At 45.7% G+C, this 144,179-nt stretch overlaps 1 protein-coding gene across 1 annotated transcript; it reads right to left on the bottom strand.

Annotated features, from left to right (window-relative positions):
- Positions 1–54,508: 54,508 nt before the first annotated feature.
- Cplx2 (complexin 2) lies at positions 54,509–134,185 on the bottom strand. The gene is made up of 5 exons (XM_027941168.2): positions 134,065–134,185; positions 121,987–122,067; positions 55,990–56,108; positions 55,666–55,841; positions 54,509–54,913 (listed from the first exon to the last, which is right to left on the bottom strand). The coding sequence occupies exons 3-5, from the start codon at positions 56,018–56,020 to the stop codon at positions 54,716–54,718; spliced, it is 405 nt and encodes a 134-aa protein (XP_027796969.1). The 5' UTR covers positions 56,021–56,108; positions 121,987–122,067; positions 134,065–134,185; the 3' UTR covers positions 54,509–54,715.
- Positions 134,186–144,179: the final 9,994 nt, after the last annotated feature.

Genomic DNA, 144,179 nt, shown 5'->3' with positions numbered 1-144,179 from the left:
TACTTGGAGCCTCTTAAATATATGAAAGAGACTCTCAAGTCAGACTGGTTTAAGAAGAGAGGGAATTAACTGACTTAGGTATTTGGAATATATTTTAGTATGGCTGGATCCAGGGTCTCAGATCTATCCTTAGGAGACCATTTCTCTCTTGTGCTTCCTTTTTTCTATGTTGGCTTTACTCTTTGGCTCCTTTTGCGGTGTCATGGATGGCCCCCAGTAGAAAGAGGCATCACAGAATGGGTCTCAGTGGACATCTTTGGTTACATGCTTATTCCATGGCTAGGGGGATTACCTACTCACCCCTGAAAAGGTAAGGAGAGTACAGGACATATCAGTTCTATCCAAATCTCATGAACTGAGGTGACAGTTTGTGGTAGATATGACTCCTCCAAGAACATTCAGATTCTATCAACAGAGGTGGTAGAATGAATACTCAGGTAAAATCCACTACAGCTACCACATGGGAACAGAATAACTTACTAATTAAGATCTGTGCCTTGGGACTCCAGTTCCCAGGAATGGAGTCTCAGTTCCACCATTTAATAGTTGTGTGACCATGGCTGGGTCACTTCACCTGTCAACCTGAGTCTCTATGTCCCCATCTGAAAAATGGATGTGATGGTCCACATTGTCAACTTGAATCAACATGAAAACATACTGCAAAGGGACCAGGCAAACTTGGCAAGTGTCACTGTAATTTGGTGTGGCATGAACTGTAAAGTTTCTGGATTGTTATCTGACCAGCTCTGGGGCAGCTATCCACAGAGAAGGCAGCTGGGCTTAGCAGAAAGAGACAAACTACCCTGGGTTCAAATCCTAAATTTGGTACTTACTAACTACATTTTTTTTTCCCTCCATAAAATGAAGATCGTCATTCCTGCCTCCCAGGGTTATTGGGAGAAATGATGAGGTGATCTATAATCAGGGTCCATTGTACACATATGATAGCTGATAGTCAGCACATGCTGGTCTGTAACTAATGATAGATGTGTTCTTAGTACAGTTATTACTCCAGAGCGTGCCAGGAGTCCAGGTGCAAATCTATCAGGACAGATCATGTGCGCAGGAAACAAACACCTGTCCTTCTGGACAGCAGCCAAGGTCCCTGGGAAGGCTTTGTGTACACTGGCCCCTCCCTCTTTTCTTTCAGCTTGGGGTAGGTTCAGCCTCACTGAGGTTCATATTTCACTATTAACTACCCCTGCGGCTCTGTTATCAGCCTGTCTTTCATTTCCACCCCGAGGTTTTCAGTTAGACAATTTGAGCAGAATCTCATCTGGAGTGTGTTAACTGTTCTCCCCCATCCTTGGCAGAGATCTGGGATCAGCTCTGCATTAGAACAAGTTGTAAGTAAACACATATGCATAAATGTGGCCTCTCCTCCAATCACATAGTCTTGTCTTAGATTTGGATAGCTTCAAATCAGAGAACCAAAGAGTGTTTAGAAAATACCTCAGAAATCATTTAATTCAGCCAATCCATTTTACAGGAGAGTAAATTAAAAATGTTTGGCAAAATTGCTCATGTCCATATAGATAACTTGATAATAGAGACAGAGCAGTAAATCAGGCCTCCTGGCTCTTGGTTCAAAACTTTTACCATGACAATATGGGTGATTTAATCATTCAGTCACTCCAATAGCACATATTGAATATTTACTATTAGATTTCAGGCTCTATTCTGGGTAATGTTTTTATATATTTTTTTAGTTATAGAGAGACACAATATCTTTATTTTGTTTATTTATTTTTATGTGGTGCTGAGGATTGAACCCAGTGCCACAACCCCAGCCCCAGTCTATTCTGGGTACTATGAAAACAAAGTTTAATAAAAAACAATCTTTGCTCTTGAAATTCCTACTAACTTTCCATCCATTCTTTTATCCTTAGACCCATCCAATCCATCCATCCATCATCCATTCATCTGTATATTCATGTTTTCATGCAATCCCTGTTATTCATTTGTCTTTTTTTGTTGTTGTTGTTCATCTGTTCACCTCACCATTTATCCACTATCTGTTCATTTTTTCCATACATCCATGAATAAATCTGTTTATCTCTTTATTCATCCGACCAGCCATCAATGTGTCTGCAAGACCCAAAGTCTTGGGCTGTGCTAAATATGGAGAAATAAAAACCCAAACAATCTTTACTCTTTTGCTCTTTAGGTTTTACCCCTAGTGGGGAAATGCACACAGAAAGCTGCCTTTAAGGATGTATTCAGAGCTCTTTGTGCATTAAAAGGAGTCTGCAATTTGCCTTTCATTTCTGAGAAAGCTTCATTCAGAGGGTGAAAATAGAGCCACATCTTTGTTAGGAGTTTGCCATTGGGAAAGATGAGGAAGAAACTTCTGGACTGAGGGAACATGGGGGTAAATGCATGAGGGTATCTGGTGGGTTTGAGAAGGAGAGGCATTCTGTGTCATTTGGACTCATTCAAAGAGTGAACTGGCTAGTTAATACTTGAGAGGTTGTCTAAGGCTATTTGAAAGGACCTTGAATACCAGACTTGAAGGCGGATTATCACCCTGTGGATATCTGGAAACCACTGCAGGGTTTTCAGCAAGAAGGTCAGTGAGCATTTTAGAAAGACCACTCTACATGGTTAGATGAGAGAAGGAAAGACTGGTTATATGAAGAATATTTAAAGCCTGTTCTAACAGTCCTGGAGAGTTGACATCATGGCCGGAATCAAAGGATTGGCAGCAGAGATGGAGCCGGTGGGATGGGGTTTGAGTGACATGTGGAGAAGGAGTTAAAAGAGATGTCTGATGAAGAGACAGATGACTATGTCATTTGCTTAAAGACCGCAGGAAGAAGAAGAGGATTTTGTGGGGTGGGAACAGTAACACAGTCAGTTTTAGACATGCTGCTTCTGAGCTATCTGAGGGATAGCTGAGTATACATCTACAAGGCAGTTATTTATAGGATCTGGAATTTGCACAAGATGGGACTGGAGGGGACATGGTGAGATGTCCAGGGTGTGGAGAGTGTTGACTGTTCACAGAACAGCAGACCAAAGCTGGAGTGGAGACTGGGCCTTGACCTACTTATCGGAGGGGACAGAACTTCTGAATTGTAGTGGGCTGTCCCAAAGAGGGAGTGGAGGAAGGAGTAGAGCTGTATGGACTTTAATTAAACTATGGTAATTCCCATTGTTGACACTGGGGGAACTGAGTGAAGGGTACAGATAGGAAACTCTATATTGTCTTTGCAACTCTTCTGTGGAGTATTATTTCAAAGTAGAAGTTTAAAAAAAAACTCCACAAAACCAGATGTAGATTGTAGCAGTCCATCCTTTATACATGTGTTGCCTTTTTAAAAAAAAATTAGTTCCTTTTAGTTATGCATGATATTAGGGTTCATTTTGATATAATTAGACAAACATGAATATAACCTGCTCTAATTCAGTCTCCAGTACTTTCCTTTTCTCTCTCCTCCTCCCTCCCCCTTTCCCTTTCTGCTATTTATTCAGTTATTCTTTTTAAATTAGTGCCTTGTGGATACATATGAAGGCGAGTTTCACTATTGTATATTCATATATCTACACATCGGAAAGTTAGGTCAGATTCATTCCACATTCTTCCTTTTCCCCATCTCTTCTCCCTCCCCCTCAGTCCCCCTTTTCTACTCCACGGATCTCTCTTCTATTTTTAAAATAGCTTTTATGATATGCAATAGATTATATATAAAGTAGATCATTTGGTAGATTTTGACATATTTTTCCTTCATGAAGCCCAGCACCACATCAGGGTAGTGAAGATACCCATTTCCCATTAACGTTTTTCCATGTTGCTATGTTACTCTTTTTCTCTGCCTGTCCCTGCCAGGCCACCATTGATCTGCTTTGTGTCACTGTAAATTAGTTTGCTTTCTCTAGAGTTTTCTATAAATAGAATCATACAGCATGTACTCTTTTGTCTTTATTCAATCGATACAATTATTTTGAGATTCATTTGCATCTTTTTGCATAAACAATTTATTCCTTTTTATTGCTATGCAGTATTCCATTGGCTGGATGCCACAGTGTTTTTACCTACTCACCTGTTGATGGCTATTTACTTGTTTTCAGTTTTGGGGCTTTATAAACAAAGCTTCTATGAATATTTGTATACAAGTCTTTACATGAATATTTCCTTTTTTCTTGGGTAAACACTTAGGAGTAGGATATCTGGATCACATGGTAATTATATTATAATTTTACAATGATGGGTTTGCATTACCTTCACAAATTCACCAACACCTGTTAGTTATAGTCAATCTTTTAAGTTTAAACCATTCTAATGGGTATGCAGTGGTATCTCATTGTGGTTTTTATTTTATTTTATTTTATATTAGAGAGAGAGAGAGAGAGAGAGAGAGAGAGAGAGAGAGAGAGAGAGAGAATTTTTTAATATTTATTTTTTTCGGTAGGCATAACACCTTTATTTTATTTTTTTATGGTGCTGAGGATTGAACCCAGCGCCCGGCACATGCCAGGTGAGCGGCTACCGCTTGAGCCACATCCCCATCATTGTGGTTTTTATTTGCATTTCTCTAAAGACCAATAGCGTAGGGTTTCTGTTCATGTGCTTGTTTGCTGTCTGTATATCTTGTTTGGTGAAGTATCTCTTCAAGTGTTTCTTATTGTTGAGTTTCTTATTGTTGAGTCTCTTCAAGTGTTTTTTATTGTTGAGTTTCCAAGGTTCTTTATTTATTCTGGATATAAGTGCTTTATCAAATATATATTTTACAAATATTTTCTCCTGTGTGGCTAAATTTTAAAATTTATTTTAAAATTTTGATCTGTTATATATGACAGCAGAATGCATTGCAATTCATATTACTCATATAGAGCACAATTTTTCATATCTCTGGTTGTATACATCATTGTATTTTTTCAAAAGTATCATTTTAGGAGCATGTTCAGTGATTAATTTTTATGGAGTTTAATTTTCATGAAGTCTAATGTTTTTTTTTCCTTGTGTGGATTATGTTTTTGGTGTCAGATTCAGAAGATATTTGAAATGATTTGTTACCAAAGGCCAAATAGTTTTTCCTTTGTTTTATTCTAGAATTTTTATATTGTTAGGCTTTACACATAGGTTTGATCAGTTAATTAAAAAAAAAAATTTTTTTTTTAGTTGTAAAGGGACGCAACACCTTTATTTTTATTTATTTATTTTTATGTGTTGGGGATTGAACCCAATGCCTCACCTGTGCTAGGTGAGTGCTCTACCACTTAGCCTCAGCCTCAGTCCCATGTTAATTTTTATAGATGATGATATAACTATGGATCCTAATTTATCATTGTGTATATGGATGCCAGTGATTCTGCCATTCACTAAGAAGGTGAATTCCAACATCCATGTCAGTTTTAGGTTGATTATGACTGATTTTTCTCATTGTTTTATTTTTGTGTTTCTTTGCCCCTTTGTAAAAAGTCCACATATGTATGGGTCTATTTCTTGACCCTTTCTTCAGTTTTACTGATCTAAGTGACTATTTTGATACCAATTTCACATTATCTTGATTAATGTAGTATTTAAATAATTATTGAAGTCACATGATCCTTGCCTTCCAACTTTGTACTTTTTCAGAGGTTGTGTGTGTGTGCGTGCGCGTGCGTGCGCGCGCATGCATGCGTGAATTCTAGCTTCTTCGCATTTCTTTTAGAATTGGCTTGCCAATTTACACCAGAAATCTTCCTGATATTTTAATTAGGATTATGTTGAATAAATAGAATGATGTGGGGAGAACTGACATGTTAATAATATGACTGTACTTAACAAGGTATATCTCTAGTCTACAGTTCTTTTAGTACTTAAAATGTGTTGCTCCATAGTCTGTTTCCTTGGTTTCATTGTTTTGGTTGAGAAATCTGTGCTCTTCTTATCTTTTCCTCTATAGACAGCATCCTCTGCATTTTAAAATTTTCTCTATTACTGGTTTTGAGGAAATTAATTATGATGTTTCGTGTTCATAGAGTTTGTTGAGGAGTTTGGATCTGTGGGTTTGTAGTTTTCATCAAATCTAGAAAAAAATTAGATATTTTTTCAAGTACTTTTCTGCCCACCCTCCTCTTTAGGAACTCCGGTTGCATGTGTACAAGGCTGCTTGAAGTTGTTCTGTGGTTTACTATATTTCCTCTTAGGTGTTTCCTTTTGGACAATTCCTGTTGCAGTGTCTTTAGGTTCACTCATACTTTTTCCTGTGATAACCAATATGCAGTATACTTTTCATCTCAGTGTAGTTTTTAACCTGTTAAAAATAAAATTAAGTCTATTTTAAAAATATATGTATATATATTTGTATACATATATATGTATGTATATAACATATATATGCATCTTTCATGTGTTTCATTAACTTTTTGAAAATATATTTCAGAATATAGTATTATAGTATTAAAATGTGAAAATTTCAAATGTCTTTCTTTGTTAATTCTATCATCCACGTCAGTTTTAGGTTGATTATGACTGGGTTTTTCCTCATTGTTCTGTTTTTTAGCATATTTTCATGGCTGTTGTTCTCTTACTGGGTGCCAAACTTGAATTTTACCTTGTTGGTTGCTGGCTAATTTAGCATTCCTACGTATATTCTTGAGCTTTTTTATGGAAAGCAGCTAAACTTCTTGGAAACCGTTTATTTTTTTTGTATTCTGCATTGAAGATTTGTTGTGTAGGACCAGAGCAGTGTATAGTGTAAGGCTAATTAATTAGCCTTTGCTATGAGTATGGCTGAGTATTGTATAGAATGCTCTGTGGAGCAGGAGGCATTCAACCTGGGAGGGACAGGCACTGTTCCTGACCTTCAGGTCTGGGAACTCTTCCCTCTACCTTACATAGTGCATGCACTGCTCAGGACCCCATCAGACATCTCCAGAATACTCTTTCTGCTTAGCCCTTCACATTCCACACACCTTGGCTCCTATGTGCTACCCTCTGGGTTGCTTCCCGATCCCTGCTCCACAGCCTGAATTCTTTCCCCAGGCATTTAGGTGAGGCAGCTATAGGCTCACTTTGTTTTTCTGTCTCACAGAAATCATTATCTTTTATTGCCTGAAGGCCACCAGCTTGAAATCAGTTGTTTCATTTTTTCTTTCCTGGCTCTTTGTTGGATGGAGAGTGTAAATCCATTCCCCACTACTCCATCATACTGGCAGCACAAGTATCCATTACCTTTATGTTACATTATTTTTCTTTCAAAACATGTATTAGGGGGCTGGGTTGTAGCTCAGTGGTAGAGCGCTCACCTAGCACGTGCGAGATGCTGGGTTCGATCCTCAGCACCACATAAAATATAAATTAATTAATAAAATAAAGGTATTGTGCCCAACTACAACTAAAAAAAAATTTTAAAAACCCCACATATTAAAAGGAAATTTCTTTTGTAACAACAGTGAACAGCTTGACCAAATGTGTTTCTATTGTCTTGGGATTGCTTTACTTCTCAAAGCAAGCCTGTAAGATGGGTTTCCTATCCCATTTTACAGATAAGGGGACTGAGACATAGAGAGGTGACAGAACTTGTCTAAACTCACACAGTCCTAAAAGGCTCAGCCAGGATTGAATCCCTGATCCATTACACCTGTAGTTTTCAGAAGGGCAAAGAGCCCCATGGATGGATGTTATTGTTATATTTTTAAAAATATTTTTAGGGAGAGGGGAGGATTGTTGTGCTAGAGAGCAGCATTTCTAAGCTTGTAGGGCCAGTGAGCCTGGGAGTTTAGGGAAGGCCAGGGGATCTCTGAGTTTTCTTTCTACTACATCCTTCTTCCACCCACTTTAGAAGCAAGTGTGTCTTCTACCCAATTGTCCTTCCAGATAGGAGAATTGGGCTTTTTGCCAGAGCTGTAGATCTGGGAATTTGGAACTTGGCCAGCTTTATGGGCATTCATTGGAAGTGGAGGAGGAGGGCGTGGGAAAGAGGTAGGGATGAAGAGTACTGGTTACTCCTGTCTGAGTGTGGGGAAAAAAGAGGGGAGTACCAGAAGACCAGAGGGAGTGCTTGTGGGAGCTGTGGGTATACAGCCTGGCACTGGGGACAGGGGCTAGCTGCACTGGCTCCCACTGTCTTTGGGCTTGTGTGGTTATCTCTGCCCCTCCCCTTCGTCTGAGTGAGAAAGGTGGGAAAATAAAATCACGAAGGCATGAGTAGGTGAGGTGTTATGGAGACAGCTTGCCAGGGTGGGCAGCACAGATGACGGGCAGGTGGGGAGGGTGGTGGTGGGAGGAGGATGTACAGATCCAAGCTTTGAGAAACAGGGTGGAGGGTGCTCAGCCTGGGTGTACAGAGTTGGGGGCACTGGTGGGTGATTTATAGTGAGATGGCCTTTTGACTGGGTTTTTAAAGTGTAAAATGGAATGGAACATAATAGCTATCATTTATTATGTGCCTACTGTATGCTTAGAACCCATTTCACATACATCAACCCATTTCATATCACCAATGAGGTAGGTACTATTGTTCCATTTACAGCTGTGGAATCTGAGGCTCTGGGATATGGTGGCTGGTTCAAACACCGTTTTTATGCATTCATTTATTCATTTTGAGAGAGATGTGCAGGTTACGGAGCCAGAACCTGCCTAGAAAGAACTCACCCAGTGCCCCCTACCCCTGCCCCAGGACCTGCTCTTCCACTTGGCCAATTTAGAGTCAGAAGGTGAGGTGGAGATGGGGGCTTGGGAAATAAAACAAGGTATTAAAGATATATAAGATGCCAAAAAGCTAAGGAAACTTCATTGTATGTTCACATAATAATCCTGTTTAGTAAATACCATTGAGAAGACTTCTATTAATTTGTCTACCCAAGAATAGTTCTCCAATTTCAGGGAAATAGGAGTTGCATAACCAACACTGGTCTTCCTGCCTGGGCCTCATATTTAACCCTAGTTTTGCCAGTCATGACATTCTATTTCCTTCGTTGTGGTAATTAGTTTAGGAATGAGTATGTGACTCAAACCAGGCCAATTATATCCTTTCCTGGGATTTTTTTTTTTTTTTAACTGGATCATGCATCCCTGTTGACTCCCTTAGCAAATGGCAATAGTGTATCTTCCCCAGATTATCTGACAGACATGTTCCTCACTTTACGGAGACACTGATTTGAAAGAATTAAACCAGACATGACAACAGAAGCATAGAAAAGACAGTAAAGTTTTTTTCCTCCCTACCAAAGTCCTGCTTTTTGTTTAGAGAGCTATGCAGTTCTTCATACATCGACTCCTTGTCCCTCCCACTCCCCCCGCCCCCCAGCTCCAGAGAGGCCCACAGGTTGCCCAGGTGAGACCAGGCAGCACATTTCATTCCTGGTTCCAGTCAGCTCCAGAAACTGCTGGAGATGGTCAGTGCCAGAGCTGATCCAATCAAAGTGAATGAAGGACTTACTGAATGCTGAGACAGATTTCTCTTCCTGTTGGATAAGACTAAGAAACACATGGCTGCCTAGTGAGCATCCATCAGGATCAGTTAAGTAAGCCAGTCTTGGGACGAAGTTGATACTTGTAGTGGAGAGACAAGCCAAGATTCTGGATATAGCAAGTTCATCAGTTTTCCTTGAATCCCATTCTCTTTCTGGATGCTCCAGATATGGGAATCATAAATATCCTCTCTGGTTTAAAGTATAACTACAAACTTCTCAACTGACCAGTTAATGTTGATCCTATTTGAGTCCTGGTTCCAGTCAGCTCAGAAGCCAGCTCCCTGGAAGCTTCCTTGTCTACTGTTTTGCTATATGAGTCATTATACTTACTATTTTGATTTTTTTCTTAAAATAAATTTTAATGAGCTGGGGTTGTGGCTCAGTGGTAGAGTACTTGCCTGGCATGTGGGAGGCACTGGGTTTGATTCTCAGCACCATATAAAAATAAATAAATAAATAAGATGAAGGTATTGCATTCATCTACAACCCCCCAAAAAAATAAAAAAAAAAAAATTTAAATGGAAATTTAAAAACATGCTGTGAGTCTGCCATATCTGCAGGTTCTGCATCTGCAGGATCAACCATGGATGGTTGAATTGCTAAGGGAGTCAACAGGGCTGTCTGATCCAGTTAAAAAAAAAAATCCCAGGAAAGGATATGATTGGCCTGGTTTGAGTCACATGCTCATGCCTAAACTAATTATCATAGCCAAGAAAATAGAATGTCATGATTGGCAAAACTAGAGTCAACCATGGATAGAAAATATTTTTTAAAATTGCATCTATACTGAACATATGCAGATGTTTTTCTTGTTATTATTTCCTAAATAATACAGTATATAACAACTGTTTACATGGCATTTCCATTGCATCGAGGATCATAAGTCATCTAGAGATGATTTAAAGTATATGGGAGGGCTGGGGTTGTGGCTCAGAGGTAGAGCGCTTGCCTACCAAGGGTGAGGCACTGGGTTCGATCCTCAGTACCTCATAAAAATAAAATAAAGATATTGTGTATACCTATAACTAAAAAATAATTTTTTTAAAAAATAAAGTATATGGGAGGAAGTTTGTGGGTTATAGGCAAATATTATAGCTTTTTAAATAAGGAACTTGAGTATCATTGGATTTTGATATCTGCAGGAAATCCTAGAACCATTTCCTCGTGGATTATGAAGGTCAACTGCATACAGAAGTAGACAGAATAGTATAATGCATGCATTCTCAACCAGGGTTGAGAGGGGGTGACGGGGGCAAAAATTTTGTTCTTGGGGAAGGAGTGAATAAATCTTGGATATTTCAATGGTTTTTGGTCTTCCAAAGGACCAAGAACATAGATACACAGTGTATCTATTTATTGAAATTTCAGGTATGGGGAATTGATTATGAAAAAATGTACAAAAAGGCTCTTAGGGGAATGATAAATGAAAAATAGGTTGAGAAACACTAGTGTAATGAACCCCACGAATCTATTATTCAGCTTTGACAGTTATCAACTTATAATCAATCAACTTGTTTCAATTATGCCCTGCATATTCCCAGCTGTGTTATGAGGAAGTGAATCACGTAGCATATAATTTTACCCATAACTACTCCAGCATGAATCCCCAAATAGGATTCTTTAAAAAAATGTAACCACACCTAGAAAAATTTTTAGAATTTCCTTAATATCATGAAATACCTTGTCAGCACTCAAGTTGCTAACTGGTAATCTGAATCAGATCCAAACCAGGTTCATTGTTATCATTGTTATTAGTTGATATCCAAATTTTTTTAACCTAAGGTTCCCCATGTTTTATTTTCTATTTTTTTTAACCTAAGGTTCCCCATGTTTTATTTTCTATTTTTCCTATAGCTTACTTGTTGGTTGGACATCCTGGGTCATTTACCTATATAGTTTTTCAGTCTGGATTTTGTGAATTTTATTCTGAGAGTATCACTTAACATGTTTCTCTGGGCTTTAATCAAAGTTAAATCAACTTTATTGAGGTATGGTTGATATATAATAAACTGTGTGTATTTTAAATATTCAGTTTTATAAGCTTCGAAATGTGTTACATATAGGAGATTATTACCCCAATCAAGATAGTGCACATATCCATTGACCCAATAGTGTCCTCTTTATAGTAATTACTCCTTTATGGATGTCACTATCCCCTTAGAAACCACTGATTTTGCATCACTATAATTTAGTTTGTATTTTCTAGAGCTTTAGATGGACTCATATAGTATATACTCTTATTTGGCTTCTTTCACTCAGCATAATTATTGTGAGATAAATCCATGCTGTTGCTTGTGTAAATAGTTCATTCCGTTTCATTGCTAAACGTTATCCATTGATTGGATGTGCCACCATTTGTTGATTGCCAATTGATGACCATTTGAATCATTTCCAGCTTTGGGTTATGAACAAAGCTGCTCTTATTTGTGTACAAGTATTTCTATGGATGTGTATTATTTTCTCTTGGGTAAATAACTAGGAATGGAATAGCTGGATCATATGGTAAATGTGTTTTTAACCCTCCACCATGAGAATTCCAGTTCCTTTACATCCTGACCAATACTTTTTATAGTCAGTTATTTTAATGTAAACCATTATAATCTATGTGTAATTGTGTGTGTGTATGTGTGTGTGTGTGTGTGAATTCTAATTCCTTTGCATTTTCCTATGAATTTTAAATTTGCTTGCCAATTTGTATTAAAAAAAACCAAAATACAAAAAACCCATTTTCTTGATATTTTGATTAGTTTGTGTTAAATTTAGGAATCAGTTTGGGGAGAACTGTCATGTTAATCATATTGACTCTCTGAACCTCAAACCAGATGCATCTTTCCATTTATTAGAGTTTCTTCCAACAGTATTTCATAGTTCTTAGTTTACAGGCCTTTTACTCTTTTTTGTCTGATTTTCCTGGTTCACATTTTTATTATATATAAATGGCATTTAACTTTTTTTTAAAATTCTGTTTCTGGAATATAGAAGTACAGTTGCTTCGGTATATTTACCTTGTACCCTATATTACAAATCACTTGCTGAAAGTCACTTGTTAGTCCTAGTGTCTTTTGTAGAGTTCTTTGGATTCTCTCTACAAACAAAGACAGTTTTACTTCTTTCTTTCTAATCTGAATGCCCTTTATTGTATTTTTCTTGCTTTATTGCTATAAATTTCTGAACAAAGTTTGATAGAAGTGGTGAGAGCAGACATCCTGCCTTGTTTCTGATCTCAAGAGGAAAGTATCTTTTCCTGCTGATTCAGTCTTTCATCATGAAGTATGATGTTTGTTGTGGGTTTTCATAGTTGCCTTTTACCAGATCAAGTAGGTTACTTTCTATTCCTAGTTTTCTGAGTGCCCTTGTATTTTTTTAAAGTCAGAAATGAATATTGGATTTGTTCAGTGGACAAATTTTCCTGACTATGATTTCTGTTTTTTAGTTTGTTACTATTGTGAATCACATGGATTGATTTTTTTTCAAATAATAAGCCAACCTTGAGTTTCTAACATAAAATACAATTGGTTATGTTAAATTATCCTTTTAGTATATTGTTAGATTCAAATTGCTTATAAATTGTATAATTTTTTTTTTTTGGCCTGGGTTTATGAGGGTTATCAGTCTGTGGTTTTCTTTTCTCATAATGCTTTTCTGGTTTTGGTGTCTGGGTAATGCTTGCTTTGTAGAATGAATTGGGAAACATTTGCTCCCTTTCACTTTTTGGAAGCGTTTGTGTAGAACTGCTGTGCTTTTTCTTCCCCTAAATGTTTAATAAAATTTATAAGCCGTGTGGACCTGGAGTTTTCTTTGTGTCAAAGTTTTAACTGTGATTTTCATTTCTAAAATAGATAAGAAGATAATATCTTTAACTGTTTCTTAAGTGAGCTTTTGTAGCTTGTGTATTTCAATAAGTTGGACTTTTTATCTAAAATTTCAGATTTATTGGCATAAAGTGTCCATAAGGTTTTATCCTTTTGTTACCTATAGACATCTGTAGTAATGTTGTTTCAGTTTTTTTTTATTTTTATTTTTCGTAGTTCTGGTGATCCAACCCAGGGCTGTATGCATCCTAGGAGAGCGCTGTACCACTGAGCTACATCCCCAGCCCTATTATTTTTTATTTTAGTATTTTTTTTCTTTTTCTTTACCTGCTGATCCAACTGGCAAGAAGTTTACCAATTTTATTGATTTTTTTCCAAACAACTAGCTTTTCCTTTTATTGGTTTCTTTCTATTGTTTTTCCATTTTATAACTTATTGATTTTCACTCTTTATTTCTTTTTCTTACTTGAATTCAATTTCTCTTCTCATATTAGTTTTATAAAGGAAAATCAGGCTCACTGACTTAAGATCTTAGTTTATAATGTAGGTATTTGGTGCTAAAAATTTTCCATCCAACAGTGCTTTAGCAACCTAAAGAAAGTTTCAAATGTTGTATTTTTATTTTCATTCAGTTCAAAATAATAATGTCTTTTAATATCTTGTTTGATCCATGGGTTATTTAGAAGTATATTTAATTTCTTAACATTTGAGTTTTATGGACACTTTATGCCAATAAATCTGAAATTTTAGATAAAAAGTCCAACTTATTGAAATACACAAGCTACAAAAGCTATACTGCTTTGTTTATTTAATGATTATTTTAGGCTCTGTACCATACACGTTTAACTTATCACCACATATCTTCAAGTATAGTATAAGAAACTTGGAGTAATGTACTTCCGTCTCTCCTGTTATTTATATTATCATTGTTATGCACCTTACTTTTGTTTATGTTTTAAAACCCATAGTACATTGTATTTTTGAATAAATAGTCTGTTATCTTTTAAGGATTTCTAAAAAGTAAGGAAAAAAATCTTATTTACTGACAAAGTGACCATTTTTGTTGCTTTTATTCCTTTGTATGTTCCAGATTTCTTTCTAGTATTATTTCTTCTCTCTTGAGGGATTTCTTTTAACATTTCTTATGGTGTGGATCTGCTGCTGATTAATTTCATCAACTTTTGTACATCTTTACTTCACCTTCATTTTTGAAAAATGTTCTCACTGTACAATAGACACCTACATTGACAGTTTTTTATTTCTTTCAGTAGTTTAGTGATGTTGGTCACTGTCTCCTTGATTGCATTATTTATGACAAGAAATTTGGGCCATCATTATCTGCACTCCTTTCTAAGTGACAAGCCTTTTTTCTCTGGCTGCCTCTATGATGTACTCTTGTTAACCAGCTTTGATATATTTGGTTGTCATGTGTCATTTTCTCAACCTTGGAAATTTTTTGGTCATTGTTTCTTCAAATATTCTTTTCTACCCCCTACTCTTGTCCTTTGCCTATATGCATACTAGGCTACTTGACCTTGACCCACAAATCACTGATGCATATGGCACATATCTTTTAAAAAAAATCTCAAACATTATAATTTCAGATGTTAAGTTTGAATTGGTTGTGTGTGTGTGTGTGTGTGTGTGTGTGTGTGTGTGTGTTATTGAAGATTAAACCCAAGGCCACAAACATGCTGGGCAAGTGCTTTACCATTGAGCTACAGTCCCTAACCCTGACTTGGTATTTTTCATATCTTTCAGATCTCCACTTAACATTTTGAATTTATGGAGCATAGTTCTCTTAACTGTTTTAATGTCTATCTTGGTTAATTCTAACATCTGTGTCAATTCTTAGTCAGTTTTGATTCACTGATTATTTTCCTCATTATGGTTTGTGTTTTACTCCTTTGCATCTCTGATAATCTTGATTGGATGCCAGATGTTATGAATTTTATTTTGTTAAGTCTTGGATTTTTTATTCCTATTAATCTTTGCTCTGGAATGCAATGGAGTTACTTGGAAGCTGTTGGATCTTTGGAGTTTTGCTTTTATGAGTTGTTAGGAAGGTCTAGAACAGTGCTTAGTCTAAGACTAATAATTATTCTGCATGGATTTTTAGGCTTTACTGAGCGGCTCTTGGCCACAGGCATTGATCCCAACCCTGTGTATGAGCCAGATACTAGTTCCTGTAATCCTATCCTTCAGATGGTTCTTTCCACAGCTTCAGGTGTTTCCCTTATATGTATGAGTTGATCAGTACTCTGCTGTTTACTTGAGGGGGATCCTCTTCACATTTCTGGGGCTCTCTCTGGGAAGCTCTCTTTCCCCTGGTATCTAATTGAAGAATTCTAGGTTGATTTTCCTGGTTTCTCAGCTCTGTATCCTTAACTGGATGTGTCTGCTGGGATCTGCCTCCGTTTTCCTTCCCTGGGTGATGGTTTAGAATCTCTCTCAATGTGTCCAGGGCTATCACAGGATTCATTTTATTTATTTTGTATCTCTCAGAGATCATTGTCCTTTTTTGCCTGGTGTCCAGTATCTTGAAAACCATTGTTTCATTTATGTTTAATCGTGTCTTTGTTGTTTTCAGTGGAGGATAACCTAACAAAAACCACACGTTGACTCTTGTTTCTGTGAACTCCATGGTATGGCTCTCATGGGTCAGGGTAGTATTTTCCATCTTAATTATTACTATTATTATAGGCACAAGGGCAGCTGTTGTTCCAGCTAGCTCCACATTGAATCTGGGTATTGATTATAGGGATGCTTTACCACTGAACATCCCTAGTCCATTTTATTTTTGATTTTTGAAATAGGATCTTGCTAAGTTGCTGAGGCTGGCCTCAAACTTGTGATCCTCCTGCCTCTGCCTCCTGAGTTGCTGGGATTGTTGGCATGTGCCAGATTCCATATTAATTTACTAAGATCTACAAATAATTAATGAACATCCCATGAAGAAGTAGCTTTAGAGTTACTTTAAGGATGTGGAAATAATCATAATCAGTATGTGGCAGAGTGCAGATTCAAACACAAATCTGACTCAAAGTCTTTATACCGTTTAGTTGTAGTGAATATCACTTCAAATAAGGGAAAACCATCTATTAGACATTTTACCCTATCTCTAGTTACCAGGAATTTATGATTGAGTCTCAAATCTGCCTCTTATTAGCTTTGTGATCTTGGATAAGTTTTTTTTTGTGTGTGTGTGTCTGTGTGTGTGTGTGGGGGGGGGTGCTGGGGATTGAACCCAGGGCCTTGTACATGCAAGGCAAGCACTCTACCAACTAAGCTATATCTCCAACCCCTAGGATAAGTTATTTGCTTCATGCAGCCTCACTTTTTAAAGTCTATAACGTGGGCATGGTAATACCTAAAATCAGAAAGGTTTCTTATGGATTAAAGAAGGTGGTGCCTCTGAACAGGCTTCATACAGCATCTAAGGATGTAAAATATAGGGCCCAGCTACTGATTTCAGACAGGACCTGGACACTATTGCAGTCTAAGAATGGGAGCCCTGGGGACTTTGGGAGCTGGAGGTCACACATCAGTTGCCATTGAAAGGGACAAGGGGCCAGCTGCCATTCCAGCTATTCCCACATATGGGGACTTGAACTCTGGGTATAAAACTCCTAATTTTCCAAGAGAAGCCAAAAACTTGTTTATGAATTCTATTAATTTTTAAATGGTGGTATCTAATTAAAACAGAAACCATGTGGGCCAAACAATGCAGTTCTTGACTGCAGATGAAAGGAGTTTTGGGCTTGGAGCTCCTACAGTGCCAAGCTGTGGGCTGGACAGCAGGAGACAGAGGCAGGTCAGCAGGGCCTCCTCAGGGAGCTGCAGTCCAGTGGTAAGAGAAGCCTTCCGCACCGAATGGGGCACTATAATAGGATTTGGCATAATGGGATTTGACCCGCATTATCCTTGAACTCCTTAGGCCTGGACCTGCAGAGTGCTTTTTGTAGCTGAAATTGAAACAGTAAAACAATTTGTGGCACGAGGAGTGAATGTCTTGGGGAACATTTGGAGGGCTTTAGTGTTTCCTGAGGGCTTTCACTATCTCATTTTATTCATTCTGTTAAATGAGCAATAATCCCATTTTCCTGGTGGGGCCTCTAAAGCTCATAGAAAATAAGAGTCTGAGAGTCCCACAGGCTGGGGCAAAGGAGGGGCAAGTCTGGAGCAAAGGTCTCTGGAGCCTGTTTCCCAGCTTGTCACACAGCGGCTCAGATAGGGTAGGGAAAATGGGCACTGAGGATACTGAATAGCAAACATTCATTTGGATCCCATGTGATCTTCCAGTGAACTTGAGACCAGTCTCATGGTCTCCTCTTGAGAGCTCTAACTGAGGCCCAGAGGGATGAAATGAGTGGTCCAAAGACCATATCCACAAAGCTCAAGAAAGTTCCTGAAGAATGTCCTTAAACTCCTTGAAGTCATCTGTAAAATGATTTGTTTGCATTTCTGTCCCTTTGACAGATCTCAGTTAAGAGCCACTCATTTAAGCTGAGGCCTTTTTGATTCCAAAGTCTGTGCCCTGAGGCTCAATCCACTGGATACTGGTTAAAAGAGCATCCTTTAAAGTAAAACTCACAGAAGATCTGCATCCATATCCTGGCTTTACTACTGACAGGCTATGAAACCTCATTTCCATATGTGCAAAAGTGGGCTTCGTTTGTTCCACAAATACATTATGGAGCCCGGGCTCTGATTCAGCCACTGCCCCAGATGCTGAGGGCACAGCAATGAATTAAACAATGTTCCTTCTGTTCTTAATCTTATATTCTGTGAAGGGAAAAAGACAATAAACAGAGTATGTCAAATTTTGATTAATGCCATGAAGAAAAACAAAGCGGAATAAGGGGGCCAGCTGTCTTGTACTGGGGAGGCTGGGCTATTATTTTTTTATCAGATGGTCAGAGAACCTTCTCTGTTGGCCATTTAACCAGAGACCTGAGTGAAGGGAGGGAGTTGCATGGCTTTTAGGAGAAAGAACCTGCTAAAGTCAAAGGGGAGAAAATGATATGTGGGGAAGGTGAAGAGCTCCTTGTGCCCCACGGAAAGAAATTGAAAATCCTTAAACTGACATTCAAATCTTACTCAATCTGGCTCCAAATTAATTTCTGACCCTCCTCTGGGTTTACTTGCTCATTCCTCATGGTTCGGCTTCAGACTTTTTTTCTTTATTGCCTAAGAAATGAGGCCAACTCATTTAACATACCCTCACCAGTACCCACTGTGGGCTCTCTGGTGGGGAGGGAGGATGATACGGTGTCACGAGTGGTTACTATAGACTCCGTCTGAGGCGCAGTTACATTCAACCAAATTCACTTTATTCATTCTCATCACACTTCAGAGACATCCTAATTTTAAGTCCTAACTGAGGCTACACCCAAGGGTCCTAGACACTTACCTGTGACGTGACTCAGGTGTGATGGAGTTCCGGGTCACTGGAACTCCATCTGGGCCAGAGGAGTCTGGTGCAGGGGAACAACAGCGACGGAGGTCTCAGTCTTTCTGTCCAGGTCTGTTAGTCCTGCTGACCTCCAGAAGTCTGGGTTTTTAAGTCCTAGTTCAGTTGTGCTTGCAGCTAATAACTGGATGAGGTCTGGGGTGCACTCCCCAGGTGTAGACTCTAACAATACTAATTTAAGTCTGTTTAGTTCTGCAGTTTATCCAGTATTGCGGTTTACATTGCATCATGGGCTAATTGCTTATAGTCATCTACTTATTCACTCAACACACACACACTGATTAATATGATCAACAGTCAATAATCCCATAATATTTCTGGTGCTCATATCATAAGGGCATTACTAATTTCAATAGAGTCAAATGAATACCACAAGATGGGACTAACCCAGGACTACAGGAGTACAGAAGAGTAAGTAACTGGCTTTGTCTGAGAGAGAGAGAGGTGCTTGTCAGAGAGAGAGGTGCTTGTCAAAGAGAGAGGCTTCAGTGAAGAGGAGCATGTGCATAGACAGGTAGGAGTTTACCATGTGATTATAAAGCAAGAATTAGATAGGATATTCTGGGAAGTACTAACTGCAGAGAGCATCCTAGTTAGGAAATCACCAATTTTTAGCAGTTAGATATACTTTGCTATTTTATACCCACACTGTGGGACAAACAGAGTTAACACATAACTATCTACAAAGTCCAGCCAGGTGAATAAGTCCTGCTGGCTCAGCAGTAACCAGGGTAGCTGGACAGTAAGTGACCTGCCTTAAGGAAAATAGTTGATTCTGACTGTGGGAGTACAGGCTCACTGCTGGTTGGATACATGCTGTAAAATTCATTCTATTTAAGTTTATATTTTGATGAGTTTTGACAAAAAACACACAGCTGTACAACTATTATGATAATCAAGACTAGAAAGTTCTGTCACCTCTGAAATTTCTTCATGCCCCTTTAGAGTCCCTAGTCCTTTCTCCCTCAGCCTCTGGACACTACTGATCTGTTTTCTGTCCCTGTGGTTTTGCCTTTGCAGGAATGTTATGTAAACAGAACCATGGTATGCATTGGAGTTCATTCAGGTAGTTAGTCTTCCATTACTGAGCACTAACCCACTGAAGACGCACAGCGCTTGGTTTATCCACTCCCTAGTTGAAGGACATTAGGATTGTTTTTTAGCATTTGGTGACTACAGATATAGTCACTATTTATGAACATTTGTAGGCAGGTTGTGTTTGAATCTGGGTTTTCATTTCACTTGGGTGAATAAAAGTGGAATTGCTGGGTCGTATAAGTCTATGTTTAACTTTGTAAGAAACTGCCAAATTATTTTCCAGAGTGGCTGTTTGTACCATGTTGCACACCCACCTGCATGTGTAAGAGTTCCAATTACTGGGCATCTTTGTCAACACTTGGCTTCGACAGTATTTTAAAAATATTTATTTATTTAGCAGTACTGGAGATTGAACCCAGGGGTGCTCTACCTCTGAACTACACCCCCAGCCCTTTTTATTTTTTATTTTGAGACCAGGTCTCTCTTAAAGTGCCCAGGCTGGCCTCCCACTTGTGATCCCCCTGCCTGAGCCTCCCAAATGGATTATAGCTGGGTGCCACCGTGCCTGGCCCGTCACTGTTTTTTTTAAAGGCCATTCTAATAGGTATGTAGTATGCTTTTATTGTAGTTTTTAATTTGTCTTTCCTAAAAACTAATTATGTTGAACATCTTTTCATGTGCTTATTAACCATCTGTGTGTCTTCTCTGGTGATGGGTCTACTTGAAATTCTGTCTTTGTTTTTCTAGTTGAATTTTGAGGGTTCTTTTTCGGTAACAGTTTTATTGAGATATAATTAGCATACCATAAATTTACTCATTTAAAATGTACAGTTGAATGGTTTTTAGTATATTCATGGAGTCATGCAATCACTGCCACAACTCATTTTAAAACATTTCATCCACTTGAGAAGAAACCTCATCCCTTTCAGCTATGACCTCCCAGTGCCCCATGACTCCCCTTCTGGCCCTAGCCCTATGCAACTATATTTGCCTTTTGTCTGTATGTGGATTAGACTGTTACAGACATTTCATATAAACGGAAATTTATAATCTGCAGTCTTTTGTGACATGAAGGTTATTTATATACGAATGTACATGAATATTCTGGGTATGAATATTTTTAACAATCAAATTCTGCATGTCATTTGCAAATGCTTCCCAAGTCTGTGATTTGTTTTCCATTTTTTTTTATCAGTGCATTATAGTTGTATATAATGTTGGGATTCATTGTTACATATTCACATTGTTACAGTTCACAAAATAATAATGTAATATGGCCATCATCCCTCCCCAGCCTTTCCCCTTTCCATCCTCCTGGTCCTTTTCTTCTACTTTACTGATCTCCCTTTGATTTTCATGAGATTCCCCCTACCTTACTTTTCCTTTTCCTCTCAAGCTTCCACATAGGAGAGAAAACATGACCCTTCCCTTTTGAGTTCTGCTTATTTCACTTAACATGAGGGTCTCAAGTTCCAGGCATTTTCCTGCAGATGAGATGATTTTATTTTTCTTCATGGCTGAATAAAACTCCATTGTGTATATATCACATTTTCTTTATCCATTCATCCAGTGGTGGATGCCTAGGCTGATTCCATAGTTTGCATATTGTGAATTGTGCTGCTATAAATATGGGTGTGCATGTATCACCACAGTATGACGACTTTAGTTCTTTAGGATAAACACTGAGAAGTAGTATACTTGGGTCACATTGTGGTTCCATTCCTAGTCTTTTGAGGAACCTCCATATTGAAGTCTGATATATATATATATATATATCTATCTATCTCTTAGTTTTAGGTGGACACAGTATCTTTATTTTACATTTATGTGGTGCTGAGGAATCGAACCCAGTGCCTCATGCATGGTAGGTGAACACTCTACCACTGAGCCACAATCCCAGCCCCAGAAGTCTGTGGTTTTTATTTTCATTCTCTTAACAGTGTCTTTTGAAGAGCAGAGATTCTTAATTTTGATGAAATACAATTTATCAACATTTGATAATATATGTTTAGGTATGCAGACATTGCATTAAATTCCTAAAGTTTGGACCATGAAGGTCTTCCAAAGGCCTATGTGTTAAAGGCTTGGTCATTAGGTGGTGCTTTTGGGAGGGGTTGGAACCTTCAGGGAGAGGTCCTCAGATCACTGGGGGAGTGTTCTTGAAGGGGATTTTGGGATTGTCTCTTCCTCATTCTCTTTGCTTCCTGGCTTTTGATCGAACGGTTTTGCTCTGCCACATGCTCCCACCATGATGTGTCACCTTGCCACAGGCCCAAAATAATGGGTCCAATTGGTTAGAAACTGAAAACTCAAAAAATGTAACCAAAATAAACCATTTCTCTTTGTAAGTTAATTATCTCAAATATTTTGTTACAATGATGGGAAGCTAACACAAAATATAATGAGAACTCTTGAATATGTTGTATACTAACGTTTAACATTTTGGAGCTGGCCAACACAGTTTCTTCTGCTATTTGCTTGGTTGTCAGCAAGTTTGACACTAAAGTCTCTCCTGTTATGTCTGTGTAAATCTAGAGAATCCTGAAATTGAAGAACAACTACAACAACAAAACAAGTTTTCAAATACTGCCAACATTTCCAACTTCTATTCCTTGGCAACCTGGAGTTTTTCTTCATATTTGCATCTTACAAATGTTTAAAAATTTTGCAGCTTAAAAAGATCAGTTCCGGGATTGAAATACAACTGTGTCTATCATCCATAATGTCTAATTTCTTATTCTTTTTGATCTATCTTTTGATTATCTTTTGATCTATCTTTCCTTGTTCGCAGTGATAGATTTATTCTGTCATTCAGAACTGGAATGTCTCCTTAGCTCATGGCTCTACTGGAAGGCAGGGGAACCTTTAGGAGGTAGATCCTAATGGAAGGAAGTTAGGTCATTAGGACCACGGCTCCTCTTCTTCCTCTGTGTTTGCTTCCTGGCCATCATGAGGTGAACAACCCTCTTCTGCCATACGTTCTTGCCATGATATATTATGCCACCATAGGCTCAAAGCCACAGCACCAAATGACCATGGACTGACACCTGTGAAACTTTGAGCCAAAATAAACCTTTCTTCCTTATAAGTTTATTATCTCAGTTAATTTTGTTACAGTGACACAAAACTGACTAACAAACTGTAAAGAAGTCAATATCACAGATTTTATGGTAGAGAGATCAAAACGAGTATCATTTCCCTTTTCCAGCCAAGAAAGATTACATTTCCTAGAATCTTTTGCATTTGAAGTGAGGCATGTCACTGGATCCTAAGGGCCACTGGGATGTGGGCAGAAGTGGTGTATACTCTTTCTTCCCCTTCCATGGAAGCTAGAGCTTTATTCTGATAGAACCACAAGTGGTAAGAGGGTGGATATCTGGATCACTGGTTGGAGAGATGGAGGAGATCTGCCAAGAAGAGTTCCTTGAGTTGCCCTGAACCGTGTGGCATGAGGAAGAAACCAATCTTTGTGCTGAGATGTTGGGTTTACTTGTTCTCATAGCAAATCCTGATCTGTCTTAATACTGAATTAAACAAAGTTTCTAATAAAACATAGTTTTTATCTATTCTATATTGGGTTTCATACATTATTTATTAAAGAGCAAAAAAAAATTCTGCTGCTATAAAACTTACCAGAATCAATGGTTGAGTTTAAATCTTAGAGATGGGAGAACTCACGGCTTTAGAGAAGGGACTTCTCTAGTGTGACACAGCAATGGAAGGGTTAGAATCCAGCATAGGTACATCTGTAGTTTTAGCCTGCCCTTGCTTTTGGTCAAATTTTCTCATCTTCCTGTTCAGGTCATTTGCTTCATGCAGGACTCACCTTCATGTCTCAGCTCCAGGTCTGGTTAATCCACATAACCTATCACCCAGGCTTCAGTGATTGGCTTATGATAGACATATGACACAGACTGGACCAATCACAGCTAGTTCCAGGGTTTTTGCTGGAACTCCATGGACTGTTCAATCAATAAGCTACATCTTTAGCTTTAATTGAGAATGAAGTGAACAGTGAAAAAGCAGAACTGAGAATGGAGAAAGATAGAGGTGTTTGATCTAGCCATTCCTCAAGTTTCAGCTTTTAGTCACACAAATCAATAAATCTTCTTTTTGTTTCTGCAAGTTTTGATGGATGTTTGGTCCCTTGATCTGGAACTACCCTGTTCCAGATGTGTAGAGTCTAATTTGTGCTTCTTCCATTAAGGGATAGCAGTTACTGTATTTTTCTATTTACTGACAAGAAAATAAAGGCTCAGTTCTTTTGTAATCAAATAGCTCAAGTCTTACAGGATTCAAGGTTTGGTGACTCCCCTTTTGTCTTGGGTATGCCCCACATGGGAACTCCTCATTACTTCTAGTTCTGCCCTAGTACAGATATACTCGACCCCACATTTCATGAAGGAGAGTTGAACATGATATCCACCACAGAGTAGATATTAAACATTGATGAAATGAAAGAGATGAAAGAGAGAACCTCCTACAAAAAATGAATGAAATGTGTGTTGAAGCAGTTCACTGGAATGAGATATATAAATGACGCACACCTTAAAGATACTTCACTAACAATGCAACTAATACAGATACTGTCTTCCACCCATGAGTTTGTCAAAGAGCTAAAGGGTGGAGGATTAGCACTTTCCTGGCTTGCCAGTATAGGAGGATAAGGTGGCCCAGCCTTTTTGGAGGGTAATTTGGCAACGTCTGCTAAATGTAAAAATGTACAAGATATTCACCCGTTGACTTGGAATTTATTCTACAAATAAACTCCAGCAAATATACAAAGATGCAAGTAAAAGGCCATTTGGTAGAGAATTATTTGCAATAGTAAAAACTGGAACCGATGCCCATTAAAAAGGAACAATCTCTATGAATCACAGTACATCCAAACCATGGAATAAATTTCCGCTGCTAAAAATAATGAGGTAGTCCTGGATGTACGGGGGTGGAAAGGTGTCCAGGGTATACTATGTTGTTAGGGAAAAACAGGATGTGTGATCCGATGCTATTTATGTTGAAATGAAAATGAAATCTTACCAAAGTTAAGAAGAACATAATCTGCGGAAAGTAGGACTAGGGAGTCAGGGGACTTTAATTTTCAACTAATTAATCTTTTACGATTTGATTTTTAAAATTATGAACATATATTAGGATTTTGTTTATTCATTTGAATATCTAATAATGTACCAGGTGAAAAAATTCAGAAGGCACAAAGGGAGATGTGTGCAATTCTTCAGTTATGTCCAACTATCTGATGCAGAATTTTTTTTTTTTTTTTGCAGTACTGGGGATTGAACCCATATTACAGAATTGATTTCTAACATATGGGTGTTATTTTGAGGAGAAGGAGGAAGAGAAATGAGTGAGAAAGGGTGGAGGTCCTTGGCAGATATTGCTCTGGGGTGGACTGCCCTTCTTAGGATCCTTCTTTGTCTTCGATTTCTGGGCATCAGGATTCTACGGATTCTGTGAAGTACTGGGGGAAGGCCTTGGGGATGCCCTGCCGGTGGCTCCTGGCTGTTTCTCTGGGTCCTGTACCCCAGGACACCAGGGAGTGGGCACCGAAGTCTCCTGGGACCAGCCCCCTTCCTGCCAGCTCCCTGGCGATGCCCAAACACTCATTAGGCAAGACAAGTCTGTAAGCAAATATTTACCCCTGTGCAGCTGCGGGCTGCAGGTGCAGGCCAGAGTCCTGTTTACCTAGTGTTGAGCCAGGCAGGCACTGTCTGTTTGCTAAGCTCCCTTCCTGACCTGGCTCAGATTCCTGCCTGGGAGGAAGCTGAGGCAGGAGGGGATGTACCATGTGAGAAGTTAGGAGGTGCTGCCCTGGCAGCCAAGCCTTGCAAGGGCCTCACTGTCAAGACCAGACTCCTGATGTGGCCTATAGGGCCATGAGCTTTCTCCTTCCTCTCTTCCGTTGCAACCTTCCCACATGCTCTTTGCTAGGGGTGAGGCATCCCCCACCTCTTTGGGCTGGCTCCTGCTCATTCTTGAGTCTGAGCTTCAATACGGTCTCTTTGATCCCCTCCTCACTCCAGAGTATTTGGGCTTACTATGAACCACTGTTATGACCTCCACAATTTACCTCCATGATAATTGTGGTTGTCCTTCAGTATCCATAGAGGACTGGTTCCAGGGCTCCCTGCCAACACCAGAATCCATGGATGCTCAATTCCCTTCTCTAAAATGATGTAGAATTTGCCTATAACCCCCCCACACCCACATCTTCCTGTATGGGCCTCTCAAAGGTCAGGCAAGTGCTCTACCATTGAGTTTCAGTCCCCTCAGCCCCTGTAATCATCTCTAGGTTATTTATAATACCTAACACAATGTAAATGCAATGGAAATAGTTGTACTGTATCATTTAGGGAATAATGACAAAGAAAAAGTTTGTACATGTTTAATAAGACACAATTTTTTTTGTAATATTTTGGACCTTCAGTTGTTTACTCCATAAATGCAGAACCCATGGATATGGAGGGGTGACCTTATTTATTTTTCCACCATTACCTAGTTAATGTTTGCCTTCTCTGTTAGACACCAGATGGGCAGGAACAGGGGCAGTTGTGTTCATTCCTGTTTCCCCAGCACCTCCCAGAGAGCCTGGCATGCCATTTGTTAAGTGTCAGTCTGAGTGAGGCCAGGTCAAGGGAACCACAGCGGCAAAGGCCTAGAGGTGTGACCAAGGGGTAGAGAGGGAGTGGGGAGCCAGGCCGTATGGTGGTAGTTGGGGGGTGAACTGAGGCTGGAAAGTTACAAAAGACCGTGAATGTTATGCCAGGGAGTTTGAGTTTTATCTAGTCAGCAATGGGAAATTACGCAAATAATACAACAGATGAGAAAGTGATGAATCAAAGCTCCAAGTTGAACAGTATAAAGTCTACCAGGCCCTGTGTCATCCGCCATCTCTGCCAGCCTTCTTTTCCCTTCTTCTCTCTCCCCTTACTCCAGCCACACTGGTTTCATTGCTGTTTCTTCAACAAAACAGATATACTCCACCCTTGGGGCCTGTTATGGTCTGAATGTTTCTGTCCTCCCCAGCCCCTCAAATCCCCATGTTGGAAACTACTCTCTCAGGTGATGGTATTAGGAGGCAGGCATTTGGGAGTGGCTAGGTCATGAGGGTGGAGCCCTCATGAATGTGATTAGCATCCTTATATAAAGAGGCCCCAGAGAGCTGCCTGGACCCTTCTACTCTTTTTTTTTTTTAAAGTATTTATTTTTTTAATTGTAGTTGGACCCATTCCTTTATCTTATTTATTTTTACGTGGTGCAAGGAGCGAACCCAGGGCCTTGCATGCGCTAGGCAAGCGCTCTACTGCTGAGCCACAACTCCAGCCTGACCCTTCTAAAAGTGGTCCCTTACCAGACTCTCAATCTGTTAGTGCCTTGATCTTAGATTTCTCAGCTTCCAGAACTGTTAACAACGAATTTCTGTTTCTAAGTGCTATGGTTTGAATGTGTCCCCAAATTTCTTGTGTTAGAAATAATCCCCAATTCAGCCATGTTGGGAGGTGGGCCCTTTAAGAGTCAATTGGTTCTAATGATTCTTTCCCTCAGGTACATGAATGCTGTGTTGCCGAGTGGGTTCCTGATTCAAGAATCAAGTCTGTCTCTCCCTGCTCCTCTCTCTCTCTCCTGCCTTTCCACCTTCCTCCGAGGGATGATACAGCAGAAGGGCCCTCACTGGATGTGGGACCCTTGACCTTGGACACCAACTTCCAGAACTAAGAAGAAATAAAGTTATTTTCTTTATAAATCTCTGAGTACTTTGATATTCTGTTATAATAGCACAAAATTGGCTGACAATAAACTACCCATGTATGGTATTTTGTTATAGCAGCTTCCTTGGACCAAGACTGAACAGGCAGTTTTCTCTGTCTGGAATACTTTTCCCTCGGACATCATCTTGGTTTAAATCTCAGCTTCCAACATCATCTTACCAGAGAGACTTTCTGAGACACCCCGACAAAAGAGCCTCCCTGCCCAGGGCCTCCTTATCTGCTTCTCTTTACTCTGTAACATTTGTATCTGTTTGTCTTTTGTCTGTCTTCTCCCCAGGGATGTCAACTCCAAGAATGCAGAAATGTCATCTCTCTTATTTCCTGCTGTATCCTCCCAGCCTAGAATGTGTACCTTTAGACTCAGTGAATGCTGTTGAATGAATGAATAAATGAATGTGTAATATTAAGCCAAGCTTCCCAGGTCCTGGAATGATGCTAAATGCTGCTTGCCTGGGCCCATCCCAGTCCTGTTTCCAGAGTCGTCACACAGCCATTAGCTCCTCTGATCTGCACATCAGCCAGGAGGTGAGTGCAGGACGGGGATTATGATCTGCCTTAAAAAATGATTAGGTATGGCACAAAAGTATCACGATCACACAGACAGAAACGAGGATGATGCCTGCAGGCTCATGACTTTAGCAAATCAATTTTGAAAATTTGATGTGTGGGAATTATGGCAAAGAGGAAAGAGTCTGCATTTTGAGGCAAGCTTCCCTGCATTCAATTCCCAGCTCAGCTATTTACTTATTCTGTGACCTGAGACCAATCAAGCCCTTCTATCAACCTTGGTTACCTCTTCTACAAAGCATAGATAATGTTCCCTTAAATAGGAACACTGCAGAAGGCATTTCAATATGAACATCCCCTGGAAAGCACCAGTTACTGTGTCTCCTTTTTGGTAACTGTAACTCCTTTTGGTCAATTGAGTCATGAGCTTTGCTTAATTGACTAGTTCTGGCCATGGTAACAGTAGCTTCTGTGTATTGATCAAGCTCAGTGTCAGGTCAAGCTAAACCTTCAACATACCCATGAGATGGTGCTTTGAACACTTCCATTGTGCAGGTGAGGTTAAGTTATTTCCTCAAAGCCACACAGCCCCCATGAGTAGAAAAGTTGGAATTGGAAGCCAAGTTATCAAATCTGAGAGCTTTCAACATTTTGTGTTGGGGTAGAATTTCTGTCTCCATTTCATAGATGGGGAAAATGAGGCTTGGGAAATCCAGCCACTTTTCTTGAGCAACAATAGGCAGACCTGGGATGAGTCAGAATGCAAGTCTACTTATTTCTGACCTGTGCTTTCTTGCATTCTGCATCTCTTTGCACCTTGGGGAAGTATCTATGTGTCTAATTTTTCCTGAACTGGGGACAATAAGTGGCCAAGAAGGGAGTGACCCTCTAGTGTCTGTTTCATAGCCAGCTGGAAAAAAAAAATCACTGGTGAGCAGAGGAAACCTATTTCTATTCCATAAACTTCTCTTCTCTTTCTTTCTCTTCCATCTCTCTCCCCACTCCCCTTACTTTGCCTCCCCCCAGAGCTCTGTACTAATTAATCAGCAGACATCAGAGGCTCCAGCTGGGACCAAGTGGGCTGGACTCATTAGTGCAGAATGACATTAATATCAAAAAAATTATTGAGACAAACGCAGTGATTCAGGATAGGCATCTGTGTAGAGCTGGCTCAGAAGCTGGTGTGGGCAAAGGAACTATGGTGAGAGGCAGAGAGGGAGCCATGCAGACAGGTCAGGTCTCCAAGATGTCCAGAAGGAAGAGGGGCCAAGCAACTGTGATTTGGACAGAGTCCCTGTCCCCTAATGCTATCTGATTTGTTCCTCCCTTCTACTCTGGAGGCCTCCAAGGGCTGTGCAAAAATGAATCAGGAAATATAACGTTCTCTACCAGCCCCATGGTCGTTGTAAATGTGGGCAAGTTGGAGAGGAAGTGCCATGAGAGGTGGCCTTTTGGGTTGAATGGGTTTGGCATGAGTCTCAGCTCCTTCCCCTTGTCCTTCCCTTTATCCTTCAGCAAATTGCTCCATCTCTTTGGAGTTCTGTCTCTTCTTCTGAACCAGGGAATGATAGCTGCGTCTCAGGGCAAGTGAGAGCCATGGGGGTGGACATGTTTTGTGGAACATGGACCAGAGAGGAGGGAATGGTAGTTTCATTTTCTTCTCCTTCTCATTTATCATGTTTTTCCCATAAGTGTTAAACCTCATACTCTTTACCTTCATACTCCGCCTCTCATAGGAATCGAAGCAGCCCCTGTAGGGAGGCTTAGAAGTGGAATTCTGCTTGTGTCTTCTGCTATTCCTCTCTTTGATGAGATGAATATTCAGGTACTCATTCATTTATTCATTCTGACCCCCCCCCCCAAAAAAAAAAATTTTAGTTCCTGATACTGCTTTATTTGTTTGAGATTATTTTAATGGACAAATAAAAATTGTACGTATTTGTGGTATAAAATGTGATATTTTGGAATGTGTACACATCTTTGGGATGGCTAAATCAATGTAATTAACATGCATTGCCTCATATACTTATCTTTTTTTTTTTTGGTGAGAACACTTAAAATCTGATCTCTTAGCAATTTTCAAAAATACAATAATACATTGTTATGATCTGTAGTCACCATGTTGCATAATGGATCTCTTGAATTTATTCCTCCCATCTCACTGAAATATTGTATTCACTGGCCAACATCTCCTCAGTCCTCCCGTAGCCCCCATCCTAGCTCCTGCTAACCACTATTTTACTCTCTGCTTCTATGAATTTGACTTTTTCAGATTCTATATATAAATGTGAAAATCATGTGGTATTTGCCTTTCTGTGCCCAACTTATTTCATTTAACATAATGTCTTTAAAATTCAATTTTAGGGGTGGGGTTGTGGCTCAGCGGTAGTGCGCTCGCCTCGCACGTGTAAGACCCTGGGTTCGACCCTCAGCACCACATAAAATTAAATGGATAAAATAAAGGTATTGTGCCCAACTACAACTAAAAAGTAAATATATAGGAAAATTCAAGTTTAACTGGGCATCTCACATTTTATTTTGCTCAGTTGGACCACACACAGCCCACATGGACTTGTGGCTCTACTCTGAGATGGAAGACTCCGGAGGGTTAAGCCTGAAGATGAAAGGGATGCGGCCATTTTTAAAGGGGTCCTCTATATGGTGTCTAGATTGTATCAGGCAAGGGTAGAAAATGGGTCCCTGTGGGAGGTGGGAGATGGCATTGGTGTATCAGGGTGGCAGCTTGAAGTGTGGAGGCCTCTGGACGTGTTTTGAAGACTGAACTGATCCCATATACTAATGGGTTGGTTGTGGGGTGCTGGGGAGAAAAAAAGCTCAAGGAGGACTCCTTGAGGAGGCCTTCGGCCTGAGCAACTGGAAAGATCATAGGAAAATCCTATGTGTGTTTATGTGCCTGGTTTGGGACACATTATTAAGAGATGCTTAGAAAACCAGGAAGAGACAACCAGGTAAGCAGTGGGGTCCATGGCCTGGAGCTGGGAAAGACTTTACTCATTTGGTCAACATCAGACGTGTCATCTAAAGCCAGGCAGCCGGCTGAGAGCCCCAGGGAGGTGTGTAGATAGACAGATGACCTTTCTCCAAGCATCGTCAAAGTTTGAGAGTCTGTGGTGTGCTCAGAGTGTCATCAGGGATTGAATGTTGCTGTTAGGGCGATGTGTGAAAAGTGAGATTGTCTTGAGGACAGGAAGCTATGGGGGTGCTAGGCTGGGGAGCAACGTGGTAGATATGTGTTGTTAGAAAGGTCTCCCTGGAGCAGGATGGGGCTGAAAGGGCTGTGAGGGACTGTGGTACCAGCCCTAGCAAGGGGCGGTAAGACTTAATCCAGGACAGTGACAGGAACAGGGAGACGTGGTGAGGTGGGTTTGTATTTGGCACTGATGGGGCTGGGTGGCAGGATGGATGTGGGGAACAGGAAGACGGGTGCCCAGAGCCTTTGGGTGGCTCTCACTGGGCTTTGGTGGGCAAGGAAAAGAGGCCTCCATATTTGTCTCCAAGGAGTGCAGAATGTCCCCACCCATCCCCCAGCACCTCACAGCCACTGTGCTTGTTAGCAAGGAACATTCCTCAGAGGGAGCATATGTGCTGTTATTTTTAGGTGATTAGTCGCACGTCGTGGAGCGTTTGTTTGCCAGTCGTGGGTAAACAAAAGCCATTTGTCAAAATGAGATGTTCAGCCTGGTCCTCTTCGGCAGGCCAGTTGCCGCGCTGTGAATTTCTGTTGCATCAGCAGCCAGGCTAATTAGCTCCACAGCTCCTGAATAATAATGGTGGCGTTTACTCAGAGGTTTCTGCATGCCAGGAGTCATGCAAATGCCATCTCCCTGAAGCCACGTAAGAAGTGTGACTTATAGTCCTGCTTTGGAGCTGGGGAAAAGGAAGCTCAGGGAGGCGAAGCGACTGTCTCAAGGTCTCGCAGCTCGAATGCCCAGGCTCCAGGATCCTCCATCTCAGTGGCTCACAGCCCGGGATGGGTGAGGAGGCTTCTCTGTTCTTCCAGATTATGTTCCTTCCCCCATCTTATGAGCAGAACCTCAGCAATGTTGAGCTGCTTAGGTGATAACTGGACTGTCATTCTTTATGTTGAGCTCAAATCTGGCTGTGTGGATTCCATCCAGGGGATTCCCCAGTCCTTCCCCAAAGTCACTCAGAGAACTAGGGGAAGGGGAAACTCAAAGCATTATCATGGCCTCTGCTAAGGGGGCCAGGTGATAAACAGAGTTCTGGCATAGATCCAGCTCACAGTGGGTCAACTGGCCCCCGGTTCCACCCAGTGATCTCCAAATAAACAATACACAATTGGCCCTCCATGTCTGTGGATGCTACATGCATGGATCCCACAATCATAGATTGAAAACATTCAGAAAAAAAAATTTTGTACTCAACACACACACAGACTCTTTTTTTCTCTGATCATAATTCCCTAAGCAATATAGTATAATAACTATTTGCATAGCATTTGCCTAGTGTTAGATATTATAAGTAATCTAGTGTATGGGAGGATGTATGTGTTGGTTCTATGCAAATACCATGCCATTTAATATAAACGCCTAAGCATCCTTAGGTTTTAGTATCCATGGGTGGGGGGGTGTGTCCTGGAAAAATTCTCCCTCCCCTGAGGATACTGAGGAAGACTGTATTTGTTAAAGCAGCCTGAGTGGACTAAGACAGATGGCTTCTATTTTTCAGGGCTCCTTCAGTGGGGCTCCCTACTGCTATTAAGTCCAGTTCTATAATGGCATTTCCTGCTACCAGCCCTGGCCCAGAGAGAAAAGCCGACAGTGAACTTCTAATTGTACACTTCTGACAGCCTGGGGTAGTACAAGTTGTTTGGTTCCTGTGTACAACATAGGCCTCCGTGGGGGCAGGGGTGAGGTGCTGGCCTTACATAATAGATGTCCTTTGGTGTGCCCATTTCTTGAACCTTTTAATCCCTACTTCCATCATCTGCCATTGACACTTCTCACTTCTCCATTGCTTCTGTAAGCTTCTAGGAGTCATCTCTATAGTGAGTTTGCACCACCCCCTGGGGTGGGGGGGCACTTATGAGAGTGTTAAATCCTGCACCTGGAGGAGAATATTCCAAAGTTGATAAATACTCCTTTTTTCAACCTCAGCCCTGGCCCTCTTCCATCCTATCCCATGTTCCTGCCGGTTGTGTTGACCAGGTCCTGCAGCTCCTTTGGAGTTCAGCTCCCATCTTTCTTTATCAGGCTCAATATGTCGGTAGTGGATTTATGTTGTGACTTAACCCTAGTCATTAGTGTAGTCTGTTTTCTGTTGTTATAACAGAATACCTGAGAGTGGATATCTTATAAAGAAATCAGGTTTGTTCTGGCTCATGATTCTAGATGCCAGGAAGTCCAAGAAGCATGGCACCAGCATCTGATCAGCTTCTGGTGAGTGCCTCATGCTGCTTCAACTCCTGGGGAGAAGCAGAAGGGCAAGTGATCACCTATAGAAGACAGAGGAGGGGTCAGGACTGCTTTATAACAGCATGCTCTTTTGGTAATAAATTTAGTCCTGTGAGAGGGAGGACTCACTCCCATGAGACGGCATTCATCCAATCCTGAAGGTGGTCCTCTCTTGACCCAAACACCTCCCATTAGGCTCCACCTCCTGACACTGCCATATTAGGAATTTCAATGAGTTTTGGACAAGTCATACCATATTTAAACCATGATATTGGCCTAGTGGCCAGGAGGAGAAATGGGACAGATGCTGAGTGGGACACATGCTATCTTGTGCAGAGAGGCCCCTGTGTAGTTGTCAAGTGGGGAAGGTAGATGTCTTCTGAGGCTCACAGAGTTCAGAGGAATTGGGACAGTCAATATTTTGACAGAACTTCCACCCAGATGTTCGCATCCCATGTACCAGGGTTCCACTCTTTTTTAACCGGAGCCCTTGCCTTGGCCTGGCAGTCTGCCATGGTTGGAGTTGTACCTGTTTTGGAGACTGGATCTAGTTTCCGCTTTGTCTGCCTTCCTGCTGTGTGGCATGAGAGCCCCTTTAAATGTCAACAGAAGGGCCTCCTGCGTTCTCAGATAGCCTTCATGGCTGATTAATCATACCCAACTCTTTGTTATCATTTTCCAGATCAACTGGGTTTAACAATAGGCACCCAACAGGATTGTTCTTAGAGTTACTCTTTCCCCTTATTTCTCAAGTATATCACACCAGTTAATGAATTCTCTTTCTCAGGGATAGGGGCTAGGCCAGGGGCTACCTGTGAAGGGCTTCTCATGGCCAACTGAGCAGCAGGTGGTTCAGCTCCAAACTCTCATCCCAGGGTCTTCTTTCCTGACACACTTTAAGTTCCACCTGTGACAGGTTGGGCTCCTGAGAAGAAGGTTCTGTGATCGAGGTAGCATGTGGGTTTTATCTACCTCCCAACCCCCACCTTTTACTATGAATTAACGCCCGCATATCAGAGAAAACATTTGCCTTTGGTTCTTTGGGATTGGCTAATTTTGCTTAGCATGATATTTTCCAGTATCATCCATTTACAGACAAAGGCCATAATTTCATTCTTCTTTATGGCTGAGTAATATTCCATGGTGTATATCTACCACGGTTTCTTTATCCATTCATCTGTTGAAGGGCACCTACGTTGGTTCCATAGCTTAGCTATTGTAAATTGAGCTGCTATAAATATTGATGTGACTGTGTTACTGTTAAGTCCTTTGGGTATAAACTAGGAGTGGGATGACTGGGTCAAATGGTGGTCATTATGTACATAACAGGCAGTTATTTGAAGATATTTACAAGTGATAAAACTATAACTTAATCTAAGCAATGAAAAGAATGTACTGGTTCATGTGTTTAGGAAGATAACTTCAGGAATGGATGGATGCAGGAATTCAAAGGATGGATGCAGGAATTTGGGATGGGGATGTCTGTCTGTCTCTTTCCTCTCTCTCTGTCCTTCCCTCCACATATTGGCCTGTCTCTCTAAGTTTTCTGTTTTGGCCTCACTTCAGATACAGTCTGTCTTTGGGAAGCTAAGATGGCCCCCAACGGCTCCAGGCCCACATCTTGCCAGCTCAGCAACACAGGCAGAAGGAGTTGGTGAAGAAAACCCCAAGGATTAATAACATTAGGATAAATTGTAGGGGAAGATGCTCATTGTTCCAGGACTGGGTTGGGTGCCTATCCCTAGACCTGGGGGGATGAGGTCAGCCCCTCCAGATGGGAAATTAGAAGAAAGAGTTTTCCTAAAGAGAAATTGAGGTGCTGTAAAATCAAGGAGAGAAACTGCTGATAGAAAAAGACACCCACTACCTCTCCTCCCTGAAAGAGGATGAAAGGGCCTGTCTGGACCTGCCTGTGTGGGCCATGTGCTAATTCAGGAACGTGGCTCACATTCTACATGTGAAGCTTGTCTGTGTTGCTGCCTGGAGACACTGCATAGCTCATGGGCCGTGTTTTGGGGGGTGCATAAAGCTGGACTCAGCGTCAAAGGAATCCCAGTTTCTCAGGGAAATGGAAGAAAAATATTTGGGGGTCAGACAGACTTGGATGAGATTTTTTATGACCTTGGGGCTAATCGTTTATTGTCACTAAGCCCCATCAGCAATCTTATCTGGAGAGGAACAGATTCTCGCTGTGAGAATGAAGCAAAGACGTGTAAAAATTATCTGGCACAGGGCCTGGTGCACTGTTTGTTCTCCACGTATTCAATACACTAGTATTTTAAGTTGTACTTCTTGGCAAAAGAGATCATCTATTTGGGAAGTGGTGGTTTCCCTGGAAACAAGTTACTCTGCACAAAAGGTCAGGGACCTCTAAGGACGGGGACTCGCTTCTCTGACTTTTTCCCCTTCCAACCCACCCCGGGGTTTTCATCTGTCTTAAAACCTTTTTCCTCCTTTGGCTTAAGCTATTGATTTCTTGAAGTTCCACCAGATAGACACTATTTTTCGGCTCATGAATTTGGAATACTCAGATTCTCCGATGACCTCTTGGCTACAGATCCTTTGCTCCTTCTTCCCCTGGGAGTGAATTCTTATCTCTGGCCCTGGCACTGAGTTCATGTGGATTGGGAGCCACTCTGACTTCAGTTTGTCTCTCAATTATTCCCTAGCCAGTACGTAATTATTAGCATCTACTTTTTCCAGCCCAGGTTTGGCCTCCCCCCAGTGAGGGAACAGTGTGGCTGAGAACCAGGCCACACTATGTTCCTGGAACAAGGCAGCGGAGGGGCTGGGTGGCTGAGGGGGAGTGCTAGGGTTTGGATGTGGTTTGTCTCCAAGGGCTCATGTGTCAGAGGCTTGGTGCACAATGCAATGCGTTCAGAGGTGGTAGAAACTTTAAGAGGCTGGGCCTGGCGGCCCCTCAACTTACTCTCACTTCCTGTCTCTCCCTCTTATTGTGTTCTGCTGTTGTGATGCCATCTGCTATAACCCAGCCAAGAGGGGCTCACCAAAAGGCTAATCAATGGAGCTGCCCAATCTGGGACTTTGAGCCTCTAAATTATGAACTAAACAAAATTCTTTAGAAAGCACCCAGCTTCAGGTATTTCATTACAGCAATAGAAAATGTCACACACTAATAACGGGAGCCAGGCCGGGTGAGCCAGGAGCAGCTCTAACTCTCAGGCATGCTCTCTTTGGCCTGCCAATGTTTAAAAACATTTTTTTTTTACATTATCCTCACTGTATTCTTATATTAAATCTAGCATGAGATTAATTGCAAGATGGGCCTCTATTTTATTAAACACTAAGTAAAAAACAAAAAAACTCACAAACTCCGACATACCACAATTATAAGCTCGCCCGATCTTCAGTGATGTTAATATATAAACATATGTGCTTTTTAATGCGGTGAAATGCAATAATTACCAATATTTTAAAATTGGGAAAATAGTATGGAGGTTGGGATTGTGGCTCTGTGGTAGAGCGCTCGCCTAGCACAGGCAGGACCCGGGTTCGATCCTCAGCACCACATAAAAATAAAGGCATTGTGTTGTGTCCATCTACACCTAAAAAATAAATATTTTAAAAAAAAGAATGAATGAAAAGAAGACCAGGACCATATGATTCACTTACATGAGATAGTAGAATAGTCATATTCACAGAGACAAAGTAGAATGGTGGTTGCCAGGCGCTGAGGAGCAGGGGTGGGAGTTGATGGCTCATGGGTACAGAGTTTCAGGTTTGTAAGATGAAAAGAGTCCTAGAGCCGGATGGTGGATGGTTGTACAACAATGTGAATGTACCTACTGCCATGGTACAACTAGAAATGGTTCCGATGGTACATTTTATACTGTGCATATTTTACCATAATAAAAATATTACCAATTGAAAAGTCATATATTTTAAAAATTCAGCCATTTCACACTAAACTCCTGTATTCTGGTTTCTTCTGAACTCCAGCGAAACAGGGTCCATGTCTTTGCACAGTAACAGTCAACTGAAGAGGAATGGGCTTCCTTCTTTTGTTATTTAAAATCTCTTTTTTGATATACCTTAATTTTATTTATTTATTTTTTTATGTGATGCTGAGGATCGAACCCAGGGCCCCCAATGTGCTAGGTGAACGCTCTACCACTGAGCCACTACCCCACCCCCTAAAATCTCTTTATTTTAAATAAATAATATATGCTTTTAGGATTCAACAATCAAAACAATACAAAGCAGTAGAGAATGAAAAATCCAACTCCACACCTGTTGCCATGCACTCTGTTCCCAACCCCTACCACAAATAAACGCTTATCTTAATTTCTTGTGTATTTTCCCTGTGTTTTTATGCAGATACAAACAAATACAAATAGCTTTCCCTTCGACTATTACTTATCCTGTCTTTGCTTTGATAACAATGTGTCGAGCAGACATTTCTAAAGCTGACCCCAGAAAGCCTCTGCCAATGGAAGCCTCCTCTTTCTTCTTTGCATCCCAGTGGGCTCCAGGGGCCATGAGGGTTCAGCTTCTCAGTGAACGCCAGGACCTATAGCTGGGGACAAGTAGGTTGAAGGTGAGGGGGTAGGATGAATAAAAGGAATATTTCCAGGTTTCTCTTTGCTGTCAAAATGTGTGTTGATGCTTCACTCTGCTCTAAAGGCTCTTGGATGAGTGAATGGCGATGAAGAGATAAACCAGGTACCTGGAATTCATCATTTTTTAGGCAAGAGGATGAAATGAAAACCAAAATGGACAATTTAAAGACTACTGTGGGGGGTATAATGTTGGGTAGGTAAATAGGATATTTTGAGCTTCTGATGTCTCACTTCCAAATCAGAAATATTTTAGTCCCTACCTTTTAGGGTTATTATGGTGATTAAGAGCAACAGCACAGTGGCTGGTATACAGTAAGTACTCAATACATAGACGGTTCCTGACTTAATGATAGTTCGAATTAACACATTTTTATTTTATGATAATGCAAATTAGGAACTACACTTTGAATTTTGGTCTCTGCCTGGGCTCCAGTGTGCAGTTTGATACTCTCTGATGTTGCTGGGCAGTAGCACCAAGCCACAGCTCCCAATCACTGCCATTGGATTATGAGGGTAAATAACCAATACCCTATGGTGTAATATGTTGCCAAACTATGCTATTAGGGAGATTAAGTGTATTAAGTGCATTTTTGACCTATGATATGTTTAACTTACAATGGATTTATCGGGACACAATCCCACCAAAGTTGAAGAAAATCTGAATTATCTCTGATGGGGCATAATGGAGAGGCTGAGACTTCTGCAGGTGACACCAAGTGGGGTTTTGAGGGCCAAGTAAGAGTTTGCAAGGTGGAGAAGTAGGAATAGTATGTTGCCACAAAGGAAGCAACATGACCTATGTCCAGCTATGAACTCTGTTTCAAAGAGAATGTGACTGAACCTCATACAGAAGATGTGATCTGCTCAAGGTCAGGCTTGCAGGGATGAAGAGCTGTGTGCCACAGCCTGTTAGGTCAGACTGAATTCAGAAGTCAATGCTGCCAAGACTCATTCATGCAGTTGGAGTTTCTAAGTTGTATTGTCTGCTCAGTGGTCAGATCACATGACCATGCCTGAACCAATCATGTCAGGTAGGAGAATGTGGTTCCCTCGCCTAGTCGCTGTGACCATTGCTGGAGCCCTGGGGAATCAAAAGTACAGGGGCTGAGAGTAGGGGTTGTTCCCTAAAGTCATTCTGAGGACCTGCATCTAGAGAAGGGGAGATTGTTGGCCAGCAAATTCAGCAAGTGTTCCTCACAAAAGCCCAGAGAAACTTATATCCTGGTCTGTGACCCTGCGCTAAGGGAAGCACAGGGCACCTGAGATGGGGCGGATAGGAAAGCCCTTGGAGGAGGTATGGAAAAGCATCCATCCTGAGGAGCCAGATTGCTGATTCAGGTGCACCATGATGGAGTGGGAAGCATTCTCATCTCCTCCCTGCACTGTCTTGTTCTGCAAATACTAAGGAGCTTTTCCAAATCCTGAGCTTTCACGATTCATGGGCCCAAACATGGACACCATCTGATGAGGCTCTCCAGGGATGAGTAGTGATGATGCAAAAAGAGGAAAAGGATTTTATGAATTAGTACTATCCCCTAGGGGGACAAAACCAGTCCGGGGGAAGCTAGAGAGGTGAGCCCAGTCCCCATGGTATCCACTGACCCTTTGTACAGAGAAACCTGTTTCCAGGGCAACCACTACATCCTGATTGGATACCTCACCTTGCCAGAGAGTGCAATTTGAAACATTCGGGTCTATAATTTATTTCTAACATTCTGTGTACAAGGCTTTCCATATATGATCTCCTTTCATCCTCTCTGCATGAAGCTGTATCATCCCCATTTTCCAGGCGAGGGAACCAAGGTTGTAGGAAGTGGGAAACTTCCACAATGTGCCCCCTGGGAGGAAGAAAAAGCCAAGTTCCCCGAGTCTGTTGGATGTTCAAGCATTTGTTCTTCTAAGCTGAGACCCCTTTGATACCAGGGGCCAGAGACCCAGAGGCAGCCTGATGCACCCAGAAACATAGTAAGTGGGGGTGCTGCTTGTGCCCTGCAGCCGCTTAGCAAATGTTCTGAGGAAATTCATCTATGAGACACTGGCAGAGAGAGACTTCGCCTCCTGTCCCCAGTGTCCTGGCCTGGACAGTTTCCTCCTCTCAGACTCCCCCAGACCTGACACTTCCTTTCTCATCTGGCAGTCTGGGGCTCAGATGGGGACTCCCTAGGTCCCATTTCTTCAGTGGGAAGGACAGAAGGTTTAAGAGAGGTGGGAGTAGGTGGGGAGGGGCAGGGCACAGAGCCCTGGGTCCTTGAGGAGGCGGGACGCAGGGAGGCAGCCTCATTAGCCTGTCCCCAGGGGACTTGGCAGCCAGTTATTAAATGCTCCCTAGGTTGGTGAGCTTGGCAGATGAGGGAAAAAACAATTGTGGGAACTGTGTGTGTTGGGGTAGGGGAGGGGAGGAGGCTGAGTCTGTCTGGACCAGAAAACCCCCTTGTCTCATTTTTTGCTGAGAAGGCTGAGATTGGGAGTTCTCCATGACCCAAGGTTATCATCATGGTACGAACCACTTCTTGGCAGCAGGTATGGCCATGATCATCCTTGGACGTAGGCAGGGTGCTGATTCAACCGTGGAGCTGGTTCTTATGACCACTATAGGGTTTACCCTCATCTTAGAGGCTCCTTGGCTTCCCTGATAGCTGGACAGGAGGCTGTGATCTCCTGGACTCTAACCCTTTCTTGCCGGTCTCCAAAAATCCTCCCAGTTCTATATGTAGTCTTGGGGCAGTTCCCCAGCCTGCTTTTCTTCTTACTTATTTCCTGCCCTTCCGCCTCTCAGCAACGACTCGGCTCCCTGCGCTTGCCTCAGAGGTCACTTCTGGGCAACCACCTCCTGGATATCTCTGGGTCAGTTCCAGGCTCCACAGACTCTGCCTGTTCTCATCATCCTCTGTGGTGCCCCATCTCAAAGAGGGGCTCTACTGTCCACCCACTAGCTGCGGCCTGAAAACCAGGACCCACCCCCAACTCCATTCCTTCCCTGACACAGTTCCTTCTGCCTGGAATGCCTTCTCCTCCACTTTTTGTTGTCCTGGGGACAGAACCAGGGCCTTGCACACGCTAGGCAAGCAGTCTGCCACTGAACTACACCCCCAGCCCCTGCTTTGGGTTTTAAATTTCTGCTCATTCAAGAGTGAGCTCAGCTTCTGACTCTTCTAGGACAAGCTCCCTGGATATGTCACCCTCCCTGCTCCTAGCAAGTTTAGGTGTCTCTACTCTGGGCTCTGGTGACATCCTGCATGCTTCTGCATTATGGCACTGATGGTGCTCTATCGGAGTTGACCACCCTGTCCCGTGGCTCACTTTTGGTGCCCAGAGGGTCAGATTGCTGTTCCTAGCATCCAGCTCAGAGTCAGGCACATGGTTAATGCTCAACTAGGGCTGCAGGAAGGAATGAGATATCTGTCACCCAATTTCTTGAGTGCCAATATTGGGGTCCTTAATGTGTGCCTTGATTTCCTATGGCTGCTGTAACAGATTACCACAAACGAAGTGGCTTAAACAACACAGATCCATTCTCTTACAGTCCTGGACATCAGGAATCAGTTGGGGCTCAATCTTACTGCGCTGAAGTCAACTCTGCACAAGGCTGTTTTCTTCAGAGAATCATTTTGCTTACCTTCTCTGGCTCCTAGTAGTCACTCATATTCCTTGACTCGTTTTGATATCTAGAGATACTGGACTGAGTCCTTTTCATGCTGCCATTGCCCCGGTTCTCTCTTCTGTCTCCCTCTTCCATTCTAAGGATACTGGTATTTTCATTGAGCCCCATTGGATAACCCACGATAATCTCCCTAATTCAAGGTCAGGTGATTACCAGCCTTAATTTCTTCTCAGCCTTAATTCCTATTTGGCATGTAAGGTAACAACATGTTTAAGGAACTGTGGCTATCGATATCTTTGGGGGGAACCATTAGTCTGTCCATCACAATGTGGAAGAAGCTAGAGAAGCCAGTGCCACATGGGGAGAGGGACAATGCTCTGTGAACTCCAAGAGTTGAGAAAGATCAAGGGCAAAAGCACAGTGGAGATCACAAAGCAGGATGGTTTGATGTAGGTCAAGTGGGTTTTTGGGAGACCCAGAAAGGGCTTCCTATGTTTAGTGGTTAGACTAGCATGTGACAGAAATCTAACCTCACGCTAGATTTAAGTACAGTAGTCCCCCTTCTTCTGCCCTTTCACTTTGGATGGTTTTAGTTACCTGTGGTCAACTGCAGTCTGAAAATATTAAATAGAAAATTCCAGAAATAAACAACTCATAAATTTAAAATTGCACGCTGTTCCGAGTAGCATGATGAAATCTCATGCATTCTGTTCGTCCTGCTTGAGTTGTGAATCATCCCTTTGCCCAGCATATCCACACTGTGTACACCATCCACCTGTTAGTCACTTAGGCACTGCCTTGGTTATTGGAATGACTATTGCAACATCACAGGGGTATAAGAAAGAACAGCATTATCATTAGGATGAAAGCATTTAAGAGTTTTGTGTAAGTTTAACAAAGCAGTAGCCAAATTTTCCAGAGTACATTTTTAACCCCATTTGAGCCAACAGCTGTTGAGCTGAAGCTGTTAATGATTTTATATCTCCTCAAGTCACTGGAAGTCAAGTATCTCAGGGTCCTCTTGTAGTGTTTCTTCTCTTTTGAGGAGAGTGATTATCTTTTTTTTTTTTTTTGGTGAAATCCTTCTCATTGATTACTTTGTGATCAAGTAAACCTTATTTTACTTAATAATGGCCTCAAAGTGGAAGAGTAGTGATGCTGAAAATTTTAGTATATTGTTATAGTCATTCTGTTTTATGATCCATTATTATTGTTAATCTCTTACTATGCTTAATTTATAAATTAGATTTTTTTTCATACTGGGGATTGAACCCAGGGGTGCTTATCCACTGAGCCATATCCCCAGCCCTTTTTTATTTCAAAACAGGGTCTTACTAAGTTGCTTAGGGCCTTGCTAAGTTTCTGAGGTTGGCTTTGAACTTGAGTCCTCCTGCTTCAGCCTCCCGAGCTGCTGGGGTTACAGATGTTTGCCACCACACCTGGAATAAATTAGATTTTATCATAGCTTCATATATATATAAGAAAAAACATGGTATATACTATTTGAGGTTTCAAGAATCCACCAGGGTCATGGAACATAACCCCGTGGATAAGAACAGACTACCATAAAAAGGGGATTCATTGACATGGGGAATGAAAAAAGCCACAGGTAGGAATTCCTCCAGGGACAGCTTGGTTGAGGTTCAGGTGATGTCCCTACAATTCTATTTCCATTCATTTCAAAAATTTCTTCGTCTCGCATTGGCTTCATCTTCAGCCCACTTGACATGGCAACGTGGCAGCGGCCACTCTTGCCTCACGGTCTGCGGGTTCAAGTCCACTGATGAAGAGCTATGGCAGCCTCAGCAAATCTCACTGTCCTGCCTGACGTCCCCCAAGTCCCCATCATAGGGCCAGGGGAACACTTGGTGCTGATTGGATTGTGTTCCATCCAAATCATGCATAGATGATAGGGAAGAGTGGGGAACAGTAGGCTCCTAAAGGAAATTCAGGGTGCTGTTTTACCAAATGGGTGGTACTCCCCACTCTGTCCTAGGGAGCACTGGATTGGGAAGAGACATGGATTGTTTCTGGTCCCACTGCTGCTTTGCTGTGTGACATTGAGTAAGTTACTTATTAGCTTCTCTGGACCTCCCTATAAAGTGAGGGGGTGGGACTGGATAGTCTCTAAGGGACCTTCCAGCTCCCACAACCTGGCCACTCAGGCTTTTCCCATCTGCTTAGCCCATCTGTTTTCTTGTATGTGTAGACACTAGTAGTAAAAATCCTTAGAAAACCCAGTGCGTTTTCTGTAGGGACAGTTGTGGGGAGTGAGTGGAGCTACACTCGGGATCTGTGGTCATTCTAGGGAGGCACTCCAGGCTCCGTTTTCCACGTGCAGGGTTGGGTGTGGGGGAGGCAGGCCCCAGGTTCCTAGGAGGATTTAGGGCCTGAGCAAATGATCAGGGGCCATCACAACCCATGTGTTTACCATGAGAGCTGAGCCTCACCAGTGCTTGTTCTCAAAACCTAGCATGTTGCCACGGCTGGGGGTGGCATGTGAGTTTGGGGGGTCCCCATATGGCTGATTAGAAGTCTCAGTCTGGATTCCAGGTGATAGTGGGGTCAGAGATTGGTCAGCAACAGATAGGGCAGGTCTGTGGGTGACTCAGGGGTCATACTGATTGGCTTTGGCCACATGCGGCTTCTCAAGCACTGTCATTTAACATTGTGTACATTTTACTTGCTCCTTTGTTCTTTGTCTGCCCCTTGACTAGAATGTCAACTCCATGCAGGCAATGACTTTATTCTGTGTGGCATCTCCAGCTCCTAGAACAATGCTTGTCTTCTTGTAGGTGCTCAATAAATCATGGTGGAGTGTCTAAATGCATCCGGGGGTATTCAGTGCTTTTTGTATTTGACTAGTGAGTTCCCAATTTTCCTGCTCATTAGAACCACCTGGAAAACTCTTAAAAATCTCCGTGCCCGGAATGCACCCCATATCAGATGAGACCAGGTACATTCAGGGTGGCTTGGCCATAGACTGCACCCCATACCAACTGAGTCACAAAGTCAGGGACTGAACTGGAGTCAGGCATCAGTATTTTTTTTAGAAGATTATCTCAGGTTAATCCACTGTGCTGGGAAGTTTGAGAACCACTGCATCTGGCCACGTACAGTGCAGAGGACAGGCACCGTTGTGAGAGGACACACATGATGGCCCACACACATGCAGGAGGAAGGAGTGGGACTAAAGATGGAGCTGCAGTGAGGCTCTGGTTCTGGGTGGTAGGATGGAGACTTTTTGTCCTAGATCTCTATCACATTCTCCGGACACCCGCCACGGAGGTGATTACTTTGCTATCACAGACTGGATTTTGGCTGCAAGTCAAGAAGAGCTCTTGGTTCTCAGCTAAACGATGGCAAATCAATTTGAGGTCTCGGCTGGAGTTGCTGATTAGTGCTGGCAACCAGGGAGCCTCTGGCTGTCAGAGACAAGGCAAGACTTGGCTAGGCCTTTGGGAGGAGGTGGAGGTGGCAGGCAGGAGCAGGGGGCCAGCTTTGGGGTGCAAGTGCCTAGGTTTTCTCTTGGGATGCATAGGAAGCCTTGACAGGTTGCTGTCCAGACGTATAGGCACAATTTCCATTTATTTAGAGCAGTAGTATTAATAGTATTAGTTGTCAGTTTTAAAAAATTTACAGTGTGTTCGGTATCTTAGAATATATGTTGTGAAACTGACCTTGCAAATCTTATAGTCCTTCTTATTTATTTATTTTTGGTACTGGAGATTGCACCTGGGGCGCTTTACCACTGAGCTACATTCCTACCCATTTTTTTTTTAAATTGTGAGATGGGGTCTCCCTAAATTGCCCAGACTTTGTCTTTTTTGCAATCCTGCCTCAGCTCCTGGAGTAGGTAGGACTTCAGGTTATTTTCCCTCTTAATAGAGGCCCTGAGAGGTAAAAATAAAGTGCTCCAGGTTCAAGGGCTTCAAAGGTCCAAGCCTGGAACCAGGTGTGTCTGTGAAAAATTCGGATGTTTTCCCTTGATGAGTGGCTGGGTGCTGGTTTTCATGTCCAGACTATGAGCTTGAGGGCAGATTCAAGTCTGAAAGGCAGTACCTAGCCCAGGAACAGTCATGGAAAAGTCCCCTGGGGAGAGTTTACTGAAGGCAGAAAGGAACAAGGAAACATTCTCTAAATGGGTGGATGAATGGAGTTTACTGACTTGGGGCTGAAGAAAGAGCTGCAGGAGGTTGAGGTATGCATTGTGAGGTAGGCAACCTCCAGGAGAGCCCCAGTCCCCAGGTACCTTCCCTTTGGATTCATGCTCTACACAGTGTTTCCCATATTAAATCAGAGCTGGTCTGGGTGACCAATAGAATACTGCAGAAGTGATGGTGTATGGCTTCCAAGGATAGGTTCCAAAAGACACTGTGGCTTCCACCTTGCTCTCTTAAATAACCTAGCTGCCATATTGTGAAGGCATTCAAGTTCTACAAAGAGCCTTCCCTGAAAAGGAAACCTCCTGCCAGCAGCAGTTGCCAGCAGAGTGACTGAGCCACCACAGCCCAGATGACACTGCAGCTCTGGATGCCATCTTGGTGGCAACTTCACGATAGATCCCAATCTAGAACTATCCAGTCAAGCCATTTCAGAATTGCTGACACAGAGAAAATGTGAGAAAAAATGTTTACTGCTTGACATCACTAGGTTTCGGGGATAATTTGTTACGCAGCAACAGATCACTACGACACATAGCTAAGTTTCTTCTGAGCTAAAGATTCAAGAGAGCTTCCTGAAGGAGACAGTTATTCTCTCTGTCCCCTAACTTTCTTGTGACCCTTTCCTCTCAGCTTGTCTTGTTGTTACAGTGAAAAGACACAAGACAGATTGTTTCAAATCCAGGCTTGAATGACAGGAGGATTTTGTAATGAATTTGTAATGATTGTAATGAATTCTTCTCCTTGTCCTTTTTATTTCTTCTCCCTCCTTTCCACTCCTCCTTTTATTATTTTCCTTCACCAGTTTTGCCAAATTAGCAGTAGTATTTAGTAGCAGGGCAATCGATTTTTAAGTACATGCTATATGTCAGGGACTGCGATAGGGGATCCTTAGACATGACCTTATTTAAGTTCCTCAGTGATACTAGTAGCAGGGTTGGACTTTATTATACTTAGTTTTTAACAAATAAGGAAATCAAGGTCTGCAGCAGTTGAGTCATCTGTGCAAGATTGGAAGGAAACAGCATGCAAACTTGGTTCGTCTGGGTCAAAGTCAAAGTTCATTCCCATTGTATTCCTCTTCTTCCAAGACTCAGCTTCCATGTTTCTATAGTGGGATAATACTAACCTTATAGGTCCCTGTCAGGATGAGGTGACTTTAAAGCCATTAGCTCTTGAGTATGACATACACAGTTGCTTGGTGAGTGAGGGCTCCCTCGCCCTTTTTCCCTCCCCGTGTGTATTAATATGGGCTCTCTCAGCCCTCATGGAGACAAGGCATGCCCAGCGGCTCCCGCAATGAGAGCAGCAGGGAGTTGATGTGGCCAAGAGCTGTAGACCCCGGGGCCTGCCCTAGGATAAGGTGGATGTCCTGGATTTGGAGTCCAAGGAAATTTGACACCAGTTCTGATGTCACCCACTGAGCCGGTACCATGGGCCAGCTCTATGCTTCAAGCTGCGAAGGGCCCTGCCTGAGCTCATTTGGAGAGAGGGAGAGCTGGAGTCTGCATTCATACCCGGGTTGGTGCCCATGGCGAGGCTGGGTGTGGAGAGACCTCTCCAGCTGGAGGATCCCAGCTGAGAAAACATTGTCCTCAGGGGGTATTGAATCATCTCTCAGATCAGGCAAGAAACCCCAATTAATTACAAGTGCTAAGTGAGTGGTCTGGAAGCAGGATTTTGCAGTCAATTAGGGAGATGCTGGAGGAGGTTTCATTAACCCCCTGCCTCCTGGCAGCTTTCAGTTTAGGTTAAAGAAGGGCTGTCTCTGACTAAAATGAAGGCTGACTAGAATAAGCCTTTGATAACTGAGGGAATGCAAGCCAAGAGTGCCCTCCACCAACGATGACAGAGGAGCTATTTTCAGATTGCATGGGAGGGTGGATAAATCCCCTTCCCACTCCAGGTTTCTTATTTTCTAGATGCTTTGGTCCTATGGCGAAGCCAATAGCCGAGACCTTGCTCTATTTGGGGTTAGCCTGTGCTAAGTTCTGTTTGTGCTTCTCCTGGGTGAGCCAGTGTGGAACACAGATCCCCCACCAGACTCTCCCCAGATGCCTCAAACCCAGAAGCCTCAAACTCATGTCCTCCGCCTGTGTTCCAAACCTTGGAGAATGGTATCATCCAAGGCAGAGAGGCGGGAATTAATCTGGAACCTCACTCCTCCGTTCTCCCTATCTCCAATCCAGCCAATTTGCTTTCCCATATATCCCTGCTTCACCCTATCCCCTTGTCTTTTCCAGAGGTCATTTCCAACTTGACATTGCACTAGCTTCTCCCTGGAGCTCCTCTTACTCTTAGTTTGTTCCCCTCACAGCCCTGATAATTGCTCCATCTACATACCTGATCATGTCACACCTTTGCTTAATACCCTTCACACTAACACTATTAATATCCATGGCCTTCAGGGAGAGCCCCAAGCTCTATCGCTTGGTGTACCAGTTGATGTCCCCAGACTCTCAGCCTCTCTCTGGGAGCTCGGTAAGTCCCTGCAGACATCTCTTGCTTTCCCCCTCTAACCTACTACCCAGATTAAAATACTTTTGTTTCCCTTATGCCTTTGCTCAAGCTAACCCCTCTGCCTGGATTGCCCTCCTGCTCCAGGGAGGACTCATCTCAGATGTTGCCTTTTTCCAGGGAGCCTTTACCAAGCACCTGGTTGACTGGTGTCCCATGCTGGATGGAGGGGGCTGGGTGATTTGTATTCTTGGTGCACAGGACAGTGCTGAGCATGTGGTAGAAGCTCAGTGAGTAATTCTTCAACAGAGAGGATTAAGATTCCTAGAATAAGGATTTCAGGATTAAAACCCAGGGGTGCTGGTATTTACCCACCAGGACACAGGGCACAGGCACACTGGGATCTGAGTGGAAAGGAGAGGAGAGGGGAATTGTTTACTGAGAGGAGAGGGAGTTGTTTACTACGGAAGGATCTTCAGGAGGTCGTGTCTGGGGTGCTGAGCACAGATGGATTCCCAGGGAAACCCAAATCCCTGCTGTTGTCTTTCTCTCCAGTCTTCAGCCTTGACAGGCCTTGGAGACAGCCAGTGGCTCAGAGAATGACCTTAGTTTGGCAGGAGTCCTGGGGGAAACTGCCATTGGCCACTGCCCCTGTATTGACCCATTCCTTTAGCATTTGGGACCCTGTGGCTGAAGAGGATTGGAACTGTGGCTTCTCTGAGGCCCTGCTCAACTCTAACGGTTTGTAGGGAAGGGAGACTTTTGGCTGTTTCTGTTGTAGGCAGCTTCTGAGACTCTCAGTGATCCCACACCATGGTATTCACACTCTTGTGTAATCGCCTTCCTATAGGTGTGGGCGGGACCTGTGACTTTCTTCTAACCAATAAGAAATGGCAAAGGTAATGGGATATCACTTCCACAATTAGGTTATGTAGCATTGCGGCTTCTAGGTTGCTAGCAGACTCTTTATTGCCTTCTTGGCTTGCGTGCCTCAAATCAGGCTAGCATTCTGTGAACTGTATCAATGAAAGAGCCATATGGCAGGGAATGGAGGATGGTCTCTGGCCATCAGTCTAATAGGAACTGGATCCTGCCAGCAACCACATGAATCTGGAAGGCTCAGCTGAACCTTCCAATGAGACCCCAATCCTGGTCTGCACCTTGCCACTGCAGTTTCTTGAGAGACCTGAAGCAAAGGACCCAGCTAAACTTGTGCCCAGCCTCCCTAACACCCAGAAATTGAGAGATAATAAGTATGTGTTGCCCATATAGAGCTCTTAAGTTAGGGAGGGAGACATGCGCAGTGATACAACTTACAATGGAATTTGCAAAGAGCCATGCGCAGAATGCTTGGCACTCAGTGATAAGAATGTGTATGCAGGGCCCCGTTTACTTCTCACAACAGCCACGGAGGTCAGAGGAATTGTTACCATACTATTTACCTGTGAGCAAACACTCGGAGAGGTTAAGTGACTTGTTCAAGATCATCCTTCTGGTGGTAGTGTGTGACCCAGAACACTCAGCTGTGATGTTCTGTGTTGTGTAAACGCAGCAAGACTCTGCTCTGGGGACAAGGAACTGTATCAGGGTGGACCTCACAGAGGAGATGATATTTGAGCTGGATCCTGAGAAGTCTGAGGAGTTATACCAAGGAAGGGGAGGTGTCATTCATCCAGGGCACAGGGGATAGGATATGCAAGCACAATACAGCATGGTATGTGGGGTGACTCAGGGCACTTGAAATCGAGGTGGGTGAAGGTCTGACCTAGGTTGGGGGTCATCACCCAGGAACATTTTGACCATTTAGATGTTATCCTGTAGGCAGATGTCAAGGCATAGGAGGGTGTTGTGCAGGGATTGCATTTTGGTAAGTCTCCTAGGAGGGGCTGGGAGACAGGGAGAGGATGAGTGGGAGGGAAGAGGGTAGCCAGGATGTGGGAGACCCTGTGCTTGGCAATGGGAAGTGCTGAGAATTTCAGGTGGGGTACTGACGGGAGTGCGAGAGTGGAGGGGGTCTCTGGTCTGGTCCTGACTCCTCAAAAAGACCTGGGAAGTGTCTGTGTCCAGGAGGAATGCTGAGTAGAGCCCTCTCTGTACGTCCCCAGCTTCTTACCCATGGCCTGGCAGAGAGTAGATGCTCCATCAATGTTGGTGGAATGACTGATTTATAGATCTGTGCCCACCTGAGACTTTGTGGTATTCTCAGAATGACATACCCTGAGGAGCTTTCGGGGGGGTAGAGAGAGTTGGGATATGGGGGTCAGCCTAACCACCTGGCCTCTGGGGTTTAGAGTTGCCATAAGGAGGTGAGTGATCCTGGAACTTTGGGGCCAGCCCCAACTGGTCTCAGTTGATTTCTGGGAGTCATTTCCATCATGTCCTTGCCAGAAGATGGGTTAAATGGAAGATTTTTCTGGGGCCTCTAGAGCTCTGTGGGATGTCTCTCCTCAATGGTGAGTCAGTGCCTCTGTTTAATCCTGGTGGTGTTGATGGACAGAGCAGATAGACAGACACATTGTTGCTGTACAAGGTCTTTTTCTTTCTTGTCATGGTTGGTTTTGTACATCTTAGCATTTGCATCATACAAAGGGGGGAGCAACAGCCATGGCTTTTGGTCAGGTTCAAGGGGGCATGAGGGAGTGGCCCTCCCCTCCCCCTAGGCACTGACACATTTAAAAGAAGCAGAGCAACAAGGACACAGCACAAATGTAGGAAAGGGGTTCCCCCGCGTGAGCAGGATGGTCCATCTCACCTGGGTCTCAGTAGGACTCCTCACCCGCACCCCAGGGCCAGCAATGAGCACCTCCCATTCTCTCCCCAGTGAAGAGGGTGGGGCAACAGGAGTGGGGACTGGAGCTGGGGACATTTGGTGGGAGGCAGGTCTTAAGACCTGGAAGACATCCCCCATTGGAGTCGGTCTGACTCCCAGCCTCCCTGTGCAGTCAGGAGCCTGTGGATGGAACAGGTGGGCTGTTGGGCTGGGAACTCCTGACAGCTGAATGTTTGGGGGCTCTTAGGGCTGGGGAGTCTCCCCATGTCCCTCTAGCCACTGCTGCTTTGCCAACTGGCTGAACCACCTATGAAGGGTCCTGGGCTGCAATGCTTCTCTTTGTCTTATACACCTCGGTGGCCTCTCAGCTTCTTGCTTCTATTTGAAGGAGCACCTCATGAAGCTTTGTAGTTAAGGACATACCTTCCAGGCACTTTTGTGCGCAGAGTAGGGGACATCCACATTTGGAAATCCTGGTCCATCACTAGAGCTCAGCCTGGGGAGATCCAGAGAAGCCCTTTTCCTTCTCCCTGGTGGTAAATCCCAGACCACAGGAGCCTGGGCCGCCTTCCTGCAAGCACATGCATGCTCCCTTGGCCTCAGTCCATTTTTACCACCTACCAATGATTGCTCTTCCCTAGTCTCCCTGGGTGTCATGTATGTATGCTGAATTCTGGGGCCTTCCCCACTCAGTGTGTTACACTGCCCCATTTCTGTGTGACACACTCATGTTCCTTCTATCAAGTGGGTCACACACATCTCCCATTGCAGGTATGTTATGTGACCCTCCCTTCCCCTGCTGCAACACCCCATGCATATTTTGCCCGCCCCCCCCAACTAGTGGGTTGGACAGACATCCTTTCTGGGCCACCCATTGACTTCTACCCACAGTCAAGTCTTTGTCAGAAATGAGAGTCACTCTATTCCCTGGACCCAACGGTGGTCACTTGGCAGTGGGTAGAGCCAGGTGCGTGCCAGGCAGAAACTCTCTCCCTGACCCCTGCCTCCAGAAAGACCTCAAGTCCTGCTGCCCGGGAGCAGAATGGAGGAGTCTGGGAGGTGCACCCAGACTAAGCCAGCCCAGCCTGGAGGGCACCGAGGTGGAGCTGAGAAGCCCTGAGCCCACCCTGGGGATCCAGAGGGGCTGTGGAGACCACCAGGGACACCATCTGAGGACCTGGGGTCCCTCAGGTGCACCTAGGGTATCTTGTATGGCTGGGTCCCCTGCTCATCTGCATCACTTTGTGCCCTGGCATTAGCTTCAAGGTCTGAGGGTCCCTGTCAAGGGGGAGACCTCTCTCAACACTGGTATCCACACCTATGTCCAAGTGGGACTCACACAGGATTTAGGGAGGTCTGGGGCCCCTGAACTGGGCCCTGTCTGTCTCTGGTCTGAAACCCCAGGCCTCTTGAGAATGACCATCCTGCCTGGATAAAAGACACAAACAGACAAGCAGACAACAGGGGTGCGAGGTGGCTCCCCATCACAGACACAGGCACGGTCAGACAATGGTCCCCTGGGGGGAACCCACAGAGGGGCACAAGGGGAGGGGGCGGGGGCGGGGGTGGGGGTGGATGGAATGTCCAGGGAGCTGGAGCTGCTGAGGCCCTGCTCCCCAGAGAAGGGACAGACCAGGGGACTGTTCTGGTTCCCTAAACATATGGATTGTTTTGTCTCATCTTTAAAGTATTGCAGTCTAACTGATATGGCTTTAACTATTGGAAACGGACAGAGAAGACTCCTGTCTCTCTGAAATAAAAGCATAAATCCACTAAAATGGAAAACCCGCAGAATGCAAACTGGGGCTAATGGGACAGGGGCTTCAGGGGCAGGCAAGTCGCCCCCTCCCTGGCCCCTGCTTTTGGGATAGGCCCTGGTAGGGGGCTAGCATGGCTTCCTGGGGCACTGTCTGGGTCTGTCCCAGTGGAATTCTGGGAACCTCAGACAGGAACCCTCCAAGGGTGAGAGGACTCTAGGCCAAGGACAAAGTCTCCTGTTGGATGTAGCCATCTGTGACCAAGGGTCTCAGGCTTGGAGGGGGTGTCTTCCCCACATTCCTTCTCTCCAAGCACACATCCATGCACACAACTGCCTTTTCAGACCCCTACACATGTGCACAATAGTCTTACTACGTCTGACACTTCTCTCAAACACACACTTCTACATTAACCATGAATCTATCACTCTGGACACACGTGCCATTTTGAAAACTCATGCATATTCAAGCTAACACATGCAATCTTAAACACATGAGATGGTTATCACACACTTAGGACATAATCGTGACTCAAATATATCACCTCAAACAAGCACGCATACACAAGGCTGCCTAACAGACAATCTCTAAAACAGAGATTTGATAACCAACACACACGCATTCTCAAGACTCACCTCACTCTAACTGTACATATATGCTAAAGTCTCCGGACACACGATTGCTGCTGCAGTCTCAGCCACGCAGTATCACAATGGACTCACACTTTCCTCCCTCATTTGCTTTCCCCCCTCCTCTCTCAACCCATTCTCATACAACTGACTGAATGGGAAGCCTTGAAAATCCGGGAGGGGGTAGTTGGGGGACAAATGCCAGTCCCATACATCCCAGAGAAGAGTTTGTTCTTGGCCAATAGGATGAATGGACAGATAGATGCCTTCTGTCAAGTGGGAATTGGCTTCTCCCCAGTGGCTTGGGGCTTTGGCCGGGAAGGGTCCTCCTGGGGACCATGGGGCCCTGGAAGCACATGGACAGGACAAAATGGGGAAGAGGGATGGATAGGAATGGGGGCAGCTTGGCCACACCAATGGGGGGGGGGGTCCCATGGCATAGACCATCACTGCCCAATGGCTCCAAGTGTTTTCTGTGGGCCTGGGCAGCCCCTTGGCTGGGCAAGCTGGGTCCAGCCTGGCAGTGGGGTCCCAGGACCTAAGTGGGGTGAGGGGAAAAGGGGTTGCCCTACCCTGGGGGTCCTCTACAGATGTGCTGAAGTCCAAAGAGGATCTGTTTAGAGGGACCAACTTGGCAGGGGCCATGCCTCTCCGGGAGGGGTTTGGGGAAGGGTGTGCTCCTGGGCTGGGTGTCACCAGGAAGAGAGGAGAAGAGTCTCAACCTCCTGCCCAGACCCTGGCCTGGCCAGACCCAAGCCCTCTCAGGCTAGGACCTTATGGAACAGGCTTACCCTGATTCCCTTCCTCAGAGCTAGGCCACTCAGTGCCCCTGCCCTGACCATGAGGCCCACTGAGGTATCAGAAGCCAAAGATCAGCATGCTGGGCAGGGCTGGAATGTGTCATTACTTTGGCTGGCTGGGGACAGTGGTCCTCCTGGCAGTGGGGAGCACGAAGGAATGTATGGGGGTTACCACACTAACATAGAACTTAGGCTTCCAGAGGGGGCCACCCAGTGCCTTTGGCCCTGGGTTCAACGCCCCCTGCTGGAGAAAAGCTGTCAATCCTTTTTTTTTTTTTTTTTTTTTTCAAGCTGCTTGGGAGTGGAATGGGAATGGCTACCCAGGGATGGAGGAGGGTGTAAGGGAGGGCTGAGGGGGAGGAGCCCCTGGCCAGGGAAGGGGGGCAGAGGCCAACTGAGGTTTTCCCCTTCAGAATTGAGACTTAATTGAATAAAAAGAAAAGAAAGAACAAAATAAATTAAAATAAAAAAGTAACAAGTGGAGAGGGAATGGGGCAGGAGGGCTGGTTACTTCTTGAACATGTCTTGCAGTGGCCCAGGCAGGTATTTGAGCACCGTGTCCAGGATGCTCTCTTCTTCCTCCTCGTCCTCATCCCCGCAGCCTGCAGGGATAGCCTTCTTGGGCCGGGTCAGGCTCCCCTCACAGGGCTGTTCGAGGGCTGCCTTCTCCTCTGCCTCTTTCTCCTCCTTCTTCTTCAGCCCATACTGGGAAGAAGGGCAGAAAGGAGTATGAGGAAGGTGGGCAGGACACAGGAGAGAGCTGAATCTCCAAGTCATGCAGATAGGTTGACATGCTCATGAGCACTCCTAAGCCTCAATCTCCTTATCTATAAAGTGGGGCTAAGGGTGCTTTCTCTGTAGGACTGTGCCTGGTCTTCAGAGTGTAGATAATTAATAAAAGAGAGACTGTGTTTGGGCTTCCCTTTATAATTTAGACCTACAGATAATAAATTCTTGCTCTTTTGAAATCCCCAAAGATCTAAACACTGAAAAGTTTTCCTGTATGTTTGGAGCTAAATTTCAGTGACAACACCAAGCTTGAACCAAGGAAGATTACTTACAGTCTTGATTTGTTGTGTGGTGCTCCCAGACAGGCACCTGACTGTTTGGCACACAGACCCAGATTCACCGGAAGTGCTACCTAACAACACTGTCAGGTGTTCAGGGTACTATAGTATTTTCTCTAATATCTACAAATTCTCAACTCCACGCAGTTTTGACTTGGAGTGTCTTGCATAAGATATTGTGGGCCTGTCGCACTTGCTATGTGCATTATCTTATCTAATCTCCATAATGATTCATTGAAGGAGGCATCCCTTTGACACCCATTTTTTTCTGATGAGAAGAGTGAGGCTCAGGGAAGAACAAGATCTAAGATGAAAGCACAGGATTGAGGGGAACTGGAGGTTGGAGCCCTATTGCCCTCTCTGCCCTCCACCCTTCCAGGTGGTGCTGACCTTGTCGCGAATCTGCTGCCGGACCTTCTCGCGCTCAGCCTCCATGCGCGCATGTTTGGCCTTGCGCTCTTCCTCCTGCTGCCTCAGCGCCTCCTGCCGCTCCTCCTCCTTCTTCTGTGCATCGGGGTCCTTTTCCTCCTCTCCCCCCAGCATCTTCCCCATGTCCTTGGTGGCCCCTGTAAGGGGGTGGGAAGAGAAGAGATGTGGTAGATTGGGAGACAGGGTTGAGGAGAGAGGGGCCAAGTGAGTTGAGGTCCCCTCCCTTTTGGGCCAGGACCAGTTCAGGAATGTGCTGTGGGTCAGGGAAGGTGAAGCGGGACTCACCTCCGAGGGCCTGCTTCATGACGAAGTCCATGCTGCCGGCTCTGGTTAATGTGCCCTAGCCAAGGGCTGAATTCGCATGCAGAGCCCTTGCCTGGCCTGGCTTGGGGAGATGTTTCAACCTGCAAGAGAGAAACTGGGAGTCAGATGGGAGAGGCCTCTGCCCAGGCAGTGGGGTGGACTTTGACATAAGGCAACTTTACCCTTGTTCACACTTGAGCACCCACTGGTCTTAGGCCAAGGCAATGTCCTGGTAGGAAGGGAGAGGAGGTGGAAAGGGGCAATTTCCCGAGAAATCTTCTGCTTCCTATTTTAAAGCCATCATCTTTACCATGTTGTTCTAATTTGATTGAAACCAGGAATACTGGAACGAACTTGGAATTTGGTGCAGGGTGCATTTTCATGCCTCCTTACGTGACATTCAGCAAGTTACTTAGCTTCCTTAAGCCCCCAGTTTGCTCTTCTGTGAGACAGAAATGGCAATGTTTTCTTTCTCAGGTTACTGTGGAGATTGGAGAGAATCCAGCCCAGGCCATTGGATCAACCCATAAAAATAAATGAGCATGTGCTTATGGCCCCAGCAAATCAGAGGGGCATGGAAAAATGGGGACAGCTGGCTTGGATGAATATGCCCAGACTTTGGAAATTAGACAAATGGAAAAAAAAAGTTATTTTTTATTGCAGCATGCAAGTTTTTTATATTTTGTAGCTTAATATTGATTTTTAGTTTGAATTACACACGAAGGCATTGGAGACATTATAATCTTCTTGGGGCTTAGGGCCTTTAAAGTACCTAGCATGGGCCTTGTAGGCATTCTGCTAATGTTAGTCCTTCTTCCCTTCTCCCTAAATCACCAACTTTCATTTTTATTATTATTTTTTACTGTTTTTTCTTTTTGCCTTAAAAGATTTTCTCCAAATAAAATCTTAATGGGAATTGCAATATGCAAATTATGTAAAAGTGGAACTATTCCAAGGGTCGGTGTGGGAAAAGGACTTGAACGCTTCACCCTTGGCTTCCTTCTTACCATATGCCCCCCACATTCCTGAGATGAACCCCAGTGCTCTAACTCAGAGATAGTCTTTTTCTTTTAACCACAGTTTCAGGGACTCTTTAACAGACAAAGCTACTAAATTCTCTTTTCAGGTGTGGATGGAGATATGGATGAGCTATCCAAAGTGTGATGTGGCTTTATGATTAATTAAGGCCAGTCTATTCCCCAAGACCTTTTTATCTCACACAGCCTTGGGGGCTTTAGGGTTTCTTAGGAGGAAAAAGAGTCCTGGAAAACGGTAACAGAGAAATCAGGCTGCATGTTATAGCCAGGTTGGGTTCAAAGTCATTGGTTAGTCATTGATGGATCTTTCTCATTTCCTTCAGAATGAGAAATCATATTAGCAGACTGGAGTTTTTTCATACCAGAGGGCCCAAGAGCTTATCTACTTGATCAAATCACCTGATAGGTTGTTTTGGGAAGGGAATATCATGATACAGTAGGAAAAAAAATCCCTAGGGACTTTGGTATCCATCAAACACAATTGGTTCAGAATCCTAGCTATAACACTGCTATGATTCCCTGGGAAAGCTTCAGTTTGTTCCCTGAAAGACAGAGGAGTATTAAGGCTGCCTTTGTACTGATGTCTGAAAGAGAAAAGAGAATCCTGGTCAAATGCCTGGGGTGTAGCTGGAGCCCATAAAATGTCAGCCACTGCAGACACTATATTTGTGGGGACTGCATTTAAGCCAAAAAAAGGAATATGCTTTCCAGGAAATGTAAGTGAACCCACCTTGACCCAGAAATCTGAGTTTGGAGTTTGCTCAGCTCAGTCAAAATGTTTTCGATGGACTTTAGGGCCTTGAGAAACGACTTCATTTGTAAGAACAGGAAAAGAACAGTGTAATAATGAAGTGATGTCAGGAACACTTGAGTTCTACTCAGTGTTTCATGGAGCTCAAGGAATTACCAGGTGGTGGTGGAAGATGCAGGACTCTAATTTGAGATGTTTCAGGTTGGTAGGCAGGACACCTGGGCTTTAGTTTCAGCCTCATTCCCAACTTGTTGTGTGTCTCTGGCAATTCTCTTCGGGAACAGAGGATCCTCCAGTCCCTTTTCCTTTGCTTCTGTGCTAGAGCCATCCTGCTGCATTTGAATTGCTGACCTCCCCAATGTACCTTCAATCCCCTCTCCTCTCTACCTCCACACCCCTCCCTGCCCTGACTCTGTGCCTTAGATCTTTCTCCTTTTCATCTCCCACTGCTCCTCCCTTCCCTCCTCCTTGCTCTTTTTCTTTTACCAACTCCTCTTTTTCCTTCTGTCCTTATATAAACTTGTTCTCCAGGACTCTGACCTCAACCTCTCTCTCTCTCTCTCTTTTTTTCCCTTCATTTTTAGCCTTTCTCTGGGAGAACACATCCCCTCTGGGGGGCTTTAATGACCACTGGCACTGATGGCACCTAGACCTCTTTCTTATCAGGGCTCTAGATTGCCATTTTTGTTCATGTAACCAGCATTAGCTGAGCCTCTACTATGTGCCAGTTGATATGGTAAGCATTGGGGATATAACAGTGAACAAAAGATACAAAGCCTGCCTTCGTGCAGATTACATTCTGAGGGGTGTGTATGTGTGTGTGTGTGCATAGGTGTGTAGGGAAATAGGTGATGAATAAGGACACCTCATGGACACCTCCCTCTGGGTGTTTTAAGGGCACTATTCAAGTTCACCATGCTATCCATCATCAAACCATCTCTTTTTCCAGATACCTCTGCTTTCATGCATTCATTCAGCAAACACTGAATTTGCAAAGCATGTTTACTCAAGGATTGAGTCTTTTCAATGCTTATGTCTTTAGTACTCAAGGTGGCTGCTACTTAGCCTTCTGGGATTACTTGGGCCATCTTCTTGGGTCTTCCTCAAAACCCACCACCCAATCCCAGTGTGGCCCTCTGAATTAGGCAATCTCTTGTTTATTCTGTTGAGACTCCCCTAACCAACTTTCCAGTTTTTAAGGCCCAACCTTTTCCTGACCCCTCCCTCTCAGCAGGTAACTTTCCTCTCACATCTTGTGGCAGCCAAGGGATATCAGCTCTGAGGTCAGGCTCACTGACTCAGACCCCATGTCTTCCATTTCTAACTGTGTGATAGGAACTCATCTCATTTCTTGGATACTAGGTCTTCATTAAAAAATGAAGATTATACTACCACTTTGAAGGGTTAAAAATAACCTGCAGGATGTGTTTGGCAATGAAGCGCTCAGTAAATTGTGGCAGTTACCAAAATGATGAATCTTCAGCTATTGTGAGCTCTTGCAACCTCCCTTCTCCTAATTCCCAGAGTCTCCTCCTCTGGCTGAGGCCAATCCATTTGCTTGTGCTCTGGGTTTTCTCTCTTTATACCTTCCCTCCTTGGTCCATCCATCTGTTCCTGTTCCTTACATCTTCAATCTCCTCTCCAAATTATTCTCTCCTTCTCCAACTCCCTCCTTGAACCCTGAGTTTTCCTTGATCTCTGCCCTCTAACATTTTGATGAAGGGGTCTGAACTTGGGGTCTCTACTTCTTCACCTTCTGCTCAAGCCCTACCCCTCCGTGAGTCCAGAGATCTGCCATTCTGCATCAGTCCAGCTGCCCTAACCAGAGTGGCCAAGAAGCTCCCGAAAGGCCAGAGCAGGAGTGTTTTCAAAGCCCTCCTCCACCTTCCCTCCATAGCATCAGATGCTAATGATGACTACATTCCAACTTTTTTCAGTCTTCTCCTGAATTCTACGACAGTGCTCTTGCTGTCTTCACTCTACTTCTCACATGAGTCTTTCTCAAATTTGCTGGCTTCTTTCCTTTCCTTTATATAGACATTCTCGAAGCAAATTCTCTTCTTCTCCTCCCCACTATACCTCCTCTCCCCACTGTCTCCATGGGAGTCTCATCTATCACTGATTTTTATCTTTCTTTCCCAAACCTGCACATTTAACTCCCTACTGCATGTTATTATATGTGTCATCTCCAATTCAATCTGTCCAGAAATCAATCTCATTCTTGCCTCCTCCACCCAACCATCTTTTTCCTCCAGCATTCTTTGTTCCGATTGCTTTAACTGAAGATGCCAGAGTCAGTCATCGGTTCATTCACTCACTTACTCATACTGAATACTTTGAGTATCTACTCTGCCACATCCTGTTTTGGATGCTAGGACTATGGAAGAGAATGAGGGCGTCCCAGTGCTTTATCTTACAATATTCAGTTGTTTGGGGAGGGTAGACATTGCACAGCAAATCACACCAGGGCTTGGTGAGTACAACTGGGGTGTAGACCCAGAGACTGTAGCTTTGCAATGCTTCCAGCATCCTTACCCTCCTCTTTCCTATTGCTGCTAATGCTTTGGTTCAAGGCCTAGAGGCTCTGGATTTGCACATAACCTCTAACTGTCTCTCTCCCTGTTCTCATCCATCCTCTGTATGGTTATCCAATTAATCTTCCTAAAGGGCAGATCTCATTCAAACATACCTGCAATGGTTCCCCGTGGCCTTGTTAAGCCAATCAGAGTCCTTGTTCTGATCTTCAAGTCCTGCACAATCTAGTACCTACCTTTTTTGCCTCTCACTTCCCATCCCTTGAACGTGGCTCTGCTTCAGCCAGGCCCCACAGCACATATTCTTTCCAAACAACTCTGGCCATTTGTACATGATATCCCCATCACTTTGGAGCCTCTTAACCTCATCCTACTGGTTCAAATCCTAGTTCTACCACTTATTAAGTGACCTTGGGCAAATACATTTTACAGTGTAAAATGGAAACACTAATCCTTATGCTGAAGGCTTCTTATGAGCATTGATATAATGCAAACACTAAAAAGAGTGCTTAACCCAGAATCTGGAACATAGTATGTGCTAATATTAGTGCTAATAACTAATATTACTTAGTTATCATAATCATTGTCATCGTCAACATCAACAGCAGTAGCAGCATTAATTTTCAAAGATCACTCTCAAACGTCACTCCATGAAATTTCTTGGATTTTCAAGATGTGATAGTATCTTCCTCTTGAGACCCATGGCCCTTTCTAGGGCAGTATTGCCTTCCTCCACCTACTGCCCTACCTGTCTAGTGTCTTTCCCTTTCCTCCCTCTTTGATCTCCTCTCAATACAACATCTGTATCTTATCCTAGAATCCTATAGGATAAATACAGGGTCGAATTTAATGTTGTGTCAGCGAGTGTGTGAGCGTGCACTTCAAAGTATGACCTGCATGTCTAACTCTGAACTTAGACTTCATGTAAGTTTGTGTTAGCATGTCTGCCGGCATATGTGTAGATATTTTGCCATAGGCTCCCCAGGAATGGGGAGGTCCAGGAGGTTACATGCAGTTGAGGATTTGGGCCGGAACGCCAGGAGGCGCTCCTTAGCGATTCTGCGGGAAGCCTTGGTCTGTCCCTACGCGGGAAGGATGGTGTGGTGGTGGTGGTGGTGGTGGTGGTGGTGGTGGATTCTGGGCTGGAGGAGGGAAGGAAGAGAAGGGGCGGGGGAGGGGTGCTGCTGTAAGCACCAGGTTTCTATGTTTTCTGTGCGTCCAGCACCCAGGGCAAGTCTTCAGCTTCGCTTCCTGACTTCCTCCCAGCTGGTCCCAGCCTGAGACAGCCAGAGGAGGCACCTGCTCACGCTCGGCCATCTAAGCCCCAGGCGGTTTTCGGGACTGCCCCCCCCCCACCCCCATACTCTCCCCTCCACCATCTGACAGGCAGACTCGGGCACCTGCAGTGTTTGTCCTTGTGGCTGTTTTTCTGTTTTTATGGCTCAAGTTCGAGCTACATTCACTGCAACTCAATTCAACACTCATTCGCTTTCTGCAAGAGACTCGAAGCTAATGGCGGTAGCAGAGAGAGGGGATATCCCTCTACGCACCCACCCCCACCCACCCCACCCCACCCTACCCCCCTAGAAGGGAAAAGCATTGGGGAGGAGAAGGGGCAGTGGAGGATGGGAGAGGGTGGGTAACTGGCTCTGGCTGAAAAGCGGAAGAGGCGGGGGCTCCCCCATCCCCTCACCAGAGGAGAGGACAGGAACCCAGGAGCTCCTCTCGGAGACCAACATCCCCAGCTGCTCTGCCCTGCAGGTTTCAGTTGGCCGCTGACAGCACCCTTCCCCCAACACATAAAGCTTAACCCCAAGACCCAGCCCGGTCTCAAACTTTGCTAAGGGAGGGGGCAGAGTGGGGCAGACGAGCGCGAGGGCACGCAGTGACTGTTCCCATTGACCCCAACAGCCGAGGTGAGCTGCTCAACCTCAGCGCCCGGGGGAAGAGGACAAAGAATCCCCCTGGTCCCCCACCCACAATCGACGTTTAGGTTCTCTTCCCCTCCACCTTCGGTCTGTCTGCCTCCCTCCCGCCACCTTCTGACTCACTAGGGAGCTCGAACTCTACCCCCGGGGGAGGCTCCCTTCTCCGGGGCGCAGAGGGCCCTGGCGGGCTCAGGGTTAACCGCAAGCAAGAAGTAGCTTAGATCGACGTCCCCCCACCCTAGCCCTGAGAGCTCAAAGTTGTTCTCTAGGTTCGGACTTGAGTCTCTCGCATTCGGGGCGGTCCTGGCTATTTCAGGCTTCTGCCCGGGGGGTCTCGGGCTCCCGGGCTCCCGCCTCCCTCCCGGTGCGCGGCTGCCGCACTTCCTCCCCGCAGCGTGCTGCGCGGGGAGCTGTCCTTTCAGCACCCGGCGAGCGCGCCCTAGAGGGTCCCCGCAGCCGCCGCGCAGTCCCCCATTCCAGCGCCCCGGCAATCTTGGGGAGCCGTCCCCGGCTAAAGACTTACTCTCCAGCTTCCCGGGCTGCCCTGAAGCCTCAAGGCGAGAGCCTGGACCCTGTTGCCCACAGCCCGGCTCCGCCCTCCCGGCCCGCGGCCAGCACCGACCTGGCGGTCTCTGCAACCGTCTAAGGCGCTGCAGGGCTCCGACCCACTCAACCAGGCGGTTCCTTCTGCTATTCCAGCTCCCGCCGCCGCCTCGTGTAACTCCGCGGAGCGAGCTGTGGCCCGGCTCCTGCCGCGGGCGGCTGCCGAAGGCGCCCTCCAATCACACCCCTCAGCCAGGCCCTGACGTGCTGCCGCTACCCTTTCAGATGGGAAATTCAAATATTCATATTCTCTCTCTCTCTCTCTCTCTCTCTCTCTCCCTCCCTCCCTCCCTCCTCTCTCCCCTCTCTCTCTCCCCATCTCCTTCTGCACCTCCCCTCCTTCCCTCTCTCTCTCACTCTTCATCTCCCAATCTCTCTTCAAAAATCCCCTTCCTCTTCTACATTTAGCTGCCCACCCCCCAATCACATTTCCCCAGTCCCTGCAGACAGAAGTTCTGGTCACAGCTCCAAAGACCACAAACTAGTTGCTTTGGGAGAGGGGGCAGTGAATGGGGGCAGGGGTGGAGGAAGTGTTTTTAAAGCAGAGCTCCAAGGTCACCTCCTTGGGAAAGCCGTCCCTAGTTCCTCCGGGAAGAATGGGCACACTCTCCTCAGGGCTCCTGCCACCCCTAGAGGAATCCCTGTTTCAGCCACCACTGTTCCATCTGTTCGCTTGCATCTTGCCTGTTAGCAGCTCCAAGATCCTCTTTGCTGTCCCTCACCATAGTCCAGTCACATGACAACTCAAGAACCATTGGTGGGGAGTGTGAGTAAGGGCCTCATAGAGAGTCAGGAACCCTCTGATGTGTACTGAGAGGGATCAGACTGCTGCAAAATTGCAGTGGACCTTAGCTGAGTCACTCACCAATCCCTCTTTGATCTAATATCCTGTGAAGAAAAAGGGATCCTCTGGCAAAGTTATTCTAGAAGGCCATTTTCCTTTCCTCCTATGGCCAGGAAAAAAAACGGATGAAGCTTCAAGAGGCAAGGCAAAATCTGCTCCCATCCGCAGTAGCCTTTCCTCTTCCCCTCACACTCTTTTTGTTTTATTATTCTTTCCTAATGAGCCTCTCCATTCTGCCTGCTATTTTTTGGCTTTTAACTGCTTCCTTTAATCTGATATGTAGGAAAATGGCTTCAGAGAGGAGGGGACTTGCACCAGGCCTTTGAAAAATTTACAGGAGTTTATGCATCAATCCGGGTTTTGTCGGTGGAAATGACTTCTGCTTCTATAAGGGGATGGCTTCCTTCCAGGAAGGGAGCTGTGGAAGAACAGGATCCAGGAGAGAAAGGAAGTGTAATTCCATTCCAATAAGCGGAATCTATTCCTTTGCACACAGTCACAGCAGAGGCCTCAAAGTTGGGGATCCCTACAAGCCAGAGGGCATTTGTGGAACCACCTCTTCACCTGGAGAGGCATCTTCTGAAGCTCACCTCTGTTTTCTCCGAATGGGCTAAAGGGCTATGTGTAAGGAAGACCCTTTCCTATGGCCTTTTCTCTGTTTAGCACTGTGTTGGGCAATCAGAAAAGCGTCTCATTCCATATTTCCTCCCCATTTCCTAGGGCATCAGACACCAAGGGATGGGGGAAGGCGGGTGTTTGATTAGAGTGACTTAGACTCACCACTAATGCCCCAGGGGACTTCTGGACACAGAGATCTGACATCACATTATTTCAAGAGCTATAGTCCTACTCTTTCCCTATTTCTTCCTCTTTTCTCCATTTTATTCAACAATATATTCAGTTAAGTGGGACCTGGCCTCCAGTACTCTAGTTATAATTGGAGTTTTTCCACAATTGGCATTGCCTTTGACCAAGTTGGGCTAAAAAACCCAGAGTAGACTTCAGAAAATACCAATCTCAGTTGTGGGCACCACATTTTAAGATGGACTTTGATCAACTCCATTATATTAAGCTTGGGAGGAAGGTGGTTTGCAGTAGGCATCTGGAAGTCATGTCAAATGAGGGAAGGCCAGTCTTGCTTACCTTATAATTCCAGCACTTTGATGCCTAGCAAAATTGGTCTAAAGAAATGCTTGTTTAGTGGATAAATAACCATTGCAAAGAGCGAGGAGAGTTACTGCTTTCTGCCACTGTTAGAGATAGAATTAGGGCAGTGGAGGAAAGGTAAAGGAAGTTGATAAGTTCTAAGAGGAAGAACCATTTATTAGTTGGAGCTGTCCAGCCATAGCTTAGCTGCCTCTTGTGAGGTCAGGGATACCATCCCTGGAAGATGGTACTGGGGTAAGCGGCTGGTCCATATGACAACTAAAGCTCCTTTGAACCTGGGCTTCTATAAAAAAACTGCCTGGGCTGACATGAACTGTGTCTCGCTGGTGAGTAGGACAGCCCAGTCAAGTTTTGCTGGCTTTATTCCATTGAACAATCAGGAGTAAATCATAGCACTTGATGCTTCACATAGAAGAAAGCTGGTGAAGAGATGAATACTTGCTCCCTGTTAAGTGTTACCTGCCTGGACGTGATTTCCAAATACTCTACTATTACTGAAGAAAAGTTGTTAACTATTATAAGCATTTCCTCGTGAGAGCACTACTAAGCATAGCAACAATCTGAGCTTCCAATATGTCTCATATGCTAACTTTGGTGCTTTACATAAATTACATTTTCTTATTTAATTTACATACACTCTTATTTTCAAGATGGGAAGGTCAAAGCCCAGAGAGAGAAAGTAAGTTCTGGCAGAGTCAGGAGTCCAGGCCAGGTCTGCCTGACACTGACTCCTGTGGTCCTTACACCACGCGGGGCTGCTTCTCGTCTGACACATCCCACAGCCTATGGAAATGTTACTTTTGCTCTGCAGATTTTTTTTTTTTACATTGACATTTATAGTTGTCCCCGTTCTTGAGTTTCCCCCTTTCTGTCTCTTTCTATCTCTCTCTCTCTCTCTCTCTCTCTCTCTCACACACACACACACACACACACACACACACACACACACACACAACCTGCCATGAATTTGCACCCAGATCAGGGACTTCCTGTCTGTGTGGTTTACCAGCATTTCCTTCATCTGCATAGCTAATCCAGCTCACCCCAGTGAGCCTGAGTGTGTGAAAGTGCCAACAGTCCCAGCCTCTGGTCCTTGCAGAGCCTGCTCTGTGGACAGCTTCTAAGAGTCATTCAGTAAATTATGGATGTGGCTGTGCTTAAGGTGTCTTATCCTGGCAGGCACTGAATTTCTACTTTTATTTATGAGTCCTGGGGCCAGATTTAGACAGATTCATAAAATGATATGTGTATGCCTTGAATGTTCACTAGGAAGCTGATTAAGAGAGCTAATGTTAGAACTTTGTGTGAGGATCGAGGAACAATGTGTGAGGAATGACAACTATCACAGACTGTAAATGTGGTGTTCAGGGAGAATGACTCTCAGAGGGCACCCGTCCAAAGGTCAGCCCATTTCTTCCTTGCAATTGCCTCAGTCAGATGGAAGATGTGGGAGATGAGGAGGAATCTAAGAAGCATGAGCTGAACCTGAGCTTGCTGGCTGGTCCAGGGAGATGGATTCCACATCCTGCATTCTAGCCTGAGCCGGGAGGGGGAGAATTGGTCTTGATTTGAGAGGGTGGCCAGATGCCAGAGGCAGAAACAGAGCTGCGGGGGTGGAGCTCAGAGAAGGGTTCCAGGCCACCTTGCTCATCTGATGAGTGCCTTCCCTCTTGTTGTCAACAATGGAGAGGGTGCCATCACTGCAAGGGTGTACCGTGAGGCTCCTAGTCTGCCTCCTTCTTTGTGCATTGACACAGTGTGAAGGCAGACCCATCCATGTGCAGTGGTGCATCTGTGTGTGCAGCTACCAGCATGGGACCACCCAGCATCGTGAGGAGTGATGCATGTGCTGTGTGCCACCATCGGTGTGCAGTAGTGCAGATGTGGGTCTGTGGCCATGTGACCGACAGGGTGTGGTGGAGTATGCCTTCAGATGTGAAGGAATGTGATGGTGTAGAGCTACGTGCCTTGACAGAGCAGAATATGGCAATGGCATTGTGAGGGGGTTTGGGTGGAAGGCAAGGGCACCACATACAGAAGATGTGCAGGTTGTGCACTGTACAACCACAGAGGCCCCATAGACTGTATCAGGTACAAATGCTCTAGGGATATGCCACTATTTCGGTGTAATGGTGTATGCCTAAGTGTTGCTGTCAACTAGGGATGACCCAAGTGTTAGGGTGTTATGGATATGAAATGGTGCAATCTTATGTCATCATCAGCAGGTAAGGGTGCAGAAGTATGTCACAATGTGTTGGCACATATGTCACTGTCACTGGGTAGGGCAGTAGAGGTGTGTGGGTGTGTCTATGTGCAGTCAGGAATATGTCATCACTGCTGTGCAGGCATGCAGACAAAATATGTCACTAGAAGTGACTAACCCCTCTTTTTCCATTCTTTTCCCACCAGAGGGGCCATGAGCGACCAACAAGCTGGCTCTTGCCTGTTTGGGAAGTTGCAGAAATCCTAAGGCCTTCTATTCTCCACTTCTGCTTCTCAGAAAGAGGGTTCCAGATTCAACACTGGTGGTGCATGGAGCCTGAGTGGAGATTCCCTGGGGAGCCCCTCTCCATCCCAGAGCCTTGCCCCAAACAGAGCTGCTCCCCTCCCTGCATCCACCTACCAGCTCCTTAGAGGTCCTCTGCATCCTTCATCCCATCCCCACCCTCCCAGATCCAGGCGCTCATTAGCATGTCAAAGCAGTCCTCTTCCAGCCCATGCAGTGTACCCTGGGATATCCCCACACAGTTGGCTCCCTCTCATCTGGAGCTTTCCTGAAACCTTGCATTTTCATGTCTGCACACCAGTCTGCAGTACCCCCTGCCATCCATCAAAGGGAGGATGTTTTGGTGATAAATCTTTCCTCTCTTGCCTCTAGTTCTTTTTGAAGCTCTGGACTGTGACTTCTGTCTCCCTTCCTCCAACCTTAGTCCTCCCAACTCTTCAGGACATGGTCAGGTGTCCCTGTCCATGGGGAACTCTTCAGACAAGCAGGTCCCCAGACCCAATTAAGCCCCACATTTCTGATCCTTAGCTCTGGACTTGCTCCAGCACCATTGATGCAGCATCAAGGTTTGCTGAGTGCCCCTTCATTGGGGCACTGAGGTACTTGGCCCCCTTTTTCCTCCCCCTGTGAAACACATGCTCAGAAAGCTAGTTTTTACACCTTAGAAGGCTTTCTTTAGGCACATGGAAATAAAATAAAGACTTGCAGAATACTAGAATCAAAAGCAAAAGGCCATTTCAGAATCACATTTAGAATCACAGAATTACAGGCTTCCTACAGCATTATATGTCAGAGTGGCCCACTCCTACTCAAACCACTGGAGTGGGGGACTTGTTAAAAATTGCAGATCCTTGGGCTTCATCCCACATGAAACAAACTGAAGGATCTGAGATGGCAGCCCAGGAATTTGCATCTTCTCCCCAGATTCCCAAGCATTTCAGACTCATCTACTGGTTGCAAAGCCCTCGCCTTGAATCTGTGGACGCTGAGAATCCTCTGGTCCTGGGCTCTCGTCTTACAGAAAAATGAGATCACAGAATCAGAATATTTTAGGATTAACAGAAGTTTAGAATTGACCAATGACACATATTCACTCACACTTCAGAATCTTAAATGGTAAGAATCTCAATGTCTAGAATTGTAGAGTTGAAAGCGACCCTGGAGTGTGACTTTGTTCCCATTCTAGGAGGAAAACTTTTATTTTTTGGCTTCCATACTTCTTTTGGAATGGAAGGCTTTCACCCTGTCCCTTGAAAGGCTGTCTCCACAGTGTCGCCTACATTTGTGAAGATAGATGTTCTTTCCATATTGGTGCAAAGGCAGCCGGCAGAACCCCTGCATTTACAGGGCGGGTGAGCAGGAAATGACTTCTACTTTCCATTTAGGTTCAGCACACACTGGCTCACAAAACAGATCTTGCTCTTTGATAAAATGAATTTGAGAGGACATTATTGCTGTCTTACTGAAGCAGGAATATTGAGGAACATGGACAACAGAGGTTAATAAGCTCATGGGGCCTCTGGTCAAGGAAATGAAAGAGAGAGAGAATGCCAAGGGAAACAGCTATTTTAGAGATTGATAGCGAGTGTGTGTGTGTGCGTATTCGTTTTTAGGGGGAAAGAATGAAGGAAGACAATGAAACATGCATAACGTAGAAAAGTTCATCTAGTACAGATGGGGAAACAGGCCCTAAAAGGGGAAGAGGTTCTCTCAAGGTTATATAGCAAGAGCATGAAACTTCTGGGGCTGGGATTGTGGCTCAGTGGTGGAGCACTTGCCTAGCACGTGTGAGGCACTGGGTTCAATTCTCAGCACCACATAAGAATAAATAAATAAAGATATTGTGTCCATCTACAACTAAAAAAATATTTTTAAAAAAAGATCATGAAACTTCCAACTCCTAGGTAAATATTCTTTCCTGGCATAACTCAGCATCCAGCCCCCAAGTTTCTTTGTGGTAGGTATTTTTCACACACTTATTCATTCATCAAACATGTATGTAGGGCTCTAACATGCCAGGCACTCTTCAATGCACACAAAGGTTTAAGAATTTCGGAGTTTCTCTTTCCCCCTCTTTGTTCCACTGCGAGAGAAGCAAATAAATACTCCATTGAGAGTGAGATAACACATGCACCGATTCACACTCTCAAGATCTTTTCAGATCCGAGACTCTCAGAAGCAAGCGGGGGAGAGATGCCCGCAAACAGTCCACGATAATACACACGCTAAGTGCTGTCCTAGTGAAGAGGGAGCTCCAAGGCGGAGAATCAAATACACACAGCTTGCAAGCCAGATGGAAGGGGAAGCTCCAAGCAGGGAATGGGTAGGGGCAGCCGGTGCCTGCTCTCGAGGCACCCAAGCTCCGGGGCCATCAAAGTCATCTCAGAAGTTTCCTGGAGGAGAGGGGGATGGCTGTGCCACCTAGGGATGTGGGGTTAAATCTCAGAAGCACTCTATCCCTTCCTGGCTATGTGACTAGGGTGGGTGTGACTTTTCTCTGAGATTCAATTTTTTTATCAGTGCAAACGGGAGAATGATCCCTACCTACCTGCCAGGGAGCTGGGAGGCAGCTGGGTCCTAGCAAGCATTAATTCTGTTTCCCTCCCACACCCCACAAGGCATCGTATTCTCTTCTGGAGTCTGGGACAGTGTGACCATTAGACAAAGACTCCTTTAGGACCTTCTTGACCAAAGAACTCTGTCATTTCCGTGAGTTTAGGTTGGAATGAGATGGAGAAGATTTTAAAAATTGGAGAAAAATGGGAAAGACGTTTTTCTTCTTTACATTTTTTCCCCTTCCCTCTTCTCCAGCACAAGACACTGGGGTATTGCTTCCCTAAATGGGAGCCACCTGAAGGAAGTCCAGGGAGGGCTTAGGCTTCAGGACCAAGAGCAGGAGGAATTTTCCACCCACAAATCTAAAAATGGCTGTTCTGTGCTACTCAACCTCCAGTTGTTGCTTTCTGGCAACAAAACAAAACAAAGCCAAACCCCCTTTTATTTGGCAAGAAAACAAGGGTTGGAGAGGTCTTGGGAAGATGAAGCCAGGGAAAAGCTTAAAGGGGCTACAGAACAAAGAATTTTCATTTACTGAGCCCTTCACTAAGATAGGTGATTCATACTCTTTATCTGATTTAATCCCCACTCCTGTGTCTACATTACCTTAAATGTCATTACATCCACTTCATATTCAAATAAAACATTCAGACTTAGAGAGGTTAAGCATCTTGTTCAGGGTAACACAGCCAAGAAGCAAGGGAATCAGCACTTGGTGTTGGTGTGTATCTGCAGGAGGCAATATTTCCAAAGGGGGTTCGGTGATTTCCTGGAAGCCAAGCCTGGGTCTGTAGCTTAAGGATAACTGGTTTTAGAGTTTGGGTGACACTCATATCCTAGGGGGACCTTGCTATGGACTGGTCTTTAATAGGTTCCATGTCTGAAGAAAGTGATGGAGGCTGTAGGTCAAAGGTCCAGAATGATGTCTTCAGGACTTACATAAGAAACCCCCCCTCTGTGACAGTCCTTTGCTCAACTCTGCTCAGTTTGGCTCAGCCTGGCTCTTACTACCAGTTTCTAACCAGTGTGTCTGCCTCTGCTCTTGCCTTCTAATTTCTAACTGGCTTTCAGATTTGTAGGAGAATCGTGGCTTTCTAAAACATACATATGATTGCATCACTCTTCTTTTTAAAACACATGGTGGTCACAGCTTATTTTGCCACCCAGCACCCACTCCTCCCTCGTGTGGCACTGGCTTGGAGAAGCCCATCTGTGTATAGTTGTCCCTCAGTATCTGCGGGGGATTGGTTCCAGGATCCTTGCAGATACCAATATCCTTGGATGCTCAAGTCCCTTGTATAAAGTGGTGTAGTATTTGCATAGAACCTGTGCATATTCTTTGGAGCCAGGGGGATCACACGCACTGATTGGCTTAGTCCAGGTCATGTGATCCAGATGAACCGCAGCCTGCCCTCTGTGTCTACAGGTTCTTCATCCACAATTCAACCAACCATGGATCAAAAATATTTGGAAAACATTGCATTTGTACTGAACATGTATAGACTTTTTTTCTTGTCATTATTCCCTAAACAATATAATAACTATTTACATAGTATTTGCATCGTATTTTTAAGTCAGCTGGAGATTATTAAAATATATGGGAGGATGAGCAGTAGGTCAATGTAATGCTCTGGTATTTATATAAGGGACTCAAGCCTCTGTGGTTTCATTGGGGAAGGGTATCCTAGAGCCAGCCTCCTGAGTACCCAGGGGTGACTGTATGTACTGAGCATCTATTATATGCCAGCGTTTCTCTAGGTGCCAGCACACCATGGTGAAAGCAGAGTACAAATTTCTATCTCATCTACTAGAGGAATTGAACCCAGGCAAACACACAGGGAACAGGGTGATTCTAAAAGGAGATGAGGGCTAAGACAGAATAAGAAAAAGGATACCTGCTTTATGTCCCTCGCTTCAGATTTCAAGACAGGCCCTCAGAAAGTGGTTGTTTAATAAATGAACAGCCAGCGGTGGCTCTTAGCCTTTCTTTGTGATGTCACAGGGACTCTTCTGGAAGCTTTTGGTAAGTGATTTATTCTCCATTTCCAGACTACACCCCCTCTTGGGAGCGGGATGGTCACAGTTATATAAATGATTTTATGTGCGGGAGAAGCATTCGCCTCTTCCCATGGGAGCTGAACAAAGCCACCTTCCCTTTGACTTCCCAGGGCCTCATCCTCCCTGCCTCGGTCCTGTGCAGGAAGCATGATGTGCTCTCCTGGCTGACTTTGATCCAGGCTCCCTGCCTTCGACTTTCCGGTCGTCACTCTCCCGTTCCCCTCCACAGGCCCGTTGCCAGCCCTTTGATCCTGCCTGTGACTTTCCACTGGGCCTCATCGGGCTCTCTTAAGATGAGGAAGCTTCATCCAGCTCAGGTCACTCCCATGCTCAAAAGCCTTCATGACTCACCCTTGCCTGCAGCATGAGTCCAAACCCACGAGGGCCTCCCTCCATCTGACTCCAGCTCTCTTCCCAGCCTGTGCACTGCTACTCTTCTCCCAAACAGCCCTCCCTCCGATGTTTCTCTTGTTCCTTTCTCAATTTACCCCTCTGTGCTTGTCTCCTCTTTCTGGATATAAGCTGCTTGAAGGCAAGGATCATATTTTGCACATCTCTAATCACCGGTGTGAAACCCAAGGCTTTTCTGATTGCAAACAGTTAAATTATTGCCAGGTATTATGCTATTTGTGTGGGTTGAAATGGCTTGTCTTGAAGTTCCCGCCTCAGGGGTGGGATCTGCAGACCCAGGCTCCTTGCTGGGTGTGTTCATTTTTTTGTTGCTGTTGAAATACCTGGCAAGGACAACTTGAAGGAGGAAAAACTTATTTGGGGCTCATGGTTTCAGAGGTCCAGTCTATGGTTGGCCAGTTCCATCACTCTGGGCCTGAGGTGAGGTGGAACATCATGGCCGAAGGGTGCAGCAGAGGGAAACTGCTCAGCTTATGGCAGTCAGAAGCAGAGAGCAAAAGAATAGGGAGCCACAGGGTAAGATGAACCCTTCAGAGCATGCCCCCAGTGACCCACCTCCTCCAGTCCCACCTCCCCTGCCTATCGTTACCATCCAGTTAGTCCATCCAAACTAGGATGGACGGATGGAGTCTCAGCTCTCATAATCTAATCATCTCACCTCTCAATATTCCAGCTTTAACACAGGAGCTTTAGGAGGACATCTCATATCCAAACTGTAACCCTGGGCCACAGACCACCACAACAACTCCGGTAATCTGTTTTTAAATCTTGCATTTGCCCCTCCCAAAGCTTTTTTGCAGTTCTAAGTCCACACACACAGATTCATGAGTTCCTTGCATACTTGGGCCCCATCATAGTGGAATTTTGACTTTGGGAAGTTTTTGCTGTCACGCGCTGTAGTAGTAATGCATTTTTGAGCTGTTAGATCCAGTGTCTCTTTGGAGTCCCTTTCTTTCCCCATGTTCAGACTTTATGATTCGGGGTTGGGCTGCCTCTATGCCCCACTTCTGTGGGTGGGCAATAGATCCATTGCCAGTTAATCAGAGCACTGGGTGTCCAACTGGCCGTAGTGATTAGCTCTGGCATGGCAAGTGACACAAGCTAAGCTAATAGGAATCAGCTTGGAACTTTAGCTGGAACCAATGGGAAATAGACTATTTCTGTGGGATTTTTGCAGGGCTGGCAGAATAGGGTCCTGAGGATCTGGTGATTTTGCCATCCTCCAGGAGAGCCTGCCTGGTGGTGATGCCAACACAGACATGTGCAGAGCTAATGGAAGGGTAGGAGACACATCCCTGATGACCTAATGATGGTGTTAGAGGACCCGGATCCTTTTCAGCCTTATCCATTCATGTACTTCACACTTGTGCAAGCCAATAAATGCCACTGTTTGACTTTTATAACTTTGAATTAGGTTTTGTTTTAGCCACCCGGAAGAGACCAGCAGGGATCTGTCATCTCAGAGCTGTGCATTCCTTCTCTCAGAGAACTTCTCATCAGGCAGCTTCTGACCTCAGAAGGACCCACCATATAATATCCTTTCATTTCAAGAAGGGACTCAATCATTGTTGATCTCCAAGCCACCTTCTCACCTACTGCAACTTGGTCCCCATGGTCATGTTGACTGAAGTTTGAGAAGAAGCTGGCAATGTCAGTTCTTACTCAAAGCTTTGTCAAAGTTAAAACTTCATATCCACAGATCCACATCCTCTCAAACATGCACATAGTTTTGGCCAACAGCTCTGCAATTTCACCCTTGAGTGGCATAAGCATTCTTGGGTAGGTGCCATCCATTCCTAGCGGTTTGTCTGCATCTAGTGTGTCAATTGGAGTTAAAACATTTGCTGAGAGAGCAGTGCCTCTGGCGCCCCTACTTCCAAAAGACAATTTGGGAGCGGGAATTTCCCCGAGGTCCTCCTCAGTGAGGCTGAGACGGAGGTTTCTTCAGATCTTCTGTACATCTCTTTTTCATTGCTGTGCTCTCTCGAAGAGCTGCAATCATCAAGTTTCTATCTTGCTGGGACTTCTTCTGACCTCTTTTCAATTTGATGCATTTGAAAGATCTCTTATTCTTGGTCTTAGAGACCTTCCCAAGGTGACTTTTGGAGTGAATTTGAACCACATAATTTCAAGGCCTCTCTGCCTTGAATGGGGCCTCTTGATTCCAAGTCACCACTTGTCCCAATGATGTCTTTGGCTTTTCAGTAGCCTCTCAGATCTCTCTCCTTAGCTTGTTGTTTTTGCGTTATTTTATTGTTTCCCACTGTAATGTTCAGACCATGCAATGCTGTGGTGGGAGGAGGGGAGCTGTGTGCAGAGTTAGGTGGGACTCAAGATAGTGATGCCACTATCTGGAGGCATTGTGGTAGGGAGAGGGAACCAGAGTGTCACCAAGGTTCCCATGCTGGGCGGTGACCTTGCAGCTACTTTCTGTTTCTTCCTCCGATTCCTCTCTCCCCCATCCCCATCCTGCTTTGTACCCAGGAGGCAGGCCACCATCAACAGGCTTGCTCTGTCCTCGGGCTTCCGTTGGGTTTTATCATTGGTACTAGCAGGGATTAGAGGCAATCAAGAGGGCATGATCAAAGGTCCTTCGGCTGAAGGTCATGGTTCCTGTCCAGTGGTCCCTTCTATACACGTATGATCTCAGGTCTTGGTAGCCACTCCCTCCCTGCCCTTCAGGTGGTGAGGGCTCCTCACAGGCGCTGGCCTAGGGAACTGCACCCTGCTGTCGGGATCCACACATTACTGAAGTCCTCCTCTGAGGACCCAGAAGGAGTGGTCCATGTTCCTTGCCAGTTTCTGCTCACCATTCATTGGTCAGACTTAGTGCCTTGGGCCCACCCCCTGCAAGGGGCTGGGAAGGGTGGTGCTGCTCATGCTCAGGAAGAGAGAGAAACCAGATGTGGATGTGCTCTGTCCTCTTCACCGCAGAGCACACCTCATAACTCTGGTCCTCAGCACTCTGCTCCTACACAAATGTCTTTCCAAGGAACTTGTCTTACTGCCTGTCATATATTATTCTTCAAAGCTTTTCTTCCCAGGGTGTGGCTGAGCAGAAGGGGCTTTGGATTCCTATTTGGACTTTGCCTTGTCTCCACCGTGTGACTTTGGGTGTGTAAATCCCCTTCTGTGCCTCAGTTTCCTCATTTGCAAAGTGGGGTACAGATGCTTTCCTTGTGGGCGCATTGCTGGTCTGAAATAGCATGCACAGGACCTGGGAGAATGCAGTGAACAGCAGCTGGAATTAACCATCCCACCCGTGCCTGGGAAGATCCGCAACTATGCATTCACATAACAGTGTCTCCCAAACACCTGCTCTGGGCCAGGTGCGCCTTGGACCTGGAATAAGGAGTAAGGCGCAGGAGGATCTCGCCTCATGGAGCGTTTCTGGCGGAGTGGACAATGAGCAAAGGAAAAGATAGGTCAATGAGCAAAGGAAAAGACAGGTCATTCATTGTGGTGAGTGCTCTAAAGAAATAAAACCACATGTGGGAGAAAGACTAGGGAGCAGGAAGGTCCAAGAAAGAAAGCTTCCTTCATGCTTGGTCTGAAGGACAGGAAGAGGGGCACAGTAACTAATGTCTGTGAGGAAGATTAGATGAAGGCTGTGCATAAATTCTTGGCTGAAGGTGAAGAACTGGTGCAGAAGGCTTGGTCCGGAGGTCACTTCCCTGAGCCTGTTCCCAGGACAGAATGGAACCCAGGTAGCAGAAGTGTGGTAGGAACCAAGGTCATGTGGGACCTTGCCAGCTCTGATGAGAGGCCTGGATGTTATCAGATTGGAATGGGAGCCACAGGAGGCCAAGTCTCCCGTGGGTTCACTGTGCCTACTCCCAAACACCCTGATTTCATTTGCCTAATTTCCTTAACAAATAGCCATTCTGGAGAACTGAGAGCTTCCATTAAGAATCCATGCAAGTTTTTCTTCTCACTTCTGGGGAAACTGAGGCCCACAGTCCCTGGGGTCAGGTCCTGGCCCCCATGATGTAGATCATGGCCACGTGATTTCCCTGCCCCCACCTGTGCTGCAAGAATCCGCCGCGCATGAGCGGTGGTGCGGCAGCGTGCATGTGCCATTCCCTCCCATCAACCCGCTCTCCCCGAGGCTGGCCTGCTCACCTCTGTTCTGTAGATGAGGAAACTGAGGACCCAGCACATCCTCCTCCCTGCTCACCTCAGGACAGCTCCCTCCTGCATGCAGCAACCCACACAGCATCCTGTAAATAACTGCATGTTCCCAACACCTCTCCTCCTTCTCCTTGGAAACCTGCTCTCTCTTTGGACTTGGGCTGCTGGGTTGTTAGATTCCCCGGCATGGCTCCATACAGAGCATGGCAGGAACACAGACGATACATTTGAAGGCCTAGGGCTGGGCGCTGGCTTGGTCATTCACTAGCTGGGTGACCTTAAGCACATCACTGAACCTCTCTGAGCCTCCGTTTTCTCATCCAAAATGCAGGGGGGCACAATAACTAATATCTATGATGAAGATTAGATGAAGACTGTGCATAAGTTCTTGGCTGAAGGTGAAGCACACAGTAGGGGGATTAATGAAATGAGTTTTACATGAACTACATACACACACACACACACACGCACACATTTAAGCTGCACAACAACCTTATGAGGTGAATCCTGTGGTTATGCTCATTTTCTAGACCAGGAAAGAGGCAGAGAGAGGACAGGAGATGTGCTAAGGTCACACAGCTAGAAGGTTCCGCGAAGGATTTGCATCCAGGCTGCCTCTGCCTGGAATTTGTACTCTTAGCCTGTTATTCTGAGTGGGAGCTGGGACTCACTCCAGCTGGGTGTAGGATAAGGTGGTACCCAGTGGTTACTCAGACTGTTGGCGTGCCACTGAGTGGTCTAGAATGGCTGTCCCGTGTCGGGGGAATTCTGCTAGGGTTTGTGTCCTCCACAGGTTCATGTGTTGGAACCTTAGTTCCTCAATGCACAGCCCTGGGAGCTGGGGCCTGATGGGAGGTGTCGGGTCGTGGGGTGTACTGATGGACGGACCGACGCCTCGCTCCTGTGAGTTCTCTCTCTCAAAAGACTGGGTTAGTTGCCGTGAGAGCGGGTGGTTACAAATAAGGCTTCCCCTCTTGGTTTCCTCTTCCTCATGCCCCTTCACCCTCTGCCACCAATTGCAGCAGCATGAGACTGTCACCAGAAGCAGCATAAGACCTCGCCAGAAGCTGAGCAGATGAGGTTGTCCTGCTCTTGGACTTCCCAGACTGCTGAGCTATGATCCAAACTAAACCTCTGCTGCTTATAAATTGCCCAGTCTCATGTATTTTGTTTTAGCAACAGAAAATGGGCTAGGACAAAGGGCTGTGGTAGACACAGGAATCTTATTTGATCCTGAAGTCTTTCTTCTCATAGCACCATAATATTCCTTTAGGGAAATCACCCTTCACATGTTCTCTGGCCATGTAGTTTGGATAGAGTTGAATCCCCCTTCCCTCAAGCTCTAGGGATTGGCATACACTCTAGGTCTAGGATTTAGGATGGACAGGTGACCTAAGATAAGTCCCATGAGACTCAATCATGAGGCTTGTTCTAGAAATACTAGACAAGTTTTCTTTCTGTCGGGGTTACAGAACTGGGAAAGTGTGAGCCCGGTGCTGCAGGGCAACAAGTGTAGAAGGAGCCTGATCAAGAGGAAAGCTAAGCTGAAGATAAGCAGAAAGTGACTAAACCTGATGATATGGCATGAGCTGCTGGATCAAGCCCTTCCTGAAATCTATACATCCCTTGAATTCTTCAGTTCCTTTTTTCCTTAAACAATTTTTATTTATTTTTCTATCACTCAAATCTAAAATAGGATTTACTGGCATTATGCTAGGTACTCCATCTTTGTTATTTGACTTAATCCAGTGAGGTAGTTGACATTGTGTTCATTATTCAGATGAGGGAACCGGAGCTAAGAGAGATTATATTGGCTTTGGTGTCACAGCTATCGTGTGGCAAAGCTGGGATTAGACCCCAGGCGTTTTGACTCTAGGCTGTGCCTTGATCATTGTGCCTTATGGTAGAAGGCTGATTTTACCCTCTGTTTAGTCCTGGGGGTGAAACTGTAATTTAGATTTTGTGATGTCTGCTCTCCAAGTCTCCTCCCACACTTCTCCTCGCTATTTTCTCATCCCTCTAAATCCCTCCTCCTCGGGGAAAAAGCCTTTGCTGGCTCTACCTCCAGACTAAACTGTGTCATTGTAGACCTTTTTTGTGGCATAATACAATTTTTCTTAGCTTGACTGAACTTCAATAATTATTTGTTCTAGGTTTATCTCTTCCACTGGGTGGGAGTCCCACGAGGGCCGAGGTGACGTCTGTCTGCCTGATGCTGCAGCCCCTATGCTCTGGCCCAGCGCCTGGCCCGTGGCGGGCACCTGGTAAATGTTTGCTGAATAAATGAATCGTGTGATTTTTTTCACTCCCTCTGTGGCGCTGGATCACCGGACACCTGTTTGCCTGCAGCACCGGATCATTCTGACCCTGCAGAATTCCTTCTTGCTCTACTGGATCGTGAGCTCCCTGTGACCTTGGATGCTTCCTTACCTTGGTTTTCATAGGTATGGTTTTTCCTACCAGTGAGTTCTTTGAAGATAGGCCAGTGTCTCTGGCTGTCATCCCTTTAATAGTCGTAAGAATAATAACAGTCCAAGTCGTCCACAAATACAGGTCACTTACCATCTGCCAGGTTCAGTTCTGAGGCTTTAACATGCATCACCTCATTTAACCCTCACATCAGCCGCATCATACGCACTACTATGAACCCATTGTACTTAAGGGAAAACTGAGCTCGCGTGGGCTCTTTCTGCTTTGCCTGTTTGAACTGGGTGTCTGTCTCATGCAATCAGAAGAGTCCTCATTTTTCTGAGTGACTTAAGTGGGTCAGTGCTAGACTGGATTGGAAGAAGCCAAGGAGAGCAGAAAGTCTGGGATGCTGGAAGGAGCAATTTGGTTGACTCAGCAGATGGAGGCCTGGCTGTCCCTGTTGAAAGGAGGAGTCTTTTTGGTGGGCAATCAAAGAAGGGAGGAGATGTGAGGCCAAGGAATGCCTCAGGGGAAGGGAGTGTAGAGTGGGCAGGAGCTCAGATTGCTAGAGAAAGGGAGCCTGGGCTCCTAGGTCCGCCTCAGCACTTCCTTGCTGTGTGATCTAGAGCAAGGCTCTGCACCTCTCTGAGCCCACTTTGCAGGGCTGAGGCCAGGCTTGGGTAAATTGCCTCGCCAGGGCCTGACATGGATTAACGGGCACCGTGCATGGGGTGCAGGCCACGTGGCAGGGCTGCTGAAGGTTCTCCACCTGCATGAATTCTCCTGGCAACCTGGGATGTGGTCACCCTGAGGATCCCACTCTAGAGAGGAGACTGAGCCGAACGTGCAGCCACTCGCTCAAGATCACTCAGAGTAAAAAGCAGCTGGGATCTGGGCTCTCGCAGAGTGACTCTAGAACCTCTGATCTTTCTGGTCTCCTCCGGGAGGCTCTGAGCTTGGGTACTGGGGAGGAAAGGGGCTCCTGTGGCCCTTTGCCTCTTTGTTCTGTGGGCTTTTATGGTTGGTTCCAAGTTTCTTTTTTCATGATTTCTCCCCCAGGCCCCAGCCCATCTCGGACTCATGCCCTCCCCATCGCCCAGCATATCTGGCCCTGGAGCTCAGAGACTTGTGAACAGTTCTTGGGCTGCTTGGCTGGGGCAGCAGGTGCCTGGTGGTGGGGCCGAGGCTGGTGCTGTGGGCAGCGGAGCTCTGCATGCGCTCAGAGGTAGAAGAGGAGCAGACCCCGCGGCTCCCTGGAGGAGGGGCATTGAGCCAGTTTCTCAGGGGTCCAACCCTCTGAGGCTGGCCCTGGGGCCTGGCCCCGAGGTGAGCAGCGGCGTGTTCCCAGCTTCACACTCTGGAGTAGCACCTCCGTGGTTTTTGCCACAGCTACGTGCCACCTGTGCTATTGACTATCATTTCTCTCTAATTTCACTCACTTGCAAAATAAAACCCTTCAGTGCATTTATTCAAAAGAGACCCCAGAGGACAACTTTAAACCAGCGAACTGGTTCTATCGGTAGTAGGAGGGGACAACGCACATAAATGCAAAGAGACAGAAACACTGTTAACATCCAGCTCTGCGCCGGGAAGGCCTGACTGGCCCTGGTCTGAGGCTGGCCCTTGAGTTGCTGGAGGCAGAGAGCTAGTGTGGCAGAGGTATTAAGGACACACTGATTGAGACCTTCTCACGGATTCAGCTAAAGTTCCCATATGAAAGAACTGAAGAACAAGAATAAATCCCTCAGGATACATGGGAAGTATACATGGGAAGGGGATGTTCTATCACTCGGATTCTCAGTTTCCCCATCTAGAAAATGGGCTAGCAGTTCCTATTCCCAAGGTCATTCAGAAGATTAAAATAAGATGCTATTGCTGACACTGAGAGTAGGTGACTCCTGCCCTTCAGTCCTGATCTGATCAAACTGAGAAACCTCACAGCCACCTTTACTCAATTCCATTTCCTCTCTTGCAGACTCTTTTTTTCCGGACAAAGAAAGTCTGACAGTTGTGTGCTCACATCTTCTCTCCTCCATTCTCTCCAGGGTCAGGTCTCCTCTGAGCCTTAATTTGTTTGTCTTTAAAATGGGCATAATAGCAGGCATCTCCCCAAGTGACTGTATTGGCAAATCAAAAACAAAAACAAAAACTCCAAACACAAGACCTTTGTCATTGGTGACTATTCATACATATGTAAAGATTTCTTTTGATTCTCTGTAACTCTCTGGGGTTGGAAGGTTATGAGAGTGCTCATGGGGTTGGACTGACTGTCCTCAGGGGAAATGCGGAGTTTGAGCCCACACGAAAGACTTCCTGAGTTCATGACAGTTTTGCACGGATGTGTCTGTTGTTGAGGGGAATATTGTGGGTTCCAGCTGAGGCAGCTTCTGTTTTTAGCTGGAATCATCGCTGCTCAGCCCCCTGTGTGGAAAAAAAAAAAAAAAAAAAAGAATGTGGTGCAGAAATAGCCGTCCCAGGGGCTGCCCAAGAGAAGGGCTTATTTTGACTCAGGATGCTGCCGGAGCTGTGGCAGCCTTGTCAAAATACATCTGCTCTTCTCGCGCGGCCCACGGATCCTCAGACTGGAGCCAGGACCGCAGAGTGGCTGCCAGACACGCACATCTGGAACCTGGCCCCTGGGAGCTGAGAACAAGCCTGGCTTTGATCCAACAACACACCTCCTGAGCTCCAGAGGGAAGAAAATAGATACTCTATGCCAGGGGCATGAAGGAGCTCACCTTGGTCTTATTCCTCTCTGTGGTCCCCATGGCTGGCATGGGCCTGGTAAGTGAAGGAGGGAGTGTCTACAGTCATTCCTCTGTGGACTTTGCAATGGAGTGACTGGTATACCCATGTCACAGATTAGCTAACTGAGGCCCAGACTTTGATGTGATTTATTGTGATGGGAATCTCCCTTCTGCCATGTCATCTTTTCTCCAAACCCTCCTCTGCACCTCTGAGCTGCATGTGTCTCTGTCTGTGATACCCTTTCTCCTCTTGTGACTGTATAATACAGGACACATGGCACCTCCCCTGGGCACAGCTGGTCCCTGCCTTATTAGAGTTTTGTACAAGTTTCACCATAGCCCTTTATCTCCCTGCCTGGTGACCTGTCCCTGAGAGGACAGAGTCATGTTTGAGATATAGGCCGAGATATATGCCCAGGGCAGACAGAACAAATGCTAACCAAAGAAATGAGTGAACGAACCACACTGGTGTGTTTCATTAAGTGTCTTCTTAACTCAAAGCAGAGGAGGTTGCTTCCAGTCTTCAGGGAGATAGGAAGACAGGCTTATGGTCTCCAGAGTGCTACAGCTACTTGTCATAGGCTTCTAACCTGCAAGATGCCCCAAATTAGATTCATTCACTTCCGACCAGATCTGCCATAAGCAACAGCTTTACCATCTTTCCGGTTTCTTAAATGTAACTCCAGTACCACGTGTGGACCCCCTTCCTGGTATGTCTCCTGCCTGCCCCAGCTCCCATCTCTCCCTTCCTGCCCCTCCGCCTGCTGCCCTTGGCTTCACCTCTGTTCCCCTCCCTCGCAGGGAGCCGACTCCTGGCTCTGACCCAGCCGGCAGCCCTGGCTCCCCACAGCATTCCCCGAGTGGGCTGTGCGGGTGTTCGCAGAGGTTCTGAGGATAAAGGGGCCTGTGGTCAAGCGAGTGGGGACTGGCCAAATGAAGCCAAGCCGATTCCCCTCCAGGACTTCTCAGGGCCTTTAATGTGCTGTTGTGGACCGTGATTCTCAGAGAGGCAGCACAGCGTGTGACATTTCTAGAACTTATTTGATTGTGAACCTTTTGATGTAGTAAAACACCCAGGGAAGGGGCGTTCTAAGAAAACGCTCAACTCCCAGCCTTGGCAATCAAGACCCAGCTCAGAGTGACCTGGTCTACCTTTCCGACTGACGCTCTGGCTGCCCTCGTACTTTCAGAAAATCCTGGCCCAGAACAGCACCCCGGGAGGCTGTGAGCCCTTCTGCTTCTGCCTCTCGCCCACTCACCCTCCTGCCAGGCTCGCTCTTCCCATGGGTCCACACCTGCCTTTTCTTCAAGGCCAAACACAATGTCACCCCTCATCTACTCCCTGCCAGGAGCCCTCCCAAATGATGTAAGCAGCACGGGTGACCGTTCCCTCTTCTTGTCCCAGAGCCCCACATCTTGCAGATGTTGGATCATCCTGATTATGACAGCATTACAGGGAGATCTTGGGATCCACTCTAATTTACTAAAAAAAAACCCTCACTGACAACCCTTGGTATTTTAATGAGCAGCACCAGCAGGCCCCGTGCCCATGATGCGTCACTCCACGGACATATCCTGACGTGGTGGCTGAGGGCCTCTGCATGACCTGCACGTTTCCAAGGATGACATCTGCATACGTGGTCCCTTTGTGCAGTGGGACCCTTGATTCAGTGGCCCAGACATCACGCAGAACTACCTGCTTCTAGTTTAGTTACATGGTGGGCTCCCCTAAGGGAACAGTTCCACGAATGTTCCAGGAGGGGACTGAGGTTGACCGACAGCCCGCCCCATGCTGCTTAATTCCTGCCCTGTCACCTGATGGCTGGGGCAGGGCCAGGAGGGAGCTCCCAAGGGGAGAGGGAGTCTTGGGAGGGTCGAAGGATTTGCTCAAGATCATACAGTTAGATCCCAGCGCGGTGGCACATGCCTGTAATCCTAGTGGCTCCAGAGGCACAGGCAGGAGGATCGCGAGTTCAAAGCCAGCCTCAGGAAAAGTGAGGTGCAAAGCAACTGAGTAAGACTCTGTCTCTAAATAAAATACAAAATAGGGCTGGGATGTGGCTTGGTGGTTGAGTGCCCCTGAGTTCAACCCCCAGTCTCTCCCCACCAGAAAAAAAAAGATCATAAAGCTGATAAACCAAGACACAAACTCAGGTGAGTACAGCTCCAGCTTCAAAGCCTGGCTTCTCCTCTTATGACCCCAATCAGGACCCAGGTCAGAGCCTCCCCTCACCCCTCCCTGACAGGGCCACCGGGGAGAGGTGGTGCCTTTTCCTGAAGAGCAGCCACCCTACACTCAGGGGTCTCTGCTCTGTGTGATCTCCCCCTTCAGACCTGGGGCTCCTCATGGTGGAGTCAGATCTGTCTTTGCACCTCCAGATCTAACAGGGGGCTCAGCTGCACACACGAGTTTGTATGAGGGATCAGCAACTCGGTCCAAGGAATATTCTGGACTTTGTGGGGAACAATCCCAGCAAGATACACATTGATGTCCAGAGCATTCCTATGGGATTGTAAGTCCAATCCCTGACCTGACTCATGGCCCGCTAGTCATCACTTGAGGACATCGCTTTGAGCCACAGACACCCATGGCTGATGGCATGGGTGACATCTCCTGGAGATGGCTGGTGACAGCAGACAAGTCCGTACCACCCAATAAGAAAGCTAATGAATGTGTTCTCTGTTTACACCTGCTGAAATGTGGGTGTCATTGCAGCATACACAGCAATACTGGTTGGCATTAAAACACACACCAACACAGTCTCCCTGTGACAGGTGGAAGAATCTTAAAAAAACAAAAAAACTCATAAATTAGAAGAAGGCAGGTTTGTTTAAAAGTCTCCACTAACTTAGAATAAAACTACCACAGTTAGAATAAAATTCAGAGTCACTTCCTGGGTCTCTGAGGCCCCACGTGAACTGAATCCCTCTTCTTTCTGCCCTTCCCTCTCCCCTCACTCATTTTACTCGAGGTGCTTGGACTCCTTGTCTGCCTTGAGCTGCCAAGCTTATTCCTGTCTCAGGACCTTTGCGCTTGCTGTTCCTCTGCCTAGAAGACACTTTCCCCACATCTTTCCTTGGGAGGCTCCTTCTTGGTATTCGCATTCTGGCTCAGATGAGAGGTCATTAAAGTGGCCTTCCCTGTTCACTCTATTTCAAAACAAGATGTCACTTCCTATCACATTCCTCTGTTTCCTGGTTTTTGTGGCACTTGCTACTGTCTGAAATTATTTATCTTTGTTTAAATATATTTGCTGGCATGTTTTTTTTTTTTTATTTGCCTTTCCAACTGGAACAGATTTTCCATGAGGGGAGGAAGGAAGCTCATGTGCCCTGTTCATTGCTGCCGGAAGCACCCCCTGTTGGCACTACCCTCAGAGGGTCTGACACCCCTCTTCTCCTTTGGTCCTGATAACACATTTGTGGTGCCCAGAAGAACCCCGCTCTTTCTTGTCTCTTGTGTAGCGCCTGCTTCCTTTGCCTGCAGCAGCGTGACCTCCTCCTGTCACCTGGTCTGCTTGGATGTCCTGCAACATTCAGTCCAGCATCACGTGGTCCGGGCACGCTTCCTGCTCAGGCACGTTGACCCCCCTGAGTGTCCATCCCATGCCTGGGTTCCCATCGTGCCTCAGCCTTTGACCTTGCCTGGTCATTCCTCCTCCTCCTTCTTCCCTGCCAGCCCATCCTGGGTACCCTAGGCCACCCTCAGGTGTGGCGGGTTCTGAGAAACCTTCCTGGGACTCCGCAGCTGGTCGAGGAAACCCACTCCCCCAAACCCTCCCTACTCCTAAGGCCATCTTCCCCCATCACCCTTCACCTCCGTGGTCTCCAAAGCCAACTTAGAGGCTGATGGAGAACAAAATTGTTTCTGAATGTCCCTTTGGCCCTAGGACCATGCCCCAGACCTAGCACAAAGCATCATAAATGGTTTGTTGAATGAATAGCAGTGATGGTTTACCCCGTAGGCAGCTGCTAGGTGGGGTGCTTAGAACAGCACCATCAGCATGGGCAGCCAGGAAGCTTGCTGGCACCCCAGGAAGCTTGACTCTCAAGGCTCTGCTAATGACAGGGATGGAGGGAGACGGACTGGGGGTCCCAGGTGGTGCCTGTGGGTGCCTTCTCTTCCACTATCGTTGCCTGCTCCAGAGAAGCCAGGGCTTACTGCAGGGCGACTGGCACAGCCTGTCTGTGATTTGGGAAAGTTCTGCACCGCCCTCTAGGGATGTTGGGACTCGGACTGAGCAAGACTTTCCACCCTCTGATTCTGCCCTGGGCTGGGGATGCCCAGCTGAGGCCAGACACGGTCCTGGGGACTGGCTCATTTTCTCCTGAAGGACCCGCCACTCTGGCAGGGAGCGCACTGGACTATCTGTCCAGGACATGGTGGTCGTGCCTCCTGGAGCTCCCAGGAACCCGGTGCATGGAGAACTGACCTGTCATGCTTCTCCCACGGCATTGCCGATTAGAAATCTGAGGGTGCAAGATGTCCTGCGGACCCAGTTCTAATCCCAGCCCCTCAGTGTCGGCACTGCTCTGAGCTGGGTGGTGTGGCAAGGGACATGAGCCAGCAAGTGCTTTACGATGACACAAGAAGGTTAATGCAGCTCAAAGAGGGCCCAGTTTGAGTTGGCCTGGAGGACGCCAGAGGCCCCGGGTTGGGGAGAGACCTCTATCTCCAGCCTCTATTTCTCAGATAGTCTCCTCAGACAGGGAGGAGCCGGGGGCTCTTTCGCGAGTGTTCCCCAGGCACCAGCGCTGCTCACACTCCCCACGCGGCTCCTCCAACTCAACCTGTACCTTACCGCGCTGCCAGAGAGCCTTCCTAAAATACCCCTGGCAGCACATCACTCCCCTGCTCAGACACTTCCTGCAGTGGCCTCGCGTTGCCTGGGATGAGCCCCCAAAGCCCACCACGGTCCCTCGACACTGCATTCTCACACCCAGAGCCCAGTCTGGAATCTATTTTGTCTTCTTGGTGCCATCACTTCATGGATTCATCTTGACACCTCCCAAGTTAAAAAGAATGTCCTCACTGTGTTGTTATATATAAGGAGACTCAGAGAGGTCGATCAACATGCCCAAGGTCACCCAGCTGGGGTTTAACTCTCTCTGGAGATTTTTGGGGTCTCTGAGCTCAGCCAGGCCCTCAGGGTGGGCAGCCTTCCTGCTCTGAGGAGGCAGCAAATCACTCCCGCAGCCCAAGAGGGGTTCTGTCTAAACAAAAACCTCAGATGGAGCGAGCAGAAGTCCTGCCTTACAGGCATGGGATAGTGGCTGTGAAGGTTCTAGAGCAGTTTCTGGGAGGAGTGATGCAAACCTGGATCAAGTTGCAGCTCTTTTAAATCCCTTTATCCTTCAGAGACCGGGAGCATGGTCATGGGTTTTCTGTGAGAACAAAATGTGCTGGAGGTATACAGTAGGTGTTCAGTAAGTGTACCGTATTTAAAAACATCTCTTTCTCTTTGGAACTGGAAGATTCCTCGAAGATCATTCAATTCATCCTGTTTCCATTTTGCAGATGAGGAACTCCAGCCTCAGAGGAGGGCAGTCCAAGGTCACACAGCCAGAGGGAGGCCTAGAGGGATAGAGCCTCCATCTCCGAGTCCTTCCCCAGCCCTCTGTCCAGGGCAGGGTGGTCCTACCTCCTGAAGCTCCCAGGAACCCCGGTGCATGGAGAACTGACGTGTCATGCTTCTCCCCTGGCATTGCCGATTAGAAATCTGAGGGTGCAAAATGGTTAGTGCTGGGCCCCCCCTCTGTCTCTGGGAAGGACATGGGCAGGCATTGGAGGAAACTAGAAGGAAACTCTGGCCTTAGAAGGCTGAGGCCTAGGTGTGTATTGGTGCCTCTTTTGTCTGATAGTCACATGACCTTGGGCACATTGTTCATCCATTTGTCCCCTGGGCTTTTACTCTGTGCCAGGCCCTAGGGACAGGTACCAACCAAACTCCTGCCCTTCAGAGACTCATAGTTTAGTCGGGGCAACAGATAACACTTTAACAAACAAAAGGCAAGATCTTTTGAGACAAAATAACACAAAGTGAGGTGATGGGCAAAAGTTGGGAGGGATTGCTCTAGGGGGAGCAGCCCTTTCGAGGAGGTAACCTTTGCATGATGGGATAATCTGCCACAAAGAGGAAAAAGAAGGTACAAAGGCCCTGGGGCAGGAATGAGCTTGGTGCAATAGAAGAGCATCTGGCTGGAGTTGGGGGTCTAAGCAGAGATTTGGAAATGAGGCTGACAAGGCCATCAGGTCATGCAGGGCCCTGAGGGGCCTGGGGGGGATTGTGGACTTTGGTCCAAGGATAGTGTATCCTCGCATGGGTGTAAGCAGGAGAGGGACATGTGAGGTTAAAGAGTCTGCTGTTGACTCTCACACAGGGTGGTTGTGAAGAAAATGGGAAACATGGACCATTGGTGCTAGAACCATAGATCAGGGATGTCATGGGCACTGGGAAGGCCTCCTAGTCCCCAGGACTCCCTCTCCCAGGGAGTCCTTGTCTGGCGGGGCGGGGAGGGGGTTCCTCTTTAAGAGCCTCATTAAAGGATGTTCTGGGTGAGGAAGGGTTAGCTGGAACCCCTTGAGCCTTCGCTCTGTAGCTATTCTGGTGTCTTCTACCATCCTAGGGACTCCTGTGTGAAATCTGCTTTCCTAAAGTGCAGTCCACCCCGCAAACAGGCCCATCTTCCCAGCCCTTAGAGTTTACAGACTTACTATTTGGTCCTTGTGACAGTCTGGATCTTGAACACCCCTGGAGGCCCCTGTGTCCGGGCTTGGCGTCCAGCCTGGGGGCTGGGGGAGATGCGGAACCCTTAGGAGGTGGGGCCTAGTGGGAGGGAGGAGGTCATGGAGGGGGAGTCCTGTGGGGGGGATATGGGGAGCCTGGCCCCTTCCTGTACCTGTCTATTTCCCAACTACCATCAGAAGAGTACTTCCCTCTCACCAGGAGCTGCCGCCATGATGCACTGCCACACCACAGGCCCAAAGGCAACAGGGCCAAGCCACCATGGACGAAGACCTCTGTAACCATGAGCGGAAAGAAACTTTCCTCTTTATAAGTTGATTATCTCAGATATTTGTGACAGTGGCAGAAAACTGACTATCACAGCCCTCACAATGTCCTACCTAATCTAGTCCCTTTCTCTCTCTGCAAATGCACTTTGAAAACAAAAAAGAAAACCCATTCCCGCCTTTTAACATCTATTTTTAAAACATGATCTCAGCTTCACGGAACTTCCTTTTCTTCTTAAAGTTATGGCCAGCTCATTCCATACTCCAGATCTTTGCATTTGCTGTTTCCTCCGCCCTAAGCTGCTATTCTTTTCTTCACCTGGTTGGTGGCCTCTGCTTCAGGTGGTAGGACAAATTCAGGTCACCTCTTCAGAGGGGACTTCTCTGACTTTTGCTATCCCATTAGTCACCCTCCTGGCCACAAGTGATAAGCTCTCTGCTCTACTTTCCCATTGCACCTACTGCCCTTAGAACCACCTGACTCCTTGTTGACTGTCTTTTCCCAGCAGATGGAAACTTCACGAGAGGGATCCTCATCTGTCTCCACCGGTCTCAGAACTCAGTGCCTAGTACAGGGTAGCAGCTCAGTAAAGGTTTGTTGAATGGCCATTTCTGGATGGTAAGTGCCATTTTCCTAATAAACAAGCTCCTGCCTTCCTCCCTCCTTCCTCCCTTCCTTCTGGCCTAAATTGACACCCATTTATTATGTCACAGTTTGGCAGTTCAGGTACACAGAAGGGCTCAGCTGTCTTTGTTCAGGTCTTATAATGCCATGATCAGGATTCCGGGGAGGACAGGCTCTTTCTGAGGCTCCAGTCACTCAGGCTGTTGGTTGAATTCAGCTCCTCATGGTTAGAAGACCGAGGTCTCCACGTCCTTGTTGGCTGTCACCTTGGGAGGTCACTGTCAAATTCTAGGAGCCGCCTGTGTCCCTCACCATGTGGTCCTCTTCATCTTTGGGCTGGAGGTGGTGCTTGGAGTTCTTCTAAGGCTTCAGCTCTTTGCCTTCCCCATGGCATTCATTCCTGTGAGGGACCCGCCCCCGCCACTAACATCCCCGACTGTAACAGGACAATCCATCCTTTCCCTTTGCCTCTGCTTGGGCTCAGGCTAGCTGATGGTCAAGTTTCACTCTGCAAATTCTCCCTAGACAAGGTGGCACATAAACCCCACGCCCCCTTTTCCTTTTCTTTTGGGTACCGGGGATTGAACTCAGGGGCGCTCCACCACTGAGCCACATCCCCAGCCCTATTTTGTATTTTACTAGAGTCAGTGTCTCACTGAGTTGCTGAGGCTGGCTATGAACTTGCGAACCTCCGGCCTATGCCTCCTGAGCTGCTGTGAATACAGGTATGCGCCACATGCCTAGCTCATGCCTTCTTTTCGTAAAGCTTATTAACCTTGTCCTACAGGGGAGGAGATGCTGGGACATTCCTGAGGACAGGTGGGTAGCAATGGTCATTTCTGGGTGGGCGCACAGATCTGCGGCCCTCGAATCTGCCCGACATGGGGCAAAACCTCGAGGAGGAGGCAGTAAAAGAGAGGCCCCTGGGTGGGGAGGACTTAGAGGTGGGGGGTGTGCTCCACGGAGTCCTCTTTATTGAAGGTTGGCCTAGTTACTAGAACTGGAGCCCCCAGTGTTCCAGGTGAGCGGTGGCCCTCTCCCCCATCGCTTTCTCCTGAGGTGGACAGAGCAGCAGTCTGCCTTGTTTTGCAGGGTTGCAGTGGGCTCTGCCTTGCTCCCTTGTTGACCCTTCACTGGTGAGGACTGACACTCCCAGTCTTCCTCAGCCCTTTAAATGATGGTTGGGATGAGGGTTCCTTTGCTCAGGAGCCCCCTCAGCAATGGAAAACCCAAGTGCACAAGTATAGTGGGAAGGAGGCCGTGAGCTGTGGTGGAGGCGTGTGTGTGCACAGGTGTGGATGTCATGACTTGCACGCTCATGTGTGTGTGTGTGTCAGGGGTAGTGCATGCTTGAGTGTTGCCTAACTCTGAGTGTGTCCCTGTGTGCCACACAACACAACATGCACGTGTATATGTCACGGCGGTGCATCCAAGCCTGGGTGCTGCCTCAGAACCCATGAGGAAGTCAGGAAGAGAGAGAGAGGCTTGGAGAGTGTGAGCTAGCCGGCTCGCTGTCGTCTGACCAGCAGACCCCATCTGACTGACTCAGAGACTGGCTGAGGGACACATGTCTGCCAGACCGACTGGCCCTCCCAGTTGCTGCTGGCTGACTCATCTCGCTCAGCACCCGTTCTCTGGGAAGCTTGTCTTGATCCTAGTTCAGCCTGTGGGCGATTAGCTGTTTGGAGCTGTGACTCCTGATTCCCATGGAGAAGTAAAGAGAAGGGTCTTTAGACTCACCACCTCCCTGGGGCCTGGAGAGGAAACTTGGTGGATGTCTTCTTCAGAACATGGGCCCTGGTCCTCGCCTCTGGAGACCCTCATCTCACTTTCCTCAGTTTCTTCCTCTGTGAAATGGTTGTCACAAGTTGACTGTGTAGCAAGAGAGCAAGGGCAGAGCTAGTAGATTCCCTGGTTCTGGGAAGGTGGCCTGACACAAGGAGGTCCGGGCCAGCGCCCGTGCAGGTGGATCACTGAGGCAGAGGCCTGCCTAGGGCTGCAGAGTGCAGGTCCACGGCTATCTAGCATCCATGGTGCTGGGCTCTGCAAAGACATGCAGGTCAGGAGGACAGTGTGGTTTCCCAATGAACTTAGCGAGACGTGGGGCTGTTTGTTACAGCAGCTGAGTGGAGAACATAGGGGAAGATGGAGTTTGGAATCTGGCTTGACTCTCATCTCTGTGACCTTGGACAGGTCAGTCCTCCCTTCCTGATATCCTTTTATGTAGAAGAGATAATAATTATGTCTTTGCTATGTTATTGGAACATTGTTTCATGGAACAGGAACATGCATGTGTGGTATCTAGCACACAGTAGGTGCTCAATAAGTATCAACATTGGGGTTGCAGAAAATGATTATCAAAGGTACTAAGAGATCTGCTGTTCTCAGTGGAAGTGTGGCCCTGTGGTCCCTGTCCTGCCTGGCAGCTCTGAGCAGACTCCTCCGGGTTCCCACAGTGCCCAATTGTCTCCCTTGTTCACAGCGCTTCATGCTGGATAATCACCATCTGTTTATGTCCCTGTCTTCTCTGAAATTCCCAGAGCTCCTAGAGGGAAAGAACTATAGGAGAAATCATTGTGGCTGTTTGAACGATGTCCATCTGCCTGTCTGCTGCATTGAGCAGCAAGTATTAGAAAGGTAAGGTCAAGGGAAAGGTAATGGGCATTTACTCAGTTCTTCCTCGATGGTCTACACCCTTTATCTTATTTCTCCCTAATGCCTTACAAGAAGCTGAGATATCCAACTTGCCAACGAGAAGTCTGAGGATCAGAGAGCATGAAGACTTGTCCAAGGTCACTCACAGCTGGGAGGAGGAGATCTGGAATTTCCACCCATCTGTGCTTCGGACACTGTTGTCCTGTGTGGTCTAAGACATAGGAGGGAGACCTGCCCTGGTCCCCACGGCTCTCCCATGTGTCTGAGAGCCACTTGAGAGGCCCCCTAGAGTAGAGGTGCCTGTGTGCCTCTGCTATAAGGGACCTCAGTCCTCTGGAGACTGCAGGGTCCAGGAGCCTTGGGGAGTGCCTCCAGCAGACACTGCCGTGGGTTCAGCTTCCCCCTCAAAGTTCTTGCTCCTTGAGTTAAAGGTCAATCCTTTCCATCTCTCTACCCTAAAACATTCCTGGCAGGGCTCTTTAGAGAATTCGCAGTTTGAATCCAGGCTTCACCATCTGCTGTGCGGGAGGCTAGTGTTATCCACTTTCCTGGGCACTGGTTTTCCTCTGTGAGATGAGGATAGTCACTCTTGGAGATGGCCCCTGTGTGGCCAGCACAGAGGAGCTTCTTTGAGCTGAGTGTGCTATAGAAAGAAGTCTTGTCAAGCCATGTGTTCTTCCGCTGCTTCCCCACGGTGCATAAGCTGGGATGTTTCCTTGACATTCTTACAAGACAATTTCCTTACTTTCTGGCCATGCCCACCCTTTTCTCTGGCACCAGCTAATGCAGAGGAGGCGAGACCCTCTCAAACCTGCTGTGTAACTTAAAATAACTGCACGCCTTTGCACTGGAGAAATGTTGCTTGTGTGGGCTTTCTCGACTTTCCTCTACAATGAATTGTGCTGATTTTTCAACCTCAGTGGAAAGGTAGAGTTAAAGGCAGAGGCCTCTGCTTTTTAAAAAGAAAAAGGCTACATAGAACGTTCAAAGTTACAGCCTTGATAAACTAAGGTGGGAATTTGCTTTGCATTCTTATGGCTTCCTCAGGCAGGATCCACCTGGTGGTGAAACTGGATATTGCAACCCAGCTCTATTCTTCCTTGTTAAATACCCAGGGAAAAGACGCAGAATAAAAAAAATGCTATCAAGTGCCCCACTGAGACTGCAAGTACAAGCACTAGGGAAATCAGTATGGAGACTTATCAAGAGACTAAAAATGGAAACACCACAGTTCACTCTTGGTATTTATTCAAAAGAACTAAAATCAGCATACTATACCAATACGTGCACACCAATGTTTATAGCAGCACAATTCACAATAGTGAAGTTAAGGAACCAGCTTAGATGTCTGTCAACAAATGAATGGATAAAGAAAATGTGGTATATGTACACCAAGTTTTACTTGGCTATAAAGAAGAATGAAATTATGTCATTTGTTGGTAAGTGGATGGAACTAGACAACATCATTCCAAGTGAAATAAGCCAGACTCAGAATGGCAAGTGCCACATGTTTTCTTTCATATGTGAAAGGTAGAGAGGAAAAAAAAAGAAATAAAAAATGAGATTCTACAAAAACAGAAGGGAAAACAGTAGAGTAGATGAATGGAACTGAGGGGAGAAGAGGAGAGAAAAGGGAAGTACTAGGAAATGAAACAGATCAAATTATGTGCATACGTGAAAAAATATATATATATATATCACAATGTGTCAATATGTCAATGAACCCCACTATTAGGCATAATTATAACACATCAATATGAACATTAAAAAAATAAAAATAAACTAATATTGAAAGGTTGAAGAAGCTAAAATGTAAAGGATAAAACTTGATTCTATAAAGTCTTTCTTCTAGTTCTGTTAAGTTACACATTTCTGAAGTAAGATTAAGTTTTGTTCTCCTGGGACCTGAAAATTGTGAAAGCATAAAACAATTCCCGGAACTGCCCATTAGATGTGTGTCGAAATCTCCCCTGACCACCTAGTTGCTCAACGAGAACAACACCCTTTCCTCAGAAACCGTGCAGTCCCGCACATACACACCTCAGGGCTTAAACCAATCAGTTTAAATATATACCCATCTTAGTACTGACCAATCACCCCCACCCAACCTGTTCCCGCCAGTGAATGTGCTAATCATGTTTTAGAGTTGTTATTTGATTTTCCCGCGGTATGTGATGATTTGCTAAAGGATGCTATGATGTATGTAAAGTCCCTGCCCCCTCCAAAGAATGTATATAAGCTCTGCTCAAATTGTTCCCGGGGCTCTTTGTTCTTTGCTCCTCTGAAGTGAGCTCTGAGCCCCAGCATGCTGGGCCCCCAATAAACCCTTTGCTGTTGCATGAGACAGTCTCTTGGTGGTCTTTTCCTCCGACGTTCGCCCGACCTTTACAATATAAAGCAACTGAAAGAAAAAAAGCCATACTGAGCTAAGCATTGTGTGCTGGGTTTGTTGCCCACATGACTTTCCTTATGTTCTCTGGTCAGACAGCAGCCCTACTTTACTTGCAATGCACCTAGCCTGCTCAGGGTTACTCAGTGTTAGGAGAGAGAACCAGGATGTAAGTTTTGGTCTCCCAACTTCAAGTCATCTCCATGAAGACAGCTCCTTTAAAGAAAGGGGATCCTTGTTCAGATGAATTTCATGTGGAAGCCAAATAGGTGAGAAAAGTTCGAGTGAACCTGCTCTGGCTGAGGTGGCTGGTGGCCTTGGAGACCCCTGCATGGGTTTGCTTTCTTTCCCTGAGGTGCTCTGTGAGGCCTGTTGTAGAATCTTGGGACTTCAAAGAGCACAGCTAGAAAACCATGTGGGTACAAGCTACCAACTCCACAAGAGAAACCCAGCTCTGAGATCTGGCAGATAGCTCTGGAAGCCCCGAGGAAGTATAAAGGAGAATGAGAAAAGAGCAAAGATGTGAAAAATGCTAGAAACAGCTGCCCCCCACCCCCGCCCCTGCAAGGAAATGTAAGGGTGAGGCGCTGTCAGTGCCCTATGTTTCCCAGAATCCACTAGCGCTCTCCCCTATCCATGCCAGCAAAATTCCTGGGTCCATGATTCTGTCTACTGTGCCTATTTCTTGGAGGATGTTTCTCTGATTTCTAGATAAACGTGGCAAGAAAAATAGGACTCTACCATCTGGAAGAATTTTTGCGGTATATCATTGTTTAAAAAAATACATTCATAAAATTATTTCCTAACAACCTCATGATCACAAACTGTAATTATCTCACTTGTTCATATTCTTAGTTTTATCTGTCTTTCCATCCAGACCACGAGCTACATGGGAGAAAGAACCTTGACTATTTCAGTAGGGCATCGCAGTACCTGGCCCCAAGGCCAGCCTGTGGTGGGATTCAATAAATATTGGTGAATGACCAACCAAAACAACAGGCAACATTATTCTCATTTTACAGACAAGGAAACCAATGTCCTTTGAGGTTGAGGGGCTACCTAGGATCAAGCAGCTGGCAGCTAGCCAAGTCATCATTTGGACCCAGCTCCCAACTTTATTGTTAACTATGGAGCAACAATGAACCAAATGCATTTATTTATTAAGCACCAAATCTATCTTCTAGTTTTCTGGTCCAACTCCTTTCAGTCTGAAAGTCACCAGACTGTCTGCATGTCAGGGACACAAAGGCAGGGAGATCTCTAGGGGGCCTGGGGAGGATTAATCAGCAATTAGAGTGCAAAACACTTTCCAGACAAATGTTAAGTATTATTAGTATTTAAATTTAGTTTCATCTTCTGCATCCCCACAAAAGGGGAACAGATGGTCCTGGCTCCAGGTGGAGAAGAGGAGGGCGGGGCTAAGTAGGAAGTTTGCAAGACTCCAGCTTCCAATTATCCCCTCCTGACTGATGTGAAAGCCCCCCCAGGCCCTGGCGCTCTGTGGGGTTCTGGGGAGGCCTTTCTTGAAAAGCTGAGTGAAGGTCATGGGAAAGCACAGCTTGGGTCTGAATTCCCCTTCCTGGCTGTGTGTCCTTGAGCAGGGCATGACTCCTCACCAAGCCTCAGGTCACTAATACTGCCCAGCAGACTTGGAGCAGGGAATGAATGAGACCCCCATGCATGAGAATGCACTGGTCCTGAGCCCACTGACCATTCTTTTCTCTGTCTCCTTTAGGGGACCCAAGTTGGGGTCTTATTTCCTTTGAAGAGGATTTGTGAAAATAGAAAACATCTGGAATGTGGAATCTTGTGGCTCTGAACATAAGATTTGGCCCCTCTATCTGTGAGATCTACTCCATTCTGGACTTCATGTTCCTTATCTGTGAAATGGGCATGACATTGGCACCTGCTTTGCCTACCTTACAGGACAAAGATCAACTGAGATGATGGCTTTCTAGATTATAAAGGGCAGTGCAATGGGAATGATGATCACTGTTTCTTTCCTCTTCTATGCCCCCAGGGCCTCTGGTTGGAGGTAGAAAGCCCGGACAAACCCACATACAACCCATATGGCTGAACCCCAAATCTGGGCTCCCCCCTGAAAGAGGTCTTCTCTTTTTTAATATTTATTTTTTAGTTGTAGATGAACACAATATCTTTATTTTATATGGTGCGGAGGATCAAACCCAGGGCCTCACACATGCTAGGCAAGCGCTCTACCACTGAGCTATAACTCCAGCCCCGAAAGAGGTCTTCTCTTTCTAGATGACTGGCAGTTGGCAGGACAAGCGCCTGCCACTAATGGCAACCTCTTGCCATCCCATGGGGAAAACTTGCTTTAGACAATGGGACAACCCAGAGGAGGGCATTATTAATAATACCCTGGTTGTAGCTGTGCCTGAGTTTTCAGTAGCAGGAGCCAGTACTGTACCTTCTTGCAGTCTGAATTTTTAAAAACCACTTGCAACTAAAACTTTTCTTGTGAACTAACCTACAACAAAAATTTGATTCTCATAAAAACCTTTGATTTCAATAATGGGAGTAACGTAGACATTAGTCTGGGAATAAGGTACTGACATTTGTATTCAATTTGCCAGTATTTTGTGCAAAATTTTGTGTTCATGAGGGATATCGGTCTATCCTTATAATGAATGCCCTTGTTTGGTTTTGGTATCAAGCTAATGCTGGCTTCTTAAAATGAGTTGGGAAGGTTTCCTCCCGTTTTCTCAAACCTTTAATGTAGAATTGGTATTATTTCTTCCTTAAATGTTTGGTAGAATTTTCCAGTGAATCATGGCTCAGATTTTTTGATGCTATAAATTTCTTTAAAAAAAAAAAAAGGAGATGTTTTGCTCACTATTTCTGTCTTATGCATTGATTGAACTATTTCCCAACATTTTGTTTCCCAACATTTTCCCTGGATTCTTGTTTTGGGCTCCACCGGGCTCCGGTAACTATAATATGATCTAAATTTATGTGTTATGATTTTGCAGTTTTTACATTTAAAAAAAGCAACAAATTGCTTGCAATCTGTTTAAAAGAAATGAACAGAATGTGGTTAACTTTGATCTTATGTTAAAGTTGATGCACCCTGCTTGCCTTCCAGCCTTGCCCATTGCTCTCTGAGGTGTCCCAGGTAGACCCCTTGGTCCAGTCTCCTGGCCTCTGTTCATGCTGTCATCTCTCTCTGGAGCACCATTCTCTAACCCTGCCCTGGCTCACTCCATTGGGATGCAGCCTTTACAAATGTCTCTGGCGTTCCCAGGCTGAACCAGGTGACTCCCTGACTACCTCTGCCTGCCATGCTTCCCTACTGAAACATGAATCATATTATAGTCATGCATCACTTAACAGTGGGACATATTCCGAGAAATGCAACGCTGTGTGAACATCCTGGAATGTACCTACACAAACCTAGATGGCATACGTCAATCACTCGATGTGGCCTCTTGGTGCAATCAAGAGACTCAGTAAACACAGGATGTGTGAGACTGTTGCTAGTGTTAACATGGCTTATTGTTTTATGGTAAAACTTTTTAAATGTAAAAGGAGGACACACTAAAATAGCGATAACATGTATAATAAAGACATACAGCAGTAGCACAGTCATTTATTATCATTAGCAAGTATTATATGCTACACAATTGTACAATGCATACTTTCATATAACTGGCAGCTCATAGGTCTGTTTACACCAGCATCACCACAAACACATAATGCATTGTTCCATGACTTTTTGATGGCTATGAGGTCACTAGGCAATAGAAATTTTCAGCTCTATTATAATCTAATGGTACCACCATTTCATATTTGGTCTGTTGTTGACTGAAACATCATTATGCAGTGCATGACTATATTGAAATTGTCTAATAGGTCTCTTTCCTATACTATGAAGCCCCTGCATCTATTCAGTTCATTGTTAGATTCCTGCTCCGACAATAGAGACTGGCACAGGGGCCCTTGGTAAATACTTGTTGAGTGAATGAACATTTATTGTTATTTATGACTACAGTCATAGCAATAAAACCACTTACATTTCACTTCTCTAAATGGTTTATGAGTGGTTTGCACTTGCAGTGTCTCATTGGACTCTTCACAGTAATTCTACATAGTTGGTGTTATTACCTCATTTTACATTTGTGGACACTGAGGCCCGAAGAGACGTATTGACTTGCTAAGCTGCATAAATGGCAGAGCTGGTACCCAAAGGCTTCCTGGCTCCAAATCCAGGGATTTCCTCTGAATCTCAGTTATATGCCAAGATGCTGTCGGTCTGGGGAACGTTATATGATTTACCCTTAAGCAAAATTTGTGCTAAAGCAAAAGCCAAAGGGGGTCCCCCAGGAAGGAATCTTGAGCCATTCTTCCAGCTGGGGTGGAGCCAGTGTGCAGAAACCTTGCTTGCAGGTTAGACAGGACTTCAGGCCACCAAGAAAGGGGCATGAGGCAGTACAAAGTTGACAGCAAAACCCAGTTCAGGGTCAGGTAGAGTTTCCAAAAGAAGGGGCCTGGCTATGTCTGGTGGAGAGAGTCCCTTATAGTCTGGGACTTGCTGACTTTGGGTGAAGGGATAAGCTACTTCCTTTCCAGCCTCTCATCCCTACCCCAGATCCTTATGGCCAGTGGATGTGGCAAACCAAATTTAAAAGAGCCATAGTTTGAATCTGGGCTTGGAACTAGAGCCTTTGATCTATTGCATATAGTTCCTTCCCATTTCCATTTGCCTGACTAACTTTAACACATCCTCCAGGTCTTGGGTTCCTCCAGGAAGCCTTCCCAGATTCTCCATGTGGGAAAGGAAGTCCCTTATGTGTCCCTCCTGCCCCATCTCCCGTGCTTCTTTTAATCCCAGATGCGAGCACCCTAGAGTCTCACTGTATGTTCACATTTCTTGATCACATTTGCAGGGACCGTGCTTTCTTCATTGCCAAATCCTTAGCAGCCAGCACGTCTTATCTGCAAAATGAGTGTGGCGATTCCTCATTAAATGTTAGATTACAAAGACTCTCTAATAAATGAGATTTCAAAACCCTCCAAAATTTTATAGCTAAGATTCAATGCAGATTAATTATTTTTTTCTTCTTAGCTAATGCTGCAGAGCAGAGAGTGCTAGGGCCTTCCTGTGTGTGGCCTCTCAGCACCCACTTCCTTCTTTTGGACTGAGCAGTGAAGAGTCCTGGGCAGAGTTCTGGAAGGCACGGAAGACTGAGGAGCCCAACCCAACCATGTCCCCTGAGTTCAAGCCTGTGCTCCTGCAAGACCTCAAGCCTGTTGAGCCCACCTTGGCTCCTCGGAGGGGTGGGGGAAAGGTTTGACTCCACTTTCTTGACGCTCAAGGGTTGATAACCTCCCCTGAGTTTGTCAGCTTAGCCAGCACTTCCAAAAGGATCATAAATGAAAGCGTAGGGGGCCCAGTAAGGAGATGGGTATAGGCGAACAAACAGCAGAAAGCAGTTTCCAAAGCCCACATTTCTGGTTGTCACCCAGCTCGACAGAAAAAAACAAAACACCCCAGATTCTGTCACACAGACCTCATTTAGCTCTTAGGACTGTACACAATCTTAATAAGTCAGTTCATCTTTCTGAGCCTCAATTTTCTTTCCAGAAATGGGGCCATCAGAACTTAACTTTCTCTGTTGGTGCAGGGACCCAACAGGACTCTTGGTCCTGTTCATGCTAGGGCCAGACACATTGGAAATGAGGAGCTATGGTTGGTTGAGTATTAATGACTTTCATTTCCCACCTACAGACACTGAAACTGTGCTCAAAGTCACATTGGTACCTTCCATACTACTTTTCAGGGCCAGAGACTTTTTGGTACCCAGGAACATTTGATGAAGGAAGAATTAGTTCCAAATGGTAAGACTAGCAGGAACACAGAGAAGACACACGGATGGCAGAATAAGCAGAGTCTTAGGGTAGCCCCAGGAGGAGCTGGATGTCTTTAGAACAAAGTTTCCGGAAGTAGACAAGATCCTCTTATATGGATTGTGTCCCCGACTTCAAACACCCTTTCTCTTTCAGTGTCTGACGTATTAATTTTTCTCTTCAGTGTCAACCCAAATGTTTCTCCTCACTAGCATTGTTTTCCCTCCTAGGCAGAATCAGCTGACCCTACCTCTGGGCCTCTTTGGGCTTCCGTTCATGCCTTCACTAGACATGATGTCATAGTTTAATTCTTGTCATAGTTTTTGATCTACCTATCTGACCTCCTGCTAGATGGTGGATCTCTCCAGGGCCAGGGTCATGTCCAGCCTCTTTGTGATCTTTGTGGGCCCATGTGTAGGCTGCTGGCAGGCTTAGGTGATGCTCTTCCCTCGCAGGAAAGGCCGAACAAGTCAACATTCTATCCAGAGCTTGTAACAGATGCACCTCTTTCTGAAGCCCTCCCAACCCCTTAGTAGCCCATTTGAAGCTCAGTGGGGTGATGGACCAAGTTGGTCCCATCCATGGATACAGGAAAGGAGCAGCTGTTGACCTTGAAAATGGAGCTTGTATGGAGCTATGCAGGGGAGAGGCTCTGGGAGCCCCTGTATAGTCCTCTCTGCACTTGGCAAATCCCTTTTCTTCCCTGAGCTTCAATTTCCATTTTTGCTTCTTCAGCAGTTGGGAGAGAAGGGATTGAGCTTCAGAGAAAGCAAATGTTCTTCCACTCCTAAAATTCCATACATTTATTTCCTGGGTCTCTTGGAGAAAGACAGACACATGTAAACACACACATGTGCACACAACTACACACATGCACATAGATATAAACAGATGCACATGTACCCAGGCACATAAACACACAGGTACATTCACATCAACATGTATTGGCTTTCAGAGATACATGTACCTAAATGTCATGCTTGCAAAGTATACAAAGACAGTCAGCCTGCTACAAAGACACATTTATACCCAGATACACAAGGTTTGACTTCATAGGCCATACACAGGCACACAAGCTCATGCATATTTCCTTTGTCAATCCAAGGCCTCTTCTAGCAGGTAGAATTGGGGGTCATTGGAGTAGACCTGAATTTCCCTTGCAGGTAAGCCCCCTCCCTTCTCTCCAGACCTTGGGCCACATGAAGGAGTCACAGCTGCTTTACCTGGCTGAGCCAGGAGTAGAGTGAATGCAGCTTTCAACCCACAGGGGTGGGATCAGGATGGGGACTCATCTCCCAGGTTACTGTCTATGGATGCTGCTTTTTAAAAATAGCTTCCTGCTATTTCCAGGAAAGCTCTGGGGAATGAGGATTTCAGAGATTTGATTTGGCTTGTCCCTTGCCTGCCTGTGGAGCTATGCACAAGAGTCTCCCTGAGAGATCACCAGCCTCCCTATTAGTGCTCTAGAGCCTGTGGTAAAGAGGACAAGGCTAAGGGAGGCAGAGGGCTGTTTCACCACTAGACCCCACTCCTACAGGAAGGCTGCCTTGCTCACCTCTCCTGGCTGGGGCATCACATACCTCCAGGAAGACAGCATGACATGGTAGCTTATATCTGGGCTCTGCGACCTTGGACAAGTTGCATCATGTCTCTAAGTATCAGTGTTTTATCCAAAAAATGGGGCTACTCGTCTCTCCCTCCCTTCTGAGTTGTGAAATTAAGCAGTAAGCCTGATCATTATCCTCCTTGGCTCTGTCGAGGGGTGGAGAACAGCCTGGTTCACATGAGCATCTACAGACCTGCTCCACATTGCTAACTGCCTCCCTTCCTGTCCCTTTTCCTAGTCTTCTCTGTCTACACTGCCCCTCATTTACCCTTCCAGCTAACATTGCTTCTTTTCTGGATAATCAGCTATCCAGAACCAGAGAGCTCAGAGGGCTATCTGGCCAAATGTGGGTGAGAGGGACCCCCAGGTAGCAGCCTGGGCCTGGCTCCCATCAAGAGCAGAAGGCAGGGCAGTTTGGATGGTGCAGGTACTGGGCTTCCCTGAGGCCCCAGGAAGGAGGATCTGGCAGCTGGTGGGCCCTGGGGCTTTCCCTCACATCCCTATGAATCTTGTGGCCACCGACTAAGTCTCCAGGAGAGTTCTGGGTAGGCACTGTTACAGTGATGACAACCTGAGCCTCAGCCCTGGTTTGTGCCCTTCTAACTGTCTGATCTTGGGCATGAGATACAACCTCTTGGTTTCTTCATCTGCACAGAATGGGTCCTCTACTGTCCACGTGGCGAGGTCACATCAGGGTAGACAAGCGGTGGAAGATACTCTGTCAGCCACGTGTGGCCCAAAGGTTTCATCCCCATGTAGATGGAGACTTGGGGGGAAAGAAGACTTAGAATGATGGAGTCTTAGGATGTTAGTTCTGGAGGGAAAAAGTCACTCATTTTACAGATAGGGAAATGCAGGCCCAGAGAGAGCAAGTGACTTCTCTAAAAGACCCAGCAGAGTTCAGAGGGCAGGAGGAGCTCCAGGCCTACCTGATCACCCCTTCCACCTTGGCAAACACTGGCAGAGGGATGTGGAGGTCAGATCTGGCTCTGGATGACTCTCCTGGTAAAGGGGTAACTCCTAGGAGATGTTGGTGTCCCCTTCCAGAAGGTGAGCTTCCACACTTCCTTAGAGAAGGAGCATTGGGAGGTGGGCCTGCTCCAATCCCCTCACCACCACTTATTTGCCAGCTGCATTCAGGAAATTCCTAGCCTCTCTGAGTATCAGCTTCATCTCCACAGGCTGGGGGAGGGCCTCCTTTGCAAGGTTGTTATGAAAATCAAATAAAAGAATTCTTAAGTTAGCTCGTGAAGAGACCTCTGGGAAATGCACTTTCCAGCTCTTAGACTGATCTGTATCTGCCTCTCTAAAGGCAGAGGCCTGACCCGGGGTGAGAGGCCAATTCCTAGAATCATCTTTGGATCAAGGACCAAGGAGATGGGGCCATAGAGAAGGTGAGAGGGAGGAGCCCAGTTAGGTGTTTGTAGGATATGCATCCTACCCTTTTGGCTGTTTTCCTCCCCTGGACCTCATTCTCTCCACCTGTCAGATGGGGGAAGCATCCCCTAGGGCTGTGAATCATAGTGTCTCTAGGAACAGAAGGAGTAGACCCAAGCTGCCTTGCACCTGTGGGCTCCGTGGGCTGCTTGGCTCAGGCAAGGGGAGCTTTGGGATGTGTGCGGGACAGAAATCACCTGACTGTGCAGAGGCAAGGCATTTAGAAGAGGAGAAGCTATGGGGGTTATCTAGGTCACTGAGGCTCTGAGAGGGGCAGGGACTCATCCAAAGTCACACAGCCAAAAAGTGACTGGGCCAGAACTGCAACTCATAGCTTAAGAATCTTCTGGTTGAAAAGGGTGAGGTCATTTGGTCCAACAGCCCAACCCAAGACCCTGACTACCTTCAGGAATGAGGTGGTCACCACCTATTATGGTTGTCTACACATTTTGCAACAGCTCTGGTCCCTAAATCTTTCTCTTTTACGCGGAGCTAAAAATCGATTCCTAAACCCGACAACTGCTACTCCCAGGATCAACATGCATCGCTTAACAGATGCTTAACCATAGAGACCACATGCCCCTGAGTCTTCTTTAGTCCAGACTTTTGCAGTCTTCTGTTCTAACAGAACGACTTCCAGACTTTTACCTTCTCAGTCAGCAAAGGGACCAGGATACCTTTTCAGGATTCAAAGCCAGATTTTCAGAGAATATACCATGAAACTCCCAGAGGCGGCCTCAATGAGGGTGTTCAATAAATGTAATAACAATTTTTTTTTTTTTTTTTTTAGTAGTAGAAACAAAATTGACTCAGAAGCGAAAGGGGAATTTTAAAGGCATTTTCAATTTCTGATTTTCATGGGCGGCAGTTAATTTACAAGGAAATAAAAGCCAGGAAAAAAAAATATGCAGTGAAATGTATTTTTTGGACAGTAAGTCTTACTCTACTAAATTGTATCGGAGAATTATACCTGAAATAGACTTCACTCACTGTGAACTCCTTGAGGGCAGAGTTGGAGTCGCTCCATCACCCATGACAGCCAGCGCTGCCCAGGGTGTACAGAAGCAAAAGGGTACCTACATGGGTATTTCAAGTTGGTTATTTCCAGTGTGCAAAAGGTCAAATGTATCTGTCTGCTCATTCTTCTTTTGGACTCCACAGGTATGTGGAGAAACTCTGGGTATAATACCAAGTTATAGATGTCAAACACTGAAAGTATGGTGGCCACTCTGGCTAGCCCCAGGCTGATGGGGCAAAGTGACAAAGAACACTGTTGGTGGTTTTGCATTCTGAGCATACATTTCCCCTTCCATTAGTAAGGGTGCCCTCATTTCCTTGGAGGAGGGAACTATTCTGCACCCAGTCTCCTGCCTGTAGATTAGGTGGGGCTAAGGCTTAGCCTGAGGATCCAGTAGATCCAGCACACGACTAGATTTGGGCCAATCAGTGTAGTCCATCCTGCACAGGCCTCTATCACAGCCCTCCCACTCCCTGGAGGTTCTAGTCTGTCTCCATGTCCATTTTTTCCCATCCTGAAAGCTGTTTGCTCCTTGAGGATAGGGTCAGGACCTGTCTTTCATTGAGTCCTCAGTGTCCAGCCCGTATCACACAGGGAGTGCCTCTTAAGCCTCTGATACAGTGGTCTCCCTTTATCCAAGCTTTTGCTTTCTGTAGTTTCAGTAACCTGTATAAACTATAGTCCAAAAACATTAAATGAAAAATTAAAGAAAGAAATAATTAATTTTAAATTGCAGGCCACTCTGAGTAGTATGATGAAATCTCATGCTATCCTACTCCTTCCTGCCCCAGACATGAATTATCCCTTGTCCAGAGTATCCATGCTGTATGCGCTACCTATCTGTAAATCACTTAATAGTCATCTGAGTTATCAGATCAACTGTCTTACTATCTCAGTGCTTCCGTTCACGTAATCCTTACATAGTAGGCTCTTAAATCACAATGCCTTATTCATCTCACTTCATCTTATCACAGAGGCATTTTATCATCTCACATTACCACAAGAAGGTTGAGTATAACATAATCAGATATTTTGAGAGTATATTCTTATAACTTTTATCATAGTATATTGTTTTACTCTAATGACATTGTTATAATAATTTTTTTTACTTACTTTGCCTAATTTATAAATTAAAATTCACCATAGGTCTATATGTATAGGAAAAAAACATACCACATGTAAGATTCAGCACTATCTGTGGTTTCAGGCATCCACTGGGGAGTCTTGGAATTATACTCCCCACAATATAACTTGGAGTGGGGGCAACTATACATTGAATTTCTGCTCAAGGAATTGCTTAGTGCTTCACCTCAGTCACCACATTCCCCCCACCCCCATTTACTCATTTAAAACCACTTTCAGGGGGAAACCAGAGAGTCAATTATTTAACTTCCATCTTATCTTAGAGAAGCAACTGTGGTGAGTGCAGCAGGCTTACCCTCTCTGGTGGCTGAGAGCTGAAATTTCCACTCCAGTTCCATTAGGCTGCTTTGGGGCAGTACATGGGGTTTCCAGGAGTGTGGTGGAAATTTCTAAGCCACTGCCAATCCAACACCAACAAAACCAGACGTGTAAGCAGATGGAAGTGACCAGGCGAGCAATGAAGCCTGAGGGAGAGATCCTTGTCCCACCTTTGACTCTTGTCTTAGAATTATTGGACCAGAGGAAAACAGCTCACATAATTGATAACAGGCAATGTTTTCCTGATCCACAGTTAGGAGATCTGCAAAGACATAAGTGATCCCACCTCAAGCCCTGGCTTCTGCACCTTAAGCAGGAACAATGGAGGGAGAGGATGCCATTTTTAAATACTGTGCCCTTTGCTCTGTGCTGGGTCTTTAACCCATTGTTTATCCTGCATGATCCCTGAACCATTCAAGGAACCAGACCGTCAAGGAATGGAGGCTCAGAGAGGTAAGAACATTAGCCAAACTCACATAGCTTTTAAGTGGAAATTTGAACTTCAAATCTGATCTCAGTGATTTCCTTGCCCCACTCCCAGGCAGGCCAGTGAGGAGGAGGGATTTTGCAACCAGTTGACAGAATTTGCAGGGAATCCTGATCCTTCACTTCCTGGCTATATGGATTATGTAAATCAGGAAGCCTCTTTGCTGTTGAGTCTCCTCCTGTGCACAACAGGAGTGACCAGCTCCTGGGGGTGGGTGGGTGTTGTTTCATAAGAACAAAGCTGGAGACTCTATCTGGTGGGTCTGGGGCATAGTTGGGGCACAATACAGGTGCTGAGTCTGATGGATCTGCCCCCTTTCTTGATTGTCAAATCCCTTTTATGGCCTCATTGCCAAGTTCTAGGTCAGTTAAACCTGGAGAGAGGCCAGGCCTCTGCCTTCATATCCCAATAATCCTGGGACCTTAAGCAAGTTCATTCACCTTTCTGCTTCTTAGTTTCCTCTTCTGTGAACTCACAGTGTTGGGCGGAATCCCTGCTCTCCAACCTGGGGTTCTTCTATTTCTAGAGTTTTTCCGAATACAGTAGTGGACAGGGGATAGGGAGACGGCATTTTCTGGCAGCAAGGTTGGGCTGACTAACAACATTGTCATATTCCTTAGCTTTGGGCTAGAGTGATATCACCTTGTGTCTTATCTCTTGCTGATCAAAGCTCTGGCTGGCAGTTAAGTGTCTTTGATTAATAAAAAATGGAGGGAATGAATTAATCATGACGTAAATGCAGTGTGTTTGGGAAACAGAATCTTTAAAAAGTCGAATTCACTGGGGCAAGGAGAGGACAAAAAGGTGTCCTCGCAGGTGAGAGGCTGGGGACTCACAGAGTGGATGCCCATGGAGGGAGCTCTCTGGTTGTGGACAGAGGACATGTGTGGCTGTGGGAGGTCTGTGGTCCTACAGCTAGGGACAGGAGGCTTGGTCCCTTTAAGGCTCCTCTCCCCACCACCAAGCCCCAGGCCTGTGCGGAGGAGGACATGCATTATTGAAAGCGCATTTCAATACCTATTCACTCTCCTCCTCCTCCTGTGGGTGGCAATCACAGTTTACATAATCTGTCTCTCTGTCCTCCCAGGCAGCTGCTCCCTTCTGGCTGAGTGGTTTGAGGAGGGGGAGGGAGGGGAGAATGGAGAGACATTAACTCTGTACTGCCACCTCAAGTAGTGGCCAGACTGCCTTGGAATGAGGGAACGAGGCAGGCTTTGACATCATGCAGCCGTGGCTTTCAGTGTTCTTTATGTGCTGTGTGAAATTTGGGTACACCACTCTGCCCTCTGTTCCATGATCCTGACCCACTCCATGACCTCCATTACAGTCTCCTGTTAAAGGCTCTGTGACCTCTCTCCTGAACTCCAAAGCCCATCTATCAACAGCACGAGGGACAGCTCTGCTTGGTCATAGGTAGCTCAGGCTTGGTGTACTCCAAACTGATCTCATCAGTTTTGTCCCAAGCCATCCATCCCCATGCATCTATCTTATCTATCCATCCTTCCATCCCTAAATCTAACAACTGATTCATAGAGTCATCCATCCACTTATCAACCACTCATTCATTCATCCATTCATTTACTTATCCATTGTCTATCCTATCACCCATCCATTATCCACTCATCTATATATTATCTATTCATCCAACTGTTCATCCGTCTATCCACCCACCATTTACTAAGAGTTCAGCATTTGTCAACATTGGGGCTAGAGTAAGACAGGCCCTGGGTTTTTCCTCTCAATACTTAAAGTCATGTGAAGAAGATGGACAAGTAAATAGAAAATTGTAATAAAGTTGATAAGTATTGTTCTGGAGCTGGGGCCTTCCGAGAAACTGAGGCAGCGCGAAGACCTCTTCTTCAAACCCCGATTCTTGCAATCGAGTCAGAAAGATTTCAGACATGCTGCCCAGAGTAACAGGAATGAGTTTATTGAAGGACTAAGAAAAGATGAAGGGGACACTCTCAAGGTAGAGAGTTGGTCCCCTCAGAGAGGGACATGTGCCTCTTCTGCACTCTAGGTTTATTGGGGATCCCAGAGAAGTTTCCAGAGAGTCAGGCTCCGACCCACCTCTTTACTTTTGACTGATAGCAAGGTGACACAGACTTTCAAGTCCCCACTATGATGGTCACCCTGACCCATACTGATTGATTTTAATTGGATTCTTTTTTTTTTTTTTAACTAACTAATTAAATTTTTAAAGATATACATGGTAATTAGATTTTTTTTTTTTAAGGTGCTGGGGATTGAACCCAGGGTCTTGTGCATGCGAGGTAAGCTCTCTACCAACTGAGCTATATCCCCAGCCCCTACTAATTGGATTCTTAACCATACATTCTTAGAAATTTTATGGTTAGGAGGAACTCTCCTCATCTCCCAGAATTTCAACATCTGGTCACAAAAATATGAGTTCCCCCCATTAACAAAAATAAGATGATAATTTTTTTTTTTTTTTGAGGAAATGACACCAAGGCTGAACACTGTGACCCTGTGAGTTAAGGAGTAATCCTGTTGCTTCTCCTGTTCTTTGTCTCCATTACTCAAGGGGATTGCTTCCCAGCAACTGTTCCCCTTTCTTTTTGTGACAATGAAACAGTATCTCTTTGGGAGGGCTGGCCCCTTTCTCCCCTAATGACCTTATGGATTTGGTGGGAAGAGCACATCAGCCGCAGCTCCAGGAGACAGTGTGTGACCCAGGCTGTGGGGATGGGTTGGAGATTAATCCACTAATGTTCAATCCCAGAACCTAGAGTCACTTGGAGAATGGAATGCCTATTTCCCTTGGCGTTGCTCAGCTGGTAGAAAGGTGGAGGCTGTGTTGTCACTCTGAAGGGAACAGCCTGCCAAAGAGTGAGGACAACACAGAGGAGACCAGAATGGAGAGACATAGAAAGATAGGGTTTTGAAGTCGTCATTTCAACCCCTGGATCCAGATGTGTCTGATGCCAGCAATGTCAGACTTTCCTTTTCCCCTTTAAGCCATTTCGAGTCATTTTCTTGTCACTTGCAGTCAAAAGAGCCCTCTGAACAGTAAAGAGCCTCATTAACAGTAGGAAGCATTTCCATATCCTTTGTCTTATTTGATTTTCACAACAGCCCTTGGAGGCTGTTTATAGATGATGAAATGGAGACTTGGAGAGTTGAGTCAGCAGACCTAGACCCAGGTCTGGCAGCAACCGAAATCCATGCTTTACTCAAGATGCCTTAGAGGTTCAGTAGAAAGGATGCTGGAGGGAAGAGAGGTTTGAGAGGAGAGGATTAAGGAAGGGAAATTGAAGACAAAGCTTGGAAGCACTGCCTTCTGTTCTGTGAAGGGACTGGAATGGATGAAAAAGAGAAGGAACATAGAGAAGGTGGCGAGATTTTGAAAGGAATGAATCATAATCAGAGAAATGTAAAAGTAGAAGAAAGATAACAATACAATTCCTTCCATTCCAGCCAAATGAATGGCATCTGGGCAATGAGTACACTGGAGAGCGAGCACATTCCTTCCCACAGTCAGCTCACATTTTATTGCATGGCCATGTTTCAAGGTCTAACTGAAAAAGTCAACTTCTCCAGGAAGCCACCAGCCATCCCCTCTCTTGATGCTTTGCAGACCCACTATAATCTCTTATAATACGGTCACTATCAGGCCCCCTTTCTCTTATTTTAGTGCATGACTCATCCCCCCTGCAGGGCAGCCCCTGCCTTCATCATCTTTGGTTGGATCCAAGCTTCTAATCCCATGCCTGGCACCCAGTAGGAGCTCAATGCATTTAAAAAGAAAAAATTATTTGAAGGAAACGATAAGAAGTCAATTTAGGATGTGAATGAGAGTGACAGGGAGATACAGAGGGGAAAGAAAGCTGGACACAGAGATAGAGACCAAGTCAGGGAAGTGGGAGGCCTGACAGGAGAGATCAGAGAATGAGTCTTGGGTGTGAAGATTCGAGAAGGTCTGCTGGACTTTTCTGGGGTGAAGTGTACCTCGCCATAGCTATTTTGTGGCAGAACTATGTGGAAAGAATTCAATTTGCTCAGAATCCAATGGAGTTCAGGGGAAGGAACTCTAAGGTGTGGGTGAGGAGAGACTCTAGATTCAAGGAAGAGTTCCTGTAGTTCCTCTCCCTGCCACTGGGGTCGGGAGATGCAAGACAATCGTGAGGAGCTGGTAAGACTCAGCAATGGAGGAGAGGAGGAGGAAAGTAGCTAGCTAATGGTGGTCAGGAGCAGCCAGGACCTTTAGGTGCTGCCCCCTCCTGGGACTTCCCCTCAGGGATCAATGGTGTGACCCTTTCCTTCAGGAACTGCCAGAAAGGATCCACTGTGAATTTCTCCACTCTGCTCTGGCTGACTGTCCCTCTCCATCACTACTTTCCCCTTTATCCTCTCCATGGTCCTGAGCACCATCCGGAGTTATCCTACTGCTGTGTCTGTCTGCTTGCTTACTGTCTGTCTCTCCCACTGCAGAGGCTACTCCATGACAGGGATTTTGGGGGTCTCCTGGTGCAGAGCATGGCACATGGAAATGCTCACTAAATGCTTAGCCAATTAGTGAATGGAAGGTCAGGCGGGAAGGCAGTGCATGCTGTGCGGGGTGGGGGTGGGGGTGGGTGTTGCTTAGAGGTAGCTTTGATGAAGCACTTTACAAAGCAAGGCTCCCCAAATAAAGGCACCTGGGCTCCAAAATGAGAGCCCTTGAGAAGAGAAAGGCCCTATTGGGGCTAATTGTGTGGCTGTCAGCCAGAGTGCAGGCAGCTGCAAGGAGACAGAAGTCCCTGGGGAGGGATGTGGTTCCCGCTCCCACCACACCAGGGGCCTGCGGTAGGTAGGGTAGGTAGCCGCATGAGACAAAGGATGCTGACCCTGCTATGGGGCGGTGGGCGGGGGTCAGTGGATGCGGAGAGCAGGGAGGAGTCCTTCCCCACCAGTTCTAGATTGTTGAAGATGGGCAGAGATGAAGGTGTACCAAGTAAATAAGGACTGTCTTGTGCTGGGCACTTCATCTGTTTGGTCTCATGGATTTCTCTTCACAAGTCTCTGAGAAAAGGTTATTGAAACAGATGAAGAGCCTAAGGCTCAGGAAGGTAAAATGACCAGTCCAGGGCGTACAGTGAGCATGGCAGAGCCAGGACTAGATCCAGGTTGGCCTAACTCCTTCCTTTATACCACTGGGCGTCCAACGCAGTATCAGTTTGGGGGAGGCTCTGGTCTCCCATGGCTGCTCCCCTCTGCCAGGACTTGGGGTGTGATAGGAGAGGGAAGAAGAAGAAAAAGGGGAAAGAGAGGGACAGTTTCCTTTTCTGCAAGCTATAAAGGGACACAAGGTGTCCTTGTAGCTGAGTTCTATTTCTTCCTGGGACTGTCTGTCCAGTCTGAGATTGGCAAGGAAATGATCTCAGGGCCCCCATTCTTGGGCTCCACTCCATTCTTGGCTCCAGCTGTGAGATCCCCTTTGTGAAATGTTGATAACAAATTTTGATCTCTCAAGGTGGCAGTGAGGATTTAAGAAGGCAGAGAGAGTGGATGAAGCCCAGTACCCAAGAGAGATGCTGTCGGTATTAGCCAGCTAGGGCACCTACTTCCATTATTCTCGTCACCTTTCTTGGTTGCCTGAAATGACCTTCTATAATGAAATGGAGACCTTGTCCTTTTCTTTTTAGACACTTAAATGACAGTTCATGAAAGAGGAGGTTCAATGGTCAGTAAGGATCTGAAAAGGAGTTTGCCTTCACTAGCCGTCAGGGAAAGGCAAATTATAACTATATAATCATTACATGTTTACCAGAATAGCTAAATGGAAAAGACAGAAAATGCCAAGTGTTGGTGAGAAGTTGGAGCTACTGGAACTTTCACACTGTACAGGAGGGAGTGTACACTGGCACTATCGTTCAGGAAAAACATTTGACAGTACCTGCTGAGGCTGCAGCAGCATCCTCTGGGACATAGCAACTCCACTCCTTGGCATACACTCAACAGAAACATGTATATACATTCATCCAAAGACTCATGTAAGGATGTTTATAGGGGGATCTTTCCAAGAGCCTCCAGCTGAAAACAACCCAAATGTTCATCAACAGTAGAACCAATGAATACATTTTGGTAGGCTCACCCAGCGGGATATAATACAGCAATGAAAATGAATTTCAACCAAGTGCAACGACATGAGAGGGTTAAACATAACACTGAATGAAAGAAGTCAAACACTGAAGAGTTTAATTACTGCTTGATTTCATTTGCATGAAGTTCAAAAACAAGCCAACTAATCTATGAGGTTAGAAGTCGGGAGAGAAGTTCCTTTGGCAGGGAGAGGTAACAGGAAAAAAAGATAAAAGGAGGCTTTTCGTAGTGCTAGTAAACTTCTGTTTCTTAATCTGAGGTGAGTTACACAGGTACGTTCCCTTTGTGAAAATTCATTAAGCTGTAAACTTATAGGAGTATTTTATGAATGTGGATTATATTTTAAGAAATTTTTTTCCCTAAAAACAAAACAAAAACAAAAGCAAAGAACTCTCTCTAGAGCTCTCTTCTAACTTAGAACAGGTTCCTAGCTTAAACTGTCATTTAAGGCCCTATACTGTCATCTGAGGCCCACCTGTCATGTCTCCCCATCTCAAGCAGCAGAAGACAGGGGTAGGTCTTTCACATAGCAGGCTGTTTGTTACCTCGGTGCCTTTGCCCATGACAAATTCTGCCCAGCCTTCCCTCTCTCCTTATCCTCATCCTTTCCTGAATACCCTCCAGTTGGGTTCAGTACCCTTCAACTGAGCTCTTGTGGGACCCATCACAGACTTTATCTCAATGAATCTTATGGTTTTAATACCATCCAGGCATGGTGGTGCACGCCTGTAATCTCAATAGCTTGGGAGGCTGAGGCAGGAGGATCACGAGTTTAAAGCCAGCCTTAGCAAGGCACTAAGAAACTCAGTGAGACCTTATCTCTAAATAAAATACAAAATAGGACTGGGGATGTGGCTCAGTGGTTGAGTGCCCCTGAGTTTAATCCCTGGCACCAAAAAAAAAAAAAGCAAAAACCACAAACCAATATCTACTTACCTACCACTCCCCTAAGATCAGGGACAGCAACTGATTTGATTCTTTGTCCTCTATGCTCTGTAGGAAACCTGGCATGATGGACCAACAGTGAATGTTTGCAGAATGAATGAAGGAAAACTCATTCTTATTTTAGATTCCTATGTGCCCCTCTAAAGCTCCCCATATTTACTCTGAGGCTGAACCTACACCATTGTCTTGTGACATGTCTTCCAGAGATTTCTCTGGGATAAATGACCCTAGTCTTGGTCCTGTCTCCTACAAAATGGCTTTCCCTGTTTCCTCCTTATGAACCACAAATGGACACACATTCCCTTACCTCCATCCCCTCACCTGCTTCATCCTGACCACTCTGTTCCCAAAGACAACACCTGGAAGCCAAGCTGGTTGGCCAACCAGAGTGTGGAGGGGAGTCAGGCCAAGATCCTTTCCCTCAAACCTTAGTCCCTAAAGACACCAGAACCTAGAGACATCATGAACACAGGATGCTTGAGGGGGCTGTGAACTTCTTATCATCAGAGATATACAAATGAGAATGATGATTGCCAATAGTCAGGGAACGCACCTTCTGGGAGGTTAGATGAAGTCCCTCCAACATCAACGGGGAAAAGGAAGAAAAATAATATCAGTTGAGGTCCTACTGTGCTCCACGACCTTTAAATGTGTAATCTCATGACTTTGCACAATTGTCCTGGGAGGAAGATGTCATTGTTCAATTTTTGAGATGATTAAACCAAAAGTCAGAGAGGTGAAGAGTTTTGCTAAGAATTTGTCTTACTAGGAACTTGTCTCCAGGCTTGCCTTTTTTTCTAAAGTATGTCTAAGATCCAGTGGTTCTATCCCAGGAGACTATTGCATCTTGCCCAGCCTGATGAAGGCATTGGAAAATGTCTTGGAGCTCCCTGGAGTGGGGCTCATTGACTTGCTGTTTGACAAATCTGGTCTGGCCAAGGCAGACAGTGCAGTAAGGGTCAGGATCCCTGAGTACATTGGCATCTGATCACAGAAGAGAAGCTCGGTGGACAGTTGCAGTCACCTCTAGGTCATCGTGGATCTCAAATAAGATGCCAAAGGGGCCAGCGGCAATTTCACTGTGAAGGGTTTGCTCAGTGGCATTTGACCTCTATTTTCCATCAACTTGATTTTCTTTTCCTAGTGTTTACTGATTAGAAAAGTAAGGTAAGGCAGACATCCTGGGTAAATGAAATTCTTTCTCCACTCTTCCCAGTTTTCAGGATATATTGAGCTACACATGCAGATTGGCCATTGCTGCCTGTGAACTCTGGGCTTGACAGCCTGGATTCGGGAGTGTGATTCACCTCTTGGGTGTTTCAGTGGAGTTGTAGTGGATGAACAGAAGATAGTCCCGGGGCTTACAAACTGGCAGTGTGTGCTGTTCAGTAAGCACAATCTGGATTTGGGGCTTTACTTAAAACAAATCAGGATCTCCATCAGTTCTGGGGTTGCATGCTTTTGTGGTAACAATCGACTGGAGCTGGTGGTGGCTGCTGTGTAGACAGGCACCCATAGACCAGGTTCCTGTGGTGGTTTGGCTCCCTGCCTACTTGGAGGATGTTGGGGTTGGTAATCACTGACTGAGTTACTTCTCTTTAGACTTTCTTGGCCCAGCAGATTTTTTTTAGCCATGAGACCAAAGACCAGGCTTGTCCAGCTTGTCCTCCCTCCGACTGGGGCTCCCAGAGCATCAGGGGGGTCCAGAAGCCCCTCACTGGAAGCCTGAAGAGGCCCTGCCCCAGTAGAGCTTAGCACTGGCCCCAGTCAGCGAAGGTAAGAAAGGAGGCCGAGGGAGTGAGTCCAGGGAACCATGTAGCCTGGGAGTCCTTTGGCCCCTTAGAGTAGACTTTTGCTAGTTTAGGTTACCTAGAATCCATTCCTTCTCCTTTGGGTCACAGCCCCTTGATTTTGTTTTTGGCAATCATCCCTTCCTCAGGTTCAATCACAGAAGCAGTCTAATCAAGTTTTCATGCTTTCTGTGCCCAAGAGGAGCACTCGAGGCCAGGCCCACTGGACTGTCTCCTGGGGCCAGGAATCCCGAGCAGAGTGATACAAGCAGGAAAAAGCCCAGTCATGGAGGATCCATCCTACAGAGGACCTCAGAATCATTGGCTCCAGTTCTGGCTCCAGCCCTTACTACTCTTTGGTTCCTGTCCTTTCCTGAGCCTGGTGGCCAGCCTTCCCTTTGATTCTGGGTACTAGTGATGACCACCTCCATCCCAACTCACTTTATTGTTTGAATATGGCCGAGTTGGTTTCTGATGCTTATTACCAACATAGCTCAACTCAAAGGCAGCTCCTCTCAAAGGCACTGATTTCTCTGAATGCCAAGCTGGCTCTCAGCTCCTTCTCCCTTCTCTTCTGGAACCATTGGATAATCCTTTTCAGGTTCTGCCTTGCTAGAGGCCTGGGATCTGTTAGACTGAACTTCTGATGATAGTCATGGTCCTACTGGCCACCAAGGTAAGGGGCCATCCTGGTTCTTGAGCTCCTGGCTCTGGGTTACTTCCCTAGCAATCTTGCTCCTTCTTAGGATAAAGTTTGCCCTCTCCAGGATAAAGTTTGCCTTGAATGTTGCAATGGGACCTGAGACATCCCTGCTTATCTACCTTTATTTTATTTTCCTTGTGTACATTTTGCTTAGAATATTATTCACTTTGTACTCACTAAGAGTGAGAAGTTCTTTTTTTTAGCCTTTAATACATATATTTTAAAAGGGAATACAAGATCATTCTCAAAACACAAAACCAGGACAGATGCTACTCAACTTATAGAGATGCATGGATCCACCTGACCTACAGAACACCCTAGATTGGTAATGCAGGGTGCTGCAGAGGTTGTTTCCTCTCATGATCAAATGGCTGATTGGGAGTTGTGATTGCTGCCGCTGCCAAGCATTTCTAGAGAGATCATTAACCAGTATTTCTAGAGAGAGGATCTTAACCACATATCATTAGCCTGGCAAAAGATCCAAATTTAAAAATTTTTACTTTTTCTTTTGGCCTTTCTTTTGTGTGTGTACATGTGTGCACGCATGCTAGAGATCAACCCCAGGGCTTCATGAATGCTTGGCAAGTGCTCGACCATTGGCCCATATCCTCAGCCCTCTCCCAGTAGTATTTTTTTTTTTTGGTACCAGGGATTGAACTCAGGAGCATTCAACCACTGAGCCACATCTCCAGCCCTATCTTATATTTTATTTAGTGACAGGGTCTCACTGAGTTGCTTAGAGCCTCAATAAGTTGCTGAGACTGGCTTTGAACTCACAATCCTCCTGTCTTAGCCTCCCAAGCTGTTGGGATTACAAGCATGCGCTGTTGCACCCAGCCCCTCTCCCAGTAGTTTTAACTAGTACCTGAATAACTCTTAAAACTGTCCATTGACCACTGATGGTTTGTACCTCCTTTGTGAAAAATGTTGCTTTGGTGGCCTCTGCCTGCTCTAAGAGTATTTGGCTAGCTACTTGACCAGATTTGACCCCTACTTCCTTCCTGAACTTGGCCCCCTGCTCCCTGCCCCATGCCTACTTTCATTCTGTATTTTAGGCCAACCAGGGCAGGACATCTGCTTTGCCCTAAATGAGTCTGGTTCTAGGCCCAGATTGCGCAGTCTGGCTGGGCACAATCAGGAGCCACTTGTCAAAAGAAACTAACTTTATTTTTAGAACCACACACGCCAAACAAAACAGCCTCTCAGGAAAAACCCTCAGAGCCTCAACTGCCACGACCGGCTTTCCACAAGCCTCTCTCTCCCACACAAGCTTCTCTCCACCTCCCACAATCCTCCTGCTCTTGAGGCCGATTGGCTGGGTCACGTGGGCGGAGCCAAAAAAGTCCCCCAATGAGCAGCTCCGTGGTCTGAAAGGGCAGGGAAACAGCCCAGTGAGCATCACCGCAGAGGAGCCAATCAGCTAGATGTTGCTGGGGCCGCTGTGAGCCAATCATCAGCCGGCAGCTGGAAGTTTGCTGGCAGCTGGAAGTTTGCTGGGGCCCCTTCGGCTGTGGCTCTCAACACCAGATTTCTCAGGAAGTTAAAGTGAAGAGAAGGATAAAAGGATTACCTTTTTTTTTTTTGGGGGGGGGGTACAGGGGATTGAACCCAGTGGGGCTTAACCACTGAGCCATAACCCACCCCTTTTTTATATTTTATTTTGAGATAGGGTCTCACTAAGTTGCTTAGGGCCTCACTAAGTTGCTGAGGCTAGCTTTGCTTTTCCTGCCTCAGCCTCCTGAGCTGCTGGAATTATAGGTGAGTGCCACCATGCCCAAATATTAGAGAACTAACATTTTTGAGACCTGCCTGAGTGGCAGTCACTATGGTGGTTTACACAAGTTATCTGAATTTTCCCCAAACTGCAATCAACTGCAATTATTAATGTACCACCTTTATGATTTTTGCCCAATAGGTCCTATTCACTGATTTAGAATTTCTCTTCAAATTGATTTCCTTTTTTAAAAAAATGCATGATTTTATTTCAAAGGAAAAGCTATATTATTTCCATAAATCAGAGTTTGATGTATTTCTAACATGCAACAGTTGTGAGCTATTAAATAATAAATGTTCCTCTGTATACCACCTCCTAAAATCATCTTATACAACATTAATCACATATGTGCCAGCCTCTGGGAAATACTGTGGCATCTTAGCTAATGCTCACACATCCCTGGGAGGATTGCTTAGGGAAGAGAAGGTAGATGCTGAATGTAGATGTCTGAAGTTCCACTGGTAGAAAGGGATGGGGCTGAGATTTGAATCCAGACAGTCTACTTCTAAATGCTTAGGCTCTTTCAACACCAGTGCCTTCCAAATGCTATTTTTTAAATCCAAAGAATCATTTAAAGATAAAATTGTGTGTGGAAATCCAATATATAAAACAAATAAAAGAAGAGCTTTTGTGATTGAAGTGGGGCTCAGGAATCCAGTGCTGCTTCTTTGGGACCTTTCCCCCAACCCCCCAATCCATCTTCTTAATGGTTCTTGAGAACATTTCTTAGAAGCTTGGGACTCTGAGGAACATAATTTTAAACCCAAACTCCACTACCCAGTCCCTTGGCACTATTTAGTTCAGTTTTCCCTGTGAGCCAAACTCCTGAGGGGCAACTTCTGGGTCTATGCTGTCTTTCTTGGCTGGGCATCTCTAGTTTTGAATCTTGGCCATCTTGCTATCTTGAAATTTTCCATCTTGCCATCTTGAAATATTCCACTGGATTTTTTAAGCTTCACTCTGACCTAATTATTCATTCATCAAACACTGATGTCTAAATAGTACCCAGGTTTTTAGAGGGCACAAAGGGGAGACTGAGAGGAAAAGAATATGTTTTCTTTGATGGTCCCAAGATCAATGTGCGAGAGACAAACACAGACATGGCCAAGTACAGCATTGAAAACCTCCCTGCTCACCTAAAATTAATTTGTTGGCTCTGTTACTTTCTGTCCCAGGTGTCTGGTTGCATTCTGTGATGGGCAGTGATAGGGCTGGTGAAGGGGCCCCAGTGATGCAGTCTCCCCTCCCTTTCACATGGTGATGCCAGGGTCTTCCCTGATTCCCTGCTGGAGTTCCTAGGTCACTCCTGCATTCAGCAAAAAATGCCTGATATAAATTTGGTGTTAGATCATACCTTGTTCAGACCCCTGAATCCTCATTCCAAAAGGACCAATTCACAACTGCCCCAGCATCTGCAATAGGGAACTCTGCCTAACTCCTGGCCTCAGCCTGACTTTTCTTCTCATCATTGAGACTATTTGACTCCCTAACCTCCCACTGGGGTATGTACTAAGGAAGAGGGGATCCTTTGGCCTTAAAAATATGAAAACATCCTGGCAGAATTTCTGTATGTTTTTAAGTTTCCTAAAGGATATTCTGCATGGGGTGTCCCCTCACCATGTCAAGGCTGCTATCCTTTGAGTTCTAGCTATAATCTTGATCCTCTCTAAGTCGCTTCCATCTTTGGAAGATTCCCCAAATGTTTTCAATGAGACCCTTGGGGTCTCCTTTGTACTATAGTACTGGGTCTTAGCTAAGCCCAAGTTCCAGGAAGTTTCTTTCTTGGTAGGTCTGAGAGTTGGGTTCATTCCCTAAATGCAAAAATACTCAAGTCAGTTCGAGCCAGGTCCATTAGATCAACTCTACCCAGGCCAAAGCAAGCCAGTCAGCTCAGCTCAATGCACACATACTGTACTCCTCTGCTTCTTTCCTATCACCCTTAGTCAGGCTCTAGTTTGGAGACAGGTAGAATCTAGCCATTAACAAAACACACTTATGGCTCTCAAGGAGTGTCTTTGTTTTGAACTTAGATTCCAGACTCAAACTTTTCCTTCAGCTGTGGGAACCCTCTGCACAAGGGGAAAAGATTCCTCTTTTCTAGACTGCAAACAGCCAAACTAGCCTGATCTCTCAGAACTGCTACCCGAGACTTGCCAAGCCACCCTCTTGGTGTTGTACGACCCTAAGATCCTCAGATCACAGAGTCAATTGTCCCCTTTCCTTTTAGAATCTGGTTCATATGGGTCTGGGTTTATTGATTTAAAAAAATAAACAAAACTTGCACTAAGCACTTACCGTGTGCCAGACACCTTACAAAGGTTATTTCATTTAATTCTGTGAAAATTAGATTGCACAGGTTTCTGTGCAATCAGTGTGGATGCAGAACCAGTTAAGTGACCACCCAGACTTTAACCCAATTTCAAAGCCTGTACTCATTTGCATCACATCTCAGTGTCTCTTAGAGCATTGAAAAGAATCTATCATAAAGGGTAGAGAGATCACTAAATACTTAAACAAACACATTGTGTATGGAGGGAAAGAGTGGATTAATTAATATTTTATGTAAGGCCGAATCCCACCTGACTGGTTTATTAGAATCCTTTGAGAAGTGAACTATATAGGGAGATAAAGGGTGACTTTCACAAAAAGCCTTTGTCAAGCTTCTATCCCAAAGCCTATTAATAAAATTGATTCATTATAGAATTGGGCAGAGGTGGGTGGTAAGTGGGAGGGAGTCTATTTTTGCATGGATAGAGAACTGGCTTAGAGACAAGAAAGAGGGTGGAGATAAATGGGTGCTTTTTCAAATGAAGAACTAGGGATCCCCAGGAATTGATTCTGAGTTTGGTTTTATATAATGCTCAGTACTCATGCATTTAGCACCCAGTGTATACAGGCCCTGCACTAAACAGGGGGGGTTACCCAAAACCAGCAGGACCTAGCTCCTGTCCTGAAGAAGCCTAAGGAAGAAAGTGCTCAGTGACATCTCCAAGTTTGCAGAGGACAGGAAACTCCTCAAAGGAATGAAGTGCCAAGACACTGGAGATAAAATTGAAAAGGTGGCTGAGGGAGTGGAAAAATCCCCAGACCAACAATCAGCTTCGAGGTCTACTATCAGCTCTGTCGCTGACACGTTGTGTGACACTGCACAAGTCTCTTCCCTCTGGGTTTCAGTTCTCTCTCCTACAGCAATGAAGGGATTGGATTAGTTCACCTGTAATGCTGGGGAGCTTGGAATGAAGGACAATGACTTGAAGAAGGAGAACTGGTTATGAGAAAGTCTCTATTTCTTGCAGCCAAAATATTCTCTTCTGTCCTGCACCGTGATGGGGGACCACTCTCTCTCTCTCCCTCTTTCCATTTGTGAAAAGTAATGACAAGGCAGAGAGCCGTGAGGTCTGTGAGGCTGGGGCTCCGAGCCCAGCCTGGAATCCCTCAGTGGCATTCTCTGCAAATGACTCAGCATCATAAATAGCTCCCATCTGGATGAGCAATGATATCTATAGCGATCGAGCGATCTCTATATCCACACACACTCTCTCTGTGCAAATATGTGGCTCACTGTATGCTAAATATGAGGTGGCCTGGAGTCGTTCCTCCTCTTAAAAGACTATTTGGTATGAAACTCAAGACTGTTTATTTAAAGAAACAAGTTTACAACTAGGCACATTGGATTACTGGTAGTGGGTGGTGGGGAAGAGATGATGTGGATGGAGGGATGCTAGATATGATCTCAGCTTGGCCAGCCACCCAGAAGAGGAGCTAAGGTTGACTACTCCACCTTTGTCCTTCTGTCCACAGCAGAAGGGGCTAATGGACACCATACCCAAGATGCTTGAGATCCTTGGATGGGGTGGGAGTAGAGGTGGGGGTGTTGAGCTCATTAGAGCAAAAAGAGGTGATTCAGCAGAAAGAGCATAGGACCTGGCGATGACAGGTAAGACAAGTTCTAGCTCAGCCCTGCCCTGCTATTCGTCTTGGGCAATTCATCAATTAGCTCATTCATTCATCAAACAGATACCAAGAACCTACAAAGTGCACAGGACAAGAAAAAAATAGGTCAATATTCAGCCTTACCATCTATATACATTTGGACAAGTTGTTTCCCCCTCTGAGTTTCAATCTCCTCATCTGTAACTGGGGATAATAATATCCACCTCATTTTGCGGGGTGGAGGGCAGCTCAGAATAAGACAATTCATGAAAAGCGCTTCTCTGTCGTAAACGACTCTTCAGATGCAATCTAACACCATTCTGCCATATTGCCTAGTTGATCCATCTCATTCCAACTTAAGGAGTGTTCTTGGTGAACTCAGAGGGGGAATGTCATCATGACCCTCTTTATCAGAACCCCAAGGCTGGGGGGTGGGTGCAGCGGTGCTTTCTGAATACCACCCATGGGTGTGACCCAGGGCAGTACCCTTACCTTTGCTTCCTGGCTAAGCTGGGATGCAGGAGCTTTCAGTCAGTGAGCAGAGCAGAGAGCATGTCAGAGATGCCCAACTTCCTAGAGGAAGAGAGAATTTTGAAGGTGAAAAGAGAGCTCATGGGGTAGGCAACTTCCCAAATGCACATGGAACCCCAGGAGCAAATGAAGTGTCTCTGAAGGCCACTACTGCTTCTCTTAGTTGTATCAAATGATTGGGCAGGATGGGGCTGTGTCAGGCATCAGCCCCAAATGCTGATCCACTTCACTAACCTGATAGCAGCTGCCTACCTGACCCATTGGTTGAGGCAATACTTGGATTATATGCTGGCTACAATGTTTTATGACATAAACACATTGTTTTATGACATGATTCCTCATCTATAAAATGGGACTGCTGCTTCTCTGTCACTCTCTCTCTCTCTCTCTTTTTCTTTTTATGTGTGCAGGTGTGTGGTACTAAGGATTGAACCCAGGGGCACTCTACCACATTCCAAACCATTTTCACTTGTAATTTTGAGACAGGGTCTTGCTAAATTGCCTGGACTAGCTTCTGACTTTCTGCATCGGCCTCTGGGGTTGCTAGGATAACACATGAGTACCATCACACCCAGCAAAATGGGGCTTCTAATAGTACCACCCTCCTACATTAAGTACTGAATAAGTTCTGGTTCTCACTGTTAAATATGATCATGCCTGTGAAGAAGATGCCTATTACACTGTAGCCCCTCAAATTTTAGTTACCTTCCTCTGCTTTGTTCTAGGAGGCACCAAATATTCCTTAGAAGGTAAGGATGGTCCTTCATGCCCAAGGCCTGGCAGAACATAGGCCCCATTAAGCGTTTGTTGACTAACCATCACTTGACATGTTTGCTGGGTTTTCTTTCACATATTAGGATTAGTGAGGTCAATGTTTCATCTCCATTTTTAGATTGGGAATAACAGGGGTGGAGAGGGTAAGATAGTCTGGTCAAGGTCACACAGAGATAAGTGTGGAGCTGGGATCTGAACCCACAATCCTCCCTCTTTTCATGCCAGTCCCTGTTCTCTTTTGCAGTTGGGGCCTCTCTTGGTCAAGCCCTAAGGTCTGGGCCACTGAAGGGGCCTGCAGTGTTTGCCAACCTCCCCTGCATATAACCTGTTACTTCTTCCTCTATTTTTCTCTTCAGAAACTACTCACAGTGGTCCTATGGGAGCAAATATCATATATGGGAGTTGGGACTGAGGTTCAGAAGAATGAAGAGCTTCCAGATCATGGACTTAGTAAGGAGTGAAGGAGGGGTTCTAACAAATATTCCTGGCTCTAAGACCCTGATGTTACCAGCAGCCTTCTGGACCACCTTGGACAACAGCATTCTGACCCCTGGGTCTCAACTGAGTGAACTTGCCTAACTTTCTCTATGGCACTATCACCTCCCCCACAACCCCTCAATCCCACTGTCAGAATTAGTTCCCTGATGCAGGGACTGGCTGCTCACCAGCACCCGTGCCTTAGCAGGACTTGCTAGGTATCTGCTGAGTGAATGAGTGAATGTGGTAAGTGAATGAGTGTGCCCGGTCATTTCTACATGCTGGTGACACAGTAGTAGAAAGAGCAACATGGCTCCTGCTCTCAAGGAGCTGACAATAAAAACTCACAGCTGGATTGGAAACTGGGCAGAGTTGTTGTTTTGTGATGGGCTGGGGCAGGGAGCTAAGGAGGGCGTGTATGTGGGAATGAAGCCTGACCTCTGCCCAGGGCATGGGCAGCTCAGAGAAAATGGCAGCTTCCCTGTCCTTGGGCAGGGCCACCTCTATGCACGGTCAAGCATCTGACCTTTAAGATGGCAAGGAAAGAAAAACACATTGAGTGTTGACCTACTGCTGAGTCCACAACAGCTAGCACATTGCTGGCACATATAAGGTATTGCCTGGCACATAGTAGGTGCTCAGTAAGCTTTTGTTGAATGGATGACAGATGGGCAGAGAGGATTTGGGGCCTTATGGGAATCGAGTGTTAACTTCCAGAATGATTATCCCTGAGTGGGGCTTTATTCTATAGAACCCCCTCATGTGCCAGTTATCCTCACTGTGCAGGTGAGGGTCCATTTTCAGTGTGTCAACTATGAACCCAGCTCCTCACAAGCACTATTTTGAACATTCTCATTAGCTTGGCAAGGCCAATGTCATAGCTCCTATCTCACAGAGGATGGCAAGGAGGCTCAATGAGGACTTGATCTTGCATGATTGTAACCCAGGTCTCCTGCCTTATTCTAGGAGCAAGATGTAAAAAGTCCACAGCCTAACAGGGACACAAACAGGAGAACAGAGTCACATGCAGTGTGACTCCCAGATTTGCCAAAGGGGCTTCCCTCTGCCGAGAGCAGCAGGGAGGGCACCTCTGAGAAGGCAGGCTTGTGGCTGAGGCATAGAGGAGGCCAAGCAGACAGTGGGCGTGCTTTCCAGGCAGAAGGCACAGCAGGCCCAAAGGCATGGAGAGAACATGATCCACTCAGGGAACTGGGAGGAAGGTCGTTGGGCTGGAGCCTGGGGGTGAAAGATGAGACTGGCAGGTGGTCAGGGCCTGTGGAGGAAGGTCCTGACAGAAGCTGAGATAGGCCACCTTGTGCCTCTGGAGAGGAGTACAGGGGGTATGGGAATGAGAATGGGGTATGAAGATGGGAATCCTGGGATGTTTGCCAGGCCACAGACAGGGAGACACCTTAAGGCAGTGGCTCCGGGGTAGCAAAGACGGGAGGAGAAGGAAGCAGGACTTGGTGCCTGATGAGGTAAGGAGTTGATGAAGGAGACTCAGCCTCATGGACTGGGTCTAGCAGTGAAAGTCAGTCTTCCCACTAGTTGACCCACCCTGTTAGAGGAGTTAGAGGCCCTCTCCTGACCCCCAAGAAAATCACTGCTGCAGCTCTAGCCCCAGGCCCAGGCCCGAGGCCCAGAACCCACTTGACTACTTGCAGATGGTGTCTTGGCAACCTCTCAGCCTTCACCTTGGCAACACTACCCTCTTTACTCCCTCTCCTTTGATTGGGCTGGAAGGCAAGGTGGAGCTGGGATGTGTCCTGACCCCTAGACCTGTCCAGAGAACAGACCAGTCAGGTGGAAAAGGTGGGTTTGAATCCTGGGAAGGGCTCTAGGCTGGGAGCCTTGGGAGCTGGGTTCTGATCTGAGACTGATGTTCTGTCTGAGCAACCTTGAACAAGTTTCTTCCCTTCCACCGGCCTCAGTTTCCCTTCTGTAAAATAGGAAGGTTGAACAGTACCATATCCAGAGTCCAACATGGTCCATGGTTGATCTTTTTCACGGTTGGATGCTCTATTACTAACACAGATTTTAGTCAGACTCCAGGAATGTAAATTCTGGTTACCTTAGACAATTTGCTTTATCCCTGAGTCTAGATTTTTTTTTCCTATAAAATGGATATATTTCACGCTTTCTTACCCAAAGGGTTATGACAGTCAGTTGAAATGCTATTAACTAAATTGATTTATAAATAGCAAAGAGATATACAAATATTATCTATTCCGTTTCATTACATGGGCTGTTCTCAGGCACAAATTTCTTGAACCACCAGTGCAACCATCACAACCACAGCGTTTTTTGAACACTTACTACATGCCAAGCATTCTGATGAGTATTTTCCTAATATCTTCTTAGTTTATCTTCACAGCAACTATATGAGTTACCTGTTATTATTATTCCCATTTTACAGATGAACAAAATGGAGGACTCACATGGAGAAATGTGGAAAGAGCTTGGTCAGGTTCCCTGGCTTCAGAACTTGAGTATTTAAGATTTAATGAGGTGTCCATTTCAGGAGCTCATCTCTCCATCTTGAGTTTTTCCTCTTGCCTGGAGTCAAGATCTAACTGAGAGCCCAGTGGGTAGGAAAGCAGCACTAAAATTTAATGAGCATCTCTTTTGTGCCAAGAATCGATCAGCTTCTCAGATTTAATGTGTGTGCCAATCACCAGGGGCTCTGGTTAAAATGCAGATTCTTATTCAGTAGGTCTGGGATGCAGCTGAGATTCTGCATTTCTAATCAACTCCAGGCCGATACTAATGCTGCTGGTTAGGAGACCACACTTTAAATTGCCAGGTGTTAGAGGACTTCAGACATTATTTACTGAATCCTAGGGGACTAGATTTTATCAGCCCTGGGATCCCAGATAAGGAAATTGAGGCCTAAGAACTGACCAGTCAGTTCTGGGCAGGTCTAGTGGTCAGGAGACATCCCAGCTCCACCTTGCCTTCCAGCCCAATCAAAGGAGAGGAAGTGAAGAGGGTAGTGTTGCCAAGGTGAAGGCTGAGAGGTTGCCAAGACACCATTTCCAAGTAGTCAAGTGGGTTCTGGGCCTCGGGCCTGGGCCTGGGGCTAGAGTTGCAGCAGTGATTTTCTTGGGGGTCAGGAGAGGGCCTCTAACTCCCCAGGGTGGGTCAACTAGTGGGAAGACTGACTTTCAATGCTAGACTCAGTTCATTACACCTTACCAGGAATAAGGTGATGCACCTGACTCAGGGTCCCACAGTATATAAGGGATGGCATGAACCCAGGTTACCTCAACATTATAGTGCCCTGGGTTGCAGCCCCTGCATCACCTTCTTGATGTGTGGTCCTTGTTTTGGGCTTCTGTCTCTATAGAGGAGGCAGGCAGAGGTCAAGGCCCCTCATGAGCAGACTAGATCCCAATGTGGCTGAATGGGGCAGGGCCTGACCTAGGCAGTGTCAGTGCCAGTAAGAAAACTCTCAGGACTAGGACTAGATCTTGCTCATGTCTGACTTTCCTCACTTGCTGCACCCTAATCCCAGCTCTTTTATGTTCTGACTTTATTAGAATTTTTGATATTTTAGTCATAGAATTTTGGCATTAATTTTATTTTAAAAAATTGCAGTTGGGTGTGGTGGCACACATCTGTAATTCCAGCAACTTGGGAGGCTGAGGAAGGAGGATTGGAAGTTGGAGGCTAGCTCTGTCAACTTAGGGAGACCCTGGCTTAAAATAAAAAATAAAAAGGACTTGGAATATAGCTCAGTGGTAAACTGCCCTTGAGTTAGATCCCTAATACCATAAAATAAATAAATACAAATAAAAAATTGAGGTGGGTTGTGATGGCTCACACCTGTAATCCCAGTGACACAGGAGGCTGAGTCAGGGTGCAAGTTGAGGCCAATTTCAGCAACTTAGCAAGGCCCTAAGCAACTTAGTGAGACCCTGCCTTGAAATAAAAAGGGCTGGGAATGTAGCTCAGTGGTGGTTTAAATCCCCTCCCCCAAAATAAAAAAAAATTTGCATAGAATATTATTTATCCTGATGGCTGAGTTTTTAAGCACCTCCTTACATTTTGCATGGTGGGGGGAGAATGGCTCTCTTACTGGCCTCACCCGGGTCTTGCTAGCCCTTTGTCTTTTCCCTCCCCTTCCAGCCTAGCTATCTATCTGCACCACACCGCAGTGCCCACGTGCCCACGGCAGTCCTCCAGCTAGAGGATTTACTTCCCAGCAGGTGAATCCTGCAGATGCTTCACTTGGCCTGCCCTTTGGCTGACCTGCACTGGCCGATGGCACTGGGGCCTCTGGGCCTGGGAAGATTCAGAGGATCACTCTGAAGTGGGCTTCCCTCCATCTAGCCCCTTAACTGGCTGTGTGGCTGAGGGTGTGGCTTCACCACAATTTAGATTGCACCACCCTTCGGTCTCACAAATATGTTCCACGCCGCCCTCAAGGGCCTATCCAACATGTCCCCTCCACTCTCCTGCCCTCCTCATCCACTGCCCCCCATCCCCGGCCCTGCTTTGTTCCTATCCTGAAACCTTATTGAGCTCTTTCATCTGCACTTTCTGCTTCCTCTGCAAGGGTGCTCATCCATGGCCCGACTCTTCTCAAGAGACATCAGTTTCAATCCTTCTCCCTTGAAGTCTTTTTTGGATACCTTATTTAAATACCACCCCCCCCATCCTCCTTGCCATATCCCCCCTCTTTTGTTTCCCTCTTAGCATTTATAGGACCTGGTAACACTATTTTATGTGTTCACTTGCTTGTTTTCTATCCTCCCACTAGAACTTGAGCTCTGTGAAGACACAGCCCTTGTCTATCTTATTCTTTCCAGCTCCTAAAACAGGTACTGGCCCATAGTAGGTGCTCAGTGAGTGTGGATAACTCAGGGAACCAATCCCTGGGCTTTAGCTTCCACACATGGGAAGAGAGATGATAACTCTAACCCCTCAGGATAACTGACAGAATTGAAGGCCTGTTTGCACATATGCTGTCACTAGACAAAATGACTCAGTGAGGCCTGGCAGTATCATCCCCATTTTACCAATGATGAACTTGAAGCTCAGAAAAATGATGGGACTTGCTTCAGATTTCCCAGCTAAGAAGTGCCTGGCCTGGGGTTCTCTCCTGTTGGAGAAGCGCCTGGGCCCGTGCCCTGTTCTAAATAGGCATTCAGCGATGAGAGCTGGAACTGAGATCCTCCTGCCATCTGCTGCTTGAACTGCAAGACCCTTCTTGCCCGCCTGGCTGTCGCAGTTTCCCAAGGAGTCAGAGACAGGAATTCTAATGGCCGAGGAACACAAAGACCTGCCTTTTTCAAACACAGGGATAGATTTTTCTCTGCATTGGCAATTACCATACTGAATGTCTGGGGAACGTTTTTTCATCTTTCAGGCACTTTACCAAGATTAACTTCTGAACCTTATGCGGCAATGCTTGTTGGGGATTGGTGGGGTGGGGTGGCAGGGGAAGTGTGGGTGGTGGTGTCTTTTGTCACGAGAAAACCTGGGGTTTGGAGGGACTTGAGATCCCAACACAACACCTCTACATGTTTGATCTAGTTTCCTGAGTGGCTTCTCAACTCTTCCAAATGCATTGACCTTTTGAGGAATTCAAGGTTTCTGATGTTTCCTGTCCTACTTGGTCACTGATTCGGCAATGTATTTCTCAAATGTTTACCAAGAATATCTTAGAACTGAGGATGCAGTGGTAGAACAAAATATATACTTCCTTTGCCTTCCTACAGATATCGGATCAACAGGGGAAACAGATAACAGAATCCTGCCTGAATTGGCTGTGTCGTGATGGGTAAGTGCCCTTCCCTCTCTGGGCCTTTGGGTTTTCTCTTACTCTCCATTCTTAACCTCCCTGCTTATATGTTTCTGATGGCTCCTCATTGCTTTCTGAGCAAGATGGGGTTCCCTGGCCTGAGATTCCACATTCCTCTGAGTTGGGTTCCAGTTGACATTCCTCAGCATGTGCTTCCTGTTCTCCCACCCCCATTTTGCCACATTTTAATTTAGCAGTACTCATGTGGCTAAACAAGTTCTGAGTGCCAGAACTTTCTGAGTGCTTCACCAGCTTAACTTAACCCCCACAGAAACCCCTTAGATAAGGGGATTTGGGTTCTCATCATCTCTGTTTCAAGGATGAGAACATGGAGGCACACAGAGGTAAATAGCTTGCCTAACCACTCACTGGGCAGGGCGGGGGTTTGAATCCAGGCCATCTGGCTCCTGGGCCACACACTGCTCTGCTATCATTGCTGCCTCTCTGGTCACCTGCATGACAGCCCTACTTACTCTTATTTTCCAGGTACAACTCAACAACCATCACCTAATTCCTTGAAGCCTTCTCGGATGCCCCCATGCTGCACACCCCAGGCATCCCTCCGGACAGGGTGCTGCCGTTCTTGTTTGTGTATGGTCTCCTTGGCTGAACGCTAAGCACCTCCAGGCAGCAGAGGCTGTGTCTCTCCCTCTCTGCCTCCCCTGTGCCCAGCCCAGCATTCTTATGGCATCCATTCTCCATGCAGCAACCTGAGGTATATTTAACAACAAAACCAGTTTTTAATCACTTTCCTGCTTAAAACCATCTGGCAATCATCCACAGTATTTTGAATCAAATCCTACATTCTGAACAGGCCTAGAAGGTTCCGTGTGACCTAACCTCTCCCCTCCCTGCCTTCATCTGCTGCCACTCCCCTGCTTGCTCACTTGCTCAAGCCACACTGGCCTCCTGCCTGTCCCCAAACAGTCCAGCCTCACATTAGGGCCTCTGCCAGAGCTAATTCCTCTGACTGGAATGTTCTTTCCCACAGTTTTACATAGCGATTTCTTCTTGCTATTTGGATGTCAGTTCCATGTCACTATTTTGGACAGGCTGTCCCGATCTGTTTGTCTCTTTATATGTTTCCATATTTACCTGTTAAATGATATTAATGATGGTGTCTACTGTGAGTCTATAAGCCCCAGGGGAGCAGGGATGTGAGATATCTTGTTCTGCTATGTCACGAGCACCTGGAACGGTGCCTGACACAGAACAGCCACTCAATGAATAAGTGTCTTGAAGGAAGAGTAGAGACTCATCAAGTTCCTTTGGGATTCTACATATTGCAATTCAACTAGACAGAGACAATATAATACCTCTAAATTGGTCTCATCCCAGGCTAATAGCTGGGATAATTTCACAAGGTGAAGTTCACAATTTTGATCACCTGCCTTTGTCTTGCCTGACTCATCCTCCCAGAAGGAAAACAATTTCGTTGGCTGTTCTCTGTTGACTTCCCTTCACTGGGGATGTTAAGAACTCCTTTCATGGGTTCTCATACTGAAGACTTGGGGGAACTTGTGAGATCGTATCTTTCCCATTTTTAAGTCAACGAAGGGCTTTCCTGAAAAATGAAAATGCTGACTTGTGTAGTCAGAGCCCTAGAGCCTGATTGGGGCAGATAAACCCGTCATAGCTGTCACATTGCATCAGTAACTGGAGAGACATTATGCTCCAAAAAGGCTCAAGAGCTCTGAGTCCTGCCAGGGTCTGGGCCAAACACTACTCATTTAACACATCAAAGGAGCTGTGGTCTGTAGTCCAGAGGGATGTGCAGCCAGATTCAGGGCTAATGGAGAAAGGAAAGGCTTCCCATGCATCTGGTTGACTGGAAAAAATCCACAGAAATTAGGCCCGGGTGTCTGATTGCCGAGCCCTTGGGGCCAGTCAGGAGATTTGCACCATGGCCAGAAGGTAGTGGCCAGCAGGAGCAACTTACTTCAAAAATATGTAGAGGGGCAATTTATCAAAGGGCCCAAAGACCACCTGTCAAACATGACCACCCTCTTGAGAACTAGGAATACATTTCTTGCTTTCTTCCCCTTCCTCCTGCTGCCTCTATGAGCTGGTGAAGAAAATGCCATCCTATATTTATGTGCGGAGAAACTCCAAGGCTGAATATTCTAGTCAAAATGGTGAACTGAAAAAACTTCAGATTATGGGTTCAAAGACCTTGGCTCTGGCTTTATCACTGAGGAACTCTCTGTAAACTCCTTCCCATTCCTGACCCTTGTCTTTCTCATCTGTAAAATGTGGCTTGATGATTTCTAAATCAGTGATTTCCGTAACTTCAAGCTTCTATCTTCATGAATCCCTGATTCAGATTATTTTGAAAGGGAAACACTTTTTCTTTTCGGGGCTCCATTTGTCTTTTGGTCTATCTTTCAAATAGCTGCTGGCCTATGGCCTTAGTGTAGGTAGAGGAGTTAAACAAGCCTTAGGAAAAACCTGTTGAAGGTGGATGCCTGCCCTCTCATGCTTATTTTTTATTTTTTAGTTGCATTTGGACACAATACCTTTATTTTATTTATTTTTATATGGTGCTAAGGATCGAACCCAGGGCCTTGCATGTGCTAGGCGAGCATTCTAATGCTGAACCACAACCCCAGCCCCTATTTTTTCCTAAAATAATTCCTTCTAAAGCATATGGTTTATCATCAAAGTGTGGCCTATCTCTCAAAACTTTCTGCTAAGGACAGGAATGTTCAGGACTGAGAAGGGAAAGTCATGATTTGAGTCAATGACTTCCAAGGTGGTACAGCATCTGAATGGCAGAAGTTGTTATTGATGTTAAAATCTTTCCTCATGAAATGATGTGATGTGTTGTACAACATTTTGGGTTTGCTTTAAAATAAGTTGGGGTGTGTGTGAGCGCGCGTGTGTGAAAGAGATGAGAGTAGATGTTGATGTGCGTGATGAGAGTGGGTCTGAGTACAGAGGAAGCAAAATTGGCCAACTGTTAAGGCTGGATGATGGGCATGTGGGATTTTATTACGCTAGTTTTTGTATTTTTCAAAATGTTTGAAATATTCCACAGTAAAAGCCCATTTAGAAACTGGCTGCAGCCTTTCTACTCTCATTTCCCAGTGCCCATCCTGAGGACCTTCAGGCATGGTGACATAAACCTGGTCGCTGTGATTTTACATCTCTATGCCTTTACACACAGCTTCATGTGTCTGAGGCCCTTTCTCTCTTTCTCCCCCGACAGTTCAACGCTCCTGCCTCCCAAATCACACAGCCTTGTTTACTAGCTTCCATACTTAATCACACCACACTGACATTGTGTTTTCTGTTTCCTCTGTTGGTCTGTGACATCCTTGGGACACTTCTTCATCCTACCAGAACATGGCCAGTGTTTGGCACATGATAGGTACTTAGCACATGTTTACAGAAGGAATAATAGCAACCATTTTTTGAGCATTTACTAGGTGACAGACACTACACTAAACTCATTACATAGCTTTTTCATCAAATCCTCACCATAAGCAGGTGCTATTAATCTTATCATTCCCCTTTAATAGCTGAAGAGGGTGTCAGGAGGTCCCTTTCCCAAGGCCATATGCTAGTAATTGACAGAGCTGAGACTGCACTCAGAATGGAAACCACTCTGCTCCTCTTGCATCTGGAATTCTGTAAGACTTCTCCACATTATACAACAGTCCCCAGGAATTAAGGAACTTGGTTTTAGGCCCAATTTTGCTACCAAATTGCTGAGTGACCTTGGTGAGTCACCTCTGCCCCCAAGGCCCAGTCTCCCGGGGAGAGTATCTGTGATCTAGAGGACCACGTGATCCGAAGGCCCTCCCAGCTTCAGCTCCCAGAGAAAAGGTTTCTCTTCCAGGTTTGGTTTCCTGCCGCGAAGCTGGCTTCCCTGTTTGGGAACCTCCCCGCTCCTCAGGCTCTCTCAACCTCTTTTCTTGCTGATTACAGTCTCCCAGAGCTGAGCCGCGATCCCCCACTGCAGCCCGGGTCGCCTCCTCCCCTCTCCCTTCCTTGCGGGCTGGGATTTCTCGGGTCGTGCGGGTGGAACACTGGGCAGGTGGGAGGGGGAGCCCGGAGCTGCCCGGTTCCTCCGCGCTCGGCTTCCCGGCGCTTTCTCGGCCCCCTCCCCCCGCGGAAACTCAGCCTCACACTTTCTAGGGATGTTCCGCGGACAGCCGGAGTCAGGGACCGCCGCTGCCAGCCGCGGGCTTCTGGGTTAGTCTCTTGGAAGTCCGTGGTCCTGAGCTGGGGTGGCGGTCTGGGCAAAGAGGGGGCGGCGCATTCCTTCCTGCCAGCTCAGACTAGGCCCAGCTCGCCCAACCGGAGCCCAGGACCCTCCTATGCCCGGCTCCCCTTCTGCCCTCTTCCCGACTTGCAGCTGACACCCGCCATTGCACCGCCAGGCCTCGGCCAGCCGCAGACCCGAGCCAGAGACGCGCGGCTGTGACTAGGCCCCCCTCTCCGGCTCGCCCCTGCCCCAGCTCCGGGAGAAGCCGAAACCCCCCAGTCGATGCCGCCGCCCACCCGCACGGAACTCCGGGGGCCCCTGCCCCTCGGCTTTGTTTCGTCGCTCGCCAGGACGCCGCCGGCTGGGCAGAAGCTGTCCGCCGCGGCGGTGCTGACGCGGGGAGTGGAGCCGGCGGGGGAGAGGGACTGTCCTCGGCGGCCGTGGTACTGAACCGGGACGGGAAGAGGAGAGGACCCCGCCGGGCGGGCGGCCCCAGTCCACCGGTGCAGGGCGGACCCCGGGAGGAGGACCCCGCCCGGCACGGCGGCTGGCCCCGAGGTGCTGCTGAACCGTGAAGGAGCCGTAGCGCCCTCCGCCTCGCCCCGGAAGAGCCGGCGGCGGCGGAGAGCTGCCGAGAGAGGGAGAGGCCGGAGGAAGCCGCCTTCGGGGAGCTCGGCAGCGCGGGGCCTATGGCCAGGGTCTCTCCAGCGAACCCGCTCGCGCGGAGGACGGGGCGGCTCAGCCACAGGGAGCGAGCGCGCCTTCTACGAACCTGTTGGAGGCTGCAGCTCCTCCGCGGCCGACCAGGGCGCCCGGGACCGAGATTCTGGCGCGCCTCTCCCTCCCCTCTTCCTTGCCTCCTCCGCCAAGGCGCTCCCTCCTGCCTGGGTTAGCACATGTGCGCGCGGGGGGCGCCGAGCCCCTCTTCTGTTCACCCCGAATGTCAGCCGAGCTGCAGGGCACCGAGCCGAGAGGCCTCCCCCAAGGGCTGACCCGCTCCCAGGGAGACCCAAGCTTCCTGAGAAAAGAGGCGGGGGCTGGCGGCGGGGACGAGAGAGGGCGCCAGCAGAGGTGGCTGTGAAATCAAGAGGGAGACTTGGGGAGTTCCCCACACACGCAGTTCTGCCTTGAAGTTTGGAGACTTAGGGGGGGTCCCTCACTAGGGCATCCTTTCTTGGATCTCGATCTCCCTCCCTTGCTCTTCCTCAATTTCTGTGGCCAAAAATCAAACCTAGGTCTTTATTTACACCTACCTGTTCTATTGCTGGCGCCACTCACTAGCCTTACTGCCTCTAGAACCTTATTCTTGTTACCAACCCTGCCCCAGAGAGATCTTTCTAAAAAGATTTGTTCCCTTTGGCCGCAATGTTCTTCCCCCCTTATTCCTTATGTTTAATCTGTAAGCTAAAGTGTTTGCCTTCTCAGTGAAACTTTTCCTGTCCCCTGTGGCACAGTCTTCTGAGCCTCCCTCAGCTTTTACATGCCTCTACTAGATTTCCTATCACATGGTGTGACAATTATCTCTTCATCTATATCCTCAACTGACCAGCTCATGAAAACTGGCTCTATATTTTACTTTTCTCTGTATCTCCGTCTGTAGCATGACGAATGATACACCATAGATGTTCTATTAAATCTGCTGAATGAATCTACACATGCAAGGCTCAAAGTAACTTCCTTTTCTTCAGGTGATGGCTCATTTGGTTTACATATTTTTACCACAGACTTCAAGGCCCCACATGACAGCATTCCTGCTTTATCACCAACAACTCTTCTCTGAGTCAGAGACTTCCTCTATCATGACCTCCATTTTATACCAAGCTTCTTTTAAAATTAAAAAAAAAATATATATATATATATATATATATATATATATATATATATATATATATATATATATATCTTTTTATTTGCTATTTTCTCAGCTTGAGGTCCTCATTACCATGACTCATATGACCAAATCTTGGCATTTGGATTTTAGTTCAAACGTCACCTCCTCAAAAAAGTCTTCTCCGACCATCTGCCTAATAATGCTTTCTATCCCAATGACTCTCTAACATCATTTCAATTTTCTTCGGTGTTTATTATTCTCTGAAATTATTGTGTAGTCATCTCTCAGTATCCATGTGGGATTGGTTCCAGGTGCCCCCACTGCTACTGCCAGACAAGGGGAGGTAGGAATAAATACAAGCTGTGGAGAAGGGTTTCAGAAGCTGAATTGAACCTTGAAGGATCCAGTGGAGATCTGCAGTCAGACAACAGGGGGAGAATGTTTCAGACAGAGGAAACAACATTCAAGGGCCTTGTGTGAAATTAAGGGACCATGAGAGATTTGATGCAGATGAAGTCCAAAACTGATATAGGGGATAGAGGATGGGAAATTAGGCTGGAATTGGCTTGGCCTCTGCTGCCATGCCTCTATCTCACAGACAGCAGAGAGTCTGCTTTAACAACTGCCATCACCACCTTGATCATCCCTACAGTAACAACACTGGATCAATCCTTTACAATTTGCAAAGTGCTTTCTGCTGACACTATAAATATCACTCTGGAGTGAAGTATGCCTGAAGCTGGGGGGGGGGGGGGCACCATACCTGTGGGCACATACTTACTGTTCTGGAACACCTTATAGAAAACTTGGACCAATGAAAGTGTTCAGTGACCATTTGTAGAAGTGGAAGAAACTGAGCACAAGGAGTCTAGTATAGAGGCAGCTACAGTAGTAGTTCAAGTAAGAGAAGGAATGAGAAGCATCACTTAATCCATGAGTGTACAACTCTTTGGACTGTTGACCCTAGAAAGTAAAAATTCACTGCTGTCTACCTCTGAGTACCCTGGGGAGGAGGCTGGGTTTAGCTTTCAGAAATGATTGCTGAATTATTTTAACATTTTCCTCTCCCACATACAGAAAAGCATATTGGCACATAGGTGGCCAACACCCAGCCAAGCCAGGACTTCCTCTATTTGATATCTTTTGACTCCTGGATTGTGGTCTTGATGGTCTCTATTTTGTGGCAATGATATTATATACCATCATTTGTTTCTATGCTAATGGTCGCTATGTTAATGAAACTCAGTCTTGGCTCAAGAACTAAAATCTACCTTCTGTCTCTCTCCACCTCTGGGAGATCCACATGGACCCTGCTAATGGCTAACTTACAGAGGACTGATTTGTATCAGTGTTACTCACTCTATAACAGCCATAAATTTCTTTTTATTCCTTGAATATACACCTCTCATTCTCAGCTCCGGGTCATGGCTCTTTTCAAGAATGACTCTTCTCAATATTCAGACCTTGGTATAAATGGCTTTTTCTCAGAGAAGGTTAACCTGCCCGCATTCTCTAAAATAACTTCTTCTCACCCCAACTTAGACTACATGGTTACCTTCTTTTTATTTTTGATAACACTTGCTCTTTGAAATGTCGTGTTTACTTTTTTGTTGCTTATTTTCTGTTTCTTTCAGTGGAATGCAATCTCTAGGAGAGCAAGGAGCGTGTCTGTTGTGCTTATCTCTGAACACACTGTCTTAGTCTGTTTGAGCTGCTACAATTCCTGAAACTGAGTAATTTATAAAAGAAAATAAATTTATTTTCTCACAATTGTGGAGACTGGGAGTCCAAGATCAGTGAGCTGGCATCTGGTGAGGGCCTTTTGCTGCATCCTCACAAGGCAAAAAGGGGAGGACAAAAGTGGACAAGCACTGTATTCTCATCTAGCAGAAAACCAGAAGAGAGCCGACTTGTCTTCACAGGCTCTTTTATAACATAATGAATCCATTCCTCGGGGTGGAGACCTCATAATCTAAACTCCCAGCATTGCTGCATTGGGGATTAAGTTTCCAAAACATAAGTTTTTGGGAACACGTTTAGATCATAGTACCCACAGTGCTTGGAAAAGTGGCTCAGGGTGTGTGTTGATTTAGGAAGAATGAGGTCTTCTCTACTCTCCATATCTATAGTCAGTGTGGTACACAGCATCTCAAGAGCTGCAGCATATTGTGCCACCCTGGGTAGTTATGGAGACAATTTCCAACATTGTCATTTTGTACCTAAATTATTTTCTTATTTTTTACTGATGCTCTCAAGACAATTTATATTAATTTTGGAGGAGAAACAAGGAAAAACTGATAATCCTTGAACACATCTATCTCATCAAATCCTCAACCATTGGAAGGGAAGTGTTATCATGCCAAATTTATGAATGAAGAATCAGGGACTCAGAGACAAGCATAGCAAATGCCCACAAAAGTGATTCACTTGGATTGCATGATGGTTAGTCTCAGGAAATCAGTTCAAATCCATGTCAGAAAGTTATAGAAATCTTACACATGCAATTAAGGTATTTAAGAAAGGGGTTAAGTATTGGCTGTGGGTAAACTAGATTCGAGTTTTAGGGCTGGTCTTATCCTTTGCTAACTTTGGGACAGCAGGCAAACACCTGAAAGTAAAGTTCCTCATATGCAAATGAGAATAAAATAGAATCTATTTCTCAGGATTATTGAGAGGATGAAGTGGTAATGTGCCTGTAATATGCTTCTATGAGAAGAGCTCAGTAAATGTTGGCTGCTATTATTGTTGCTGTTTTTGTTGTGTATAGAAATTCAGTTTGCTGTTTCAAGAAGTTGCTGAGGGTGTGCAGTAAAAGATAAGATGCTTAGAGGTAATTAATATAGACCTTTATGATTGTAAAATTCTTCAAATCAGAACACCGGAGAGTGATCCTCTTCTGACTGGAAGCAAGAACAGGCAAGGGTCGGCATATTTCTACTTGCATGCACAGAGGAAATCACAGTCACACAGAGAAATGACTTGGCCAAGGTCACAGAGCTTGGATTCGAGCCCAGTTCCATCTGACCCTCAAGTTTTGGTACAACACAAATATTTAGTTCCCTCCCCTGGGTTCTGAAACCACAGCCCCTTCCCTCTCCATTGTGTCCACCACAAGGATAGAGAAAATCCATAGATAATCCCTAAATCTCATTCTAGGCCAATAATCACATCCGTTTATCTCCCCACCAAGCTGCTTATTGCATTGGCGGACAAGAGGTCCAGCTGACCAGGGTCCACAGCTTCTCGGGCTCTGCCTGGCTGGGAGTGGGAAATTTTCTAATGTCTCTGCCAAAGGCAGATCCTTGCAAACAGCAGACAATCAGTCCCTAACTCCCTGTTAGGGATGGCATCTCCAAGGGTGGAGGACAGCAATACCTATATCCCTCTGGGGCAAATGAGAGATAATACTTTGTAGGAATTTTTCCAATTTCAAAGATCAGAGGGGAAGAAATTTCTGAGCCTCAGTTTCCCTATCTGCAAAATGGAAATAAGGACATTTGCATTATAGAATCCTTGTGAACATTCAGTGATATAATGTTTGTGTAGTGGACCAGTTTGATTTCAGTGACAGCTGAAGTCACCTACCAAAAGTAAAATATGGACACCAAGTACCCTCAGACAAAGTGAGATGCTATCCACGAAGGACACACTAATGTATCACAAGGTTGTGTGAGAACTGGAGTGTTCTTGTCTCACACACCTGAAGATGAAGTACGCAGACAACAGAGGGTGAAAATTTAGTAGCAGATTTATTAGAAGCAAGCAAGGAAAGAATCCCCAGCATGGGAGGGGTCCCACATCAGGGGCTGTCTAGGGGTTTTTATACCATTTTGATGAACTAAGCTTTCGTTGGAGAGTACCTCTTGATTGTTCTCTTTATGATTCAGTTGTACAATTTTAATTTCTTGTTCGCATAATGGGATGGTTTAATGTGTTTGTTAACAAACACATTATTTATTCGTTCTCTGAGTTTTTCCTGTATTTGTTCTTTCCAACAAAAGAATTGCTTGGGTTCAAAACAACTCTTTGAGGTTGCCTAATATTAGGGTGGTCAGGGAAGCCTGGGCAGCAGCAGAATGTATGGGCATCCAAGGGTGAGAGGGCCTTCCACTCAGGCGGCCAAAAACAAAACAATAGGCTTTAGCCTGGGGTTTTAATCAGGGTGTGGGGTCCCATTCTCCAAGGTCCCCATTTCTAAAAGAGCCTGTCTCCTGCCTCACTAGTTGATTTTGAAACACATTTGGACGGCCTCGTGGGTGAAAAGGGTGGGAGTTGCAGAAGGAGAAAGGGTTCTTTGGAGTTAGTAGGGTTCTGGATGTCATCTTGTCCCATCATTGTCATGAAAGAGGGAGAAGAATAACTTAAGCATAGAAGGGGCTTCAGGGGAGCCCTCAGAGAGTTTCATATGGACCTCCTGATACTGGGGGGCACTCACCCATACCTGGAAAACCCTAAAGGCAAGAGAGTTGTTAACATTTATCATTTCAACAAATATTTATCGAGCACCTACTGTGCCATTTAAAGTTCCAGATACTTAGAAATGATCAATAAACAAAACACATAAAGACCTCTGCCTCTGAGGTGCTTGTGAAGGCAGGAAGATACACAATAAGCACATAAATGTGTCAGACATTTGTGATAATTATTATGGGAAAAATAAGACAAAGATGAAAAACTGAGGCTGTTGATATCTTTTCCTGAGCAGTCAGAGAATACCTCGTTTATAGGGTGATATTTAAGCAGATACCTGAAGGGAATGAGGGAAATGACCATTTGTAAGGAACAGGGACTACTGCAAAGGCTCTGAGGTGGCCAGCGTATTGGAGGGACCGTGAAGAAGGCAGTTGGCTCTAGTGGTGAGACTGAGGAGAAAGTGGTTGGAGGAAAGATCAGAGAACTGGAAAAGAGAGCGCTTCCATGCTGTGGTGAGGACCAAAGTAGGTGTTCAATAAACGTTAGAGGAAGAAAGAAGAGAGGGAAGGAGGAAAGAAAAGGACTTGGGGTCTAGCGAGAGCTGGTTTGAATGCATCCAGGGAATGTTCCCAGTGGCGAACAGTAGGACTGCCAGGGGCCTGCAGATGGATCATGCCATCAGTCAGACTCAGATGACGGAAGGCAGGATGCCCAGAACCAAGAGCAGAGTAAAATAGGTTGACTCCCCCACTCCCTGGAAACTCATCTATGAAGTCAGAGACAATGTTGAGAAGAAATACATAATTTTGGAGTTCAAGTCCCATCTCTGGAGACTGGGATGTGACTCAGTGGTAGAGCACTTGCCTAATGGGCATAAGGCTCTGGGTTTGATCTCCAGCCCCACCAAAACCAAAATGCCATCTCGTCACTGACTAGTAAGGTGCTCCTGACCTGCTCATCTGGATATGGTAGTTACTAGTATCTGCCTTTCAGAGAAAAGTGAGGCTCCAAGGAGGAAATGGATAAAAGTAACTTGGTAAACTGTAAAAAGGTGTGTGTGCAAACGTATGCCTACACAACCACCTGAGCACAGATGTTAATAGCAGCTTTATTCATAATTTTGCAAAAATTTGGAAGCAGCCATAATGTCCTTCAGTAGGTGAGTGGATAAATAAAGTGTGATACATCCAGACAATGGAACATTATTTAGTGCTAAGAAGAAATGAGCTATCGAGACATGAGTGGACTTGGAGGGAATATAAACACAAATTATTAAGTTAAAGACGACAATCCCAAAAGGCTTCATACTATGTGATTCCAACTCTATGACATTCTGGAAAAAGCAAAACTATGGAGACATTAAAAAGACAAGTTGTCGGGCTGGGGTTGTGGCTCAGTGGTAGTGCACTTGCCTGACATGTGTGAGGCACTGGGTTCGATTCTCAGCACTACATTAAAAAAATGAAATGAAGGCATTGTGTCCATTTATAGCTAATAAAAATATTTTTTAAAAATATAAGTTGCTGCCAGAGGTTGGAGGAGGGAGAGATGAATGGAAAAGCACAGAGGATATTAAGGGCTGTGAAATTATTCCATATGATAGCACCATGGTGGATAATGCCATTATAGACATTTTTCCGAATCCTTAGAATGTACAACACCAAGAGTGAGTCCTAATGTAAGCTATGGACATTTGATGGTAATAACGTGTCAACGTAGGTTCATCAAATGTAATAAATGAATAATAAATGTTCATCAAATGTAGTAAATCCCTCTGGTGTGGGATATTATAATGGGGAAGGCTGTGCATGTGCTAGCGGAAGGGAGAGGCAGGTACAGATCTCTGTAAATTCTGCTCTAAAAAATAAAGTTTATTTAAAAATAGATGTGCAGACATGCGTTACGATCACCTGGGGGACAGTTAAGGACCTTAACATGTTCTCTCTCCAGGATTTCGTGGAACTTGTAGTCTTGAGTCAATTTCTAGCCATCTAACATCCATTTTCCTCCTCCTAAAAATATCCTGCATTTCTTATCTATGTGTGTTGGTTTGTATTGACTCCAACTCCAGAAGGTGGACCCAATTAGCTTAGACCAGCTGGTATATCTCAGCTTCTTCTTGACCACAAAGATTACATGAAGATCAGCCAATGGCACATAATTCAAGTCAGCCAATTAGATGTAATAAGACTCAATTCCGAGATTTGTATTGAGCCGTTGGAGAATGGGCTTGTGTAATCCTTGGAGATCCTGACAGATGTCCTATGAACAAAAGGAGGGTCAGATTTAGAGTAAAGTCTTTAAGATGAGTGTTATAGAAAGGAAAGAGGAGATATGGGATGAAATTAAATTTTAAATTCTTGGTGGAATCATTCGAGTCTCTGGATCAAGCCTTACCTGAAACTATACCTACCTCTTCCCTTTCCTGTTCTATCAGACAAAAAATTCCCTTTATTGTTTAAACCAGTTTGAATTTTGTGTCCTGATATGTTCTTGTTTTCTTTTTCTCTTTTTCCTTCTTTTTCTTTGTGGTAATAGGGATTGAACTACTGCTGAGATCCATCCCAGGCAGGCAAGCATCTAGAAATGGGAACCAGAATGTCTAAATTTCCCCAATCCATAGGCAATTATGTCCCTTTAAAAGGGAACTATTTATTACTTGAAATCATGAGGAAATTTATCAAAGCAGTCCAAACCATAGGTAATTAGAACCCTTTAAGGGAACGCTTAATCAAAATCAAGGGGACCTTACCAAAGCAGACAAGCATCTATAATATGGTACTATAATGTTCAGTTTCCCCCAGCCATGGACAATTAAAACCTCTTAAGGCAATTATTGTCTCAAGACCATGTCACAGCTAATCTGTGACCAGGTCATCACCAAAGTCATATCACACCCTGTGACTAATTCACCAGGATCCTCACATAGAAAATTTGCTGAGAGCTATACCAAAGGGTAATTAACCTTTTAAGGGGGACTGAGAGAATAGAACAAGAACAAAAAGACTCAAAAGCTTTAAAACCCCCTGACTCTGCAAGGGCCATGTTGCCCTCCCAGAGGTGACCGGTTCAATCTGTCCTAAATGTCTGGACCTACCTTCCATCTTTCTAATAAACTCCTAATTGTTACTCTGTGTGAATTACTTCTTCCTGCAAGATTGCAAGAACCAGTGGCTGTGGATCTCCACAGTTCCTCTGGCCTTGCGGGTGGGTTCTTTCTGCAACATACATATGTATTGAGGGTCCATATCCAAGTATCCATATGAAAGCCTTGGATATGTATCCAGGACCATACTTGAATACACACCCGAGCATTCACACTTGAATACACTTGAAGATGCATCTCCAAGTATACATATGGAATGGAAAGGAGAACCAAGGACAGTACTAGGGAACGGGATGAACAAAGAAGAACCAAGAAGGCAGAGACAAGTGGAAATGCAGGGTGGGTGGAGAGTTAGAGGCATCCTGGGGCTTTGGAATGGGACAACCGTCTTTGATCCTCTTTCTCCTTGGATGCAAGGAAGGACTTGTCCTTTACTGAGGGAGAGGCAAGCTGTGGTGAGAGAAGATCCTGAGAGGTTGGGAAACAACCTCTTCTGGTGCTAAGGACAAAGTTAGCTGGGCAGGCAGACCCTACAGCCAAAGGATATAGCAATATGGTCCTGGCCTGTAGAAGAGGTTATTGGTTTCTGTTATGACTAATTTTATGTGTCGACTCAATTGGGCCTCAGACAGTTGTTTAAACATTTGAGTGTGTCTGTGAGGGTGTTTCTAGAAGAGATTAGCATTTGCCATGTGAACCCAGTAAGGCAGATGACTCTCTCTAATGTCTGTGGGTCTATCCAATCCACTGAGGTCCTGAATAGAACCAAAGGTGGAGGAGGGACAAATGAACTCTGCCTGATTGCTCAAGGTCTTACACCTCTTCTGCCTTCATTCCCTCTCAGGCTTTCATATGCTATGCCATGGGCTTTCCTGGGTTTCCAACTTGCAGCTGCAGATTGTGGGACTTTTTAGCCACCATAATTATGTGAGCCAATACCTTACAATGAATTTCTTCATATATGTATATATGAAGAAACACACATCAGAACCTACATACATGTAATATATCCCAGAAAAAAAGAAACTATATGTTTGTGCGCACGTGCACACACACACAGGCACACACACAGAGACACACACACACACACATACACACACACCCCGTTTCTCTGGAGAACCCTGACATATACAGTTTTCTAAGAATAATTGGGGACCAGGAGTTGTGATCCTGAAAAATGCAAGATTTGGCCCATTTCGAGGTGTTTAATTTTAGAGGTCCCATTTCTTAATCTTGGTTTGGAAATCTTTGATATGTCTGTTACTTGATGCACATTCAGAAGTTTCTTTCCAGATCAATGCTCCTAATATCCTGGCCAAATCTAATGTCGCATCTTCCCTGCGACAAAGATAGGGAAAACATCAAGATGACATGAATCTTAATTATGGAGCCAAAGGCCTGGTATCATGAACTGTATATTAGTTCATTTTAAATTTTTTATTTGGAAATAATTTCAGTATTACAGAAAAAAAATGGCAAGGATAGTGCAAATACATGAACACTGCCCTGGCTACTACTTATCTAGTAATTCATCCAA

The sequence above is a fragment of the Marmota flaviventris genome, chromosome 5 (assembly GCF_047511675.1).
Source record: "Marmota flaviventris isolate mMarFla1 chromosome 5, mMarFla1.hap1, whole genome shotgun sequence".
NCBI classification, from domain to species: domain Eukaryota; kingdom Metazoa; phylum Chordata; class Mammalia; order Rodentia; family Sciuridae; genus Marmota; species Marmota flaviventris.
Note: the sequence above shows the minus strand (reverse complement) of the source record. Positions and strands in the feature narration are given on the sequence as shown.

Bases quoted from the DNA above. Each gene is read 5' to 3' on its own strand.
- Cplx2 (XM_027941168.2), bottom strand. From the start codon at position 56,020: ATGGACTTCGTCATGAAGCAGGCCCTCGGAG. The intron at 55,842-55,989 runs GTGAGTCCCGCT...ACCCCCTTACAG, and splicing joins CATGAAGCAGGCCCTCGGAG to GGGCCACCAAGGACATGGGG. The intron at 54,914-55,665 runs GTCAGCACCACC...CCTTCTTCCCAG, and splicing joins GGCAGCAGATTCGCGACAAG to TATGGGCTGAAGAAGAAGGA.